This window comes from Monodelphis domestica, chromosome 3 (genome assembly GCF_027887165.1).
Source record: "Monodelphis domestica isolate mMonDom1 chromosome 3, mMonDom1.pri, whole genome shotgun sequence".
Taxonomy (NCBI): Eukaryota; Metazoa; Chordata; class Mammalia; order Didelphimorphia; family Didelphidae; genus Monodelphis; species Monodelphis domestica.
This window is the reverse complement of record NC_077229.1, coordinates 12,304,919-12,424,301: the sequence shown is the minus strand read 5'-3', so window position 1 is coordinate 12,424,301 and position 119,383 is coordinate 12,304,919. Positions and strand designations below refer to the sequence as shown.

Sequence of the window (119,383 nt, the reverse complement as noted above, 5' to 3'; positions counted from 1 at the left end):
GTACCAACAGCTGTGGCCTTGCAGTCCTTCCAGGACCTTTATCAACTATGGCCTTGCAGCTTTTTCAGGAGCTGTCTCGACTGTGGCCTTGCAGTTTCTTGGAACTTTTTATTCTCTTTATTTTATGATGCTCATTCAGGGGTGAGCCGAGACCTCCAGGGGCAGGGCATTAGCATAGCCATGGGGGGGGCTGTCAGGGCCTGATACTGCGGCCTGAGGACCATGAGCTGGACTGTGTGGACCTGGTCCTTCACAAAGCGGACCAGTCGGTGGACTATACAAGGCCCGAAAGTGATAAGGAAGAAGAGAATTAACATTAGCCCAGCTGTAGTGGCGATGAGGGTGGTGTGCCAGGGGGAGTTCGCAAACACTTGCTGGTACCAAGGTTGGGCATGAGTACATTCACATTCTCAGGCATCTAGGCTTCGCTTAAGCTCGGCTCCTGACTCCCTGACTACCCCTGTATGGTCCATATAGACGCAGCACTCTTCCTTGAGGGCGACACAGAGGCCTCCCTCCTTGAGGAACAAAAGATCAAGGCCTCTTCAGTTCTGGAGTACGACTTCAGAAAGGGAGGATAGCAATTTCTCAAGGGCGTCTAGTGACTTTTCTATATGCCTGAGGTCCGCGTCTAAGGCAGTGTGTAGATGCCTTAGGTCTGCTGTTTGAAAGAGGGAGGCTGTACCTGTGCCAATCCCTGCCAAGCCGAATAGCGTGGCTAGGGTCAGTGCAAGGACAGGTTCCCGTTTCCGGCAGCTGGTTCTTCGATGTTCCCAATAGTCTAGCAGCTGTCCCCAGATGGTACAGTACTCGGGGCAGAATGGTGACTAGGATACAAGGCTTGGGGTCCTGGGGCAAGGTTGCAGAGAAAACGCAAGGGGTCAATCCTGAGGAGGAGCAGGCCCAGCAAGCTCCAGACGGGAATGTACAATTTTGAGGAGGGGGGAGGGGAGTTATTAAGGCACAAGTGGCTGCCATGTGAAAAGTTACCTACACATATACCTTGGCCAGATATAGGGATAGTCAGGCCTATTTTACAGTCGCTCCAGTTGCAACCTTGGGGGCTATTCTCCTGGGAGGAATTGAACGAAGCATTCAAGGCAATGGCTTCGTAATATGGTGGTCGGGAATCAAGGCAAAGCCAGTAACTGGCAGTGAGGTTCGGTTTAGGGCCTTGAAGGAGGCTTCAGTAAGGGGCCACAAGCTCGTGCAGGGGCGGGGTGCTGGGGTGGTGGCATTAGTGACTGCAACAGAGGGTGCTGGGGTTGTAGTGGGGGTAGTCTGGTTCCCTGGGGTTGGAGTTGGACTGGGGAGTTTGACAGGGGCCAGGGGTAAGAGGGCCAAGTTTGGTCCAATCACCACAGTGGGTGGACTCGGGACTGGTTCCTTTTTTATGACAAATAATCCTCCCGGGTCAGTCCCTTCCCCGTAGAGCCTTATCCCCTATGTCCTCCCCTGGAGCCAAGAGTCATGATCTAGTTGGAAGGGGCTGAAAATCAACTGGTCACAGGGAGTGCCCATGTCTGCAACATAGCACAAGTGTTTGCATCCTAGGGGGCCCTGTATGATGGATAGCCAAGGGTCCAGGGTCACGGTCCACCGATTGCATCCCTCGATCCGACTGCCCCCGGTGACAATGGTCTCGCACCCCCAATATTGGCAAAAGTATTGGTTCAGGGCATTGCAGTAAGATTTTCCCGGGTTGGCGGCCAGGAAAAGGTAGAAGATCCCTTCATTACGGCACGGGGTGAAGGGGTTTCGGAGTCCTTGGGGGCCCCACACAAGGTCGCAGGGTGTGGTGGCCAGTTCTACCCATCAGGTCGTGGTATTAGTGGCGAGTGGGGTTGGCCAGGCCCAGTTGTGGATTGTCCATTTCCACGGCTGGTGGCGGTTGAAGGAGGCCTGATGTGGTTGGTAGGCAGTCATGAGTGGCAAGAGGATTACCCAGAGCATGGTGGGGATTTCGTCAGGTGGAGCTTCAAGGGATTAGTTGGGTGGCGGCTGGATCTCCAGGTGTCGGGGGAAGGTGGCTGGGCTGCACAGACCTGCGAGGGATGGACCCAGGGCCCAATGCTGTCAACCTTCAAGGCAGAGGGAGTAATGAAGAGGACAACAAATGGCCCCTTCCCTTGAGCTTATAGGGCATATTTCTGATGCCTCTTGACCCAGACCCAGTCACCTGGCTGAAAGGTGTGGGGGTCATGCGAGGGAGGTTGGAACCGAGCCTGTAAGCGGGGCCAGAGGTCCTGTTGTAGTTGGGAGAGAGAGAAAGAACAAGGTTACGCAAGGTCAGGGCTTGGTGCCCAGCTGGGACAGGGAAGGAGGATAATATGGGGGGAACAGAGCCATATAGGATCTTGTAAAGTGACAGGGAGAAGAGACTTGGGGTGTTCAGGGCTTTAAACAGGGCAAGGGGTAGGAGGGTCACCCAATTTTCGCTACATTCAACAGCTATTTTAGTCAAGGTGTCTTTTAGGGTCTGATTCATTCGTTCCACCTGACCGGAACTCTGGGGGCTATATTCACAGTGGAACTTCTACTTAGTCCCCAAGGACTTTGCTAGGGACTGAGTGACCTTGGCTATGAATGCGGGCCCGTTGTCTGACCCTAAGGAGATGGGGATCCCAAACCTGGGAATGATTTCTTGGTGTGGAAGGCCTTTGGCCATCCTGAAAAGGTATCCACAAAAACCAGTATGTACCGGTACCCATATTTCCCCGGTTTGACTTCTGTAAAATCGACCTCCCAGTGTTCACAGGGGCGAGTGCCGCGGAGCCGAGTCCCTTTTTGCGACTCAAGTTAACTGTCAAGTTTTACATTTTTTGACTAGTTCGTCCAGGAAACCATTGGAGCCGCAGAACTGAATTTGACCCTTCCAGAGCAGTATTCATAATTTGGTGGCCCCCATGTGTGTAAGATGGTGTAGATGGGTGGAAAGAAGCTGCCCCATAGCTTGTGGCAGAAGAAGGTTGCCGTCCAGGTGTGAATCTTGAAATTTCTCAGACTTGTGAATGTTAAAAAATTCCCCATTGGGGAATTCTCCATTGGGACAATTCCCTACTGGGACCATTCCCCATTTGGACAGTGAGAACCCTACTTAGATCAGAAATGTGAAGACCTCTACTCCACCTGTACTTAAGACTGCTTTAGGGGAGAAAACTCCTTGCTGAACAATGAAAAATACTTAAACCCATACTTAAGCCATGCCTATTTTTAGAATACAAAGGGGTGCTAAGTACCTATAAAGGTCAGGCAACTTGTAAACTTACATGGGACAAAGAGGTGAGAAACTTACTCAGAGATTCTAGCCTACTCAGGTGTGGATTACTAAAAGGATTAGTCTACTCAGGTGTGAATTCAGAATGGGCTGTCCTTTGGAAAACGTCTACTGTGATTGGTAGATGGAAGAACTTAGGGGAGGTGACATAGGAGAAAACCCCCTATATAAGAAAAGGACAGGCTGTTGAGAGAGAGATGGAGTCTCTAGAGAGACAGACTCTAAGGAGATTGTTGAGAGAAGGACAATCTCTAAGGAGGTCTCTCAAGGGAGGCTGACTCTGGCTGGAACTCCCTCAGGGGAGACTCTGTCCCCCTGAATCCTCACTTGAACAGATCTTATGGTGAGTGATTAAGGACTGACTGATCTTTTCTTTTAAGACTTAGGCCTGGGTTGGCCAGGGCTGCCTGGGCCAACCTATTCTTTTCTCATTTATTTCCTTTTTCTCTCTCTCTTTCTTTGATTCCTCATTGTATTGTTAATTAAATTCTCTATAAAACCCAGTTGACATGGGTATATTCATAATTGGGAATATTTCCCTGGTGACCACCTTATATTTGATTTAAAACAAGACCCTATAGTGAAAACATTTCCTGCGATCACAATTTACTAACCCACTCTTATATCTACTGCAATTTATATCTTCCACTATTTTTACTCACTACTGTTTAAAACCTCAACCATTTTAATTATCACAGTTTATGGCATCCACTCTTTTAAATGCCACACAGGTCCTTGTACAGGGTGCCAGACAACCGACCTGATTTTGCCTCAACCCAGTCCAGGTCTGCTGAAGAGTACTGGGGTGGATCCGATGGTGGGGCAGGGATGCAGGTGTCGGTACTACCGGGTCCAGATGGGTCCGTTGCGAGTGCAAGCTCATATAGTGGGGTTCTCAAAGCTGCCTCCCTGGCTGCCTCATCGGCCTGCCGGTTGCCCGTTGCTTCCAAAGTTGTTCCCGACTGATGCCCTGGAGTGTGTACTACAGCAACTTACTTGGGTTCCCAGACAGCCACAAGAAGCTCCTGGATATCTTGGAGATGGGACACTGGCTTACCCACTGAGGTGACGTATCTCCGTTCTCAATAAATTGGAGCATGGACATGCAGGGTGGCAAAAGCATATTGGCTGTTGGTGTAGACAGTCTTTTTCCTTTTGCGAGGTGTAGGGTCATAGTCAGAGCAACCAGCTTGGCCCTCTGGGCGGAGGTCCCTGTGGGAAGTGAGGCACACCACAGTGTCTTGCCAGCATCATTCACGACCGCTGCTCCGGCTCGTCGTCCAGTTGGAGTTACAAAGCTGCTGCCATCCGTAAAGAGGATGAAGTCTGAATTTGGCAGGGGTGTGTCCTTCAGGTCTTGTTGAGCAGATATGGATTCCACGAGTACCTCTTGGCAGGAGTGCACTGGTCCTGTTCCTGATTCCATGGGCAGGAGAGTGGCGGGATTCAGTGTGGTCACAACTCGAAAGGAGAGGCAGTCTTCATCCAACAGGAAGGAATGGTAGTATGTCAAACGTGCATGGGAGCTCCAGCGGACTGGGGGCTGTCTGAGGATGCTTCCCATGGCATGTGACGTAGCCATTACCAAAGGTTGGCTGTGGGTGGGTTTGTCAGCATCCTTAACCAAGAGGGCCACTCCTGCTATAATCCTGAGGCAAACTGGCCACCCTGCAGCCACAGGGTCGAGGAGCTTGGACAGGTACATCACTGGCCTGTCCCAAGGTCCCAATTTCTGGGTTAAGAACATTTGGCCATTTTCACCATTTCAGATGCTTTTGGTACATCTGCCTATACAGGCTAAGCCTTTCTCCCCGGCTTATACATCGCTATTAGGGGTAGATATTACTATTGCTTCCTATATACAGGAGTTACAGCACAAACTATGTGAACTTCATGAATCCGGAGCTGCAGTACAAGCTGGACCATTAGACTTTTCTCTGCATGACCTGAACACAGGAGATAAAAGTTTATATCAAGAATTTCAAGCATCCTGGAGCAACTCAACCTTCATGGGAAGGACCATTCCAAATATTATTAACTACTCCAACGTCTATAAAGATTGGAGAAAGAGACTCTTGGATTCACTGCTCACGTGTGAAGAAAGCATCTTCTGCTGAGACTGATTGACTCTATCCTATCATATGAATTGTGACTATATCTTATCATATGAATTGGAGATAATAATCCATAGACAAATGAATGCTGTTTTTTTAAGAACACATTGAATTACTGATTTTCTTTCTTAATTTTATTATTTCTTTTCTTTTATTTTTTGATCAGAATATTTTATTTTTTCTCATTTTTTGTACTGAAGGTACACATAATTAATATTAATATTATTTTTTTCCTGCAGTAATACAAGTTAATATATATACTCTTGCTATAATATCAATATATGCCTAAAAGCTTTAAACTATGGGAACCTGCCATTTATTGATAAAATATTATAGGACTGGGATTAATGTTTGTGTCTGATTCCAGGAAAAGGGATAAAAACAAGGAGCACAGACTAAACCTGAATAGTGCCAATAGAGCACACAAGAAATATTAAAGTGAGACTCGAGGTTGCGACACTTAACTTATGTTTAAGTCGTAGGACTTCCTTGTATCTACACTCTTTACAAAGTACTCAAACAAGTGCAAAGCTTGACTATCATGCTGGCTTCCTATATCCCTGAGGGAAAAAAAATCAGACGAGGGAATGACATTTCCCCATCAAAATAGAATTCTAATTCTTTTCTTCTTATATTATGGCAACTTCCTGTAGTCTTGGCTACAAATGGCTAAGTGAAATATTACTGCATTCTGTCCTACATACTTGTGGGATAGAAATTACTTTAAACTGGACCTATACAAAGCCTATTTTGAATTTTTCTTATGTTTTTGATTATTTTTCTATTCTTTTGATAATTGACACAGACACCCCCATAACTGAACATTGCATTCTGAGCTAAACTTGATATTTTTTAATACTTACTTCAGGGGGGATTGTATTTTAATTTAAAATCTAAGAATTTTTGAGTTTTTTTTGTTTAAGATTGTATTTTTATAAAAATCCAAGAATTTTGATTTTTTGTTTAAGATTGTACTTTTATAAACATTCAAGATTTTGATTTTGTTCGAGACAAGATCTTCAAGAAAGAAGCTTGAAACTTTTATATGCAGAGAATGAACTGTTGCAGAAAGATGCCGAAAACCTACACTTCATCAAGAAGATCAAGAATGAACCTTGGATATGATTGATTGGACTGAACTTTTGATTGAACATTTATTGTAATTTTACACATTTATGCCAAAAGGGACTGCCCCTAATTTGGCTTTCTGTCAATGCGCCTAGCAAAACATTGGTTTTGCTTTATTTTCTATTTCCTCTCTCACTATTCTAATTCTCTTTAAAAAATTGAATATTGTGTATATCTATAGTTAGAATTGAATTCAGAATTACAAATTTGATTATGTTGTTTGATCAATGGGGAGACTGGTCTCCCATGATCATCAGGGGGGATTGTAAACCTTAAAATTTCTTAGACTTATGAATGTTGGAGATTTCCCCATTGGGAAATTTCATACTTGAATAATGTGACATGGAAATCACTTTAAAGACTGATATATATTAATTTAAGGTCGCCAAGGAATTCAGCTATGTAATTCCTGAATGAAAACTCAAGTCAGCAGTCAATCTTTTATGGTGTTTAATTACAATAGGAGGAAGAAAGGAGTTAGAGATAGAGAGAGAGAAAAAGGATAGAAGGGAATAGGGCTTAAATACCCCTTCTGTTTAGGCTGGGCCAAAAGGCCCAAGCCCTTAGATAGCTGGGGCAAAGAAAAGAGATCAGTCCCTATTACTCACGTGACCAAAATGGAGAAACAGTCTCAGAGGCCCCCACCTTCAGCTTCCTTCAGAGCAAGCTTCTCAGAGCACACTCCAACCACTCAGACAAACTCCTCAACCACCACCCCCCGAGTCTTCAGCCCCCTCTATCCTTAAGGAAACCATCCAAGTTCCCTCCCCTCAGTTCTCACATCTACCAATCACTGTCCATCAATTTCCCTCTGCCAATGGAGGCTCTAGCTTAACCCAGGACCGCCCAGAGGTCTCTGGCTTTGCACATGTCTGTTGAAGGTCATATTTTCAAATAATTAAATCTTTGATCCTTTGCTACAGCCCTTCCTAAATCCTGTTAACCTGAGTAGGGTAGAGATTGGAATAATTAAATTTTGATCTATGCTGCAGCCCTTCCTCAATCCTGTTAGGACTGAGTAGGGTGGAGATTGATTCCAAGTATCTCCATTGTATCAATTCTAAAATCAATCATGACTCAAAGAAATTCCTGTTCTATGCTTAAGCATAGGTCAAAGTCCTTTCCATTGTTCAGCAAAAGGTTTCTGTCCTAAAGTAATCTTAAGAAGGGAGGAGGAGGAACCTCCCATGCCAATGGGGTTCACATTCCAATAGACTATCAGTAAGAAATTTTCCAAGTATGAAATTTCCCAATGGTGAAATTTCCAACATTTATAAGTCTAAGGAATTTTAAGGTTTACAATAATTTCCTACTGATAGTAAGAACTCTATTGGAATGTGAAAATCCTTGGCATGGGAGGGTCCTTCTCCTCCCTACTTAAGACTACTTTAGGACAGAAACCTTTTGCTAAACAATGGAAAGAGCTTTGACCTATGCTTAAGCATAGAACAGGAAGTTCTTTGAGTCATGATTGATTTTAGAATTGATACAATAGAGATACTTGGAATGACAGAACCAGGTCTTGGAACTTACAATCTCTACCCTACTCAGTCTAACAGGATTTAGGAAGGGATGCAGCAAAGATCAAGATTTAATTATTTGAGAATATGACCTTCAACAGACATGTGCAAAGGAAACAAACCTCTGGGAGGTCCTGGGTTAAGCTAGAGCCACCATTGGCACAGGGGAGACATGGACAGTGATTGGTAGATGTGAGAATTGAGGGGAGGGAACTTAGATTGTGGGCTTAAAGATAGTGGAGTCTGAGGACTGAGGAGGTGGCTCTGAAGGAGGACTGAGGAGAGTTTTTTGCTATGGGAGGTTTTGCTCTGAAGGAGTCTGGAGGTGGAGGCCCCTGAGACTGTTTCTCCATTTTGGTCACGTGAGTGATAGGGACTGATCTCTTTTCTTTGCCTCAACTATCTAAGGGCTTGGGCTTTTGGCCTAGCCTAGGGAGAGGGGGTATTTAAGTCCTATTCCTTTTCTCTCCCCTTTCTCTCTCTCTCTCTCTCTCTCTCTCTCTCTCTCTCTCTCTCTCTCTCTCTCTCTCTCTCTCTCTCTCATACCTTTCTTCCTCCTGTTTGTAATTAAAAACTCCAAAAGGTTGACTGCTGACTTGAGTTTTCATTTAGGAATTACATAGCTGAATTCCTTGGTGACCTTAAATTAATATATATCAGTCTTTTAAAGTGATTTCCTTGTCACAGTAGCCAAGACAAGGAAAGAGATCAGGCCTTATCACTCACGTGACCAAACTGGAGAAAAACAGTCCGAGGGCTCCTCCAACTCCAAGCACCAGCCTCCAACTGCCTCTTGCCCTCCTCACAGGAAGTCCCGGGAACTCCAGGGGCTGTTCTCTACCTCACTTCTTGCGTCTCACATGTGCCAATGGTGACTCTAGGTTTACCCAGGACCACCCAGAGGTCTGTCCTTTTTTTGCACATGTCTGTTGAAGGCCATATTCTCAAATAATTAAATCTTGAGATTTGCTGAAGCCCTTTCTAAATCCTGTTACCTTGAGTAGGGTGGAGAATGTAGTTTCCAAGACCCGATTCTGTTATTCCAAGTATCTCTATTGATATTGATCAGGAAATTGCTAAACCCCATCTTCTAAAGAATGGTCTGAATAGGGTGGAGTAGTTTTGAAATTCAGGGTGGGGTGGGGGGAGGGGATTCTGCTCAAGTCCCTCCCCATCCTTTGCCTCAGTTACCCCCACTGTGTTATCTATCCAAAGAATAAGAGGCTGAGCCCAGGGCTGTGAAGAAGCTGGACCAGAGAGGATCTTGAGGGGAAAAGAGCTGCTTCCTTCGGGTCTCCTGGGCCTCTGGGCCAGCTGAGGAGAGTCTCCCTCAGCACCTCCCTCACCCCACAAGACCTTTCAATGGTCTCTGGGAGTCCCAGGAACCTTCTCCTGTCCTTTGGGAGGCCACAGAAGGCAGCAGCAGCCACTGAGCCAAGGTTCTGAGCTCTGATGGAAAGAGGACATTCTGGGGGTGTCTGTGTGTCTGTCTGCAGAGCTGCTGGACTCAGGCTGTTCAGGCCTGACTGGCTCCCCCCCGCCTGCTCTTTCAGGCTTTCTGGACCGAGGCTGAGAGGCTTTGCCCTCTCCTCCTGCAGCCCATTGAACAGGGGAGGAAACTGAGACAAGCAAGCTAAAGTGACCTGTCCAGGGTCCTGCAGGGGGAGATCTCAGGCCTCCCTGACTCCAGGCCCTGAGCTCTAGCAGGCACTGAGGGGCTAAAGGCCCTGGAAGGGCTTCTCTCCTGGAAAAATTCTTCCTTTGCTGGCCTAAGAGCCCGGGACTGTGGCTCTGAATTCACTCTGCTGCCTCTGAGGTTCAGGAGGGGAGAACACACAGGCCTTGACTGGGCATGGCCTGCCCTTCCCTGGGATGGGGGTGTCTGGGGCCACCCGGGGCCTTCCCTGGTCTCTAGACTCTTCTTTCAGGCCTTGGGCCTGTCCAGGCTGAACTGGGAAGTAGCCCTAAAGGGAGGCCCAGAGGAGGAGGTCTCCAGGGAGATGGCTGGGCCTGCCCTCAGGGGAGGCAGCAAGGGGGGTCCAGCACCCTCTGGGGGGGCCACTGAGGCCAGCCAGCCCCCAGGAGCAGCTCTTTCCTGCAGGCACCCCCAGTCTCAGCCCCCATAGGTCTGGCTCCTGCCCTGCCCCATCAAGAAGGCCTTTCCCCCTCAGCCTACTCTCAAGCCTTCAGACACTCCATTCCAGGCCAGGCCTCCCAGGGCAGGGGGCTGCCCCCAGCAGGGGCTTTCTGACCTCCTCTCCTCCTCCCTGTCCCTCCCCAGCACAAGCCCTGCCTTCTCCCAGCTCTCCTCTGCCATGTTCCCCTTCTTGTTTAAGCCTCCCCTTCTGTGTCACAGTCAGGGTTGAGTCTGGACTCCAGAAGACCCAGAAGGTTTCCCAAGTGTCCCAGGACACATTTGCACCCAGAACCTCTGCTCTCCAGGCCAGGCTCTATCCTTGGGGCCATCTGACTGTCCCTGGACTCAGCTTCTTCCCAGAGGTTTCCCCCCACATCCCTCCTGGTGCTTCCAGGCATTTCCAAACCTGCTCCCCCCCCAGGCGGGGTTTCTGTCCCCCCAGCAGGCTTGGCCCCCCCAACTTACCTCTCCTCCAGCCAGAAACGTCCCCCCCTGGGCCAGCCTCCATGCTGGCCTCCCTGTCCCTCTGTGCCTTGTCAGAGCCCATCCTGGCCCCCAGAATTTGTCCTCCAGAGGGCAGTGGGGGGCAGGGAGGCCCTTTGGGGGCACAACTTCGTGGGCGGGGGCTCAGGGCATGGAGGGGCCCCCATCTGGGGCCTTGGTGGCTCCATGGGAGGGGAGAGGGGACCCACCCTGACCCCCTTTTCTCTTAGAAGTCTCCCCTGGACCCCAGCCTTGGCTGGGATGCTAACAGCAGCCCCTGCAGACAAGGCCGTCCCATCTCCTCCTCTGCCATTCTGTCTCCAACTTGCTGATGGTTTCCTGAGAACGTTCATGAGCTGGAACGTGTTCCCTGAGCGTGCAGTGGAATTGGGGGGCCCCTGAACCCCCAAAGAGGCTCTAATAACAGCCACGAGACTTGCTAAGACGCCGGCAGAGACAAATGGCTTCATTTGGAGAAAACGGCCTTTGAGGGCCATCCCAGACCTCCGTCACAGCCCTACCCGAGACTCTCCTCCTTCCGCTGTCCAGCCCCATAGAAGGGCGGCGGCGTCTGATTGTCTCCCCGACGCGGCCCTACAGACCGCCGCGGCCCAGAGCACCCCGGGGCTGTCCCGGGATTCCCAGGCTGGGGGGCCGCTCTAGTGCGGGGAGCAGGAACGCGGAGGGACTGGAGAAGCGGGTCACACCCAAAGCGGCTCTGAGAACCGCCCCGAAGTCTCCCCCCCCCCCCCCCCCCCCCCCCCCCCCGCGCAAAGCCCCCGGAAAAATGTTCAGCCCTGTCAAACTGCCGGAGGGTATTTGTCTGGCGTCGGTGGCTTGAGCTGCCCCCATTTCTCTCTCAGTGAAGCTCTATTTAAGTGATGGTTTCCCCAGTCAGTTTCATTGTGGTGCTTAAAGAGGCTTTACTTGGACATGTTCAGGATCCCCTTCGTTTGCTCTGGGCACAAGGCAGAGAGGAGGCTGGGGGGACGAGGGACTCCGGGGCTCCCCCTAGCGGTGAGTAATAGGACCTTCCGGGGCTCAGTCTGCTCAGCCTTTTTAACCGCGGCTTCTTTACAGGCCTGGCTTGACCTCCTACATTCCTCCCCCGCCCCGCCCTGCCCCCCAGCCGCCCTCAGAGCACCCCCATGGTCTTGGAGAGGACGGGTCTGGCTTCTGCAGCCCCCTCCAATAATGAGGGGGACAAAAAGAACAGTATTGATCGGTACACAGCCTTAGTAGAAGCGCTCAGGGACAGGCGGCAACTTTCCCCTATTCATGCACAGGCTCCTGTCTGGGACTACATTCGTCCCGCCAAACGGTGGGAGGAGGACCCGAGGTCCCCGAGAGATGGAGGACAAGCGTAGGAGGGGCCCCTTCACGCCTGGAGACCTCAAAGCAAAGCCTTCTGGGAAGCGAAGGTGAGGCCACGGAAGGGGTGGAGCCTGACTGGGGCGGGCTCTGACGCTTTTAAACTAGGCTTCTCAGAGGACTTTTCCCCTTAGCTTCCCCAATCCAGTCCTCCTGCTGGTCTGGGCTCCTGCACAGCTTTTCCTGTCCCCGAACAGGTGAGGCCCTTCCCGCTGTGGGCTGGCTCTGGAGGGGTCTACAGAGAGGAGGGAAAGAACTTGAATCCTTGAACCGTGGATCAATATTCTAAAGAAATTTTAAAAAGAAAAGACAAAACGGACTCCATGCTGGAGAGAAGCCCTACACTGACTGCAATGACTGGGAAAGGCCTGCTGCCAAAATACAGATCTTTCATTGCCTGAAAAAGATTCATGCTGTTATGGGGTTCAGATGTGTACCCCTGAGGTTCCGGAAGGATATCTTGTGCAAGAATGCAAGACTCCAAAACTTAGCTTAAAAACAAAAAGAGAAATTTATTAATTTAGGTTAAATAATGTTGAGAATAGCCAGGATAGCAAGGTGGAACAGCAAGATGGAAGGCTGCTCCCAGAACCCATCAATTCTGGGGATTTTATACTCTTGATCATAGTGTGGATGTGACTCTGGAGTGATCTTCACTCAGGTATTTGGTGGGGTGGGTTGGTCATCTGACTGGGGTCTGCCTACAAAGGGAATGACCCTCATAAATATTCCTTAGTTTTAGGGAACAGGCAGATGTCTGAGATGTAGCCTGATAGGATCGAGGTGTAGCCTGGAGGTGCATCTCTCTGTCTATCTTAAATCTAAAAGAGGATCAAAGGAGGACAATCATTTCAGGGTCCTATAGGGGTCATTGGATGTTTTAGGCTAGGAGTCATGAAGACGTAAGGGAGCAAAGGAATTTCCCTGATGATAGTTTCCCTGAGCTTCTGGAGGTACAAGTACCCATGTCAATGCCACAAAGAAATCAATATTTCATCAATCAATAAATGAAGCTGGATGTTCTCCCTCGTCTTTCACCATCCTATCAAATTTTCATCAAGCAGTTGGTTTTGAGCAACACATTTTAAGGGCTTAGAACAAGTCCTCCTTGCATTTCCTTAGATAGGTCATGCTAATATTAGAGAAATCAAAGTCCTCCCTTTGCTCCTCTGTTGGTCAGCTTGTCAGAGTGCTTTCTGATCCAGTTTTATCAATAAATTGGCAATGCTAATGGGGGCTAAAATGTTATGCCACAAGAAATTGCACATCCTCAAAACGGGGTTCAAAAATACAAAAAGTACATTTCAGTTCCATGTGTTCTGTGGGGCTCAGATATTAACTTTGGAAACCTTTTCTTCATGGACTCTATTCCTGAATATTAAACTGCTTATGAACCTTGGAGTGCAACACTCCAGCTGTATCAGATATCTTGGTAATGTTTTTAAGTGGATATATATTTTCAGCCTCGTTATGTGCCTTGGTGTCCTATTCCTTGCCCTTTGCAAGGATCCAACTTTGTGTTCTTGGCCTTCCTTTATCGTTAGGTGCATTGCCTGCCTGACCATTTCCCTTTATCCTTTATCTGATCGAGCCCTTTTGCCTTTAAGAATTCCTCAAACATGTTCTTAACCAGTGTTTCCAAATCAGTATCCATTACCATGATCTGTGCTGTAGTTTTAGGAATTACACACCTATAAACATTCTTCATGTAGGTGAGAGTTTGCATTGAAGCCATAACAATGTAGATGTATCAGTATTTCCCAGAATATTGCATCTTTTGGAAAACACATTTTTAATATAAAAGTTGTAGTTTTAGCTATATATCCAACTGAATCTAAAATCACATTTGTCATTGTACTACATATGATATTGTATATCCAATATCCTGCAATAGCTGCTAGTACTATCACCCCAAAGATGACTTGCTTAAACATTTTTGTCTTTTTCTGCTTTCCTCTTATATAATCTATTCAGGATTGTGAATTCAGTCAGTTCAGGATGCCAAATTGTAAAAAGGGATTATTTTAAGTATAAATGATACATAAATATCAGGGCTATTAATCTTCCTTTCTCCCTTTACCCTTCCATCCAATTGCTTCTTCTATTTGGTATTTTTAAATCAACTCAGGGTGAGTTTATAATATCTCAAATAAAATACTCATTCTCTTCTCTAAGATTAAATAAGGGTTTCTTAGGGGAAGAATGGAAAGATAGAGAAACGAAAGGAAAGAGGGTTTGAGGTTTCCATTATACTAGAATAAGTCCTAGCTTGGAGGATGGTGGAATATAGTTCAGTTTGGGGAAATGGGCTAAAAGGTCTGGAAGTTCAGTCACTGTATCACAGCAGAGAAATCAAGAGAGCTGGATTTTGTACTTTTGTCTCAAAAGCAAAGAGACTCCTCTACATTCTGTCTCCAAAATATAGTTCAGTTTGGGGAAATGGGCTAAAAGGTCTGGAAGTTCAGTCACTGTATCACAGCAGAGAAATCAAGAGAGCTGGATTTTGTACTTTTGTCTCAAAAGCAAAGAGACTCCTCTACATTCTGTCTCCAAAATATAGTTCAGTTTGGGGAAATGGGCTAAAAGGTCTGGAAGTTCAGTCACTGTATCACAGCAGAGAAATCAAGAGAGCTGGATTTTGTACTTTTGTCTCAAAAGCAAAGAGACTCCTCTACATTCTGTCTCCAAAGCCAAGAGACTCCAGACGTCTGGTGGTCAGATCCTACCTCCAATCATTTCTCCTGGTCACATTCCAAACAGAACGTTCTCGTTCAAATGAGAGGTCAGCAGTCAGATCTATTCCAACTCTTCCACAAACCATTCCCAATTTCTCACTTCCACACTTCTCTGTGTAAAAGCCTTTCAGTCTTTATATTACGAAGGTTCCCCTCCAGAATGGATTCTATAATGCACTACAAGAGAGGCCTTTTCTTTAAAAGTCTTTCCACAATTTTTACATTCATAAAGTTTTTCTATAGAGTGGATTAGCTGATGTGTAGCAAGGGATTTCTTATGTGGAAAAGCCTTTCTTCACTGTTCATATTGAAGATTACTGTGTCCAGTATGGATGCCCTGATGTGCAGCAAGATGACTCCTCTGTGTGAAAGCCTTTCCACAGTGTTTACATTTATAAGGTTTCTCTCCAGTATGGATTAGCTGATGTTTAGCAAGAGAGCTGCTACGTGGGAAAGTTTTTCCACACTGTTTACATTCATAAGGCCTCTCTCCAGTATGAATGCTCCAATGGGCAACAAGATGACTTCTCTGTGTGAAAGCCTTTCCACAGTATTTACATTCAAAAGGTTTCTCCCCAGTGTGGATTAGCTGATGTGTAGCAAGAGAGCTGCTACGTGGAAAAGTTTTTCCACACTGTTTACATTCATAAGGTTTCTCTCCAGTGTGGATTAGCTGATGTTGAGCAAGAGATACTGTATATGTGAAAGCCTTTCCACACTGTTTACATACAAAAGGTTTCTCTCCATTGTGGATTCCCCGATGTTTAGTTAGAGTTCCTCTCTCTATGAAAGCCTTTCCACACTGTTTACATTCATAAGGTTTCTCTCCAGTGTGGATTTTTTGATGCTTAGAAAGAGATCCACTATATGTGAAAACCTTCCCACACTGTTTACATTCATAAGGTTTCTCTCCAGTGTGGATTCTCTGGTGTGCAGCAAGATGACTTCTCTGTGTGAAAGCCTTTCCACAATGTTTACATTCATAAGGTTTCTCTCCAGAGTGGATTCTATGGTGTTCTACAAGAGAGCCCCTTCGAGTAAAAGTTTTTCCACATTGTTTACATTCATAAGGTTTCTCTCCAGCGTGGATTAGTTGATGTGTTGCAAGAGATCTGCTATGTTGGAAAGCCTTTCCACACTGTTTACATACAAAAGGTTTCTCTCTAGTGTGGATTCTCTGATGTTTAGTTAGAGATCCTCTCTCTCTGAAGGCCATTTGACATTGTTTACATTCATAAGGTTTCTCTAGAGTATGGATTTTCTGATGTTTAGTGAGAGATACTCTATATATAAAAGCCTTTCCACACTGCTTACATTCAAAAGGTTTCTCTCCAGTGTGGATTCTCTGATGTTTAGTGAGAGTTCCTCTCTCTATGAAAGCCTTTCCACACTCTTTACATTCAAAAGGTTTCTCTCCAGTATGGATTCTCTGATGTTTAGCCAGAGATCTTCTCTCTGTGAAAGCCTTTCCACAGTGTTTACATTCATGAGGTTTCTCTCCACTGTGGATTAGGTGATGTGTAGCAAGAGAGCTGCTACGTGTAAAAGCCTTTCCACACTGCTTACATTCATAAGGTTTATCTCCAGTGTGGATTCTCTGATGTTTATCCAGATATCTTCTCTCTATAAAAGCCTTCCCACACTGTTTACATTCATAAGGTTTCTCTCTAGTGTGGATTCTCTGGTGTGCAACAAGATAGCAACTCAGCATGAAAGCCTTTCCACACTGTTTACATTCATAAGGTTTCTCTCCAGTGTGGATTTTTTGATGTCTAGTGAGAGATCCCTCACGTGAGAAATCCTTTCCACAGTGTTTACATTCATAATGTTTCTCTCCACTGTGGGCATTTTGATGTGCAACAAGATGATTGCTCTGTTTGAAAGCTTTTCCACAGTGTTTACATTCATAAGGTTTTTCTCCAGAGTGGATTCTGTAATGTACTACAAGAGAGCCCCTTTGTTTGAAAGCCTTTCCACATTGTTTACATTCAAAAGGTTTCTCTCCTGAATTGATTATTTGATGTGTGGCAAGATCAGAGTTTTGACTGAAATGTTTCTCAACTTCTTCCTTCAGAGAAACCACCTCTACCCATGTACTTTTTGGATGTCTAATGAAGTCTAAACTGTAGCCAAAGGCCATTCCTCCTAGGTTGCCCTGAGACATGAGCTTTTCAGAAGGTTTCTCATTCGACTGAACAAGTCCTAATTTTTCAGGAAACCATTTGCTGTATTGACTCTCCTGCCAATAGTAATTTCCTGAGGTCACATTCATAAACTGATTTAGGACTGAACATTGACTGAATTTCTCTGAACGGTCATCAAATTCACATTCACTCTTTAGATTTTTGTTTATCTTCATATCAGAGTCACAGATTTCTCTCAAAATGAAGTCATGGTATCCCTCATTCATCCATCTTTCAGGGTCAGATCGTTCCACAAAAATTCTCAGTTTTGTAGAAATCTGCTGCACTTCGGAATTAGTCTCTGCCTCTGAAGAAAACAAATTATAATATAAACACTGAAAGAAGGAAACACACAAACATAGAGTAACATAAGTTTCTTTCTCTGATGGCAGAAAGTAAACTGATTTTAATTCTATTTCCCCAGGCAAAAAGGAGTTTTTCAACTTAAACAAGTAGAAACAGTCTTAGGATAAACCATTTGGTCATATCGGCAAGATGGATGATTTTGGGGGCAGCTGGGTAACTCAGTGAATTGAGAGCCAGGCCTAGAGACAGGAGGTCCTGGGTTCAAATCTGGCCTCAGACACTTCCCAGCTGTGTGACCCTGGGCAAGTCACTTGACCCCCATTGCCTAGCCCTTACCACTCTTCTGCTTTGGAACCAATACACAGTATTGACTACAAGACAGAAGGTAAGGGTTTAAAAAAAAAAAAGATGGATGATTTTTTCTATGTCATATATGTCAAAAAAGACTATGAAAAATAATAACAATGAAATCTCACAATGGACCTATGACACAGGCAAAACAAAGATTCTCATCAAACTTCACAACTCATGTAATGAGTAAAGAATAGAGGAATGACCCGAACAACTTCCTTGCAGCTAGACTACAACCCATACCCTGTGCCCAAGAATGCTTTGTTCTCCATATTTGACAGTCTTTCTCCACTGCCCTTTCTATCATTCCTAAAAAGTTATTCATTCATTATTGCTATAATTTTGTGAATCTCAGGTAATAACATTCCATATACTCTGTTCTCATCATTTTGGATACACTATCACATGTTCATTTTTGGTAAATTTTGTATGCTACATACAAAAATAATTTCACTCTTTAACACTAATGAAGTATTTTTCAAAATGGAATAGGAATGGAATGTAGATTTCCTTCTCTCTATATACTGTGAAAGGAGAATTTAATTGTTCCAACATGCAAGACATTATGACATTCAAGTAAGAATTATGTCCAACTGGCTTTAAAAAAATGTATGCCCTTTGAGCCAGCAATACCACTACTGGGTTTGTATCCCAAAGAGTTAATTTAAAAAAAAGGGTTGAACAAAAATACTCATATCCCAATTCTTTTTGCTGGGAAGAAATTGGAAAATAAGGGGTGTCCCTTCAATGAGCCATGACTGAACACGTTGTGGTATATGACGGTGATGGAATACTATTGTGCAGTAAGGAATAATAAACTACTCTCATGAATATAATAGAATCACTTTTTATGATTACTTTAATAACATTAGTCTTAAGTTAATAGTCAAATAATATAGTTTACTTTAACAATTATAAACATGAGCTAAACACAAAATAAAGTTTAGCATGATATCAAAACTTGTTTACAGGCATTTTGACTTGAAGCCTATAACCCAACTTTCCACTTAGTCCACCACATGCCTGTTTTTGTATAACAAGATAGTCAGATGGGGGTGGGGAATTACTCTTTTTTGTATAACAAGATACTCAGAGGCACCCAACTGCTGACTCAGAGTATTTCATAATAATTGTCAACAGAAAAACAATTAGCTACAAATCCCTTCTTGCAGAGGCCTTGGAAAGCTCAGGATAATAATAGACAAAAGTTACCACCTAAAATGATTTTTTTTACACTTTCTAGCTTAATCATTATTTTAATTATTTGTATTTTATTGCATTTTTTGCATAATTTATTGCATTTTATTGCATTTATAGACACTTGCATAATTTATTGCATTTTATTGCATAATTATTTTTATTTTTATTGAATAATTGCATCATTAAGTAATGTCCATGTGAAAGATTCCATTCTATTTTAATTTTGATTGTATTTTCTGTAACTGTGTCATCAGATTTCTTGGCATAAAAAGGCTGTCTCCTATAGCTCGAGTCTCAGGTTCTGATCTTGACCAGTGTAAAGTCGAATACGGGACTACAGTCCCCACAAGCCTTTGCTCCACTTCCCCAAAATGCTTTGTAATCTCACGGGAATTCTGAGGTGGGCTGAAATCGAGGAAGGATTTAAGCTGGGGGCAAAGGTCTTTTTGGCTCTCTGGACTTCCGTTTTGGGGCAGACATGGCTCTTTCCATAAGGTAGGTAAGGTTGTGTGTCTAGGCCTCTCTATGGCCTAGACATGTGTTTCTTATCCTGTATTTTCTTTAATCCTTAATCCTTAATAAACCTCAAAATATAATACTCCTTGCAGAGAGAACTAATTTCTACCTGCCTCAGTCTCCCCATATTCCCTAAATTTTAATCTTTACACCAGAGTCTAGGTTTACTGTGAGACTGGCCTCCTCTCAATAAAGCTATTATTTAGCAGAGAATTTTGTACTGTTACCATTGTTCATGAAGGGGGGGTTTGGTTTTAAAAGGTTGCTCTATTGCAAAAATGAAAAATATAAAAATAAGTATCAAGTGGTAACATTTATATATAATCCAGTGGAATTGCATATTGAGTCTGAGAGAGGGGAGGGAAGAAGGGTTGGAAAGAAAATGAATCATGGAAACATGGAAACATGCTTTAGAAATTAAAAAAGGGAAAAATGATCTTATGCTATTTAGTGCATAGATACAAATATATTCATCTTCTTTGAAGATTACAATATATAATTTCTCATGACCTCCCTACCCTAATCCATCTATCAGAAAATGAATAGGATGATTTGCCATTGGTCTGCCAGTGCCCAAGTCTAGCACTCTCTTTTGACATAACAGCTCTTATACACCTGCTTTGACCTCACTCACCTGGAGAGGAGCTCCTGGGGCATTTTTGTTCTAGAAGCCATCGTGCTTTCTCTTGCTGAAAATAGGAGGTACAATATTCTCTAGGAACTGGAAGACCTGGGCATAAGAAAGAAGGGATCAGGAGAGAAAAATTTAAAAAAATTGGCCATTCTGAAAGGAAAGTGGGGTATAAAAGTATGGTCTACAGAACGACTTCTGTTGTATTCACTCTTGGGATAGTTGCAAAAGGGTGAATATCATAGAAACCATTTGCAATCTGCAAATTCTATATTTACCTTCTGTAATAGAAGAATAAGCACATTCCACAACCTCCATTACACAGAAGAAATTAATGATAGCTGCTACCGAAGGGATAATAATCGAGAATGTGGCATCAAAAGACCAAATTTAATCCAAGCTCAGACAGAGATGGTAAGGGGGTATATTCAGCATATCTTTTAAACTATTTTTCTCAGTTGCCTCAATTCGGAAGTAAGAGCAATAAGAGTAACGAACTCATAGGAGTGTTGCGATATTAATGATAATTATGAACTCCAGTATGTCCAGTAGAGGACATAGAAGAGATATTTTGAAATATTGACTCACTTTTTTTCCATTCCCATCATGTAGAATGGGATTTGAAGGAAAAATGATGGTGGAATTAGGAAAAACTTGCTAGTGTAGGCAGAATTATCTGTGACCTAGTTTTATATTTTCATTTTTTCTTTCCATGTTGTTATGTAAATAATAGTTCCCTTACCTTTACTCTCTAAATGTCTATTTGCATATGTCAAATGGGTTTCTCGTGAACAAAATATCACGGGATTTTTATTTTTAATACACTGTGCTATCTGCTTCCATTTTTAATTTATAATTCAAGTTAAGATTTTTATCTCAGTATTCCCCTTCTTCTTGTTTGCTTCTTTTAATCCTGCACTTTCTCCTTTCACTTTCTATTCAAACATTTCCCTTTTAATCACTCCCTCTATTCTACCTGCCTTATATTATTGTCCTTTCTCAACCACCTTCCTTATTCTTCTCCTGTTCCTCTATAGAATAAGATAAGATTCTATAACCCACTTAGTATGGGTGTTATTCCCAATAAGTAATACTGATTGCCTCTCACTACCCTCATCCTCCCCTCAACTGTAATGGGTTTTCTTCCCATACCTCTTTATTTGATATAATTAACCATGTTACTTCTCTCTTCTATTTTCTTTCAGTACTATCCTCTTTTCCAACACTTATATTTTTTTCACATATCTTCCTTAACACTTGAATACCACACTTGCTGTCCAAGTATACTTCTTCTAAGGAGTAGCCTCTGGTGTGTTAAATCAGACTTTGCGACCTTCTCAGAGCCCAATTGCTTATTATTCTGCCCAACTAGACCCAGTAGCAGCAGGAGCACCACCATGCCTTAGAGGAGTAGTTGCTACAGCTTTACTAGTAACAAAAACTGTTGATTTAGTATTGGGATGTCCACTAACAATAATGTGCCCACATGAAATAGAAGCATTATTGATAAAACATAAAACACTGGCAATCTCGGATCAGAGAATTACAAGGTATGAAATAACCTTATTAAATAGTGAAAATATTACCTTGAAACGCTGTTCAATTCTTAACCCTGCCACCTTGCTTCCAGATTTACCTACTTCAGGAGAACCATTACATAACTGTGAAACATTAGTGTCCATAAAGCCTCGAGATAATCTCTTGGACACTCCCTTAGACAATGCAGATCTGATTTTATTTACTGACGGTTCCTCTTTTATGAGGGATGGCATACGTTACGCTGGAGCTGCCATAGTCTCAGAATTTGCCACTGAATGGTCAGCTTCACTACCTTCTAACATTAGCGCTCAAGGAGCAGAACTCATAGCTCTAAAACAAGCTTGTATAATTGCCAAGGATAAAAAGGCAACAATTTATACGGATTCTAGATATGCTTTCGGCATTTGTCACTCAGTCGGGATGTTATGGCTCCAAAGAGGATTTTTAACCTCAGCTGGAAAATCCATAGCTAATGCAGAAATTATTAATGAAGTTCTTTCTGCTCACAAACTGCCTAAAGCCCTAGCTATAGTTCATTGCTCTGCCCATACAGGTGGCTCTGACCCTGTCTCTAGAGGAAATGACCGAGCAGATGCCACTGCAAAACTAGCAGCCATAGAAGGACCTGGATTAATTTTAACATTAACAACCACTGATAATTTAAATTTATCACTTTCCTATAATGAAAAGGAAGTGGAAAAATGGAAACAAAAATTTAAAGCAAAACAGATTAATGGAGTATAGGTGTCATCTGAAGGAAAACCCCTGCTCCCTAGAAGTTCCTATAATCAAATTTGCCAATCTATTCACAAAAATGGTCATTTTGGCACCCAGGGCATCATGGACTCTGTCAAGAGAGTATGGATAGCCCCTGGTATAACTACTATAGCCTCTAAAGTATGTTCAGCCTGCTCCATTTGCCAGGCATATAACCAACATGCATATTGTGGAAAAGCCTTTGGGGGACGTCCTCTGGCTTACACACCTTTTGAACATCTACAGATAGATTTCATAACGATGTCAAAGGCTGGACGTTATAGATTTTGTCTAGTAATTGTAGATCAACTAACCAGATGGCCGGAAGCATTTCCTACGACCCGAGCCACAGCAGATTTTGTTGCAAAGATACTTTTAAAGGAAATTATTCCTCGTTTTGGCCTGCCAGCACATACTGACTCCGATAGAGGGAGTCATTTTACCAATTCTGTCTTAAACCAAATATATTCTTGCTTGGGGATAACTCCAAAATTCCATGTTCCATATCACCCCCAGAGCTCAGGCCAAGTGGAGAGGATGAATAAAGAACTTAAGACTATGATTGGCAAATTATGCACTGAGACCCATTTAAAATGGCCTGAAATTCTCCCTCTGGCCCTATTTTATCTTAGAAGCAGGCCTAGAGGAGACTTACATATTTCTCCATTTGAGATGCTTTTTGGACATCCGCCTATACAGGCTAAGCCTTTCTCCCCAGCTTATACATCGCTATTAGGGGTAGATATTACTATTGCTTCCTATATACAGGAGTTACAGCACAAACTACGTGAACTTCATGAATCCGGAGCTGCAGTACAAGCTGGACCATTAGACTTTTCTCTGCATGACCTAAACCCAGGAGATAAAGTTTATATCAAGAATTTCAAGCGAACTGGAGCAAGTCAACCTTCATGGGAAGGACCATTCCAAATATTATTAACTACTCCAACGTCTATAAAGATTGGAGAAAGAGACTCTTGGATTCACTGCTCACATGTGAAGAAAGCATCTTCTGCTGAGACTGATTGACTCTATCCTATCATATGAATTGTGACTCTATCTTATCATATGAATTGGAGATAATAATCCATAGACAAATGGATGCTGTTTTTTTCAAGAATATATTGAATTACTGATTTTTTTTATTTTTCTTATTTATTTTATTTTATTTTTGATCAGAATATTTGAATTTTTTCTCATTTTTTGTACTGAAGGTACACATAATTAATATTAATATTTTTTTCCTACAGTAATACAAGTTAATATATATACTCTTGCTATAATATCAATATATGCCTAAAAGCTTTAAACTATGGGAACCTGCCATTTATTGATAAAATATTATAGGACTGGGATTAATGTTTGTGTCTGATTTCAGGAAAGGGGATAAAAACAAGGAGCACAGACTAAACCTGGATAGTGCCAATAGAGCACACAAGAAATATTAAAGTGAGACTTGAGGTTGCGACGCTTAACTTATGTTTAAGTCGTAGGACTTCCTTGTATCTACACTCTTTACGAAGTACTCAAACAAGTACAAAGTTGACTATCATGCTGGCTCCCTATATCCCTGAATGGGAAAAAAAAATCAGATGAGGGAATGACATTTCCCCATCAAAATAGAATTCTAAATCTTTTCTTCTTATATTATGGCAACTTCCTGTAGTCTTGGCTACAAAGGCTAAGTGAAATATTATTGCATCCTGTCCTACATACTTGTGGGATAGAAATTATTTTAAACTGGACCTATACAAGGCCTATTTTGAATTTTTCTTATGTTTTTGATTATTTTTCTATTCTTTTGATAATTGACACAGACACCCCAATAACTGAACATTGCATTCTGAGCTAAACTTGATATATTTTTTAATACTTACTTCAGGGGGGATTGTATTTTAATTTAAAATCTAAGAATTTTTTTTATTTTTGAATCTTTTTATTTGAGATTGTATTTTTATAAAAATCCAAGAATTTTGTTTAAGATTTTACTGTTATAAAAAAATCAAAGGTTTTGATTCTGTTGGAGAAATGATCTTCAAGAAAGAAGCTTGAAACTTTTATACCCAGAGAATGAACTGTTGCAGAAAGATGCTGAAAACCTACACTTCATGAAGAAGATCAAGAATGAACTTTGGATGATTTGATTGGACTGAACTTTTGATTGAACATTTATTGTAATATTACACATTTATGCCAAAAGGGACTGCCCCTAATGTGGCTTTCTGTCAATGCACCTAGCAAAACATTGGTTTTGCTTTCTTTTCTTTTCTATTTCCTCTCTCACTATTCTAATTTCTCTTAGAAAATTGAATATTGTGTATATCTATAGTTAGAAGTGCATTTAGAACTACAAATTGATTATGTTAAATGATAAATGGGGAGACTAGTCTCCCAATGATCATCAGGGGGGATTGTAAACCTTAAAATTCCTTAGACTTATAAATGTTGGAAATTTCACCATTGGGAAATTTCATACTTGAAAAATTTCCTACTGATAGTCTATTGGAATGTGAACCCCATTGGCATGGGAGGGTCATTCTCTTCCCTACCTAAAATTACTTTAGGACAGAAACCTTTTGTGGAACAATGGAAAGGGCTTTGACCTATGCTTAAGCATAGAACAGGAATTTCTTTGAGTCATGATTGATTTTAGAATCGATACAATAGAGATACTTGCAATGACAGAACCAGGTCGAACTTCCAATCTCCACCCTGCTCAGGGTAACAGAATTTAGGAAGGGCTGCAGCAAAGGATCAAGATTTAATTATTTGAGAATATGACCTTCAACAGACATGTGCAAAGCCACAGACCTCTGGGCAGTCCTGGGTTAAGCTAGAGCCACCATTGGCACAGGGAAGACATGGACAGTGATTGGTAGATGTGAGAACTGAGGAGAGGGAACTTAGAAGGTTTCCTTAAAGATAGCGGGGTCTGAGAAGGTTTGGCTCTGAGTGAGGTGGCTCTGAAGTTGGTTGGAGAGGTTTTGCTCTGACAGGTTGTGCTCTGAGAAGCTTGCTCTGAAGGAAGCTGGAGGTGGAGGCCCCTGAGATGGTTTCTCCATTTTGGTCACATGAGTGATAGGGACTGATCTCTTTTCTTTGCCTCACTAGCCTTTTGGCCCAGCCTAAAAAGAAGGGGTATTTAAGCCCTATTCCCTTCTTTTTCCTCTCTCTCTCTCTCTCTCTCTCTCTCTCTCTCTAATACGTTTCTTCCTCCTGTTTATAATTAAACTCCATAAAAGGTTGACTGCTGACTTGAGTTTTCATTAAGGAATTACATAGCTGAATTCCTTGGCGACCTTAAATTAATATATATCAATCTTTTAAGTGATTTCCTTCCCACATATGATAATGACAGAAATTTTAAGAGTGACAAATATCTTTCCACTAGGCACACGAAAAATTTAATCTTCTTGAATCTTTTAAATTTTCTCTTTCTTATTTTCCTTTTATTGCTTCTTTTAAATTTTTGATTGGGACATTAACTTTTCTGCTTTGGTCTGTTTTTTCATTAGTAATGCTTGGATCTCCCCATTATTTATTAAATACTGATTTTTCTCCCGGAAAGAATATATAGTCCATCTTGATGGGTGGGTAATTCACGGTTATAAACCCAGTCTTCATGCCTTTTAGAATATCATAGTCTAAGTATTTTGATCCTTTAATATAGAACTCCACAGAACCTGTATAATTAACATTGAGACTCCATGATGTAAGAATTATTCCTTACTAGCTGAGTACTGTACTACCTCCTTAGCATGAAAGTTCTTAAATTGGGCTATAATATCCATGGGAGTTGTGATTTGGGGAATTACTACAGGAGGCAATCTATGGATTCTTTCCATTTCACTTTTAACCCATGATTGGAGAATATCAAGGGTAGTTTTCTTTGATAATTTCATAGAATAGGACCTCAAGGCCATTTTGGGGGGGAGGGGTAGTCTAATGAATCTCAGATTGTCTTCCAAGGATCTATTTTCCAGGTCAGGAGGTTTTTTTTTTTTCAGTTAGATATTTCATATTTTCTTCTCTTTTTAAATTCCTTTAATTTTGTTTTTGTTTTATTGTTTCTTGATGTCTCAAGAAGTCATTAGTTTCTGTATGCACAATTCTAATTTTAAAAGAAGGATTTTATACCATGACCTTTTGATCCTCCTTTTCCATTTGGTCCATTTTACTTTTCCAGGAACTCTTTTCTACATTGGATTTTTTTTACCCCCATTTTCCAGTTAGTCAGCACTACTTAAAAAACACTACTCTTTTCATTAGATTTTTTTGCTTCTTTGGTACTTAACCAATTTTTGTTTTTTACCTCTTATTTTCCTTTTGCAATACTATCATTTATTTTCCCCAGATTTCTTCCACCTCACTCATTTCATTTTTTAATTCCTTTTTGAACTCTTCCAGTACCTGAGACCAATTCTAATTATTAATTGATGTTTTGCATGTGGAGACTTTTACATGCCAATCCCCAGCTCAGTATATTCTTTGCTCTTCAATGCCTCTCAGATATTTTCTATGTTTAGATTTTTCTTGTGCTATTAAATCCTGTATATCTGGCTTGGAATAGACATTCCCTTAATGGCAGATTCAGAGTTAACAGTGAAAATGACCCTTACCCACAGAGAGTAGATTCTGCACATTCTCCAGCATGACCTCCAGGTACAGTTCCTTTTGAGAATGGTCCAATAGGCACCACTCTTCCTGGGTGAAGTCCACAGCCACATCCTTGAATGTTAATGAGCCCTAAGATGACAAAAGTCTCAAAATTTAGGGCTTAACCCTCAGAATTTGTCTACTAAAACCCTCCTCCACTTCCTGCAGGAAACTAAAGCATACAAAGCTTTTATTTAAAATCCTAACCTTGAAGAGTGTCAGAGCAAGCACTGGAGACCAGTCATTCACAATCCAAAAGAACAATCACAAAATCATTTCCTGTCTAAAGTAAGAATCATATTGTGAAGAGTAAATCCTGGAGAAGTCTCACTTTTTCCCATGGAATCAGGGAGATGGGAAGTTCTATCTGAGTGAGAGGAGATTCTGTGGAGGAGAAATAGAAAGGGTGATCTGTAATTCCTCCACAGCACAAAGAACAATCTGAAGGAAAGCATTCCACAGGGCTCCTCCAACCCCAAGCACCAGCCTAAACCTGACACTAGCCCTCTTCATAGGAAGTCCCAAGAACTCAAGAGGCTGTTCTCTACCTCACTTCCAACATCTCACATGTGCCAATAGTAGCTTTAGCTTGACCTAGGACCACCCAGAGGTCTGTCCTTTTTTTAAACATGTCTGTTGAAGGCCATATTCTCAATTAATTACATCTTGAATTCCCTGCAGCCCTTCCTAATCTTGTTACACTGAGTAGGGTGGAGATTGTAGTTTCCAAGATTTGATTTGGTTATTTCAAGTATCTCTACTGTCAATGATCAGTAAATAGCTAAATCCCATCTTCTAAAGAATGGTCTGAATAGAATGGAGTAGTTTTGAAATTCACACTCCCCAAGAAATAAATGAATTTACATGAAATATCCCTACATATGAACAAGATCCCTTTCTAGTAACAAAAAAGTTGACACATTTTTTCAGTATAATCCGTCTTACAAGTACAAGTAGAAAACTTGCTACAGACTTTATTAACTGAATGTGAGAAAAATAAAATAATTGCTCATGTCAACAAAACACGGGGGTGCAATTCAGCACATTGGTCATCTCAGACCCCAAATGGGACTATAACGACTCTGAGGATCTTTTTCAAGTAGAGACATCATCTTAACAGCAATGAGAGAGTGTGCAGACAGTGCAGATATGTGGACAGAATTTGAAAAAATTAAGGAAAAAGAGGAAGAGACACCTCCAGATTCATGAATAGAATAATCGAGTTTGGGGGTAGATACCTGGATTTTGACCTATCTAAAGAAAATTGCATATGACAAGTTAGAAGGCAATATATCTTGCAAAGTCATTAGGGATTATTTGTGAACACATTGCCCAAGATGGCTAAAGATAGATCTTGAAGAATTGCAGAAAACAGCTCTATAGGTTTTAAAGGGAAACAAGGAAAAGGAGGAAGAAAATAATGATCTCATGGAGGAAAGAAATGAGATGTTTAAAAGATAAGATGGCTAAAAAAGAAAGTGGGCATGATACTCAACTAAAGACAGCTGCCCCTCTCCAGGAATCTAATTATTGATCCATTACCTGACAATTCTGTGAGAAGGGCCACAAAATGAGAGTGTAGAATTTTATTCAAGGTTATCAGAATGAATATGCTGTTTAATTACAACTACAGAAGTGATAATTATAGAAATAACTATAAAAATGATAATGGAAACCACAACTTTAGGAATGATAACTATAGGAATAGATATTGGGAAAATGATAACTCAAAGCAAATGACTCCACAACAATATAACTTAAGTGGTGCTCATCTAAAAAATACTCAGGGTTCTAATGCCCATCAGGGGGGTGCCCAAGGAACTTCCCAAATACTATGAAGGTCACTGGAGGTGGGGGTGCAGGGGGTGGGGGTGGGGGTTGCGGCACAGGAATCAGAGGATACAACCTTTGATTTTCCAGAGCCTGATGTCCTACTACCCATTGTACCTATCCACTGACCTTCCTATACTAATGAAATCCATGTTACCTTAAAGGTGGGTAACACCTATTATGATTGTCTTTTAGACACTGGAGCTTCCAGGTCTGTATTAAAGAGTACACCTGATTTACATTGTTATTCTGTTGGCTCAGAGAATGTAATGGGAGTGTCAGGAATATCCCAAAGGGTTAAAAAACTTCCCCCTAGAATGGTGTCTATAGGACCCCTACAGGTACAACATTCCTTCCTTTTGATGCCTGACTCCCCTTTAAATTTGCTGGGGAGGGACCTTCTATTGTGATTTTTTAAATTCCTCCACCCTAATCAGAACATACTTCAGAAGATTTGATTTAGCTATTTCCTGATCAATAACAATAGAGATACTTGGAATAACACAATCAGGTCTTGGGAAGTCCACATTTTCTCCACCCATCTTAGTTTAACAAGATAAGGAAGGTCTGCACCAAACTCAAGATTTAATTATCCGAGGAAATGGCCTTCAACAGGAATGTGCAGAAAAACGGACAGACCCCTGGGCTGTCCTAAGTCAAGCTAAGCGATCATTGGTATAGTTGAGACGCAGAAAAGTGACATAAAACCGTCTATATAAGGCACATCACTACTACTCTCTTCCTCTTTTCCCTGGAGAAGCAACTCTGGCTGAGAGTGTGCTAGGCGTTTCAACATCTTGGAGTGTTGGTGGTGAGTTTGCCTTGAGCTGATTCAGGTTCGGGCATCTGAGTTTAGCCCTTCTTTTTCTGCAGTTCCAGCTGACTCTTTCCTCCTTCATACTCCAAATCCTTACTTCCTTAGCTCCTGATCTCCCTGCCCGATACTAGTTAGGTAGGAGGAGAGGGAGAAAAAAACTCTACTCCTTCCTTCTCCTTAATCTCCATTATCAATTAAATCATCATAAAAAATTCCAGCTGACAGTCTACTTTCCCCGAACTGCCAGCCTTAACTGCCCAACCCACTGTCAGCCAGTAACTCTCCAGTCAGCATCTAACAGCCAGCAACTCACCCCTACTCAGCACAACGCTCTAAGAAATATTTCTGCTCCCTTGCCTCTTCAAGACAGAAGGAGAGATTAAGAAAACTCATTTAACACTATCCTGTATAAAAATGGACTGGAATCCAGGACTTCAATCCCCACAAGCCTTTGCTCCACTTCCCCAGAATGCTTTGTAATCTCACCTGGGCCGAGATCGAGAAGGTATTTAACCTGATTGCAAAAGCTTTTAGGTCTTTTCTTTCTTGGACTTCCGTTTTGGAGCAGAGGCGTCTCTTCCATGATGTGAGATTATCTTGATTAGGCCTCTCCGGCCTAGGCACATTTTTCTTATCCTGTATTTTCTTTAATCCTTAACTTTTACTAAACCTCAAAAAAATATAATACTCCTTGCAGAGAGAAACTAATTTCTACCTGCCTCAGTCTCTTCTAATTTTTAATCTTTACCATTTGGCGACCTAATGGGAGAAAAAACTCTCAATCTTCTGATTTCTTTTCTGATCTTTAGTTCAGCTATTAATATCTAGTGCCTAGAAATTTTTTTTGAGCCATGTTTCTCTGGTCAAGGTTTTTTTTTTACCCTCGCAAAGCTGCTGCTTATTCCAGCCATTAGCTTCTCCCTGCCTGCCTGTTTGCTGTTTGCCTCTCACCTGGTTCCTGGCTGCTTCGTTCTGCCTGCCTGCCTGCCGCCACCATCCGTTTTGGACTGCCCACCCCAGCTGCCTGCTCCGCTCGACCCTGCTTGTCTGCACTCCGGCTCTGGCCCTGCCCACCCCAGAGGCCTTTCTCTCGCTCTCCTGGCCCACCTGATTCAACCAAGATTGAAATCACCTGGTGACCTGCATGCCCAACAAACTCTTGGCTGTTAACAAAATGGGGGATGGGGGGGGGGTATTGGCTCCACATGGGAGGCCTGGGCACCATGTGGACTGGGGCAGGAGGAGGGATCATAGCAGGGGAGAGAGAAAAGTGAGAAACAGACTTTTAAGCAATGGGCTATTTAAAAGGATACCTTTTGACTGTTCTGGTAATTTCACTGATTTCACCTGCGTGCCAGAAGAAAGATTCAGCCCAAAGATTCTACTTTGGGGAGGCAAATGGGTGGCTCAGCAAACTGAGAGCCAGGCCTAAAAACATGCGGTCCTGGGTTAAAATCTGGCCTCAGATACTTCCCAGCTGGGGGCCTGTGAGCAGATCCCTTAACCCCAATTGCCTAGCCATTACTACTCGGCCTTTGGACAATAGACATTTAAATGGATAATTAAAAACAAACAAAAAAACCAAAGAACTTTAAAGACTGGAGGTTATAAATTTTAAGGCATTTCAGACTCCAATGGTTTATAAAAATCTCTGTATTCTATTGCATTTTTTGTTTAAGGTTTAACTTTGTGATTTTAAGTTCATATATTACTGGATTCAATATTATTCTGTTACACTGAAGGTTGACTGAATTTATTTTGAATGTACTGAGTTTTCAAATTCTGTTGTTTTTCCCCTATAACTGTGTTGAACAAATATTATAGTAATTAAGCCCATATGAAAAAAAAAAACAGCCTTTCTAGTTTGACTTTGTAAATTATCACATAGAGGAGAGATGGACTTCATCAGAACTGGTTATAATTGTATAACAACCTTTAGAAAATTTAATGTGCTAAATACCTCAAATGATTTTAAGAGTTTTTTAAATATTATTTTTGTAATTTTTTTTTTAACAATCTCTGGTTATTTTGCCTTCCCCTACCACAAGGTAAGGCCCATAGCTGAAGTGAACCTTCCCACATGTGAATAGAAGTTGGGAAGTTAATCTCAGGGTATTTGTATCCCTAAAAAGCCTCCAAAAAAGGAGCACCCCTTTATTTATACTCTTCAGCTCATTACTTTACTTCCACCAGAATGATATATAGATTTCTTGATTATGTTCTTAACCCAAGATGAGTTTTACTTTGTTTAAAAATATGTTTAAAAACCAAGGTTGAAAGATTGCTACATTTGTAAAAATTGTGACAAATATCCATCAATTCATAGGCTTTTAAATGTCATACAACTTATGTGAAATGTGAAAGTGTGTTTCTTTGCTATTGAAATTAATTGGGCTATTAAGAATTTTGGGGATACTGATACCTGTGTATTTGTCAATTCATTTGCCTTCTACTCATGGTAGAAGTGATCATGGCCAGATATGAAGAGGAAATGGATCTCATTTTTGGTGAGAAAGCCTTGCATTTTATATTTTCTTAGCTGTCACATAGTGTTAATGATCATAAGCTATATTTTTGAATTTCTTAAAGCTCTTTTATTATTATATTTTTCTTGCATATACAATATACTTTTTCAGTTTTTTTCTCTCTTTTTTATATTTGAAGCACATGTCACCAGCATTAACATTTTCTTTAACTTTTTGATTTTTCAGTACTACAAGTTTAAGATACATTTGCTAATGCATGCCCTAAAAAGCTTGTGACTATAAAAACAATGCCACTAATTGTTTAAATAAATTATGGGACTTTGCTTAATGATTCTGTCTGATTCCAGGACAAGATATACACAAAAGAGCCATTGCACATGGCCAAAGAAAAGCCAATCTAGGATGGATTGATGCATTTCTAGGCCAATACAAAGGTTTTGAACCTAGTGTGAGACTAGGGGTTGCGACACTTGACTTATGTGAAGATGTAGGCCTTCCATTCTTCCACACTCACTCTGAAAATACTCACAGATGAGTATCCCTGAAACCTTGGCTCATATAATCTGGTCCCCTTTTCTGCCTTTCATAGTGTGGTACCTTTCTGTAATCCTTGCTACTGACTGGGTAAATGCATCATTGCTTAGATCATTTTGATTGGGCCCTGATTCAAGGACCTGTTATAGATTTATTATCTTTTCACTTGAAATTTTTACACATAAGACTTTGATAGTCTATATTTTCATCCAGAAATTTTTTCTTTTCTTTTGGATTTTTCTGATGTTTTTTTAAATTTCTCTTGCCAATTGATTCATATACCTCAATACCTCAGCCATGCATCCCTAAGTGATTCTGTATTTGTCAGTCACCCTCTTAACAGGGGGAATGTAAAAAATATCATTATTTGAATTGCAAAGATTAAATTCCTTTGGAGAAAAATTTTAGGTAAAGAAGATGCTATTTCTCTGAATCCAGAACTGAACTGTTGGAGAAGATACCATGAAGAAGCCTCCAGACCAGCCAGGTGCACAAAAATTGAACTTTGGGTGTGGTTGATTGAACATTTATTTGTATGTATACTTTCATGCCAAAGGGGACTGGCCCCTAACTGTCCTTTGTCAATGCGTTCAGCAATTATTGGTTTTATTCTTTTTTTCTCTTATCCTCAAATTATTATAATCTTTAAATTTATGTTTTCATGATCCTTTCGAAAAAAATAATTTTTTTCAAACGATCAAATGGGAAAATGTAAAAATGGACTGGAATCCAGGACTTCAATCCCCACAAGCATTTGTTCCACTTCCCCAGAATGCTTTGTAATCTCAACTGGGCTGAGATCGAGAAGGTATTTAACGTGATTGCAACAGCTTTTGGGTCTTTCCTTTTTTGGACTTCCGTTTTGGAGTAAAGGCATCTCTTCCATGATGTGAGATTATCTTGTCTAGGCCTCTCCGGCCTAGGCACGTTTTTCTTATCCTGTATTTTCTTTAATCCTTAACTTTTCCTAAACCTCAAAAAAATATAATACTCCTTGCAGAGAGAAACTAATTTCTACCTGCCTCAGTCTCCCCTAATTTTTAATCTTTATACCTGACAATAGTCATTTCCAGAAGTCAAATTCATATACTGATTTAGGACTGAATATTGGCTAAATTTCTCTGCGGTTTCATCAAGTTCACAGCCACTGTTTACTTTTATATTTACCTGGATGTCAGAGTCACAGATTTCTCTCAAAATGAAGTCATGGGGAACCCCATTCATGCATCTTTGGGGGCCAGATCCTTCCACAAAGTGTCTCAGCTTTGTAGACATCTCCTTCACTTCAAAATTAGTTTCTGCCTTTCAAGAAAACAAATTATAATATATAAACACAGAAGGAAGTAGGACACACACACACACACACACACACACACACACACACACACACACACACACAATATAAGTTCTTTCCTCTGATGGCAGAAAGTAAAATGATTTTTATTCTGTTTTCCCAAGCAAAAAAAGTTTGCAAACTTAAACAAGCAGAGCCAATCTTTGGATACACCATTTGGTCATATCTATAAGATGATTTTGGAAATACTTTCACATATAATAACAATGAAACTTTACAATAAACACAACCTCAGACACAGGGAAGACTAAGATACTCATCATACTTCACAACTCATGTTCTGAGTTTGACTACTACTCAAACCCTATGTCTGAGCATACTTTGTCCTCCATATTGGACAGTCTTTCTCCACTGCCCTTTCCATCTATCCTAAAAGTCACTCATCTAATGTTAAAATTTTGTGAATCTCAGGTAACTTTCTAGATATTCTGTTCTCATCATTTTGGATAACTATCACATGGTCATTCTTGGTAAAATTTGTATGCTAAGCAGAAAAATGACCTCTCTTTTTAACTCTTATGCAGTAATTTTCAAAATGGAACAAATTTCTTCTTTCTCTCTATATATGCAAAGATATTATGCATTCAATTTGGAATCATGGCCAACAGGCTTTAAAAGAATGCATGCCCTTTGATCCAGCAACACCACTACTAGGTTTGTACCTCAAAAGGATAATAAAAAAAGGGTTGTACAAAAATACTCATATTCCCACTTTTTGTGGTCGATGAAATTGGAAAATGAGGAGATATCCCTTGATTGAGAAGTGACTCAATAAACTGTGATGTGATGGTGATAGAATATGACTATTCTGTAAGGAATGATGAATTGGAGGATTTCTATATGAACTAGAAGAACCTCCATGAAATGATGCAAAGTGAAATGAGCAGAACCCAGAGAACATTGAACACTGAAAGTGAAATTTTGTGAAATGATCCAATTTAGTGAAGTTTGCGACTAGTAGTAATGTACTGAACAGAGGATAATCCTGAGGGACTCATTGGAAAGAACGCTATCCACATTGAGGCAAAGAACTGTGGGAGTAGAAAAGCAGAAGAAGAGCATATGACTTATCACCTATATATTTGGGTACTAGGAGTGTGTAAAGTCCTACTACTTTTAAGATTATAACAGTATTATCCTTCATGATTATTTTAATAATGTTAATCTTAGAGTTAAAAGTAAAAAATATAGTTTATATTATGAAAATTATAAATGTTAGCTAAAAAAATGAAGTTTAGGTTGGCGTGAAATCTTCTTTACAGGAATCCTGACCTTAAGTCTACCACCCAAGTTTACCCAAGAAATTTCACAGACTGTATTAATTATACATATTACATTTTTCAATTAAAGAATAACAAGGAAACCATGAGGAGTTTTCAGAGTAATTACATCAAATAATTAATCCTTATATTAGGATGAGTTCTAACTAAAAGTAAATCAAATAATACTTGTGGGATGAAATATATTCTCTGCATGTGATTCCTGGAAAAATTTCTGCTCTAAACACCTGATTGATAAGATTTGCCATTAGAGGGAAGAGCTTTTGAGACAGTCACTAACATTTTCAGTCTTGAGTTCAGTTATAGTTGTCTGATGGGTCTTTGATCATGAAGCTGGCAATCCACCATTCCAGAGAAAAGTCACAAGTTACTCAAGAATATGATCTGGAACAGTTACAGATGGAGAATTTGGCAGAACTCAAGGAGACGATTCTAAGCACATCTGTGTGAATTCCTTTTTGCCTCATTTGAGAAGTTGTACTAATCTGTCCTGAGATCTGCTTTATAAAAAGATTCTAGCAGGAACATCTAAAGTTTCTACGAGCGAGAGACAGAGAGAACGTGAGAGCACGAGAGAGAATGAGAGAATTAATTTAAACTGCTGTGTCTCAGTCTGAGCCAGTCAGTAGTTAAAAGCCTTGACCAAAGTGGCCTTTCTGAGTCTAAAGGAAAAGGAGTCAGTCTCATCACTCACCACGAGAAGGTCTCCAAGGAAGCTCCAGTCCTCCACTGAACTCAATCTCCTGAACTAAGTTCAGACTTCAATTCCACTCTGAACTGAATTGCCTGAACTGACTTTTTTAGCCTCCTAAGAAATTTTCTCTTATGTCACCTCCCCTAAATTTTCATGTGTACTAATCACAGTAGACACTTTTTTCCAGGACTGCCCATTCCTAGTTCTCACCACTCTTTAGTTCTCACCTTCTCTGGTTAGATTATATCGTCTGAGGTACTTCACACTTGTTTGTTAAGCTTACCTTTTGTGAGTTACTTGACCTTTTTGTGATTAATTTAACCTTTATAGGTACTTAACACCCTTTTGTATTAGATCTAAAAATAGACTTAGCTTAGAGTTCTAGCTTCACTATAAGTTATGTGTTAAGTACCTTCATTGTTCAATCAGGAGTTTACAACTTTATCTTCTCCTAAAGTATGTGTAAGTATGGGTGGAGTAATGTACAGTTCCCAAGACATTCCTGATTTTTGTAAGACCAAGTATCTCCATTGTTACAATAAGGAAATAGCTAAATCAAATCTTCTAAAGTACAGTCTGAGTAGTTTTTAAGATTCACAACAAGTAACAGGGAACCAAAGAAGCAAATATCCTAAAGAGGAGACCTATTCCTGTCTGACAATAGAGGGTTTTTGAACCTCAAAGAACTACCTGTGACATCTGAAATCTGAGATGGAGTTGTTCAACACTGAGGATGGAGGACTATATTGCAAAGAAGCCTGATATTAGTTAATGTTGTCAACTGCTACTGAATGACCTTTGCTTTCTGGATTATTCTCTCTGTACACACATTTCTTCTGTTTACAAACTGAGAGGATAAGCAGAAGATTTAAGACCATCATAATAACACCTTAGGCTAAACCCACAACAAATGGTACGATATTTAATCTTCATTTCTCTAAGAAAAAGAAATCTGTGTGATGAAACTTTCTGGTTTTCCTTGGTCTGATGATTTTTTGATCAACACTTGTGCTCTTTCATTTGATTCTTTTGGAATTTTCTCCTGCTTTTATCTTGCTGACAACTAACTCTCCCTTAAGTGACCTGTTACAATCAGAACCTTCAGAAAGAACCTCATTAAGAAATGAGATTTTTGCCCAGTCTGCAATGTGATATTCTTCTTTTTGCTTTGGTGGCATAAAGGCACAAGTAAAGAAACCCCAGGGGGCAGCCAAGTGGCTCAGTGGATGGAGAATCAGTTCTAGAGAAGGGAGTTCTTGGGTTAAAATCTGGTCTGAAACATTTCTAAGCTGTGTGACCCTGGGCAAGTCATTTCACCCTCACTGTCTGCCCCTTACTGATCCTCGGCCTTGGAACTGATACACAGTATGTGCACCCCCATTAAGTACTTCACTGGAAAATGATTTGACTCACATTTTCTCTTTTACTGTCCTGGCCATGGTAAAGGATGCTGCTCTAATAACTCTGGACATTTTCAGAAGAAATCTTTGCCCTCACACATGTCCTCCCAAACAGATGGGAGTCCCTCCATCTAAGGATAGAAGCAGGAGGGTGCTGAGCCCTGAACCTCTGAAGCCTACTCTGGGCCACCAACAGCTACAGCATCCTGCTCAACTCAGCCTGCTGGCTGCTGGTGTCTCACAGCAGCTGCTGCCCATTGAAGGGAGCCCAACATCCTTCACACTGTCTGTGCCCTGGAGGAAAGCTTGCTGGGGTTTAATTCATTCCCCTTACAGCTGATCATCAGCTTACCCGATATTTGTGATCGTACACTGTAAACTGATACCTCCAAACTTAGCCATGGCAGCTTCCTCATTCTCCCAGAACCTAGTGCTCTGAAATGGTGTCAGTCCTGGCAGGTTTCTGTCCTCCCTAACCAGGTCCTGTAATGGCTGCCTGAAGATAGTGAAACCCCCGAAAAGCGAAAGCTCAAGTTCTAGGGATTCGGGTAACTAGAGATGTCACACTCCAGAGTAGATGAATCAACGGCAGCTCCTAGGCCTGTCTGGCTGGAACCTGGGCTGTTCATTCAGGCAGGAGCTACTGAGGCTGGAAACCACCAGAACACAGTGGATGTGGAGGCAGCCAGGGTGAACCCTTGAGCTCACCCTGAGGACAAGCAATGATGGAGCCCCTGGAGGTCTGGCAAAGACACAGTTCTTAGTTCTACTGTATTCCAATGTGAGGGAGGATGTTCAGGGCTGGGGATGGGCTGCACTCACCTGGGAGGTGTGCCTCGGGGTCCTGGGAGTTATTCCCTCTGGCTCTAGTGTCTCAGCTTAGGGTAGATTCTAGGCCTTCTGGGAGTGGGAACCCCAAGGTGGGGAGACTTCCTCTTTGGACACCTGTGGGAAATTAGGGGGGGGAGGGCTCAGAGGAGCTCCCAGGCTCTTCTGATGGCCTCAGGAGAGACTCTCCCCAACAGAGAACAGGGAATCTAAGGCTTGGGAAGGGCCTTGAACAGGTCAGGAAGCTTCTGTTGCCATCTTTGGCTTCATTCCATTCAGAAACTGCATTGGTGGATTGTGAGAGATAGCTGGGGGGGTGGGGGGGGTATGGCAGAGGGGAAGATGGGCATCAGGTGGGGGGGAGCCTGTTGGCATTTCCTCTGTGCCCAAGATCAGGCTCCTTCCATGGCAAGTGGGCACAGGAACCCCCACCTTCGCTGCCCCCTGACCAGGCTCACGTTGCCTGCTTCTCCCATCCAGGCTGAGGACTCATTCGCTCCTCTGGGGGAGGGCAAAGCCCCGCCATGGCTCCTGGTATAGACAGAGCTGCTCTGGCCTGAGCCAGGCACTTCCGTGTTTGTCCCTTTTCTGTGGTCCTGACACGAGATGGTCAGAAAAGGATAAACTCACAAAGACTGTCCTTCCCCCCACCACAAGCATTTATACTGGGATGAGGGGCTCCTGCCCCTCCTCTCTGCTTGCACATGCGCCTTTCCCGACCCCACCTAAGGAATCTGAAATTGCACCACTGGACTCTTCCTGAGGCCCAGGAGTTGGGAGCAGAAAGTCTCATTAGCCAAGGCAGAGAGCGAGGACCGCGCCTGCGCACTGACACCCTCTAAGCCTCACATAAAAGGGGAGGGGGGGTCGTCAAAAAACCGCAATGGTGAGCCTTCAAAGAGCTGAGACTACCTAAAGGAAATTCCCAGAAAGACAAAGGGGGAGCTGCCAAGACTTCTGGGACATCGGAAACTAGTCATACTGGGAAATGTAGTAAACCGGAAGAAGGGCATGGCTTACGGGAAATCATAAGGAATTCTGGGAAATGGAGTCCCGTTTGGGTCCCTGGGTTTAAAGGCACGCTAGGGGAAGAGTTATACAGGAATTCCAGGAGTCGTGGTAGAGGGAGGAGCGGGGGCTGCAGCCTCCTCCTCCCCTTTTGCCTTCCAGCCCAACCCATATTCTTCTTTAACCTACAAAATACCTCAGGCGAAAGCCTGGCACACAGAAAGTTCCTAATGGCTGTCTATTGATTGAAGGACAGACTGACGGATCGATGGATCTATGCTCTCCGCAGCCGGGGAGGTGGCGCTAGGATCTCCCATTGGGACACACATGGACACACACACACTCAGATTCTCCCCTCCACCCAGCACACACTTTTACAGCCCGGCACACCACCTCAGCCAGTCCCGGCTTGTTGCACATGCGTACATGCTTTCGGCCACACTCCCAGGCTCACTAACCCGGAAAGGACGCACCCGGGTCTTCCCCTTGGAGTTACGGAGCAGAAAGTCTCAGCTGTCAGAGCAGGGAGCCCCAGGGAGCCACGACCCCCCACCCCACCGCCTGCACCACTGACTCCCTCCCCTCCTCCTCTCACCTAGCAAAGATCCTAGAAGCACAGCAGCAAGTCTTCTAGGAGCTGAGACCGGCCAGATGAGTTCCCAGTATGCCCGGATGCTACCCCGCTGGGGAGGAGCCGAGAACAGGGGGAAGTGAGGGAACCGGCTCTCTGGGAAATGGAGTCCTCCGGGGGAGGCCGGCGATAACCAAGACCTGCACAGGCATTCTGGGAAATGGAGTCCTGTCTAGGGCAAACCATGTAGAGACTCGCTGGGGGAGGGGTCATAAAAGAATTGTTCCCTAACCTGGGAGACTGCAGCCTTCTCCCCCCACCCCCATTTCCCCTACCTGCCCAGCGCCGCTGCTTCTTTAACTGCCTCAGATTACAGTCTGGCACACAGCCGGTGCCTCTAATCAGTCAATGGTTCTCTGCTCTCCCAGGGAAGTGGCTCTTGGATCCCTGGTTCTAACAGAGAAGGAAACTGAGACAGACAGTTCAGGAGCAGGCGCAACCCCACCCCCAGGTTCCCCTCATCCTGAGTTCTCTCTGAACATTCTACTACTCCTTCTGATTTGAGGAGAACCCATGGGACTCCCCAAAGGAGAGGCCAACCCTCTCCCCATGTTTAGGTGACTTCGGGGCTGCCTTCCTGGGCCTGGAATCCCAAGATCCCGGCTCAAACGTGGCCTCAGACACTGCCCATTGGGGTTAGGGGGGAGTCTGGGCAAGTCCCTTCCCCAGCCTTTGCCTCAGTTACCCCCACTGTGTTATCTATCCAGAGAATGAGGCTGAGTCTGGGGCTGTGGAGAAGCTGGACCAGAGAGGATCTGGGGGGGGGGGGGGGGGGGGAAGAGCTGCTTCCTTCTGGTCTGCTGGGCCTCTGAGGCAGCTGAGGAGGGTCTCCCTTACCACCTCTCCCAGCCCACAAGGCCCTTCACTGATCTCAGGGAGGTCCAGGAACCTCCTCCTTTCCTTTGGGAGGCCAGAGAAGGCAGCAGCAGTCACTGAACCCAGATTCTGAGCTCTGATGGAAAGAGGGTGTGTCTGTCTGCAGAGCTGCTGGGCTCAGGCTGTTCAGCCCTGGCTGCATCCCCCCCACCTCCATCCAACTACCCCAGAGAGGCTCTAATAACAGCCACGAGACTTGCTAAGACGCCGGCACAGACAAGCGGCTTCGTTGGGAGAAAACGGCCTTTCAGGGCCATCCCAGACCTCCGTCACAGCCCGACGCGAGACTCTCCTCCTCCCTCTGTCGAGCCCCACAGAAGGGCGGCAGCGCCTGATTGTCTCCCGGACAGGGCCCTACAGACCTCCACCGCCCAGAGCACCCCGGGGCTGTCCTGGATTTCCCAGGCTGGGGGGCCACTTTAGTGCGGGGAGCAGGGACTGGAGAAGCGGGTCACACCCAAAGGCGGCTCTGAGAACCGCCCCGGAGTCTCCTCCCCCCCTGCAAAGCCCTCGGAAAGCTGTTCAGCCCTCCGGCTGCAGCCCCGTCAAACTGCCGCAATGCCTTCTGGGAGGCTGGATGGCCGCAGGATTCTCCGGGAGGGCATTTGTCTGGCGTCAGTGGCTTGAGCCGCCCCCATTTCTCTCTCAGTGAAGCTCTATTTAAGTGATGATTTCCCCAGTCAGTTTTATTGTGGTGCTTAAAGAGGGTTTACTTGGACATGTTCAGGGTCCCCTTCATTTGCTCTGGGCACAAGGCAGAGAGGAGGCTGGGGGGACGAGGGACTCCGCGGCTCCCCCTAGCGGTGAGCAATAGGACTTTCCGGGGCTCAGACATCTCAGAACCCTTTTTGACCCCGACTTCTTTACAGGCCAAGCTTGACCTACGTCCCTACTCCGCCCGGCCCCCCCTAAACCGCCCTCAGAGCACCCCATGGTCTTGGAGAGGAGGGGTCTGGCTTCTGCAGCCCCCTCCAATAATGAGGGAGACAAAAAGAACAGTATTGATCAGTACACACCCTTAGGAGAAGCGCTCAGGGGCAGGCGGCAACTTTCCCCTATTCATGCACAGGCTCCTATCTAGGACTAGATTCCTCCCGCCAAAAAGTGGGTGGAGGACCCGAGGTCCCCGAGGAACCAATGACAAGCCTAGGAGGGGCCCCTTCACGCCTGGAGACCTCAAAGCAAAGCCTTCTGGGAAGCAAAAGGAAGATCAAGGAAGGGGTGGAGCCTGACTGGAGCAGGGCCTGGGCTGGGGGCGGGCTCTGTGGTTTCTAAAATAGGCTTCTCAGAGGGCTTTACTTTAGCTTCCCCAATCCAGTACTCCTGCTGGTCTGGGGCTCCTACACAGCTTTTCCTGTCTGGGAACAGGTGAGGCCCTTCCAGCTGTGGGTTGGCTCTGGAGGGGGGCTACAGAGAGGAGGGAAAGAACGTGAATCCTTGAACCGTGGATCAATATTCTAAAGAAATTTTAAAAAGGAAAGACAAATCGGACTCCATGCTGGAGAGAAGCCCTACACTGACTGCAATGACTGGGAAAGGCCTGCTGCCAAAATACAGATCTTTCATCGGCTGAAAACCAGATTCGTTTCATAAAGAAATCAATATTTGATCAATCAATAAATGAAGCTGGATGTTCTCCCTCGTCTTTCACCATCCCATCAAATTTTCCTCAAGCAGTTGGTTTTGAGCAACACATTTTAAGGGCTTGAAGTAAATCCTGCTGCATTTCCTTAGATAGGTCATGCTAATATGATTAGAGAAATCAAAGTCCTCCCTTTGCTCCTCTGTTGGTCAGCTTGTCGGAGTGCTTTCTGATCCAGTTTTATCAATAAATTGGTGATGCTAATGGGGGCTAAAATGCTATGCCACAAGAAATTGCACATCCTCAAAACGGGGTTCAAAAATACAAAAAGTACATTTCAGTTCCATGTGTTCTGTGGGGCTCAGATATTAACTTTGGAAACCTTTTCTGCATGGACTCTAATTCCTGAATATTAAACTGCTTATGAACCTTGGAGTGCAACACTCCAGCTGTATCAGATATCTTGGTAATGTTTTTAAGTGTATATATATTTTCAGCCTCGTCATTTGCCTTGGTGTCCTTGTCCTTGCCCTTTGCATCCAATTTTGTGTTCTTGGCCTTCCTTTATCGTTAGGTGCATTGGTTGCCTGACCATTTCCCTTATCCTTTATCTGATTGAGCCCTTTTGCCTTTAAGAATTCCTCAAACATGTTCTTAACCAGTGTTTCCAAATCAGTATCCATTACCATGATCTGTGCTGTAGTTTTAGGAATTAAACACCTATAAACATTCTTCATGTAGGTGATAGTTTGCATTGAAGCCATAACAATGTAGATGTATCAGTATTTCCCAAAATATTACATCTTTTGGAAAAGGCATGATTAATATAAAAGTTGTAGTGTTAGCTATATATCCCACTGGATCTAAAATCATATTTGTCATTGTACTATATAGGATATTGCATATCCAATATCCTGCAATAGCTGCTAGTATAATCACCCCAAAGATAACTTGATTAAACATTTTTGTCTTTTTCTGCTTTCCTCTTGTATAATATATTCAGGATTGTGAATTCAGTCAATTCAGGGCGCCAATTTGTAATAAGTGATTATTTTAAGTATAAATGGTAAATAAATATCAGGGCTATTAATCTTCCTTTCTCCCTTTACCCTCCCATCCAATTGCCTCTTCTATTGGTCTTTCTAAATCAACTCAGGGTGAGTTCATGATATCTCAAATAAAATACTCATTCTCTTCTCTAAGACTAAATAAGGGGTTTTGGGGGGGAAGAATAGAAAAATAGATAAATGGAAGGAAAGAGGGTTTGAGGTTTCCATTATACTAGAATAAGTCTTAGCTGGGGGACGGTGGAATATAGTTCAGTTTGGGGAAATGGGCTGATAGATCTTTAAGTTCATCATAAAGATAGATTCTTTAAGCAAAGAAATCAAGAGTGCGGGATTTTTGTACTTCTGTCTCAAAAGCAAAGAGACTCCTCTATGTTCTGTCCCCAAAGCCAAGAGACTCCAGACATCTGGTGGTCAGATCCTATCTCCAAAGATTTCTCAAGGTCACATTCCAAACAAAATGTTCTCGTTCGAATGAGAGGTCAGCAGTCCCATCTATTCCATCTCTTCCACAAACCATTCCCAATTTCTCACTTCCACACTTCTCTGTGTAAAAGCCTTTCAGTCTTTACATTCCTAAGGTTTCCCTCCAGAATGGATTCTATGATGCACTACAAGAGAGCCCTTTTGTTTAAAAGTCTTTCCACATGTTTTTGCATTCAAAAAGTTTGTCTACAGTGTAGATTCGTGGAAAAGCCTTTCCTCACTGTTCATTTTCATGATTACTGTGTCCAGTATGGATGCCCCGATGTGCAGAAAGATGATTCCTTTGTGTGAAAGCCTTTCCACAGTGTTTACATTCATAAGGTTTCTCTCCAGTGTGAATTAGCTGAGGTTTAGCAAGAGAGCTGTTACGTGGAAAACTTTTTCCACACTGTTTACATTCATAAGGTTTCTCTCCACTGTGGATGCTACAATGTGCAGCAAGATGACTTCTCTGTGTGAAAGCCTTTCCACAGTGTTTACATTCAAAAGGTTTCTCTCTTGTGTGGATTACCTGATGTATAGCAAGAGAGCTGCTACGTGGATAAGTTTTTGCACACTGTTTACATTCATAAGGTTTCTGTACCGTGTGGATTAGCTGATGTGTAGCAAGATATCTGCTATATTTGAAAGCCTTTCCACACTGTTTACATACAAAAGATTTCTCTCTACTGTGGATTCTCTGATGTTTAGTGAGAGATCCACTCTGTATGAAAGTCTTTCCACACTGTTTATATTCATAAGGATTCTCTCCAGTGTGGATGCTTCAATGTGCAGCAAGAAAATTTCTCTGTGTTGTAAACCTCAAAATTCCTTAGACTTATAAATGTTGGAAATTTCACCATTGGGAAATTTCATACTTGGAAAATTTCTTACTGATAGTCTATTGGAATGGGAACCCCATTGGAATGGGAGGTTCCTTCTCTTCCCTTCTTAAGATTACTTTAGGACAGAAACCTTTTGCTGAACAATGGAAAGGACTTTGACCTATGCTTAAGCATAGAACAGGAATTTCTTTGAGTCATGATTGATTTTAGAATTGATACAATGGAGATACTTGGAATCAATCTCCACCCTATTCAGTCCTAACAAGATTGAGGAAGGGCTGCAGCCTAGATCAAAATTTAATTATTCCAATCTCTACCCTACTCAGGTTAACAGGATTTAGAAAGGGCTGTAGCAAAGGAGCAAAGATTTAATCATTTGAAAATATGACCTTCAACAGACATGTGCAAAGCCTCTGGGCGGTCCTGGGTTAAGCTAGAGCCTCCATTGGCACAGGGAAATTGATGGACAGTGATTGGTAGATGTGAGAACTGAGGGGAGGCAACTTGGATGGTTTCCTTAAAGATCAGGGGGGTCTGAAGACTCGAGGGGGGTTGAGAAGTTGGTCGGTGTGGTTTGTGTGGGCTCTGAGAAGCTTGCTCTGAAGGAAGCTGAAAGTGGGGGCCTCTGAGACTGTTTCTCCATTTTGGTAACGTGAGTAATAGGGACTGATCTTTTTTCTTTGCCCCAGCTATCTAAGGGCTTGGGCCTTTTGGCCCAGCCTAAACAGAAGGGGTATTTAAGCCCTATTCCCTTCTCTCCCTTTTTCTCTCTCTCTATCTCTAATTCCTTTCTTACTCCTATTGTAATTAAACTCCATAAAAGATTTACTGCTGACTTGAGTTTTCATTTAGGAATTACATAGCTGAATTCCTTGGCGACCTTAAATTAATATATATCAGTCTTTTAAAGTGATTCCCTTGTAACATTGTGGCTGACCACACGGGAGTCTAAAGAATCCTCTCAATAAACTTTTGAAATTCCTTGCTTTTTTACTATACCGTCTCACCACTTAGTCCCTCTTTTTTTTAACAAAAAACTTGGCTTAAAGACACAGCTGCTAGAACACGTGAGTATAAAAAACTTTTTCTCTTTTCTCTTTTCTCCTTAAGTTAAATTGGAATCAGCAGTTTTTTTTCTTTTTCTTCCCTTTAATCTTAAGGGACAGCTGGGTAGCTCAGCTTATTGAGAGCCAACCCTAGAGACAGAAGGTCCTGGGTTCAAATCGGACCTCGGATACTTCCCAGCTGTGTGACTCTGATAGACAGAAAACAGCTGTTTTAAATCTCAGCAACAGGACTCTAAAGTCCTGGCTGGAAGAGCTCTTTCTAAATATCCTTTCCCTTAAGGAACAACTTCCTGGATTAGAAAAAAAAAAACCCTGTGGAAAGTTTGTTGCTTTGCCCTGCTCCCCACGTGTTTTGTGAAATTACAAAATATATATATAAAAATGAGTACTACATTCTTTGACAATTATATGGCAGCTGAAGAAGTAGGAGCATTGAGGAATGAAGGATACCTCCAAATTTTTATATTAATAGGTACTGTCATTTTTGTAATCCTCAATACTATATTTAGAGATGATAAAATAAGAAAAATTGAGGATAAAATGCAAGCCTAATTAGAAGATCTAAAAAGTTTCTTACAGGATCAATTGGCAAACAACCACTCTACCAGAAACAGACCTGTTTCTGAACCTTTGAATGAGGAAATTTCCTTCCCTGAAATAGAGATGGAAAACACCTTCCCTATAGCCCAGTTAACAGATTGCTTCTCTCGTGTAGTGCAAATCTTGTCTGAATTTAATCCCCAAAACCCTTCCCCTGCAATCCCAGTTTCTCATGTTCCCTCTCCTACAGAAAACCAAATTCCAATGCAAGGGAGATCTTGTCCTCCTAGAGAAACCTGTCCTTGTCAAACTGACCCACAGGTACAAAATTCAACTAGAGGCCTGTTTCCTCTAAGAGAAGTACCTGAAATAGGACGGAATGGGGATGTGGTGACTTTAAGACATAGGATACCGTTTACTCCCCAAGAAATAAATGAATTTACACTAAATATCCCCACATATGAACAAGATCCTTTTCTAGTAACAAAAAAGATGGGAGACATATTTTTTCAGTATAATCCGTCTTACAAGGACGTTGAGAGCTTACTACAGGCTTTTTTAAGTGAACGTGAAAAAAATAAAATAATTGCTCATGTCAACAAAACCCGGGGGCGTAATGCAGCACATTGGCCATCTCAGGATCCCGAATGGGACTATAACAATCCTGAGGATTATCTACAACTATACCATTGTAGAGAGGCCATCCTCACGGCCATGAAGGAATGTGCAGACAGTACAGATAAGTGGATGGAACTGGAAAAAATTAAGCAAAAGGAAGACGAAACACCCTCCAGATTTATGGACAGAATTATCGAGCCACTTAGATTGGGACTTAACTAAAGAGAGTAGTTTAAGACAAGTTAGAAGAATCTTTGTAAACAATTCTTGCAAAGCAATTAAAAATTATTTTAGAACACAATGCCCAAGATGGTCAGATATGGACCTTGAAGAATTGCGAAAAACAGCTATATATGTTTTAAAGGGAAACAAAGAAAAGGAGGGAGAAAATAATGATGATATGGGGGAAATGAAGAAAAAAATAAGATATTTAATAGATAGGATAACTAAATTAGAAAGTGGGCATGATAATGAACCAACGACAATTGCCCCTCTCCAAAATCCAATTATCAATCCATTACTTGCCACTTCTGTGGGAAGAAGGGCCACAATATGATGGATTGTAGAACCTTTCTTAAGATATTTGGAAGGAATACACAGTTTAATAATAGTTTTAGAAATAATAACTATAGAAATGATGATAATGGTTATAGAAACCAGAATTCTAGAAATTATAATAATGACTATGGAAATAACTATAATGAATATAGAAATAAGAACTTTAGAAACCAGAATTATAGAAATAGGAATTGGGAAATTAATGACAATGTTCCAATTAAAGAAAATTATAATGATAATGAACAACAACAATATATGAGAAATGGAGCTCGTCCAAAAAATACTCGAGGTACTGATGACCCTCAGAGAGGTCCCTTCAGGGGGGTGCCCAAGGAATATCCCAAACACAATGATGGTGTCCGGGGGGGGGGCTGGGGCACAGGAATCAGAGGATACAACCTTTGATTTCCTGGACCCTGATGTCCTACTACCCGTTGTCCCTATCCACTGCCCTCCCCATACTAATAAACCCCATGTTACCTTAAAGGTGGGTAACACCTGATTTACAATGTTATTCTATTGGCTCAGAGAACGTAATGGGAGTATCAGGAATAACCCAAAGAGTTAAAAGACTTCCTCCTAGAATGGTGTCTGTAGGACCCCGAGAGGTACAACACTCCTTCCTTTTGATGCCTGACTCCCCTTTCAATTTGCTGGGGAGGGACCTTCTATGCAAACTCAGAGCCACAATAACCTGCTCCCCAGATGGCTCATTATCATTAGAAGTACCAGAGGAATCTTTAAATTTACTCCCTGTACTTCTCTCGGAAAACCAAGAGGCAAAAGAGCCTTCCATTTTTGAAATACCTAAAGATATACCGGAGTCTCTTTGGGCCACATCTTCTTCTGATGTAGGCTTACTTAAATCTGCTGTTCATGTGCAGATAAAAACTAAATCGAGCCCACCTCCTTCTATCCCTCAGTATCCCCTCTCAAAGGAGGCAATTGAGGGTATTACACCAGTTATTAACTCATTAATAGAACAGGGAATAATAATCCCTTGCAAATCTGAATACAACACGCCCATCCTGCCAATTAAAAAACCAAAAAAAGGGCCCGATGGCAAGCACATCTATAGATTTGTACAGGATCTAAGGGCAGTGAATAATCACGTTATAAAGAGACACTCCGTAGTTTCTAACATACATACTATTATTTCATCTATTCCTAGCACAGCTACATACTTTACAGTAGTAGACTTGTGTTCAGCTTTCTTTTCCATACCAATACATGAAAACTCCAGGCATATTTTTGCTTTCACCTGGAAGGGATCACAATATACCTGGTGTCGGCTGACACAGGGTTATGTCGAAAGTCCGATCTTATTTCAGCAAATTTTGAGCCAAGACACAGACAATATAACATTTAAAAATAGCAAATTAATCAAATATGTAGATGATCTACTCTTGGCTTCAACAGATGCAAAAACATGTCAAGAAGATAGCAAACACCTTCTTTTGGAATTGCACAAAAGAGAACTTAAAATCTCTAAGGATAAAGTTCAATGGTGTCTCCAAAAAGTAGAATATTTGGGATTCATCTTGACTGCGGGTGCTCGTTATATTTCTCCAAAACGAATTGAGAACATTCAAAAATTGAGTGCTCCTACCACTAAGAAACAGCTGAGAGCAATTTTAGGAGCAACAGGGTTTTGTAGACAATGGATTCCTTGCTATGGGGAAATCACTAAACCCCTTATAGCATTAACAAAGGATTCGGTTCCTGAACCCCTCAAATTAGGGCCTGAACACTTGTCAGCTCTATCAGATCTAAAAAAGGCTATCATGTCTGCCCCTGCTCTAGGCATCCCAGATTACAACAAGCCATTTACTTTATATGTGCATGAGCGAAGAGGAGTAGCCTCTGGTGTGTTAACTCAGACTTTGGGACCTTCTCAGCGCCCAATTGCTTATTATTCTGCCCAACTAGACCCAGTAGCAGCAGGAGCACCACCATGCCTTAGAGGAGTAGCTGCTACAGCCTTACTAGTAACAAAAACTGTTGATTTAGTATTGGGATGTCCATTAACAATAATGTGCCCACATGAGATTGAAGCATTATTGATAAAACATAGAACACAGGCATTTTCGGATCAGAGAATTACAAGGTATGAAATAACCTTATTAAATAGTGAAAATATTACCTTGAAACGCTGTTCAACTCTTAACCCTGCCACCTTGCTTCCAGATTTACCTACTTCAGGAGAACCATAACATAACTGTGAAACATTAGTGTCCATGGCAGAAAAGCCTCGAGATAATCTCTTGGACACTCCCTTAGACAATGCAGATCTGATTTTATTTACCGATGGTTCCTCTTTTATGAGGGATGGCATACGTTACACTGGAGCTGCCGTAGTCTCAGAATTTGCCACTGAATGGTCAGCTTCACTACCTTCTAACATTAGCGCTCAAGGAGCAGAACTCATACCTCTAAAACAAGCTTGTATAATTGCCAAGGATAAAAAGGCAACAATTTATACGGATTCTAGATATGCTTTCGGCATTTGTCACTCAGTCGGGATGTTATGGCTCCAAAGAGGATTTTTAACCTCAGCTGGAAAATCCATAGCTAATGCAGAAATTATTAATGAAGTTCTTTCTGCTCTCAAACTGCCTAAAGCCCTAGCTGTAGTTCATTGCTCTGCCCATACAGGTGGCTCTGACCCTGTCTCTAGAGGAAATGACCGAGCAGATGCCGCTGCAAAACTAGCAGCCATAGAAGGACCTGGATTAATTTTAACATTAACAACCACAGATAATTTAAATTTATCACTCTCCTATAATGAAAAGGAAGTGGAAAAAGGACCGAGCTGAGCCGCGGGGCCTTGATGTGCCTTTGTCAGTCAGTCTCAGAAAGCACTTGGGGCTGAGTGGGATCCCCTGACGTCCAGATGTGCCAAGGCCACCGCCGGATGTTTCCCCTGGGGTCAGTCGCGTTTCTCTGCCTTTTACTGCTGCTGCCTGGGGCAGCCAGGAAGGACAGAGGGAAGACCTGGTGGGACCGGTCCAAGAACCCCAGGGTCAAAAAGGTGGGGGATGCCCTGAAGAACCAAATCAAGGCTGTGACTGCTCACATGTGAAGAAAGCATCTTCTGCTGAGACTGATTGACTCTAACCTATCATATGAATTGTGACTTTATCTTATCATAAGAATTGGAGATAATAATCCATAGACAAATGGATGCTGTTTTTTTTCAAGAATATATTGAATTACTGATTTTTTCTTATTTTTTCTTATTTCTTTTATTTTTTGATCAGAATATTTGATTTTTTTCTCATTTTTGTACTGAAGGTACACATAATTAATATTAATATTATTTTTCCCTGCAGTAATACAAGTTAATATATATACTCTTGCTATAATACCAATATATGCCTAAAAGCTTTAAACTATGGGAACCTGCCATTTATTGATAAAATATTATAGGACTGTGATTAATGTTTGTGTCTGATTCCAGGAAAAGGGATAAAAACAAGGAGCACAGACTAAACCTGAATAGTGCCAATAGAGCACACAAGAAATATTAAAGTGAGACTTGAGGTTGCGACGCTTAACTTATGTTTAAGTCGTAGGACTTCCTTGTATCTACACTCTTTACGAAGTACTCAAACAAGTACAAAGCTTGACTATCATGCTGGCTCCCTTTATCTCTGAAGGAAAAAAAATCAGACAAGGGAATGACCTTTCCCCATCAAAATAGAATTCTAATTCTTTCCTTCTTATATTATGGCAACTTCCTGTAGTCTTGGCTACAAATGGCTAAGTGAAATATTACTGCATTCTGTCCTACATACTTGTGGGATAGAAATTACTTTAAACTGGACCTATACAAGGCCTATTTTGAATTTTTCTTATGTTTTTGATTATTTTTCTATTCTTTTGATAATTGACACATACACCCCCATAACTGAACATTGCATTCTGAGCTAAACTTGATATTTTTTTTAAAATACTTACTTCAGGGGGGATTGTATTTTAATTTAAAATCTAAGAATTTTTTTAATTGAATTTTTGAAAAAATCCAAGAATTTTGTTTAAGATTTTACTTTTATAAAAAATTCAAAGATTTTGATTTTGTTCGAGAAAAGATCTTCAAGAAAGAAGCTTGAAACTTTTATATCCAGAGAATGAACTGTTGCAGAAAGATGCCGAAAACCTACACTTCATCAAGAAGATCAAGAATGAACTTTGGATGTGATTGATTGGACTGAACTTTTGATTGAACATTTATTTTAACTATACACATTTATGCCAAAAGGGACTGCCCCTAATTTGGCTTTCTGTCAATGCGCCTAGCAAACATTGGTTTTGCTTTCTTTTCTTTTCTATTTCCTCTCTCACTATTCTAATTTCTCTTAGAAAATTGAATATTGTGTATATCTTTAGTTAGAAGTGAATTTAGAACTATAAAATGATTATGTTAAATGATCAATGGGGAGACTAGTCTCCCAATGATCATCAGGGGGGATTGTAAACCTCAAAATTCCATAGACTTATAAATGTTGGAAATTTCACCATTGGGATATTTCATACTTGGAAAATTTCTTACTGATAGTCTATTGGAATGGGAACCCCATTGGAATGGGAGGTTCCTTCTCTTCCCTTCTTAAGATTACTTTAGGACAGAAACCTTTTGCTGAACAATGGAAAGGACTTTGACCTATGCTTAAGCATAGAACAGGAATTTCTTTGAGTCATGATTGATTTTAGAATTGATACAATGGAGATACTTGGAATCAATCTCCACCCTATTCAGTCCTAACAGGATTGAGTAAGGGCTGCAGCCTAGATCAAAATTTAATTATTCCAATCTCTACCCTACTCAGGTTAACAGGATTTAGAAAGGGCTGTAGCAAAGGAGCAAAGATTTAATCATTTGAAAATATGACCTTCAACAGACATGTGCAAAGCCTCTGGGCGGTCCTGGGTTAAGCTAGAGCCTCCATTGGCACAGGGAAATTGATGGACAGTGATTGGTAGATGTGAGAACTGAGGGGAGGCAACTTGGATGGTTTCCTTAAAGATCAGGGGGGTCTGAAGACTCGAGGGGGGTTGAGAAGTTGGTCGGTGTGGTTTGTGTGGGCTCTGAGAAGCTTGCTCTGAAGGAAGCTGAAAGTGGGGGCCTCTGAGACTGTTTCTCCATTTTGGTAACGTGAGTAATAGGGACTGATCTTTTTTCTTTGCCCCAGCTATCTAAGGGCTTGGGCCTTTTGGCCCAGCCTAAACAGAAGGGGTATTTAAGCCCTATTCCCTTCTCTCCCTTTTTCTCTCTCTCTATCTCTAATTCCTTTCTTACTCCTATTGTAATTAAACTCCATAAAAGATTTACTGCTGACTTGAGTTTTCATTTAGTAATTACATAGCTGAATTCCTTGGTGACCTTAAATTAATATATATCAGTCTTTTAAAGTGATTCCCTTGTAACAGTGTGAATGCCTTTCCACAGTGTTTACATTCATAAGGCTTCTGTACCGTGTGGATTAGCTGATGTGTAGCAAGAGAGCTGCTACGTGGAAAAGTTTTTCCACACTATTTACATTCATAAGGTTTCTCTCCAGTGTGAATTAGCTGATGTGTAGCAAGATATCTGCTATGTTTGAAAGCCTTTCCACACTGTTTACATAGAAAAGGTTTCTCTCTATTGTGGATTATCTGATGTTTAGTGAGAGATCCTCTCTATATGAAAGCCTTTCCACACTGTTTACATTCATAAGGTTTCTCTCCAGAATGGATTTTCTGATGCTTAGCAAGAGATCCACTATATGTAAAAACCTTTCTACAGTGTTTATATTCATAAGGTTTCTCTCCACTGTGGATTCTCTGATGTGCAGCAAGATAACTTCTCTGTGTGAAAGCCTTTCCACATTGTTTACATGCATAAGGTTTCTCTCCAGAGTGGATTAGTTGATGTGTAGTAAGAGATCTGCTATGCTGGAAAGTCTTTCCACACTGTTTACATACAAAAGGTTTCTCTCTAGTGTGGATTCTCTGATGTTTAGTGAGAGATCCTCTTTCTTTGAAGGCCATTTGACATTGTTTACATTCATAAGGTTTCTCTAGAGTGTGGATTCTCTGATGTTTAGCCAGAGATCTTCTCTCTGTGAAAGCCTTTCCACAGTGTTTACATCCATGAGGTTTCTCTCCGCTGTGGATTAGGTGATGTGTAGCAAGAGAGCTGCTACATGTAAAAGCCTTTCCACATTGGTTACATTCATAAGGTTTCTCTCCAGTGTGGATTCTCTGATGTTTATCCAGATATCTTCTCTCTATAAAAGCCTTTCCACACTGTTTACATTCATAGGGTTTCTCTCTAGTGTGGCTTCTCTGGTGCGCAACAAGATAGCAACTCTGCATGAAAGCATTTCCACACTGTTTACATTCATACTCCAGTGTGGATTTTCTGATGTCTAGTGAGAGATCCCCTCTCAGTGAAAGCCTTTCCACAGTGTTTGCATTCAAATGGTTTCTCTCCCGAATTGATTATTTGATGTGTGGCAAGATTAGAATTTTGAGAAAGGTTTCTCAACATCTTCCTTCACAGAAACCATCTCTACCCATGTACTTTTTGGATGGCTAATGAAGTGTAAACTGTAGCTAAAGGCCATTCCTCCTAGGTTACCCTGAGACATGGGCTTTTCAGAAAGTTTCTCATTCAACTGAACAAGTCCTACTTTTTTCAGGAAACCATTTGCTGTATTGACTCTCCCGACAAGAGTCATTTCCTGAAGTCATGTTTATATACTGATTTAATACTGAACATTGACTGAATTTCTCTGAACGGTCATCAAATTCACATTCACTCTTTAGATTTTTGTTTATCTTCATATCAGAGTCACAGATTTCTCTCAAAATGAAGTCATGGTAACCCCCATTCATCCATCTATCAGGTTCAGATTGTTCCACAAAAATCCTGAGTTTTGTTGAAATCTGCTTCACTGCAGAATTAGTCTCTGCCTCTGAAGAAAACAAATTATGATATAAACACAGCAGGAAGAAGAACACACACACATGGAGTAATTAAGTTATTTTCTCTGATGACAGAAAATAAACTGGTTTTAATCCTATTTTTCCTGGCAAAAAGGAGTTTTTCAACTTAAACAAGTAGAAACAGTCTTTGGATAAACTATTTGGTCATATCTGCATGATGGATGATTTTTCTCTTTGTCATATGTCATATATGTCAAAAAATACTTTGACAAATAATAACAATGAAATCTCACAATGAACCTACGACACAGGCAAGACAAAGATTCTCATCAAACTTCACAACTCATGTAATTAGTAAAGAATGGAGGAATGATCTGAACAACTTCCTTACAGCTATACTACAACCAAAACCCTTTGCCTGAGTATGCTTTGTCGTCCATATTGGACAGTCTTTATCCACTGCCCTTTCAGTCTTTCCTAAAAAGTTATTCATTCATTATTGCTATAATTTTGTGAACATCAGGTAACATTCCATATACTCTGTTCTCATCATTTTGGATACACTATCACTATCACATGGTGATTTCTGGTAAATTTTGTATGCTAAGCACAAAAATAATTTCACTCTTTAACTCTAACGAAGTACTTTTCAAAATGGAATACAAATGGAATATATATTTCCTTCTCTACATACTCTGAAAGGAAAATTTAATTGTTCCAACATGCAACAACATTATGACATTCAAGTAAGAATTATTTCCAACTGGCTTTAAAAAAATGTATGCCCTTTGAGACAGCAATACCAGTACTGGGTTTGTATTCCAAAGAGTTAATTAAAAAAAAGGGTTGTACGAAAATACGCATATCCCAACTCTTTTTGGTGTCAAGAAATTGGAAAATGGGGGGTGTCCCTTCAATGAGCCATGACTGAACACGTTGTGATATATGATGGTGATGGAATACTATTGTGCTGTAAGGAATAACTTTTATGATTATAATAGAATCACTCTTTAAGATTATTTTAATAACATTAGTCTTAAGTTAATAGTCAAATAATATAGTTTACTTCATAACAATTATAAACATGAGCTAAAAACGAAATAAAGTTTAGCGTGATATCAAATCTTGTTTACAGGCATTTTGACTTGAAGCCAATAACCCAACTTTCCACTTAGTTCACTACATGCTTCTTTTTGTATAACAAGATAGTCAGACTCGAGTGGGGAATTACTCTTTTTTGTATAACAAGATACTCAGAGGCACCCAACTGCTGACTCAGAGTATTTCATAGTAATTGTCAACAGAAAAACAATTAACCCTCAACCCCTTCTTGCAGAGGCCTTGGAAAGGTCAGGATAATAATAGACAACAGTTACCATCCATAGTGATTTTTCTTTACACTTTCTAGCTTAATCAGCACTTGCATCATTAATTAAGAAGTGCCCATGTGAAAGATTCCATTCTATTTTAATTTTGATTGTATTTTCTGTCACTGTGTCATCCGATTTCTTGGCATAAACCTATTCCTCTGGGTCTCAGGTTCTGATCTTGACCAGAGTCTAGATTTTACTGTGAGGCCTACTCTCAATAAAGCTATTATTTAGCAGAGAGTATTGTACCATTACCACAGTTTATGATGGGGGGTTTTGGTTTTAAAAGATTGCTCTACTACAAAATTGAAAAATATAAAAATAGGTATCAGGTGATAACGTTTATATATAGTCCAGTGGAATTGCTTATTGAGTCCGAGAGAGGGGAGGGAAGAAGGGTTGGAAAGAAATTGAATCATGTAAACATGGTAAAATGTTTTAAAAATTAAGAAAGTTTAAAATGATCTAATGCTATTTAGTGCACAGATACAAATATATTCATCTTCGTTGAAGATTACAATATATAATGTCTCATGACCTCCCTACCCTCATCCATCTTTTAGAAAATGAACAGCATGATTCGCCTTTGGTCTGCCAGTGCCCAAGTCTAGCACTCTCTTCACTACAACAGATAAAAGTCTTTTGACATAAGTCTTTATACACCTGGTTTAACCTCACTCACCTGGAGAGGAGTTCCTGGGGCCTTTTTGTACTAGCAGCCATGGTGCTTTCTCTTGCTGAAAATAGGAGGTATAATATTCTCTAGGAACTGGAAGACCTGGGCATAAGAAAAAAGGGATCACGGGAGAAAAAAAAATATTCCTTCTGAAAGGAAAGGGGGGGGTGGGAAAAAAAGTAAGGTCTACAGAATCACTTCTGTTGTATTCACCCTTGGGATAGTTGCAAGAAGGTGAATATCATAGAAACCATTCGCAATCAGTAAATTCTATATTTACCTTCTGTAATAGAAGAATAAGCACATTCCACAACCTCCATTACATGGAAGAAATTAATGATAACTGCTACTGAAGTGATAAGAAATGAGTACTCGGCACCAGAAGACCAAATTTAATCCAAGCTCAGAGAGAGATCATAAGGGGCAGCATGTCTTTTAAAATGTTTTTCTCAGTAGCCTCAATTTTGACGTAAGGGCAATAAGAGTAACAAATTCATAGGACTGTTGCAAAATTAATAATTATGAACTCCAGTATGACCAGTAGAGGACATAGAAGAGATATTTTGAAATACTGACTCACCTTTTTTCCATTCCCATCAGGTAGAATGGGATTTGAAGGAAGAATGAAGGTGGAATTAGGATAAACTTGCTAGTGTAGGCAGAATTATCTGTGACCTAGTTTTATATTTTCATTTTTTATTTCCATGTGGTTATGGAAATAACAGTCCCCTTACCTTTACTCTCTAAATGTCTACTTGCATATGTCAAATGGGTTTCTTCTGAACAAAATATCACAGAATTTTGATTTTTAATACACTGTGCTATCTGCTTCCATTTTTTATGTGTTTATCTCATTTATAATCCAAGTTATGATTTTTATCTCAGTATTCCCCTTCTTCTTGTTTTCTTCTTTTAATCCTGCACCTTAACCTTTTACTTTCTATTCACATATTTCCCTTTTAATCACTCCCTCTATTCTACCTCCCTTATATTATTGTCCATTTTAAATCACCTTCCTTATTCTTCTCCAGTTCCTCTACAGAATAAGATAAGATTCTATACCCCACTTACTATGAGTGTTATTCTCAATAAGGATAACTAATAATTATTGCCTGTCAATACCCTCATCATCCCCTCAACTGTAATGAGTTTTCTTCCCAAGGCTCTTTATTTGATATAATTTATCCCATGTTACTTCTCTCTATTTTCTTTCAGTGCTATCCTCTTTTCCAACCCTTAAATTTTTTTCACATATCTTCCTTAACACTTGAATTACACACTTACTGTCCAGGTATACTTCTTCTAACTATTATGATAATGACAGAAATTTTAAGAGTGACAAATATCTCATCTTTCCACTAGGCACATGAAAAATTTAATCTCCTTGAATCATTTTTAAGTTTTCTCTTTCTTATTTTCCTTTTATTGTTTCTTTTGAATTTTGGATTGGGAAGTTAACTTTTCTGCTTTGGTCTGTTTTTTTTCATTAGTAATGCTTGGCTCTCCCCATTATTTATTAAATACTGATTTTTCTCCCGGAAAGAATATAGTCCATCTTGATGGGTAGGTAATTCACGGTTATAAACCCAGTCTCCATGCCTTTTAGAATATCATATTCTAAGCATTTTGATCCTTTAATATAGAACTCCCTAGAATCTATAAAATTTACATTGAGACTCCATGATGTAAGAATTGTTTCTTACTAGCTGAGTACTGTACTACCTCCTTAGCATGAAAGTTCTTAAATTGGGCTATAATATTCATGGGAGTTGTGATTTGGGGAATGACTATGAGATCTATGGATTCTTTCCATTTCACTTTTATCCCATGATTAAAGAATATCAAGGGCAGTTTTCTTTGATAATTTCATAGAATAGGACCTCAAGGCCATTTTGGGGGGAGGGGTAGTCTAATGAATCTCAGATTGTCTTCCAAGGATCTATTTTCCAGGTCAGGAGGTTTTTTGTTTGTTTGTTTTTTCAGTTAGATATTTCATATTTTCTTCTCTTTTTTAATTCCTTTAATTTTGTTTTATTGTTTCTTGATGTCTCAAGAAGTCATTAGTTTCTGTATGCACAATTCTAATTTTAAAAGAAGGATTTTATACCATGACCTTTTGATCCTCCTTTTCCATTTGGTCCATTTTACTTTTCCAGGAATTCTTTTCTACATTGGATTTTTTTTACCCCCTTTTTCCAGTTAGTCAGCACTACTTAAAAAACACTACTCTTTTCATTATTAGATTTTTTTGCTTCTTTGGTACTTAACCAATTTTTGTTTTTTACCTCTTATTTTCCTTTTGCAATACTATCATTTATTTTCCCCAGATTTCTTCCACCTCACTCATTTCATTTTTTAATTCCTTTTTGAACTCTTCCAGTACCTGAGACCAATTCTAATTATTAATTGATATTTTGCATGTGGAGACTTTTATATGCCTATCCTCAACTCAGCATATGCTTTGCTCTTCTATGCCTCTCAGATATTTTCTATGGTTAGATTTTTCTTGTGCTATTAAATCCTGTACATCTGGCTTGGAATAGACATTCCCTTAATGGCAGATTCAGAGTTAACAGTGAAAATGGCCCTTACCCACAGAGAGTAGATTCTGCACATTCTCCAGCATGACCTCCAGGTACAGTTCCTTCTGAGAATGGTCCAATAGGCACCACTCTTCCTGGGTGAAGTTCATAGCCACATCCTTGAATGTTAATGAGCCCTAAGATGACAAAAGTCTCAAAATTTAGGGCTTAACCCTCAGAATTTGTCTACTAAAACCCTCATCCACTGCCTGGAGATAACTAAAGTATGTAAAGCTTTTATCCAAAATCCTAACGAAGCATTGGAGATCAGTCATTCAAAACCCAAAAGAATAATAACAAAATCTTTTTATGTCTAAAGTAAGAATCATGTTGTGAAGAGAAAAACCTGGAGAAGTGTCTCACTTTGAAATGATTTTCCCTATGGAATCAGGGAGATGGGAAGTTCTCTCTGAGTGATATAGGAAATTCTGTGGAGGAGAAATAGAGAGGGTGATCTGAAATTCCTCCACAGCACAAAACTCAGAATTGATCTGGTAAGAACATTAATTTCAAGAGTTCCTGTGAAGGTAGTATATACTGTGTATACTAGGTAGAAAATATTACAAATGATCAATGAGAAGAAAACAAAACAAAAAAAGGAACTCTCTAATAATGTTCCTAAAATCTGAAATACTCTTATATAGATGAAAGCATAAAGAGGAGTCTATAGAGTTATATGGGATCAGATTGATTCTAGGTCAGTCTTATGCTGAACTGAGAATTTGGGGAACCACCTGATATGATATGCCATAGCCAAAACATTCTGTCTCTCTACTTTATGATAACTTTGTTGCTGCAATATTGTCAGTTGTTTTATATTTAGTTACACAGGAAGAAGAGTAAGTATGCTGAGACAAAAAAGAGTGTTCATCATTTTAAAATATTTTAGTGATTAAATTATTTAAAAGAAAAATACTAACAGTGTAATGACTGGAATTCCTGAGAGAGAGAATTTCTTCATTTGAAATAATTAATTGACAGGTTATTTATTGTGGTCATTTGACACTCACCAAAATCTAAAAGAAAGAAAATGGGTGGAATGAGCTAACATAATAAAAATTACTATCCAATACCTGTGGCATAACAATCAAACAAACAAAAAACTTTTTTTTTTTATAAAATTATACTAAAATTTATCTGGGAAAAGTAAAGATCTGTAGCAGTCCACCCCTAGCTATGGGCAAGGGGAACAGTTGGTATGTGCAGATTGCCTTAAAAGAGAGCATGCTCAGTCTTGAGCATGCTCAGTATTGCTCATGGCTGGGAAGGCCTCTGACCCTTGACCCCAGCTACTTCCAGGTTAGTCGGGAAAACAGGTTTCTTTGTTCTCGCCTGGTTAAGAGAAACCACACCTATGCCTTGTCATTAACCAATGAGGGTCATCCCTATGTACTACATAGCAAAGGGTATTTGTAGCCCAGCAAGCTCCGCCTCTCGCTCTCTCTCTCTCCTTCTCTTTCAGGCTAGCTGATGGCTGTCCTTGCAGCCATCTGTCCTTGGCCAGAGGCCAAGCTCCATCTTTAATCTTTCTCTTTCATCTCTCTGACCTGTGTGGTATTAAATATGGATCTCTGGACTGGTAAAAGCCTTCGGAAGGGTCCTTTGATCAGAGCTTAGCTGTGGCTCATTGATAATTAATAAAGACTCATTCTGGCCACCTCATATCTCTAATTTGACTCCATCATCCCCCTCGTGGTATCTAAAATTTCTATCCTGTCCCTATCTTCCTACCTTGAGGCTTCTCTCCCCTCTGAGAGAGCTTCAAGATCAAAAATATCAAGGGAAATAATGGGGGAAAAAAAGGTGAAGGATGGTGGTCTAGAAGTACCAGACCTTTAAACAGTACAAAAAAGTCGTAATCATTAAAACAATGTTACCTATCATTTCTGTCATAAGAAGGCCCACATAATGATGAACTGTAAGAATATTTCCCGGGCAAAGATGAACTTTGTCAACTGAAGAAATTCTTATAGGAACAAATACAGGAATGATAATCATAACAGTGATTTCAGGAATCGTAATTTTAGGACTGATAATAATAATCCTAGGTACATAAAACAGGCACATGACAACTCATACCAAATGACCCCACAGAAGTATAGTTTGAGTGGAGCTCTCTCCCAAACCACCCAGGGAGCTACTGTCCATCAGTGGGGGAGCCCAATGTATTACCCAGAGATTATGAAGGTGTAGGGGGAGGGAGGTGTTGGGGCCCAGCAATCAGAGGATACAACCTTTGATTTTCCAGACCCTGATGTCTTACTGCCCTTTGTCCCTATCCACTGCCCTCCCCCCTACTAATGAGCCCCATGTAACATAAAAGGTTGGTGACACCTATTATGATTGTCTTTCAGACACTAGAAGTTCCGAGTCTATATTGAAGAGTAAACCTGATTCGCACTGCAGTTTCATCGGCTCAGTTAAGGTCAGGGGCTATCAGGGACACCCCTAAAGGTTCCCAAGCTTTCCCCTAGAATAGTGACTGTAGGACCCCTTAGTGTGGAACACTCTTTCCTCTTAATGCCTGGTTCCATTTTAAATTTGGAGGGGAGAGACCTTTTGTGCCAGCTTAGGGCCACAATAACTTGCTCTCCAGATGGCTCTATTGACACTGGAACTGCCAGAAGAATCCTTAACTTTACTCCCTGTACGTCTTTCAGACACTCATGAAATAAAGGAGACTCCTATCTTTGAGATCCCGACTGATATACCTTAGTCTCTCTGGGCCACAATATCTCCTGATGTTGGCCTACTTAAATCGGCTGTCCCTGTCCAAATTCAAACCAAATCTAGTCCACTTTCTTCCATTCCTCAGAACCCTATTTCAAAGGAGGCAACTGATGACATTACACCAGGAATAAATTCCCTGATTGATCAAGGCATCATAATTCACTGTAAATCTGAATACAATGCGCTCATCCTGCCCGTTAAAAAGCCAAAACTGAGCTTGGAGTATTGAATATTAAATTAATCTTTACAGATAGAAGGGCTGATGAATGGAATTGACCAGGGTTAAAGGATTTAAAAGATAGTTCTCTCTTCTCGCCCCAGTCTTTTTCTCCCAGTCTTCTTCCTACTCTCCATCTCTCCCCCACTCTCTCTTTCTCTCCTCCCCCAATACCCTCTGGTTAGCTCACCACTCAGTCCCTCCCCTGAAATCTCTGATTCATTAATAACCACTGAGGAGGGGAAATGAGGAAATCTCAACTCCTCCTTCATTACCATTCTGTCCATTGTAAAAGATGTTGCTTTAATAATTCTGGAAATTTTCAGAAGAAATTCTTGCTCTCCACACATGCCCTCTCAGACAGATGTGAATCACTCCATCTAAGAATGTAAGCAGAATGGTGCTGAGCTGCAGCCTATTCCGGGCCACTAACAGCAAGAGCATCCCTGCTCAACTGAGCCAAAGAGGTTGCTAATGTCCCACAGCAATGCTGTCCCTTTACAAGAGAACCTAACATTATGCACACCATCTTTGCCCTGGAAGAGAGCTTGCCAGGGTTCAATTCATTTACATAAAGCTAATAATTAGGTGTGCTTATCTGATATTTGTAATCCACACTTTAAACTGATACCTCAAAATTGTGAGCCATGGCAGGTTCCTCATTCTAGGAGAACCTCATGTTCTAAATGTTGTCACTGTCCTGGCAGGTTTTATCCCTTGTTAAGCAGCTCCTGTAATGGTTGCCTTAAGTAAGTAAAAGCACTGAAAAGCTCCTATTATAGGGATTACTGTCACTTGAGATGTGACACCCCAGGCTGGATAAATAAATGACAATGCCTGGGCCGGTCTGGAATCTGGGCTAGCTCATTGAGGCAGGGCTAATGAGGCAGAATAAAAATCCCAGAACACAGTAGATATAGGAGCAGCCAGGAAGGACTCTGGAGCTCATCCTGAGGACGGAGTGATGAAGTCCCTGGAGGCCTGGCAAAGACACCCATTTTGAGTTGTCCTGGATTCCAGCCTTGGAGACCTTGGCAAGGGCTCAGGATCGGGCTGCAGTCACCTGGGAATGGGGCCTCAGGATCTTGGATGTGAAGATTGGAATTAGGTATCTCCTGATTTGTAACAAAGATGCTTAGCCTAACAAAATCGAAAATGTCTGTAACAATGAGTTTAAAAAAAAAAAGATTGAGTGTTTAGGAGGATGGTCTTTGATAGAGAACTTGACAAATCAAAAACAGCTGACAAATCCCTGGGCTATCCTAAGTCAAGCTTAGGTGACAATTGGGCAGAGGAGACATAGGAAAGGGAGGTAGAATCATCCAGGTTTTTTCTCACGGGGCTTCCTCTCATCTGTCTCTTTTTCCTGGAGAGGCGGCTCTGGCTGGCAGTGTGCTAAGAATTCCAACATCTTGGCATGGTGGCAGTTATTTGTCTGGGTTTTGGCAGTGAGTTTGCCATTGAGCTAATTCAGGTTCAGGCATCTTGGCGGATTCCTTACTCCTTTACTCTCCAAAACCTTACCTTCCTAGAGCCTTTAATCTTCCCCTTGGCACAAGCCAGGTGGGAAAAATCCTACACCCTTTCCTTCTCCCTTCTTAATTTCTTTCCACTATATAAGTTAAATCACCATAAATTTCCAGTTGACTTGGGTATTTTATTTGGGATTTCACCTGGTAACCAATTAAATCTGGATTTTAAGTGACAATGCAAAAATTGTCCTTTACAGTTTTGGCTGACCATGTCAGTTGTGATGAAATACCCTCAATCTTCTTAAATTTCCTAAAACTTTTCTCTACTGTGACTGTCCCGAAGTTCAGCTTTTAATAGCTTATTGTGATCAATTGTAAAGGTAAGTAAATTTGGATTGTTTTTCACCTTCTCTCCTTAAATTAGATAGAATACAGCTGTTTTTCTTTTTTCTGTTTTTTTTTAATCCAAAGTGTCAGGACTGGGAAAACTGTTTAGCTAGGAATCCCCTTTCCCTCAGGAACAACTGCCTAGATTACTCTTAATAAGGAGTGATGGTGACCTAAAGAGAGTTTTGGCCTTTCCCTGCTTCCCACATGGTTTGTGAAGCCCACTTGGAAAATAATTACCAAAAAAAAAAATATATATATATATATATATAAAGGAATACTGTATATTTTGACATTTTTTAAGGCAGTTGAAGAATTAGGGACATTAAGGTATTCAACATACCTCCAATTTTTTATATTATTAGGTAATGTCATTTTTGTACTCCTCAGTTCTGTGTTTAGAAATGCTACCATTAATAAATTATTTGAAGCTGAAATTCACAATATCACTCAAAATTCTGAAGCTAAAATACAATTATGCAAGAATCTGAAGCTACAGAAAATTATAAAAAACATGCAAGATAAAATTCAGCAAAATATTAAAAAATTTGAGGCTAAAATGCAGAACATATAAGTCCAATTGGATAATTTTAATGTTTCTTACAAGATCAATTGGCAAACATCTACCCACAGGTCTGGACATGACAGACCTGTTTCTGAACCTCTAAATGAGGAAATTTCCTTCCTCAAAATACAGAAGGAAACCACCTTCCCTATAGCTCAGTTAACAGACTTGTTCTCGCATGGTCTGCAAATCGTGGCTGAACTTAATCCCCAAGACTCTTCACCTGCAAACCCAGTTTCTCATGTTCCTTCTCCTACCCAAAACCAAATTCCAGCCCAAAGGAAATCTCATCCTTCTAAAGAAACTCATGTTAGTCAATCTTACTCATAGATACCCAATTCAATTAGAGGCCTGTTTCCTCTAAGTTCCTGAAATAGAACGGAATTTGGATTTGGTGACTTTAAGGCACAATATACCATTTACTCCCCAAGAAATAAATGAATTTACACGAAATAACTCCACATATGAACAAGATCCCTTTCTAGTAACAAAAAAGATGACAGACATTTTTTTCAGTATTATCCGTCTTACAAGTACAAGTAGAAAACTTGCTACAGGCTTTTTTAACTGAATGTGAGAAAAATAAAATAACTGCTCATGTCAACAAAACACGGGGGCCCAATTCAGCACATTGGCCATCTCAGACCCCGAATGGGACTATAACGACTCTAAGGATCGTTTTCAAGTAGAGAGGTCATCTTAACAGCAATGAGAGAGTGTGCAGATAGTGCAGATAAGTGGACAGAATTTGAAAAAATTAAGGAAAAAGAGGAAGAGACACCTCCAGATTCATGAATAGAATAATCGAGTTTGGGGGTAGATACCTGGATTTTGACCTATCTAAAGAAAATTGCATATGACAAGTTAGAAGGCACTTTGTCAATATTTCTTGCAAAGTCATTAGGGATTATTTGAGAACACAGTGCCCAAGATGGCCAAAGATAGATCTTGAAGAATTGCAGAAAACAGCTCTATAGGTTTTAAAGGGAAACAGGGAAAAGGAGGAAGAAAATAATGATCTCATGGAGGAAAGAAATAAAGAAATGAGATGTTTAAAAGATAAGATGGCTAAAAAAGAAAATGGGCATGATACTCAACTAATGACACCTGCACCTCTCCAAGAATCTAATTATTGATCCATTACCTGACAATTCTGTGAGAAGAAGGGCCACAAAATGATAGAGTGTAGAATTTTATTCAAGGTTATCAGAATGAATATGCTGTTTAATTACAACTACAGAAGTGATAATTATAGAAATAACTATAAAAATGATAATGGAAACCACAACTTTAGGAATGATAACTATAGGAATAGATATTGGGAAAATGATAACTCAAAGCAAATGACTCCACAACAATATAACTTAAATGGTGCTCTTCTAAAAAATACTCAGGGTGCTAATGCCCATCAGGGGGGTGCCCAAGGAACTTCCCAAATACTATGAAGGTCACTGGAGGTGGGGGTGGGGGTGGGGGTTGCAGCACAGGAATCAGAGGATACAACCTTTGATTTTCCAGAGCCTGATGTCCTACTACCCATTGTACCTATCCACTGACCTTCCTATACTAATGAAATCCATGTTACCTTAAAGGTGGGTAACACCTATTATGATTGTCTTTTAGACACTGGAGCTTCCAGGTCTGTATTAAAGAGTACACCTGATTTACATTGTTATTCTGTTGGCTCAGAGAATGTAATGGGAGTGTCAGGAATATCCCAAAGGGTTAAAAAACTTCCCCCTAGAATGGTGTCTATAGGACCCCTACAGGTACAACATTCCTTCCTTTTGATGCCTGACTCCCCTTTAAATTTGCTGGGGAGGGACCTTCTATTGTGATTTTTTAAATTCCTCCACCCTAATCAGAACATACTTCAGAAGATTTGATTTAGCTATTTCCTGATCAATAACAATAGAGATACTTGGAATAACACAATCAGGTCTTGGGAAGTCCACATTTTCTCCACCCATCTTAGTTTAACAAGATAAGGAAGGTCTGCACCAAACTCAAGATTTAATTATCTGAGGAAATGGCCTTCAACAGGAATGTGCAGAAAAACGGACAGACCCCTGGGCTGTCCTAAGTCAAGCTAAGCGATCATTGGTATAGTTGAGACGCAGAAAAGTGATGTAAAACCGTCTATATAAGGCACATCACTACTACTCTCTTCCTCTTTTCCCTGGAGAGGCAACTCTGGCTGAGAGTGTGCTAGGCGTTTCGACATCTTGGAGTGTTGGTGGTGAGTTTGCCTTGAGCTGTGTAAACCTCAAATTTCCTTAGACTTATAAATGTTGGAAATTTCACCATTGGGATATTTCATACTTGGAAAATTTCTTACTGATAGTCTATTGGAATGGGAACCCCATTGGCATGGGAGGTTCCTTCTCTTCCCTTCTTAAGATTACTTTAGGACAGAAACCCTTTGCTGAACAATGGAAAGGACTTTGACCTATGCTTAAGCATAGAACAGGAATTTCTTTGAGTCTTGATTGATTTTAGAATTGATACAATGGAGATACTTGGAATAAATCTCCACCCTATTCATTCCTAATAGGATTGAGTAAGGGCTGCAGCCTAGATCAAAATTTAATTATTCCAATCTCTACCATACTCAAGTTAACAGGATTTAGAAAGGGCTGTAGCAAAGGAGTAAAGATTTAATCATTTGAAAATATGACCTTCAACAGACATGTGCAAAAGCCAGAAACCTCTGGGTGGTCCTGGGTTAAGCTAGAGCCTCCATTGGCACAGGGAAATTGATGAACAGTGATTGGTAGATGGGAGAACTGAGGGGAGGAACTTGGAGGGTTTTCCTTAAAGATAGGGGGTCTGAAGACTCGAGGGGGGGAGAGGAGTCTTGGTCGGTGTGGTTCCTGTGGGCTCTGAGAAGGCTTGCTCTGAAGGAACCTGAAGGTGGGGGCCTCTGAGACTGTTTCTCCATTTTGGTCACGTGAGTAATAGGGACTGATCTTTTTTCTTTGCCCCAGCTATCTAAGGGCTTGGGCCTTTTGGCCCAGCCTAAACAGAAGGGGTATTTAAGCCCTATTCCCTTCTCTCCCTTTTTCTCTCTCTCTATCTCTAATTCCTTTCTTACTCCTATTGTAATTAAACTCCAAAAAAGGCTGACGGCTAACTTGAGTTTTTCATTTAGGAATTACATAGCTGATTCCTTGGCGACCTTAAATTAATATATATCAGTCTTTTAAAGTGATTCCCTTGTTACATTGTGGCTGACCACACGGGAGTCTAAAGAATCCTCTCAATAAAACTTTTAAAATTCCTTGCCTTTTTACTATACTGTTTCACCACTTAGTCCTTTTTTTTTTTTAACAAAAAACTCGGCTTAAAGACACAGCTGCTAGAACACGTGAGTATAAAAAACTTTTTCTCTTTTCTCCTTAAGTTAAATTGGAATCAGCAGTTTTTTTCTTTTTCTTCCCTTTAATCTTAAGGGACAGCTGGGTAGCTCAGCGGATTGAGAGCCAGGCCTAGAGACAGAAGGTCCTGGGTTCAAATTGGACCTCAGATACTTCCCAGCTGTGTGACTCTGATAGTCAGAAAACAGCTGTTTTAAATCTCAGCAACAGGACTCTAAAGTCCTGGCTGGAAGAACTGTTTCTAAATATCCTTTAGAAATTTGAGGTTTACAGCTGATTCAGGTTCGGGCATCTGAGTTTAGCCCTTCTTTTTCTGCAGTTCCAGCTGACTCCTTCCTCCTTCATACTCCAAACCCTTACTTCCTTATCTCCTGATCTCCCTGCCCAATACTAGTCAGGTAGGAGGAGAGGGAGAAAAAAACTCTACTCCTTTTTCCTTCTCCTTAATCTCCTCCACTATCACTTAAAACATTGTAAAATATTCCAGCTGACTTTGGTATTTTATTATTTGGGATTTCCCCTGGCGACCACTTAAATTTAGATTTTTCAGTCTCAACCATAATTTAACCATTGTTAACATTATGTAAACTCAGAGCTACAATAACTTGCTCCCCAGAAGGTTCCTTATCGTTGGAAACACCTGAGGAATCATTAAATTTACTCCCTGAAACAGTTGAGAGCAATACCTACGGATATACCACAGTCTCTTTGGGCCACATCTTCTTCCTACGTAGGCCTACTTCAATCAGCTATTCCTGTGCAGAGTAGAACTAAATCTAGCCCAACTCCTTCCATTCCTCAATATCCCCTCTCAAAAGAGATAATAAAGGATATCATCCCTGTAATAAACTCATTAATTGACAAGGGACTAATAATCCCTTGTAAATCTGAATACAACATGCCCATCCTGACCATAAAAAACTAAAAAAACAAAAAGGGGACCTGATGGAATATTTAAAAATAGCAAATTCATCAAATACGTAGATGATCTCCTCTTGGCTTTAACAGATGCAGAAGCATGTCAGGAAGATAGTAAACACCTTCTTTTGGAATTGCACAAAAGAAGGCATAAAATCTCAAGGCAGAAGGTTCAGTGGTGTCTCCCTAAAGTAGAATGTTTGGGGTTCATCTTGACTGAAGGTGCCCTTTCTATTTCTCCAAAATGAATTGAAAATAATCAAAATTTAAGTGCTCCTATCACTAAGAAACAGTTTAAAGCAATTTTAGGAGCAACAGAGTTTTGTAGACAATGGATTCCTTGCTATGGGGAAATGACTAAAACCCTTATAGCACTAATAAGAGTTTTGGTCTCTGAAGCCCTCAAATCAGAGCCAGAAACCCTGTAAGCTCTATCGGATCTAAAACAGGATATCCTATCTGCCCCTGCTCTAGGCATTCCAGATTACAACAAGCCATTTACTTTGTATGTACATGAGTGAAGAGGGGTAGCTTCAGGTGTTTTAACTCACACTTTGGGGCCTTCTCAGAGCCCAACTACTTATTATTCTGCCCAACTGGACCCAGCAGCATCAGGAGCACCACCATGTCTTAGAGGAGTAGCTGCTACAGCCTCACTAGTGACAAAAACTGTTGATCTAGTATTAGAATGCCCATTAACAATTATGTGCCCACATGAAGTAGAAGCATTGTTGCTAAGGCACAGAACACAGGCCTTCTGGGATCAGAGAATTACAAATTATGAAATAACCTTTTAAATAGCGAAAATGTTACCTTGAAACAATGTAAAACCCTTAACCCTGCCACCTTGCTTCCAGATTTACCAACTACAGGAGAACCATTACACAGTCATGAAACACTAGTGTCCATCTCAGAAAAGCCTCAAGATAATCTCTTGGACATTCCCTTACACAATTCAGATCTGATCTTATTTAATGATGGTTCCTCTTTTATGAGGGATGGCATACCCTACACTGGAGCTGCTGTAGTCACAGAATTTGCCACTAAGTGGGCAGTTTCACTGCCCTCTAATATTAGCGCTCAAGGGGAAGAACTCATAGCTATGAAACATGCCTGTATAATTGCCAAGGATAAAAAGGCAACAATTTATATGGATTCTAGATATGCTTTTGGCATTTGTCACTCAGTCGGGATGCTATGGCTCCAGAGAGGATTTTTAACCTCAGCTGGAAAATCTATAGTTAGTGCAGAAATTATGAATGAAGTTCTTGCTGCTCTCCAGTTGCCGGAAGCCCTAGCTGTAGTTCATTGCTCTACCCTGTAACAAGGGAATCACTTTAAAAGACTGATATATATTAATTTAAGGTCGCCAAGGAATCAGCTATGTAATTCCTAAATGAAAAACTCAAGTCAGCCGTCAGCCTTTTTTGGAGTTTAATTACAATAGGAGTAAGAAAGGAATTAGAGATATAGAGAGAGAGAGAAAGGGGAGAGAAGGGAATAGGGCTTAAATACCCCTTCTGTTTAGGCTGGGCCAAAAGGCCCAAGCCCTTAGATAGCTGGGGCAAAGAAAAAAGATCAGTCCCTATTACTCACGTGACCAAAATGGAGAAACAGTCTCAGAGGCCCCCACCTTCAGCTTCCTTCAGAGCAAGCTTCCTCAGAGCCCAGGAACCACACCGCTCAAAAACTCAACCCCCCTCCTCGAGTCTCCAGACCCTCCTATCTTTAAGGAAAGCATCCAAGTTGCCTCCCCTCAGTCCTCACATCTACCAATCACTCTTCATCAATTTCCCTGTCAATGGAGGCTCTCGCTTAACCCAGGACCGCCCAGAGGTTTCTGGCTTTTGCACATGTCTGTTGAAGGTCATATTTTTCAAATGATTAAATCTTTACTCCTTTGTTACAGCCCTTTCTAAATCCTGTTAACTTGAGTAGGGTAGAGATTGGAATAATTAAATTTTGATCTAGGCTGCAGCCCTTACTCAATCCTATTAGGACTGAATAGGGTGGAGATTTATTCCAAGTATCTCCATTGTATCAATTCTAAAATCAATCAAGACTCAAAGAAATTCCTGTTCTATGCTTAAGCATAGGTCAAAGTCCTTTCCATTGTTCAGCAAAGGGTCTCTGTCCTAAAGTAATCTTAAGAAGGGAAGAGAAGGAACCTCCCATGCCAATGGAGTTCCCATTCCAATAGACTATCAGTAAGAAATTTTCCAAGTATGAAATATCCCAATGGTGAAATTTCCAACATTTATAAGTCTAAGGAAATTTGAGGTTTACAACCCATACAGGCAGCAATGACGTTGTCTCTAGGGGAAATAATCGAGCAGATGCCGCTGCAAAGCTAGCAGTCATAAAAGGGCCTGAATTAATTTTAACATTTACTATCAATGATATGTTGATGATGACTTAAGTTTACCACTTTCCTATAATAAGAAGGAAGTGGAAAAATGGAAGCAAAATAAATTAATGGACTATGGTGGGTGTCCTCTGGCTTATAGACCTTTTGAGCACCTACAGATAAGATTTCATAACAATGCCAAAGGATGAATATTATAAATTTTATCTACTCATAGTAGATCAACTGACCAGATGGCCGCAAGCATTTCCTGCGACGCAAGCCACAGTAGCGTTTGTTGCTAAGGTTTTTGAAAAGAAATTATTCCTTGCTTTGGCCTGCTAGCACATATTGATTCAGATAGAGGAAGTCATTTTACTGATGTTGTCTTAAATCAGATATATGCTTACTTGGAGATAACTCCAAAATTCCATGTTCCATATCATCCCCAGACCTCAGGCAAAGTTTAAAGAATGAACAGAGAACATAAAAATATGATTGGCAAATTATGCACTGAGACACATTTAAAATGGCCTGAAAATTCTTCCTCTCACCCTATTTTATCTTAGATGCAGACCTAGAGGAGACCTACACATCTCTCCATTTGAGATACTTTATGGACATCCACCTACACAGGCTAAGCCTTTATCCCCTGCATATATATTAATATTAGGGGGATATAGTACTATTGCTTCCTATGTATAGGAATTACAGCAAAAACTGCATGAACTTCCTAAATCCGGAGCTACAGTACAATCCGGACCACTAGACTTTTCAGTTCATGACCTGAACCCAGGAGACAAGGTGTATATTAAGAATTTCCAGCATACTGGAGCTACTCAACTTTCCTGGGAAGGGCTATTCCAAATATTGTTAACTACTCCAACATCTATACCTGCATTGGAAATAATAATCCATTGACAAGTGGATGCTGTTTTTTAACACATTTAATTCCTGAATTTTTTTTCTCTTCTCTTTTTCCTTATTTTATTATTGCTTTTCTTTTACATTGATTACCATATTTGATTTTTCCCTTTTCTCATTTCTTGTGCTTAAGATACATACAATCAATATTAATGTTTATTCTACAATAATATAAGTTTAAATGTATATATACTTGCTATAATATTAATGCATACCCAAACAGCTTTAGTCTGTGGGAATCTGACATTTATTGATAATTGTTATGGGACTGTGATTAATGTCTGTGTCTGATTCTAGGAAACGGGATCAAAAAAGGAGCACAGAATTCACTTGAATAGTGCCAAAAAAGCACACAAGTCAAAAAAAAAAAAAGAAGAGATCAATCCAGGTAGGATTGATACACTTCTAAGCCAATACAATGGACTTAAAACTAGCAAACTAGCGTGAGACTCAAGATTGCGATGGTTGACATACGTTAAGACAAAGGCCTTCCTTGTATTGTGAACCTTAAAAATTCCCAGACCCTACTTTATAAGATTGGATTAAGACCATTCCCCAGTTGGGCAGTGAACTCTACTTAGATCAGGCATGTGAGACCTCTACTCCACCCCTACTTAAGTCTGCCTTAGGGGAAGATAAAGTTGTAAACTCTTTTCTGAACAATGAAAAGTACTTAAACCCATACTTATAGTAAGAAAAAAGTTCTTTAAGCCATGCCTATTTTAGGACTAATACAAAAAGGGTGATAAGTACCTATAAAGGTCAGACAACTTGTGAACTTACAAATAGCAAAGAGGTGAGAACTTACTCAGAGATTCTAGTCTACTCAGGTGTGAATTACTCAAAAGATTAGTCCACTCAGGTGTGAACTAATAATGGTCTTGTCCTTTGAAAAACGTGTACTGTGATTGGTAGATATAAGGACTTAGGGGAGGTGACATAGGAAAAAAATGCCCTTTAAAAAGGAGCTCAGATTCATTCAGAGGGACATTCTGATTGAGGATTGAGCTGGTGGAGGCAGCTGGGATGATGCTGGCCTGGGGTCTCTGAATCCTCGCTTGAACAGATCTTATGGTGAGTGATTAAGGACTGACTGATCTTTCTCTTAAGGCTTAGGCCTGGGTTGGCCAACGCTGCCCTGAGCTGGCCTATCCTTTTCTCATTATTTCCTTTTTTCTCTCTTTCTATCCTTTTCTTTCATTCCACATTGTATTATTAATTAAATTCTCTATAAAACCCAGTTGACTTGGGTATATTCATAATTGGGAATATTTCCCTGGCAACCACCTTATATTTGACTTAAAAACAAGACACTGTAGTGAAAACATATTTTCTGTGGTCACAAATTTACCCATCCACTCTTATATCTACTACAATTTAGTTCTTCCACTATTTTAATCATTACAGTTTATAACCTCAACTATTTTACTTATTACAGTTTATGGCTCCCACTCTTTTAAATCTCACAGTATCCACACTCTTTGTGAAAATACTTACAGACAACTATCAAAGTGTAGCTATTATCCTGGCTCCCTCTATCCATGACAATGAAGGTAAGATCAGACCAGGGAATGACACTTCCCTATCAAAATAAAAATCTGGTCCTTTTTTCTCTCGTATAGTATGGAAAATTCCTGTAGCATTGGCTGCAAATGGGTAAGTGAAATATTACTTCACTCTGTTCCACAGACTTGTGGGATTAGAAATTACTTTAATTGGACCCTAATACAAGGGCCTGTTAGAAATTTATTCTTGCTTACTCAAAATTTTGTATACATAGATTTTTGATATTTAGATACTGCTTTTGAATTCTTCTTTTAAAAATATATATAATATACATATATATAAATATATGTAAAAATAAAATAAAAGGGTTTAATTTTTCTTCCATTATTTTTTTTTACTTTTTACTTTTGTTTTTTGTTTTTGTTTTGTGGTTTTTTAAAAATTGGCTCACACACCCCCATAACTAAACCTTGCATCCTGAGCTGAACTGGGTGTTTTTGAACACCTTCTTCAGGGAGGATTGATTGTATTTTCATAAAATCCAAGATTTGAAATTTTTGTTTGAGAAAGATCTTCAAGGAAGAAGCTTGCTAACTCCTAAATCCAAATAACGACCTGTTGCAGAAAGATGCCAGAATACCTACACTACATCAAGAAGATCAAGAATGAACTTTGGGTGTGGTTGATTGAACATGTATTTGAATGTATACTTCTATGCCAAAAAGGGACTGCCCCCTAATTGGTTTCGTCAATGAGCTCAACAAACATTGGTTTGCTGTCTTTCTTTCTTTCTATTTCCTTATTGGACTTTGATAGAGAAATTGGCAAATCAGAAACAGTTGACAGACCCCTGGGCTGTCCTAAGCGAAGCTTAGGCTACAATTGGGCAGAAGAGATGCAGGAAAATGAGGTAGGGGGCTTGGAAAGAGGTAGTGAGTCCCTGGTATATAATCGGTCCTACAAGGTACATCATAAAGACAGCTGTCAAGCTAAATCTGAATGTCTCCTTCCCAAATCCAGCTAATTCCCTCACTCCTAATTTTAATACTATTGGGCTAAGGAATACTAAGAACAGGTGCAAAAGGCAAAGGGAGAGAGCCAGGCTCCTGAGCAGGAATCCATGACCCTCCCATGTCAGTAGAGTCTTGAAATTCTGCTGAGATGTTTCCTTGACGGAACAACTTACTAGCAGTGGTCTCAGGATAAGACTCAGGTAAAACCTCTATTTGGCTCTTGGCAAGATCCCCAGCAAGGAAATTCTTCCTGACTCTTTGGGATCTCCATTCAAAAGTCCAGAATTCTCCATGGAGATTTGCCAAATCTTCTCTTCTCTCCCAGCATCCTCTGCTCTTAAAGATCTTTGCTTTTAGTAATGTCAGGCCCGCCTTTATATAAGTCAACTTAACACCAACCCCCAAGAACAACCTCATGCCCAGCAGTCCACTTTCCCTGAACTGCCAGCCTTAAGTGCTCAACCCACTGTCAGCCACTAAGTCTCCAGTCATCATCTAACACCCAGCAACTCACCCTGACTCAGCAGAATGCTCTGACTGAGACATCTTTCTGCCCCCTTGCCTCTTCAAGACAGAAGGAGAGATTAAGAAAACTCATTTAACACTATCCTGACAACAGTCATTTCCTGAAGTCAATTTCATATACTGATTTAGGACTGAATATTGGCTACATTTCTCTGCAGTTTCATCAAATTCACAGCCACTCTTTACTTTTATATTTACCTGGATGTCAGAGTCACAGATTTCTCTCAAAATGAAGTCATGGGGAACCCCATTCATGCATCTTTGGGGGCCAGATCCTTCCACAAAATGTCTCAGCTTTGTAGACATCTCCTTCACTTCAAAATTAGTCTCTGCCTTTCACAAAAACAAATTATGATATAAACACAGAAGGAAGTAGGACACACACACACACACACACACACACACACACACACACACACACACACAGAGTAATATAAGTTCTTTCCTCTGATGGCAGAAAGTAAAATGATTTTTATTCTATTTTCCCAAGCAAAAAAAAGTTTGTAAACTTAAACAAGCAGAGCCAATCTTTGGATACTCCATTTGGTCATATCTGCAAGATGATTTTAGAAATACTTTCACATATAATAACAATAAAACCTTACAATAAACACAACCTCAGACACAGGGAAGACTAAGATACTCATCATACTTCACAACTCAAGTTCTGAGTTTGACTACTACTCAAACCCTGTGTCTGAGCATACTTTGTCCTCCATATTGGATAGTCTTTCTCCACTGCCCTTTCCATCTTTCCTAAAAGTCATTCATCTATTGTTAGAATTTTTTGAAACTCAGCTAACCTTCTAGATATTCTGTTCTCATCATTTTGGATAACTATCACATGGTCATTCTTGGCAAAATTTGTATGCTAAGCAGAAAAATGACTTCTCTCTTTTTAAATCTTATGCAGCAATTTTCAAAATGGAACAAATTTCTTCTTTCTCTCTATATATGCAAAGATATTATGCATTCAATTTGGAATCATGGCCAACAGGCTTTAAAAGAATGCATGCCCTTTGATCCAGCAACACCACTACTAGGTTTGTACACCAAAAGGATAATAAAAAAAGGGTTGTACAAAAATACTCATATTCCCACTTTTTGTGGTCGATGAAATTGGAAAATGAGGAGATATCCCTTGATTGAGAAATGACTGAACAAACTGTGATGTGATGGTGATAGAATACCACTATTCTGTAAGGAATGACGAATTGGAGGATTTTTATATGAACTAGAAGAACCTCCATGAACTGATGCAAAGTGAAATGAGCAGAAACAAGAGAACATTGAACACTGAAAGTGAAATCTTGTGGAATGATCCAATTTAGTGAAGTTTCCTACTAGTCGTACTGTAATGACACAGGATAATCCTGAGGGACTCATGAGAAAGAAAGCTATCCACATTGAGGCAAAGAACTGTGGGAGTAGAAAAGCAGAAGAAAAGCATATGACTAATCACCTGTATATATGGGTACTAGGAGTGTGAAAAGTCCTACTACTTTTAAGATTATAACGGTATTATCCTTTATGATTATTTTAATAACGTTAATCTTAAAGTTAAAAGTCAAAAATATAGTTTGTATTATAAGAATTATAAATGTTAGCTAAAAAAATAAACTTTAGGTTGGCATGAAATCTTCTTTACAGAAATCTTGAATTTAAGTCTACCACCCAAGTTTAGCCAAGAAATTTCACAGACTGTATTAATCTTACATATTACATTTTTCAATTAAAGAATAACAAAGAAACCATGAGGAGTTTTCAGAGCAATTATATCAAATAATTAATCCTTATGCCAGGATGAGTTCTAACTAAAAGGAAATCAAATAATACTTGTGAGATGAAATATATTCTCTGCATGTGATTCCTGGAAAAATTTCTGCTCTAAACACCTGATTGATAAGATTTGCCATTAGAGGGAAGAGCTTTTGAGACAGTCACTAACATTTTCAGTCTTGAGTTCAGTTATAGTCGTCTGATGGGTCTTTGATCATGAAGCTGGTAATCCACCATTCCAGAGAAAAGTCACAAGTTACTGAAGAATATGATCTGGAACAGTTACAGATGGAGACTTTGGCAGAACTCAAAGGGGGTGATTCTAAGCACATCTGTGTGAATTCCTTTTTGCCTCATTTGAGAAGTTGTACTAATCTAAAGTTTCCGAGAGAGAGAGAGAGAGAGAGAGAGAGAGAGAGAGAGAGAGAGAGAGAGAGAGAGAAGAGAGAGAGAGAGAGAGAGAGAGAGAGAGAGAGAGAGAGAGAGAGAGAGAGAGAGAAGAGAGAGAGAGAGAGAGAGAGAGAGAGACAGAGAGAGAGAGAGAAAGAGAGAGAGAGAGGAGAGAGAGAGAGACAGAGAGAGAGAGAGAGAGAGAGAGAAAGAGAGAGAGAGAGAGAGAGAGGAGAGAGAGAGAGAGAGAGAGAAGAGAGAGAGAGAGAGAGAGAGAGAAAGAGAAGAGAGAGAGAGAGAGAGAGAGAGAGAGAGAAAGAGAGAGAGAGAGAGAGAGAGAGAGAGAGAGAGAGAGAGAGAGAGAGAGAGAGAGAGAGAGAGAGCGAGCGAGCATGAGAGAGAGAGCATGAGAGAGAATGAGAGAATTAATTTAAACTGCTGTGTCTCAGTCTGAGCCAGTCAGTAGTTAAAGGCCTTGACCAAAGTGGCCTTTCTGAGTCTAAAGGAAAGGGAGTCAGTCTCATCACTCACCATGAGAAGGTCTCCAAGGAAGCTCCAGTCCTCCACTGAACTCAATCTCCTGAACTAAGTTCAGACTTCAATTCCACTCTGAACTGAATTGCCTGAACTGACTTTTTTAGCTTCCTTTTAAAAAAATTTTCTCTTATGTCACCTCCCCTAAATTTTCATGTGTACCAATCACAGTAGACACTTTTTTCCAGGACTGCCCATTCCTAGTTCTCACCACTCTTTAGTTCTCACCTTCTCTGGATAGATTATATCTTCTGAGGTACTTCACACTTGTTTGTTAAGCTTACCTTTTGTGAGTTACTTGACCTTTTTGTGATTAATTTAACCTTTATAGGTACTTAACACCCTTTTGTATTAGATCTAAAAATAGACTTAACTTAGAATTCTAGCTTCACTATAAGTTATGCTTTAAGTACTTTCATTGTTCAATCAGAAGTTTACAACTTTATCTTCTCCTAAAGTATGTCTAAGTATGGGTGGAGTAATGTACAGTTCCCAAGACATTCCTGATTTTTGTTAGACCAAGTATCTCCATTGTTACAATAAGGAAATAGCTAAATCAAATCTTCTAAAGTACAGTCTGAGTAGTTTTTAAGATTCACAACAAGAAACAGGGAACCAAAGAAGAAAATATCCTAAAGAGGAGACCTATTCCTGTCTGAGAATAGAGGGTTTTTGAACCTCAAAGAACTACCTGTGACATCTGAAATCTGAGATGGAGTTGTTCAACACTGAGGATGGACAACTATATTGCAAAAAAGCCTGATATTAGTTAATGTTGTCAACTGCTACTGAATGACCTTTGCTTTCTGGATTACTCTCTCTGTACACACATTTCTTCTGTTTACACGCTGAGAGGATAAGCAGAAGATTGAAGACCATCATAATAACACCTTAGGCTAAACCCACAACAAATGGTCCAATATTTAATCTTCATTTCTCTAAGAAAAAGAAATTTGTGTGATGAAACTTTCTGGTTTTCCTTGGTCTGATGATTTTTTGAACAACACTTGTGCTCTTTCATTTGATTCTTTTAGAATTTTCTCCTGTTTTTTTCTTGCTGACAATTCTCCCTTGAGTGACCTGTACAATCAGAACCTTCATAAGGTACCTCATTAAGAAATGAGATTTTTGCCAAGTCTGCGATGTGATTTTCTTCTTTCTAATTTGGCGGCATAAAGACACAGTTAAAGAAACCCCAGGGGGCAGTTAAGTAGCTCAGTGGATGGAGAGTCAGTTCTAGAGAAGGGAGTTCCTGGGTTAAAATCTGGTCTCAAACATTTCTAAGCTGTATGACCCTGGGCAAGTCATTTCACCCTCACTGTGTGACCCTCACTGTATGACCCTTACTGCTCTTCTGCCTTGGAAATGATACACAGTATGTGCACTGCAATCAGGTTCTTCACTGGAAAATGATTTAACTCATGTTTTCTCTTTCACCATCCTGCCCATGGTAAAGGATGCTGCTCTAATAACTGGACATTTTCAGAAGACATCTTTGCCCTCACACAAGCCCTCCCAGACAGATGGGAATCCCTCCCTCTAAGGATGGAAGCAGGAGGGTGCTGAGCCCTGAACCTCTGAAGCCTACTCTGGGCCACCAACAGCCACAGCATCCTGCTCAACTCAGCCTGCTGGCTGCTGGTGTCTCACAGCAGCTGCTGCCCATTGAAGGGAGCCCAGCATCCTCCACACTGTCTGTGCCCTGGAGGAGAGCTTGCCGGGTTCACTTCATTCCCATAAAGCTGATCATCAGGTGTATTTATCTATGTGTGGTCCTACACTATAAACTATATTGCAAAGAAGCCTGATATTAGTTAATGTTGTCAACTGCTAATGGATGACTGACGCCTCCAAACTGGCCATGGCAGCTTCCTCATTCTCAGGGAGCCTCTCGTGCCCTGAAATGGTGTCACCGTCCTGGCAGGTTTCTGTCCTCCCTGACCAGCTCCTGTAATGGCTGCCTGAAGTCAGTGAAAGCATCCAGAAGCTCCAGTTCTAGGGATTCTGGTAACTAGAGATGTCACACTCCAGGGTGGATGAATGAATGGCAGCGCCTGGGCCTGTCTGGCTGGAACCTGGGCTGCTCATTCAAGCAGGGGCGACCCAGGCTGGAAAACCCGAGAACACAGTGGATGTGGGGGCAGCCAGGGCTGACTCTGGAGCTCACCCTGAGGACAAGCAGTGATGGCGCCCCTGGAGGCCTGGCAAAGACACAGTTCTTAGTTCTACTGTATTCCAGTGTGGGGGAGCTTGGCCAGGACTGGGGAGGGGCTGCACTCAGCTGGGATCGATGGATCTATGCTCTTCATGGCCAGGGAGGTGGCGCTCGGATCTCCCATTGGGACACACACATGGACACACACTCACAGACTGTCCCCTCCGCCCAGCACACACTTTTACAGCCCCACACAGGACCTCTACCAGTCCTGGCTTGTTGCACATGCGCACCTGCTTTCGGCCACACTCCCAGGCTCACTCACCCGGAAAGGGTACATCCGGGTCTTCCCCTTTCCCGGGAGTTACGGAGCAGAAAGTCTCAGCTGTCAGAGCACGGAGCCCCAGGGAGCCCCGGCCTCCCACCCCACCGCCAGCACCACTGACTCCCTCCCCTCCTCCTCTCACCTAGCAAAGATCCTAGAAGCACAGCAGGAAACCTTCCAGGAGCTGAGATCGGCCAGATGAGTTCCCAGCATGCCCAGGATGCTGCCCCGCTGGGGAGGAGCCGAGAATAGGAAGTCAGGGAACCGGCTCTCTGGGAAATGGAGTCCTCTGGGGGGTGGAGGGCGCCGAGGCCCAAGACCAGCACAGGCATTCTGGGAAATGGAGTCCTCCTGTCTAGGGCAAACCATGTAGAGGCTCGATGTGGGAAGGGTCATAAAGGAATTGTTCCCTAACCTGGGGGGCTACAGCCTTCTCCCCTCACCCCCATTTCCCCTACCTGCCCAGCCCTGCTGCTTCTTCAGCTGCCTCAGGCTACAGTCTGGCACACAGTAGGTGCATCATTCATTGACTGATCAGTCAATGGATCTCTGCTCTCCCAGGGCCTATTGGGGGTGGCTCTTGGATTCCACGTTCTGACAGAGAAGGAAACTGAGGCAGACAGTTCATGGGCAGGCCCAGCCGCTGCGCCCCCCTTCCCCCCCCCCCCCCATCTCTCTGAACTTTCTGCTACTCCTTCTGCTTTGAGGGTGTCAACATGGAATTTAGGAATCCCAAACTTGTGGCCTAGTGGGATCTGATGAACCCCAATTTTCAGATTTAGCTTGTAGATTGGAGACCCCAAAGCTTGTACTTGTTCCCTTTTCCCATGGGAACCTATCCTGAAGGGAATCCCAAGTTAGCAGTTTCAGACTGAGTGGGAGACCCTCAAGGAAATGACAATCCTGGTTGGGTGAGGTAAGCTTATGCTGAGGACCCTCTTTGTCTTAGGTCATCTCCGCTATTGTATTAGAACCTTTCCCCAGAAGATCCACACCTGAGCAGGAACCATCCTTTAGTATCTATTGTAAGCAGCCCCTTCTCTTCCACCCTAGCCTCTAGCTATGATTCCTTTCCCAGGCTTGATTGTATCATGTTGGCATAGTTTGAACACTCCCATTTTCCTTGTAGCTATAGTGATGACAATCATCTTTCCTTGTCCCTGGATCCAAATGGTAGAGAGGTTCCCCAAATTCTTTTGCTCCTTGGAGTTGTCATTTAGCTTTGGGATAACATCCCGAGGCCAGAGTTTGCACCCTGGAAAGGTTGTGGCGCCACTCTGAGTAAAGGGCCAAATTGGACTTATTCCTATCCTGATTAAAGATTTGGTTTTTCTGACTATTTAATAGTTCTGTGTTATTTACAAGTTAACACTACTGAGAAATTTACTGAAGAATAATTTAGAGAGAACAGAAAAGTGAAAAAGCTGAAGAAAATGAGAATACTTGTCTAACCTTTGTCAACTAGAAAAAAAAAAGCAGAACTATTAAATAGTCAAAATCACTCTTTAATCAAGGGAAATGGGGTTAGCGCTACTCCAGACTGCACGCCCTGGTCACTGACCCCTGGGAGTGCCACCGACTCAGGATGGACTCCAGGGGACAAAAGAACTTGGGGAACCTTTATACCATTCTAGATGGGGGTGGGGGGGAAGGGTTAAGAATTGGAGGGACAGTTGACTGACTTTACAATGGTAAGAAAGGAAAATGTGGAGTTCCAGACAGGAATAGCAGTGAGGGGCTGATGCCCCACAATGGACACAAAAGGGAAAGACCCAGCCCAGGGCTGGGCTACCTTGGTAATGGACCTTAGCCTAGGGGGGAAACCATTGGGACAAAAGAGATGCTTAATATTGGATGGGAGTAGCCATTCCCACCCAAACTACCAGGAAGTTCACTGTCTGGTGAAGAGGGACCTTCCCTCAGGGGGAAACCTCTCCTGTGACAAGGTCAAAACCTTGGGTTTCTACACTCAAACTAAATTGGGGATCTCTAGATTTCCATATTAACACCTTTGTGGTTGTCCAATTGTAATAATTAAAATTAAATTATCACGCTGTTAATAGCTTTTGTTAATAACAATTTAATTTAATCAAAGTAGTGATAGTCAAGAGAGTGAAATGTGGGGAAGAGCTAGAGAGCAGCTTAGCTAAATACCCTCATTACTGTTCTGATGGACTGAAGCTCTCCACCATCACTTGTCCCTTCAGGTTCCAACCTCCAGTCAGGCGAGTGTGCCAGTGGGAGAGCAGGGCCTTGGCCTCCCCTTTATAAGCAGTTTTCTCCACCCACTGGCTAAACTTGTTAACTTCCCCCAATACTTAACACCTTCTAATACAAGAGAAAGCTAAAAGTTAACTTGTTAACTAACCCCAATACTTGAAGCCTTCTAATACAAGAGAAAGCTAATCACAGGTGGGTCACTGACCTCCCCCACTTAAGGATAAGCGGGGTGTACACATGCTTCTGGTGATTACATCTAAACTTGGGCAGGGGAAGAGTTAACCCCATCTTCACATGAGCTGGGATTCCTGTAGACTTGGAGGGCCTCTGGGGGCCCTGTACCCCCTTTACAGTTTCACAGCATAGCAAAGAGGCAAATATGTACTAGAGGATAATGTCTGCATGACCTACATCATATTACTACCTTCCTAGAGAAGGGGGAAGAGGGAGAGAGAGAACATCGAGTGCAAAATGTCAGAAAACTAACACCAGAAATTGTGTCCACATGTCACGTGGAAAAGAGAAAAAGATAAAAGTCAAGAAAGAGTCAGTGCTCTCCCCATTGTTCTTATTCCCTTAGAGGAGCTGCTGTTCAAAGGAAAATTCTGTGTTCAGGCTTCCTTCCCGATTGATGAGAGAAAACTCAGGAAAGAGACTTTGAAGCACTTTAGCAAAAGATGCCAAAGTAGCACCAGGTGGATGGACAGGATCATAATTACATCATTAGAGATTGGGAAGAGATTCAAGATGGAGCCAGATTTCTGTGATAACTTGTGGAATGAGTTGGACACAATTAGGCTGGGTTCAAGTCAGTCAAAGGTGTAGGGGGGTACCCTTGTGTTTCAGTTCTACCCAATGGCCAATAGGTGAAAGGGAAAGGTAGGACAGCAGATGATCCCAAAGCTGCAGATGGGACGAAGCCTTTTCAATTTAGTGACTGACAAGCAGGACTGGGAGCTGCATACCTTTCAATGGTGCCTCAGCTCCACCTTGGGGAAGGAAGTTGGCCATGTGTCCCCAGTTTCTCTCTTCCTCAGGGACCAGGCCATGACTCTGCCCCTGAGCAGCTCTCAGCCCCTGGTGGTGACTGAGCCAGTGATGGACCAGAGCAGGACAGCTCAGAGGTTTGGTCTCGCTTTCCCATAGGCCTGGACCACTGTGTGACTGTAGCTGCCATCATGGGACTGACAGTAACCATCAGCCCAAACGTCAGTGGGCCCTACAGTATTCTACAACCATTTCCAGACGCCGTTAAAGTATTTACAAAAGAACCATTAAGACCTCTAACCATCTAACCTCTAATCATCAATTTCAACATTTATTACTGCACCAATTCTAGCCCTAACCATCTGAACACCCCTACCCATACCCTAAATGATTTAAACCTAGGACTTTTATGTATTTTAGCCCTATCAGTATTATCCGTTTATTCAATTTTATGGTGACGATGAGCATCAAATTCTAAATATGCTCTTATTGGAGCCTTACAAGCTGTAGCCCAAACAATTTCACATGAAGTCACATTAGCTATTATTTTACTTTCAATTATATTAATTAACTGCTCTTTTGCATGAAAAAATTTAATAATTACCCAAGAAAATATATGATTAATTAAAACTGCATGACCCCTGACTATAATATGATATATTTCCACACTAGCTGAAACAACCGAGCTCCTTTTGATTTAACAGAAGGAGAATCAGAATTAGTATCAGGTTTTAATGTTGAATAAGCTGCAGGGCCATTTCCCATATTTTTTAGCAGAGTATACAAATATTATTGCAATAAATGCTATAACAACCATCCTTTTTTTTGGCCCACCGTTAAGCCACAATTTTCCACATATCAGCACTATTAATTTTATAATAAAAACAATATTATTAACACCAGCCTTTTTATGAGCAGGAGCATCATACCCCCAATTTCGATATGATCAACTAATACATTCATTATGAAAAAAATTTTGTACCTATTACTCTAGCATTATGTTTATTTTTATTTCTATTCCAATTGCATTATCAAGTATCCCCCCACAAATATGAGAAATGTTTAACAAAAGAATTATCTTGATAGGATAAATTATAGGGGTTTAAATCCCTTTATTTCTAGAATATGAATTGAACCTACATCTAAGAACTCAAAATTCTATGTGTTTCCTTTACACCATATTCTAGTAAGGTCAGCTAACTAAGCTATTGAGCCCATACCCGAAAATGTTGGATTACATCCTTCCCATACTAATGTCTCCATATGTATTAACCATTGTTTCGCTCAGCTTATTAAGAGGCACTTCAGTGACTCTAGTTAGTAACCACTGGTTAACTGCCTGAATAGGATTAGAAATGAATACACTAGCTATTATTCCATTAGTAACTTACCCCCATCATACACAAAATACAGAATCAGCTGTTAAACATATATGTATATATATACATATGTATGAACATATATACATAGTAATATATTTTTTTTGTTTGAGGGTTTGGGTTTTCCCTAATACTAGAATAAGTCTTAGCTTGGAGGATGGGGGAATATAGTTCAGTTTGGAAAATGGGCTGATCGGTCTGGAAGTTCACAGTAACTATTATCACAGCAGAGAAATCAGAGAGATGGAATTTTTCCTTCTTTCCTTCTGTCTCCAAAGCAAAGAGACTCTTCTCCTTTCTGTCTCCAACGCCAAGAGACTCCAGAGTTCAGTTGGTCAGATCCTCCCTCCAACCATTTCTCCTGGTGTAACAGTTAAAATTTAGGGATATGGGAAGACTGAGGCAGGTAGAAATTTGTTTCTCTCTACAAGGAGTATTATATTTTTAGAGGTTTATTGAAGATTAAGGATTAAAGAAAAGACAGATAAGAAACACGTGCCTAGGCCAGAGTGGCCTAAACAAGGTAATCTCACATCATGAAAGAGCTCCTTCTGCTCCAAAACGAAACTCCAAAAAGAGACCCTCAAAAGCCTTTGAATCAGCTTAAATACCTTCTCGATCATGCCCACCTCAGAATTCCGTGAGATTACAAAGCATTTTGGGGAAGTGGAGCAAAGGCTTGTGGAGATTGTAGTCCTGTATTCGGGTCTATTTTTTACATTCCTCCATTTGATCGTTTGAAAAAAATTAATTTTTTACCAAAGGATCACGAAAACATAATCAATTTAAAGATTACAATAATTTGAGGATAAGAGAGAAAATAAAAGAATAAAACCAATGATTGCTGAAGGCATTGACAAAAAGCCAGTTAGGGGGCAGTCCCCTTTGGCATGAAAGTATACATACAAATAAATGTTCAATCAACCACACCCAAAGTTCATTTTTGTGCAGCTTGTGGTCTGGAGGCTTCTTCATGATGGCTTCTCCAACAGTTCAGTTTCTGGATTCAGGGAAGTAGCATCTTCTTTACCTAAAATTCTTCTCAAAAAGGAATTTAAATTTTGCAATTTAAATAATGATATTTTTTACATCCCCCCGTTAAGAGGGTGATTAAAAAAAAAAAAGGATCACTTAGGGATGCATGGCTGAGTTAAATGAATCAATTGGCAAGAGATAGTAAAAAGACATAAGAAAAATCAAAAAGAAAAGAAATTTCTGGATGAAAATATAGACTATCAGTCTTATGTGTAAAAATTCCAAGTAAAAGAAAAATAAATCTATAACAGGTCCTTGAATCAGGGCCCAATCAAAATGATCTCAGCAATGATGCATTTACCCAGTCAGTAGCCAGGACTACAGAAAGTTACCACACTATGAAAGGCAGAAAAGACAGGGACCAGATTAAAGAAGCCAAGTAGGAGCCAAGGTTGGGGATACTCGTCTTTGAGTATCTTCAGAGTGAGTGTGGACACAAGGAAAGCCTATGTCATAACAACATGTTAAACACAGTAACCTTGAGTCTTCACACTAGGTTCAAGACCTTTGTATTGGCCTGGAAGTGCATCAATCCATCCGGGATTGGCTTTTCTTTGGCTCTGTGCAATGGCTCTTGTGTGTATATCTTGTCCTGGATAATCAGACAGAATCATTAATCAAAGTCCCATAATTTTTTAAATAATTAGTGGCATCATTTTTATAGTAACAAGCTTTTTAGGGTTATGCATTAGCAAATGTATCTTAAACTTATACTACTGAAAAGTCAAAAAGTCAAAGAAAATCTTAATACTGGTGACATGTGCTTCAAATAGAAAAAAGAGAAAAAATTAAAAAAAAAACTGAAAAAGTATATTGCACATGCAAGAAAAATATAATCAAAGAGCTTTAAAATTCAAAAATATAGCTTATAATCATTGACACTGTGTCAGCTAAGAAAATATAAAATGCAAGGCTTTCTCACCAAAAATGAGATCCATTTCCTCTTAATATCTGGCCATGATCACTGTGAGTAGAAGGCAAATGAATTGAGAGAGGTAACATTTTTCCATTTTTAAAAATACAGTAGTGCAAATAGGTAGATATCAAAATCCCCAAAATTCTCAATAGCCCAATTAATTACAATAGCAAACAAACACACTTTCATATTTCACATAAGTTATATGACATTTAAAAGCCTATGAATTGATGGACATTTGTCACAATTTTTACAAACATAGCAATCTTTCAACCTTGGTATTCAAACATATTTTTAAACAAAGTAAAACTCATCTTGGGTTAAGAAAATAATCAAGAAATCTATATATCATTCTGGTGCAAGTAAAATAGTGAGCTGAAGAGTACATATAAAGGGGTGCTCTTTTTTGGGAGACTTATAGGGATACCAATGCCCTGAGATTAACTGCCCAACTTCCATTCACATGTGGGAAGGTTGGGTTTTTTAAATTTATTTCACTTCAGCTACTAGAATGGGCCTTACCTCGTGGTAGGGGCAGGCAAAAATAACCAGAGATAGTTTAAAAAAAAATTACAAAAATCATATTTAAAAAACCCTTAAAATCATTTGAGATATTTAGCATATTAAATTTTCCTAAGGTTGTTAATACAATTATAACCAGTTCTGAAGACCATCCATTCTATATGTCAATTTACAAAGGCAAAAATAGAAAGGCTGTTTTTTCATATATGGGATTATTCAATAATACTTTTTCAGCACAGTTATAGGGGAAAAACAACAGAATTTAACAGTAGTTAAAACTCAGTACATTCAAAATAAATTCAATCAACCTTCAGTGTAAAACAATAATGTTCAGTCCAGTAATATATGAATTTAACACCACAAAGTTAAATCTAAAACAAAACAATCAGGAAAAATGCAATAGAATACAGAAATTTGTATGAACCATTGGAGTCTGAAATGCCTTAAAATATAGTCTCTAGTCTTTAAAGTTCCTTGAGTTCTTATCCATTTAAATGTCTATTGCTCAGTCCGTTGAGCCACCCAGCTGCCCCACTAAAGTTGAATCTTTGGACTGAGTCTGCTCCCTGACAGGCAAGTGAAGTCAATGAAATTACCAGAAGAGTCAAAAGATCTCCTTATAAACAGCCCATTGCTATTAAGGTTCCTGCTTGAAAAATCTGTTTCTTCTCTCTAGTGTCTTTTCTCAATCCCCTGATATGATCCCTCTTCCTGCCCCAGTCCACGTGGAGCCAATACCCCCTTTTGTTAGTTACCAGCTATCAGAAATGAGTAATCTGCTCCGAGGCTACAGTATGTTGGGCAGGCAGGTCATCAGGTGATTTCAATCCTGGCTGAATCAGGTGTGCCAGGTGAGCAAGACACTGGGGTGGGCAGGGCTGGGAGCCTGAGTGCAGACAAACATGGCCGGGAGCTCAGGCACCAGGTGAGAGGCCAGGAGCAGAAGCAGGAGCAGAGAAGGCCGCAGGCAGGAGCTGATCAAGATGGTTTTCTAAAGGGTATCTTGGAGAAATGTGGCTTTAAAAAAATCATTATCGGTGGCAGCTGGGTAGCTCAGTGGATTGAGAGCCAGGCCTAGAGATGGGAGGTCCTAGGTTCAAATCTGACCTGAGCCACTTCCTAGCTGTGTGACCCTGGGCAAGTCACTTGACCCCCATTGCCTAGCCCTTACCACTCTTCTGCCTTGGAGCCAATACATATTATTTACTCTAAGACAGAAGGTAAGGGTTTTTAAAAAAATCATTATCTGCGCTAAAAAACTTGAGAAGTTTTCATCCAATCTAGTGGTCGCCATTTGTAACAGTTAAAATTTAGGGATATGGGAAGACTGAGGCAAGTAGAAATCAGTTTCTCTCTACAAGTAGTATTATGTTTTTAGAGGTTTACTGAAGATTAAGGATTAAAGAAAAGACAGGATAAGAAACACGTGCCTAGGCCAGAGTGGCCTAAACAAGGTAATCTCACATCATGAAAGAGCTCTTTCTACTCCAAAACAGAAGTCCAAAAAGAGACCCTCAAAAGCCTTTGAATCAGCTTAAATACCTTCGCGATCTTGCCCACCTCAGAATTCCGTGAGATTACAAAGCATTTTGGGGAAGTGGAGCAAAGACTTGTGGGGATTGTAGTCCTGATTTTGAGTCTATTTTTTACATTGGTCACATTCCAAACAGAATGTTCTTGCTCAAATAGCAGGTCAGTAGTCCCAGCTATTCCATCTCTTCCACAAACTATTCTCAATTTTTCACTTCCACACTTCTCTGTGTGAAAGCCTTCCAAGTGTTTACATTCCTAAGGTTTTATTCCAGAATGGATTCTATGATGTACTACGAGAGAGCCCTTTTCTTTAAAAGACTTTCCACAGTGTCTACATTCATGAGGTTTCTCTCCAGTGTGGATTAGCTGATGTCTAGCAAGATGACTTCTCTGGGTGAAAGCTTTTCCACAGCGTTTACATTCATAAGGTTTCTCTCCAGAGTGGATTCTATGATGTACTACAAGAGAGTCCCTTCTTGCAAAAGTCTTTCCACATTGTTTACATTCATAAGTTTTCGTTCCAATGTGCATTAGTTGATGTGTAGCAAGAGATCTGCTATGTGGGAATGTCATTCCACACTGTTTAAATTCATGAGGATTCTCTCCAGTGTGGATTCTCCGATGTTTAGCGAGAGATCCTATAAATGTGAATGCCTTTCCACACTGTTTACATACAAAAGGTTTCTCTCCAGTGTGGATTCTCTGATGTTTAGTGAGATATCCTCTCTCTGGGAAAGCCTTTCCACACTGTTTACATTCATAAGGTTTCTCTCCAGTATGGATTTTCTGATGTCTAGTGAGAGATCCTCTATATGTGAATGCCTTTCCACACTGTTTACATACAAAAGGTTTCTCTCCAGTGTGGATTAGCTGATGCTTAATGAGAATTCCTTTCTCTAGGAAAGCCTTTCCACACTGTTTACATACAAAAGGTTTCTCTCCAGTGTGGATTCTCTGATGTTTAGCAAGATATCTTCTATATGGGAATGCCTTTCCACACTGTTTACATACAAAAGGTTTCTCTCCAGTATGGACTAGCTGATGTTTAATAAGAATTCCTTTCTCTAGGAAAGCCTTTCCACACTGCTTACATACAAAAGGTTTCACTCCAGTGTGGATTCGCTGATGTCTAGTGAGAAATCCCCTCACTGTGAAAGCCTTTCCACAGTGTTTACATTCATAGGGTCTCTCTCCACTGTGAATTAGTTGATGTGTAGCAAGAGAACTACTACGTGTAAAAGCCTTTCCACACTGTTTACATTCATAAGGTTTTTCTCCAGTGTGGGTTCTCTGATGTTGAGCCAGGGATCTTCTCGCTATGAAAGCCTTTCCGCACAGTTTACATTCATAAGGTTTCTCTCCAGTGTGGATTCTCTGATGTGCAGCAAGATTGGAACTCTGCATGAAAGCCTTTCCGCACAGTTTACATTCATAAGGTTTCTCTCCAATGTGGACTCTCTGATGTCTAATGAGAGATCCCATCTCTGTGAAAGCCTTTCCACAGTGTTTACATTCATAATGTTTCTCTCCAGTGTGGGCTCTTTGATGTGCAAGAAGATGACTCCTCTTTGGGAAAGCCTTTCCACAGTGTTTACATTCATAAGGATTCTCTCCAGTGTGGATTAGCTGATGTTTAATGAGAATTCCTTTCTCTAGGAAAGCCTTTCCACACTGTTTACATAAAAAAGGTTTCTCTCCAGTGTGGATTCTCTGATGTCTATTGAAAGATCCCCTCCCTCTGAAAGCCTTCCCACAGTGTTTACATTCATAAGGTCTCTCTCCACTGTGAATTAGCTGATGTGTAGCAAGAGAGCTGCTACGTCTAAAAGCCTTTCCACACTGTTTACATTCATAAGGTTTCTCTCCAGTGTGGATTCTCTGATGTGTAGCAAGATTGTAACTCTGCATAAAAGTCTTTCCACACTGTTTACATTCATAAGGTTTCTCTCCAGTGTGGATTTTCTGATGTGTAGCAAGATTGGAACTCTGCATGAAAGCCTTTCCGCACAGTTTACATTCATAAGGTTTCTCTCCAGTGTGGATTCTCTGATGTATAGCAAGATAGGAACTCTGCATGAAAGCCTTTCCGCAGAGTTTACATTCATAAGGTTTCTCTCCAGTGTGGATTCTCTGATGTCTAGTGAGAGATCCCCTCTCTGTGAAAGCCTTTCCACACTGTTTACATTCATAAGGTTTCTCTCCAGAGTGGATTCTATGATGTACTACAAGAGAGACCCTTTGTTTGAAAGCCTTTCCGCATTGTTTACATTCATAAGGTTTCTCTCCTGAATCGATTATTTGATGTGCAGCAAGATTAGAGTTTGGATTGAAAGGTTTCTCAACTTCTTCCTTCACAGAAACCATCTCTATCCATTTACTTTTTTGAAGTCTAATGAAGTCTAAACTGTAGCTAAAGGCCATTCCTCCTAGGTTAGCTTGATAAATGGGCTTTTCAGAACTTTTCTCATTCCACTGAAAAGTTCCTACTTCTTCAGGAAAGCATTTGCTGTATTGACTCTCCCGACAAGAGTCATTTCCTGAGGCTACTTTCATATACTGATTGAGGACTGAACAGTGACTGAATTTCTCTGAACGGTCATCAAATTCACATTCACTCTTTAGATTTTTGTTTATCTTCATATCAGAGTCACAGATTTCTCTTAAAACGAAGTCATGGGAACTCTCATTCATCCATCTTTCGGGGTCAAATCCTTCCACAAAAATCATCAGTTTTGTAGAAATCTTCTTCACTTCAGAATTAGTCTCTGACTCTGAAGAAAACAAATTATGATATAAACACAGAAGGAAGAAGGACATACACACGCATAGAGCAATATAAGTTTCTTTCTCTGATGGCAGGAAGTAAACTGATTTTAATTCTATTTCCCCAGGCAAAAAGGAGTTTTTAAACTTAAACAAGTAGAAACAGTCTTTGGATAAACCATTTAGTCATATCTGTAAGATGGATGATTTTAAAAAAGACTATGACATATAATAACAATGAAATCTCACAATGGACCTATGACACATGTAAGACAAAGATTCTCCTCAAACTTCCCAACTCGTATAATGGGTAAAGAATGGAGGAATGACCTGAACAACTTCCTTGGAGCTAGACTACAACCCAAAACCCGTGCCCGAGTATGCATTTTCCTCCATATTGGATCGTCTTTCTCCACTGTCCTTTCTATCTTTCCCAAAAAGTTATTCATCCAGTATTGCTATAATTTTGTGAACCTCAGGTAACATTCCATATACTCTGTTCTTATCATTTTGGATACACTATCACATGGTCATTTTTGGTAAATTTTGTATGCTAAGTACAAAAATATTTTCACTCTTTAACTCTAATGAAGTACTTTTCAAAATGAAATACAAATGGAATATAGATTTCCTTCTCTCTACATACTCTGAAAGGAAAATGTCATTGTTCCAACATGCAAAGGCATCATGCCGTTCATTTAAGAATTATGTATAACTGGCTTTAAAAATTGTATGCCCTTTGATACAGCTATACAACTACTGGGTTTGTATCCCAAAGAGTAAATAAAATGGGTTGTAAAAAAATACTCATATCCCAACTCTTTTTGGTGGCAAGAAATTGGAAAATGGGGGGGTGTCTCTTCAATGAGTAATGACTGAACACATTGTGGTATATGACGGTGATGGAATACTATTGTGCTGGAAGGAATAACTTTTATGATTATAATAGAATCACTCTTTATGATTATTTTAATAACATTAGTCTTAAGTTAATAGTCAAATAATATAGTTTGCTTTATGACAATTACAAACATGAGATAAAAACGAAATAAAGTTTAGCGTGATGTCAAAACTTGATTACAGGCATTTTGACTTGAAGCCTATAACCCAACTTTCCATTTAGTCCACCACATGCCTGTTTTTGTAAAACAAGATAGTCAGACTCGAGTGGGGAATTACTCTTTTTTGTATAACAAGATTCTCAGAGGCACCCAACTGCTGACTCAGAGTATTTCATAGTAATTGTCAACAGAAAAACAATTAACCCTCAACCCCTTCTTGCAGAGGCCTTGGAAAGGTCAGGATAATAATAGACAAAAGTTACCATCCATAGTGATTTTTTTTTTACACTTTCCAGCTTCATCAGCACTTGCATCATTAATTAAGTAATGTCCATGTGAAAGATTCCATTCTAGTTTAATTTTGATTGTATTTTCATTCACTGTGTCATCAGATTTCTTGGCATGAAAAGGCTGTCTCCTATAGCTCGGGTCTCAGGTTCTGAACTTGACCAGAGTCTAGGTTTACTGTGAGACTGACCTCCTCTCAATAAAGCTATTATTTAGCAGAGAATTTTGTATTGTTACCACAGTTCATGATGGGGGGTAGGGGGGGTTGATTTTAAAAGATTGCTCTACTTCAAAAATGAAAAATATAAAAATAAGTATCAAGTGGTAACATTTATATATAATCCAGTGGAATTGCTTATTGAGTCCGAGAGAGGGGAGGGAAGAATGGTTGGAAAGAAAATGAATCATGTAAACATGAAAGAATGTTTTAAAAATTACAAAAAGGAAAAATGATCTTATGCTATTTAGTGCATAGATACAAATATATTCATCTTAGTTGATGATTACAATATATAATGTCTCATGACCTCCCTACCCTCATCCATCTCTCAGAAAAGGAACAGCATGATTCGCCATTCGTCTGCCAGTGACCAAGTCTAGCACTGTATTCACTACAACAGATAAAAGTCTTTTGACATAACAGCTCTTATACACCTGCTTTGACCTCACTCACCTGGAGAGGAGCTCCTGGGGCCTTTTTGCTCTAGCAGCCATGGTGCTTTCCTTTGCTGAAAATAGGAGGCACAATATTCTCTAGGAACTGGAAGGCCTGGGAATAAAAAAGTAGGGATCAGGAGAGAAAATTTTAAAAAAAGAAATAGTCCTTCTTAAAGGAAAGGGGAGGGAATAAAAGTAAGGTCTACAGAATGACTTCTGTTGTATTCACTCTTAGGATAGTTGCAGGAGGGTGAATATCATAGAAACCATTTGCAATAAGCAAATTCTATCTTTACCTTTGTAACAGAAGCATAGGCACATTCCACAACCTCCATTACACGGAAGAAATTAATGATAGCTGGTAGTGAAGGGATAAGAGAGCAGAACTTGGAGTCAGAAAAAAACAAATTTAATCCAGGCCCAGAGAGAGAGATGCTAAGGGAGTGCCTTCAGCATGTCTTTTAAACTCTGTCTCAGTTGCCTCAATTTTGAAGTAAGAGCAATAAGAGGAACAAACTCATTGGGGTTTTGAGAAATTAATCATAATTATGTACTCCAGTATGTACAGTAGACGACATAGAAGAGATAATTTGAAATACTGCTTCACTTTTTTTCCATTCCCATCATGTAGAATGGGATTTGAAGGAAGAATGAAGGTGGAACTAGGATAAACTTGCTAGTATAGGTAGAATTAACTGTGAACTAGTTTTATATTTTCATTTTTTATTTCCATGTTGTTATGGAAATAATAGTCCCCTTAACTTTACTCTCTAAATGTCTACTTGCATATGTCCAATGGGTTTCTTGTGCACAAAATATCATGGGATTCTGGTTTTTAGTACATTGTGTTATCTGCTTCCATTTTTCATGTGAGTTCATCTCATTTATAATCCAAGTTATGATTGCCATCTCAGTATTCCTCTTGTTTCCTTCTTTTAATCCTACACTTTCTCCCTTCACTTTCTATTCATACATTTCCCTTTTAATCACCCTCTATTCCACGTCCCTTATATTACTGTCCTTTTTCTACCACCTTCCTTATTCTACTCGTGTTCCTCTATAGAATATGGCAACATTCTATACCCCACTTAGTCTGGGTGTTATTCCCAATGAGAATAAGTAATACGGATTGCCTGTCACTACCCTCATCATCCCCTCAATTGTAATGGTTTTTCTTCCCATGCTTCTTTATTTGATATAATTTATCCCATGTTACTTCTCTCTTCTATTTTCTTTAAGTGCTATCCTCTTTTCCAACCCATATTTTTTTTTTCACTTATCTTCCTAAACACTTGAATACCACACGTGCTGTCCAAGGATACTTCTTCTAATTAATATGATAATGATTTTTAAATGACAAATATCTCATCTTTCCACTCAGCACATGAAAAACTTAACCTTCTTGAATCTTTAAAAATTTTTTCTTTCTTATTTTCCTTTTATTGCTTCTTTTGAATTTTGGGTTGGGACATTAACTTTTCTGCTTTGGTCTGTTCTTTTTACCAGTAATGCTTGGATCTCCCCTTTATTTATTAAATACTGATTTTTCTCCCAGAAAGAATATAGTCCATCTTGATGGGTGAATGATTCACAGTTATAAACTCAGTCTCCATGCCTTTTAGAATATCATATTCTAAGCATTTTAATCCTATTATATAAAACTCCCCAGAAACTGTATGATTAACATCGGGGCTCCATGATGTAAGAATTATTTCTTACTAGCTGACTACTGTACTATCTCCTTAGCATGAATGTTTTTAAATTAGGCTATAATATTCTTGGGAGTTGTGATTTGGGGAATTACTGCAGAAGGCGATCTATGGATTCTTTCCATTTCACTTTTAAACCATGATTGGAGAATATCAAGGGCAGTTTTCTTGGATAATTTCATAGAATAGGACCTCAAGGGGGAGTGGGGTAGCCTAAATGAATCTCAGATTGTCTTCCAAGGATCTATTTTCCAGGTCACGTGTTGTGTTTTCAGTCAGATATTCCATATTTTCTTCTTTTTTTAAATTCTTTTGATTTTGTTTCATTATTTCTAGTTGTCTCAAGGAGTCATTGTTTCTGTATGCACAATTCTAATTTTAAAAGAAGGATTTTCTACCATGACCTTTTGATCCTCTTTTTGATTTGGTCCATTTTACTTTTCCAGGAACTCTTTTCTACATTGGATTTTTTTTTATCCCCCCTTTCCAGGTAGTCAGCAGTATTTAAAATCAACAACTCTTTCCTTTATTAGATTTTTTTTTCTTCTTTGGAACTTAATCAATTTTTCTTTTTCAGCTCTTATTTACTTTTTGCAATACTTTAATTTATTTTCCCAAGTTTTCTTCCAACTCACTCATTTCGTTTTTTAATTCCTTTTTGAACTCTTCCAGCACCTGAGACCAATTATAATTATTAATTGATCTTAATTGATTAATTAATTGATATAAAATTGACTTTTATATGCCATTCCCCAGCTTAGCATATGCTTTGCTCTTCTATGCCTCTCAGATATTTTCTAGGTTTAGATTTTTCTTGTGCTATTAAATCCTGTACATCTGGCTTGGAATACACATTCCCTTAATGGCAGTGAAAATGACCCTTACCCACAGAGAGTAGATTCTGCACATTCTCCAGCATGACCTCCACGTACAGTTCCTTCTGAGAATGGTCTAATAGGCACCACTCTTCCTGGGTGAAGTCCACAGTCACATCCCTGAATGTTAATGAGCCCTAAGATGACAATGTTTGAAAATTTAGGGCTTAACTTTCAGAATTCATCAACTAAAACCCTCATCCACTGCCTGGAGGAAACTAAAGTATATAAAGCTTTTATCCAAAATCCTAAAGAAGCACTGGAGACCAGTCATTTAAAACCCAAAAGAATAATAACAAAATCTTTTTATGTCTAAAGTAAGAATCATGTTGTGAAGAGAAAAACCTGGAGAAGTGTCTCAATTTGAATGATTTTCCCTATGGAATCAGGGAGATGGGAAGTTCCCTCTGAGTGATATAGGAGATTATTTGGAGGAGAAAGAGAGGGTGATCAAAATTCCTCCTCATCACAAAAGGTAGAATTGATCTGGTAAGAACATTTATTTCAAGAGTTCCTAAGAAGGCAATATATACTGTGTATACTAGGTGGAAAATATTACCAATGATCAATGAGAAAAAAAAAGGAAAAGGAACTCTCTAACAATGTTTCTAAAAGTCTGCAATACTCTTATCTAGATGAAAGCATAAAGAGGTGTCCATAGCGTTATATGGGATCAGACTGATTCCAGCTCAGTCTTATGCTAAATTGAGAATTTGGGGAACCACTGGGTATGATGTACCATAGCCAAAATATTCTGTCTCTACTTTATGATGATTTTGTTGCTGCAATATTGTCAGTTGTTTTCTATTTAGTTACACAGGAAGAAGAGTAAGTATGATGAGACAACGAAGGGTGTTCATCATTTTTAAATATTTTGGTGATTAAATTATTCAAAAGAATGATACTAATAGTGTAATGACTGGAATTCCTAAAAGAGAGAATTTTTCATTTGAAATAATTAATTGACAAGTTGTTTAATGTGGTCATTTGACACTCACCAAAATCTAAAAGAAAGAAAATGGGTGGAATGAGCTAACAATAAAAATTACTATTCAACCTGTGTCATATATAAACTAACAAAAAAACTTTTTTATAAAATTAGAAAAAATTAAACTAAATTTTATCTGGAAGAAAGTAAAGATTAAGAATATCAAGAGAAATAATAAAAAAAAAAGTGAAGGATGGTGATCTAGAAGTACCAGACCTTTAAACTGTACCAAAAATGCAGTAATCATTAAAACAATGTTACCTATCATTTCTGTCATAAGAAGGCCCACATAATGATGAAGTGTAGGAAAATTTCCTGGGTAATGATGAACTTTGTCAACTGAAGAAATTCTTATAGGAACAATTACAGGAATGATAATTATAACAGTGATTTTAGGAATCGTAATTTTATGACTGATATTAATAATACTAGGCACATAAAACAGGCACCTGACAACTCATACCAAATGACCCCATAGCAGTATATTTTGAGTGGAGCTCGCTCCCAAACCACCCAGGGAGCTACTGCCCATCAAGGGGAGCACAAGGTACTATCCAAAGATTATGAAGGTGTACAGGGTGGGTGGTAGAGCTTGGGGGAGGGAGGGGTTGGGACCCAGCAATCAGAGGATGGATACAACTTTTGATTTTCCAGACCCTGATGTCTTACTTCCCATCTCCCCTATCCACTGCCCTCCCCCCTACTAATGAGCCTCATGTAACATTAAAGGTTGGTAACACCTATTATGATTGTCTTTTGGACACTGGTGCTTTCTGATCTGTATTGAAGAATAAACCTGATTCACATTGCAGTTCCATCGGCTCAGTTAATGTCAGAGACTATCAGGGATACCCCTAAAGGTTCCCAAGCTTTTTCTTAGAATAGTGACTGTAGGACCCCATAGTGTGGAACACTCTTTCCTCTTAATGCCTGGTTCCTCTTTAAATTTGCAGGGGAGAGAACTTTTGTATAAGTTTAGGGACACAATAACTTGCTCTCCAGACGGGTCTATTGACACTGGAACTGCCAGAGGAATCCTTAACTTTACTTCCTGTACTTCTTTCAGATGATCATGAAATGAAGGAGCCTCCTATTTTTGAGATCCCAACTAATATACCTAAGTCTCTCTGGGCCACATCATCTTCTGATGTTGGCCTACTTAAATCCTTAAGTCCTTGTCGAAATTCAAAGAAAATGTAGCTCACCGCCTTCCATTCCTCAGTACTGTAAAAATGGATATTTGATCCCTAGACTTCAATCCCCAGAAGTCCTTGGCACTTCCCATAATGCCCGATGATCTCACCTGAGATCCCCACCTCGGCCGAGAACACAATTTGTATTTAAACTGACTGTATCGCCTACTTGGTCTCTCTGCTTCAGCTTCTAAGCATACGCATTTCTCTACCTGGTAGGCAAGATGTAGTGAGTAGGTTGCACATGCTTTTCTCATTTTGTATTTCTTTATCCTTGATTTCTAATAATCTTTAATGAACTTCTAAAATTATAATACTTTTAGTAGAGATTCTAATTTAATTTTTACCGTTTGGTTGACCATTTCGGTTGTGACAAAATACCCTCAATCTTAACTTTCCTAAATCTTTTCAATACTGTCACTAAGTTCAGCTTTTAATAGCTACTGCCTAGATTTTTTTTTTTTAAGCCAAGTTTCTCGAAGGCTTTTTTAGCAAGCCTCTTGACTCATCTCACTCCAGCCTGCCTGTTTCTGCTCTCCTGCAATCCAGACACAGATTGTGCTCACCTGGTCCTGGCCCTGGCCCATCCTGGATCCCAGCTCCTGCTCCTGGCTTCTCTCTTGCTCAGCTGGTCCCGACCCACCCAGGCCCAGCAACTCTGGCCTCTGAGCAGATCGCTCATCACACCAGGTCCATGACTAACTTTCACCAGCTTCCAAAGGAGGTAATTGATAGCATTACACTAGGAATAAATTCTCTAATTGATCAAGGCATCATAATTCCCTGTAAATCTGAATACAACATGCTCATCCTGCCTGTTAAAAAGCCAAATCTGGGCTTGGACTATTGAATATTAACTTTAATCTTTATAGATAGAAGGGCTGATGAATGGAATTGACCAGGGGTAAAGGACTTAAAAGATAGTTCACATTTGGAGGCCCGGTCTTTTGTCTCCCATTCTCCTTCCTCTCCCCCACCCCCCCACATCTCTCTCTCTCTTCTCCAACACCCTCTGGTTAGCTCACCACTCGGTCCCTCCCCTGGAATCACTGATTCATTAATAACCACTGAGGAGGGGAAATGAGGAGACCTCAACTCCTTCTTCATTACCATTCTGATCATTGTAAAAGATATTGCTCTAATAATTCTGGAAATTTTCAGAAGAAATTCTTGCTCTCCACACATGCCCTCTCAGACAGATGTGAATCACTCCATCTAAGGATGTTAGCAGGATGGAGCTGAGCTGCAGCCTATTCCGGGCCACCAACAGCAACAGCATCCCTGCTCAACTGAGCCAAAGTGGCTCCTGATGTCCCACAGCATCTGCTGTCCTTTTACAAGGGGAACCTAACATTATCCACACTGTCTGTGCCCTGGAAGAGAGCTTGCCAAGGTTCAATTCATTTACATGAAGCTAATAATCAGGTGTGCTTATATGATATTTGAGATCCTACACTTTAAACTGATACCTTCAAATTGTGAGCCATGGAAGGTTCCTCATTCTAGGGCAACCTCGTGTTCTGAATGTTATTACTGTCCTGCAGGTTTCTGTCCCCTGTAAGCAGCTCCTGTAATGGCTGCATTAAGTAAAAGCACTGAAAAGCTCCTATTAGAGGGATTTCTATCACTTGAGATGTGACACCTGTGAATCTTAAAAAACTGCTCAGACTGTACCTTCAGAAGATTTGATTAAGCTATTCCCCATTTTTAACAATGGAGGTACTTGATCAGGAATATATTGGGAACTTTAAAATTACTCCACCCTGCTCAGACAGTGCCTTAGGGGAAGATAAAGTTGCAAATTCCTGATTGAAGAATGAAAAGTCCCCAACTCATACTTATACTGAAGCAAAAACCCTAAGCTAGGTGGTCTATTTTTAGATCTAATACAAAAGGGTGCTAAGTACTTATGAAGGCTAAATTAATCACTAAAAGGTCAAGCAACATACAAAAGGCAAGCTTAGCAAAAGAGATGTGAAATATTCAGAAGACATAATATACCCAGAGAAGGTAAGAACAAAAGAAGATGTGAACTAAGAATGGGCAGTCCTGAGAAAAACGTCTACTGTGATTGGTAGATGTGAAAATTTAGGGGAGGTGACATAAGAGAAAATTTCTTTAAAAGGAGAATTCAGTTCACTTTATTTTCAGTTCAGTTTGGAAGCTGAATTGGAGGAGTTCAGGAGTTCAGAGGAGGGTCTCTGAACTTAGTTCAGGAGTTCAGGATTTCTGTGAAGGACTAGAGATTGCTTAGGATGATCTTGTGAGTGATAAAGACCAACTTTCTACTATTTTCTCTTTCTCTCTCCCCTTAATTCCTTCATTTGTATTAATTAAAATCTCCATTAAAAACCCAGCAGCTGACTTAGGTATTTTCATATGTGGGAATTTCCCCATGGTGACCACTTATTTTTGATTTAGGCAATTCATAGTCTTGTAAACCCACATGTTCGCGGTTACACACCCCAGGGTGGAAGAATGAATGACAGGGCTTGGGTCTGTCTGGAACCTGGGCCAGCTCATTGAGACAGGGCTAACAAGGCAGAGAAAACCCTGAAGAACACAGTAGATGTGGGCACAGCCAAGGAGGACTCTGGAGCTCATCTTTTTTTTTTTTAACCCCAAGAGGCAGGACTGGGAAAGTTGTTTAGCTAGGAATCCCCTTTCCCTCAGGAACAACTGCCTAGATTACTCTTAATTAGGAGTGAAAGTGACCAAAAGAGAGTTTTGGCCTTGCCCTGCTCCCCACGTGTTTTGTGAAGCCTGCTAGGAAAATAATTAGAAAACACACATATAAAAATAAATATTTCGATATTTATATGGCAGTTGAAGAATTAGGGACATTAAGGAATTCAGTATACCTCCAGTTTTTTAATATTAGGTAATGTCATTTTTGTACTCCTCAGTACTGCATTTAGAGATGCTAACATAAAAAAATGATTTGAAGCTGAAATTCAGAAAATCATGCAAAATTCTGAAGGTAAACTACAAGAAATTATGCAAGAATCTGAAGCTAAAATACAGAAAATTATAAAAAACATGCAAGATAAAACACAGGAAAATATAAAAAAAATTTGAGGCTAAAATGCAAGAGAACATACAAGTCCAATTGGATAATTTAAAATGTTTCTTACAGGATCATTTGTCAAACATGCACCCCACCAGAAACAGGTCTGGATATGACAGACCTGTTTCTGAACCTCTAAATGAAGAAATTTTCTTCCCCGAAATAGATATGGGAAAAAACCTTCCCTATAGCTCAGTTAACAGACTTGTTGTCTGACGGCCTGCAAATCTTGGCTGAACTTAATCCCCAAGACCTTTCCCCTGCAATCCCATTTTCTCATGTTCCTTCTCCTACACAAAATCAAATTCCAGCCCAAAGGAAATCTCGTCCTTCTAAAGAAACTCATCTTAGTCAGAAGGACCCACAGGTAGCAAATGCAATTAGAAACCTGTTTCCTCTAAGAGTAGTACCTGAAATAGGACGCAATGAGGATGTGGTGACTTTAAGGCACAATATACTGTTTACTCCCCAAGAAATAAATGAATTTACACAAAATATCCCCACATATGAACAAGATCCCTTTCTAGTAACAAAAAAGATGACAGACCTATTTTTTCAGTATAATCTGTTTCCGGAAGCCCTAGCTTGTAGTTCATTGCTCGGCCCATACAGGTGGCACTGATCTTGTCTCTAGGGGAAATGATCAAGCAAGTGCCGCTGCAAAGCTAGCATCCATAGAAGGGCCTGAATTAATTTTAACATTTACAACCAATGATGTGTTGATGGTGACTTAAATTAACCACTTTCCTATAATGAAGAGGAAGTGGAAAAATGGAAGCAAAAATTCAAAGCAAAACAAATTAATGGACAATGGGTGTCATTTGAAGGAAAACACTTGCTCTCTAGAAGTTTTTATCACCAAATTTGCCAATCTATTCATAAAAATGGTCAGTTTGGCACCCAGGGCAACTTGGACTCTGTGAAGAGGGTATGGATAGCCCCTGGTACAACTACTATAGCCTCTAAAGTGTGTACAGCCTGCTCTACCTGCCAAGCATGTAAACAACATGCATTTCGTGGCAAAGCCTTTGGTGGCATCCTCTGGCTTACACACCTTTTTGAGTACCTACAGATAGATTTCATAACAATGCGAAAGGCTGGACATTATAAATTTTGTCAAGTCATAGTAGATCAACTGACCAGATGGCCAGAAGCATTTCCTGCGACCTGAGCCACAGCAGCTTTTGTTGCTAAGGTTCTTTTCAAAGAAATTATTCCTTGCTTTGGCCTACCAGTACATATTGATTCAGATAGAGGAAGTCATTTTACTGATTCTGCCCTAAAACAGATATATTCTTGTTGGGAATACCTCCAAAACTCCATGTGGAAATTGAAAGGATGAACAGAGAATTTAAAACTATGATTGGCAAATTATGCACTGAGACACATTTAAAATGGCCTGAAATTCTTCCTCTGGCCCTATTTTATCTTAAAACCAGGCCTGGAGGAGACCTACACATCTCACCATTTGAGATGCTTTTTGTACATCCACCTATACAGGCTAAACCTTTCTCCCCTGCATATACATCACTATTAGGCGGAGATACTACTATTGCTTCCCACATACAGGAATTACAGCACAAACTGCATGAACTTCATGAATCCGGAGCTGCAGTACAAGCCGAACCACTAGATTTTTCTATTCATGACCTGAACCCAGGAGAAAAGGTGTATATTAAGAATTTCCAGCATACTAGCGCTGCTCAGCCTTCCTGGGAAGGGCCATTAGAAATACTGTTAACTACTCCAACAAATATAAAGATTGAAGAGAAGGATTCTTGGATTTATTGCTCACATGTAAAGAGAACATCTCTTATTGAAATTGATTGACTGTATCCAATACATGAATTGGAGAAAATCATCCATTGATGAGTGGATGCGTTTTTTAACACGTTGAATTCCTGATTTTTTTTCTTTTCTGTTTTTTCTCATTTTATTATTGCTTTTCTTTTATATTGATTACAATATTTGATTCTTCCCTCTTCTTATTTCTTGTACTTAAGGTACATAAAATCAATATTAATTTTTATTCTACAATAAGTTTAAATGTATATATACTTTGTAATGGTAGAAATTTAGGGCTTTTGGGAGAGGTTATAATATTGTAATGGTTAAAGTATGGCTACAGGATTTATGTAATATTAAACAATGGCCGCCAAGGAATTTACTTATGAAATTCCTAAAAATGAAACACTCAAGTCAGAATGGAGTTTATGGAGGTTTAATCACACTGGGAGTAGGGAAAAGGATAGGGAGAGAAGGAGAGAAGAGAAAAGGGAAAGGGGCTACTCAACTTCTGACCAAGGCAGAGGGAGTTTTAGGCCCAAAGGCCCAGGTGGAAAGAATCAGTCCTTAACTCACGTGACCAATCTGAAGGAAAGCTGTCTGCGGGCGTCCTCCCTCTCCAAGCTCCTAACACCCACTCCTCTCTAGCTCTCTACACAGGAAGTGAGCGAATTCCAGAGGCTGTTCCCTACCTCACTTCCTGTGTCTCACAAATGCCAATGGTTGGCTCTAGCTTGGCTTAGGACAGCCCAGGTGGGCAGTTAGTTATTTCTGATTTGTCATTGACTAGCACATGCCCGTTTAGTGTGGGTGTGCACGATTTTTTTGGGTGCTAGACCAAGATGGAGACTTTTAAAATCCACAACTTGCTATAATAATAATGCATACCGAAACAGCTTTAGACTATGGGAATCTGCCATTTATTGATAATTGTTATGGGACGGTGATTAATGTTTGTGTCAGATTCTAGGAAACGGGATCAAAAAAGGAGCACAAAATTCACCTGAATAGTGTCAAAAAAGCACACAGGCTGAGAAGGAAGGAGAAATAAGGGGGAGGGGGGAGGAGGAGGAGGAACAACAACAACCAATCCAGGTAGGATTGATGTACTTGTAAGCCAATACAAAGGATTTGAACCTAGTGTGAGACTCAAGGTTGCGACAGTTGACATACGTTAAGACGTAGTCCTTTCTTGAATCCACAGTCTTTGTGAAAACACTTACAGATAAGTGCCTGGCTTTTGACTATCATCCTAGCTCCCTCTATCCCTGAGAATGAAGGCAAAATCAGACCACGGAATGACACTTTCCTATCAAAATAAATATCTGGTCCTTTTTTCTCTCCTATAATATGGCAACTTCCTGAAGCCCTGGCTGCAAAGGTAAGTGAAATATTACTGCATTCTGTCCCACAGACTTGTGGGATTAGAAATTACGTTAACTGGACCCTAATACAAGAACTCTAATACAATTTAGTCTTGCTTTCTCAAAATTTTGTATACATGTTTTCGATATTTAGATGCTGATTTTGAATTTTTTTAAATATATATATATATATGTATATATATATGTATATATATATATATATATATATATATATATACACACATATATAAAATTAAATTATTTCATTTTCTTCCATTGCTTTTTTCTTTTGGTCTTTTCTTTTTCTTTTGTGGTTTGTTTATTTTTTAATTGACACACATAACTAAACCTTGCATCCTGAGCTGAACTGGGTGTTTTTGAACACCTTCTTCAGGGGGAATTATATTTTCATAAAATCCAAGATTTGAAATTTTTGTTTGAGAAAGATCTTCAAGGAAGAAGCTTGCTAACTCCTAAATCCAAAGAACGACCTGTTGCAGAAAGATGCCAGAATACCTACACTGCATCAAGAAGATCAAGAATGAACTTTGGGTGTGGTTGATTGCACATTTATTTCAATGTATACTATTATGCCAAAAGGGGACTGCCCCCTAATTGGTTTTGTTAATGAGGTCTGCAAACATTGGTTTGCTGTCTGTCTTTCTTCTATTTCCCTACTAGCCTTTGATAGAGAAATTGAGAAATCAGCAACAGCTGACATACCCCTGGGCTGTCCTAAACCAAACTTAGGCTATCATTGGGCAGAAGAGACCCAGGAAAGGGAGGTAGGGGGCTTGGAAAGAGGGAGTCAGCGTCCCTGGCATATAATCTGTCCTACAAGGTCCATCACACACAGCTGTCAAGCTGAATCTGAATTTCTCTTTCCTAAATCCAGCTAATTCCCTCACTCATAATTTTAATACTCTTGGGCTAAGGAATACTGAGAACAGGTGCAAAAGGCAAAGGGAGAGAGCCAGGCTCCTGAGCAAGCGTCCATGACCCTCTCGGGTCAGTAGAGTCTTTTAACTCTACTGAGATGTTTCATTGAAGGAACAACTTACTAGCAGTGTTCTCAGGACAAGACTCTATTTGGCTTTTGGCAAGATTCCCAGCAAGGAAATGCTTCCTAATACTTTGGGATCTCTATTCAAAAGTCCAGAATTCATGGAGAATTCTTCTCATCTCTCCCAGCATCCTCTGCTCTTAAAGATCTTTGCTGTTAGTAAGGTCAGGCCCGCCTTTATATAAGTCAACTTAACACCAACCTCCAAGGACAAACTCATACCCAGAAGCCAACTTTCCCTGAACTGCCAGCCTTAACTTCCCAACCCACTGTCAGCTATTAACTCTCCAGTTATCATCTAACAGCCTGCAACTCACGCCCACTCAGAAGAACTCTGACTGAGTTATCTTTCTGCTTCCTTGCCTCTTCAAGACAGAAGGAGAGATTAAGAAAACTCATTTAACACTATCCTGACAACAGTCATTTCCTGAAGTCAATTTCATATACTGATTTAGGACTGAATATTGGCTAAATTTCTCGGCAGTTTCATCAAATTCACAGCCACTCTTTACTTTTATATTTACCTGGATGTCAGAGTCACGGATTTCTCTCAAAATGAAGTCATGGGGAACCTCATTCATGCATCTTTGGGGTCCAGATCCTTCCACAAAATGTCTCAGCTTTGTAGACATCTCCTTCATTTCAAAATTAGTCTCTGCCTTTCAAGAAAACAAATTATAATATATAAACACAGAAGGAAGGAGGACACACACACACACATTGGAAATTGAGGGGATATCCCTTGATTGAGAAATGACTCAACAAACTGTGATGTGGTGATAGAATACTACTGTACTGTAAGGAATGATGAATTGGAGGATTTCTATATGAACTAGAAGAACCTCCATGAACTGATGCAGAGTGAAATGAGCAGAACCCAGAAAACATTGAACACAGAGAGTGAAATCTTGTGGAATGATCCAATTTAGTGAACTTTGCTACTAGTAGTAATATAGTGACACAGGATAATCCTGAGAAACTGTAAGGATAATTTCAGTTTTGTGACTTGAAATCTAAATAATTGGTCGCCAGGGATGATACCCAAATAATAAAATACCCAAGCCAGCAGGGAATTATCGAGATTTTAATTGAGAGAGAGAGAGAGAGAGAGAGAGAGAGAGAGAGAGAATGAGAATTAATTTAAACTGCTCTGGCTCAGGCTGAGCCAGGCAGTGGTTAAAGGCCTTGGCCAAAGTGGCCTTCCTGAGCCTAAGGGAAAGGGAGTCAGTCTTATCACTCACCATGAGACCAGCTCCAAGACAGGTTCAAGTTCTCCACTGAAATCAATCTCCTGAACTGAGTTCAGACCTGAATTCCACTCTGAACTGAATTGCCTGAACTGAATTTTTTAGCCTCCTTTGAAGGAAATTTTCTCTTATGTCACCTCCCCTAAATTTTCACACCTACCAATCACAGTAGATGCTTTTTCCAGGAGAGCCCTTTTTTTTAGTTCTCACCTTCTCCATTTAGATTAAATCTTTTGAGTACTTCACACTTCTTGGCTAAACTTGCCTTTTGTGAGTTAATTGACCTTTTTTGATTAATTTAACGTTTATAAGTATTTAACACTTTTATGCATTAGATCTAAAAATACTTAGCTTAAAGTTCTAGCTTCACTATAAGGTATGAGTTAAGTACCTTCATTGTTTAATCAGGAGTTTACAACTTTATCTTCCCCCTAAAGTATGTCTAAGTATGGGTGGAGTAATGTAAAGTTCCCAAGACATTTCCGATTGTGTTAGACCAAGTATTTCCATTGTTACAATAAGGAAATAGCTAAATCAAATCTTCTAAAGTGCAGTCTGAGTATTTTTTAAGATTCACAGGACTCATGAGAAAAAACGCTATCCATATTGAGGGAAAGAAATGTGAGAGTAGAAAAGCAGAAGAGCATATGACTTATCACCTGTATATATGGGTATTTCAAGATTAATGCTATTAAAATTCAAAAATATAGTTTGCGTTATAAGAATTATAAATATTAGCTAAAAAAATAAAGTTTAAGTTGGTGCAAAATCTTCTTTATAGAAATTTTGACTTTCAGTCTACCACCCAAGTTTACCCAAGGAATTTCACAGACTATATTAAGTGTACACATTACATTTTTCATTTAAGGAATAATGAGGAAACCATGAGGAGTTTTCAGACCAATTATATCAAATAATTAATCCGTATGGCAGGATGAATTCTAACTAAAAGGAAATCAAATAAAATTTGTGGGATGAAATATATTCTCTGCATGTGATTCCTGGAAAAATTTCTGCTCTGAACAACTGATTGGTAAGAGAGAGATTAGTCAGTCTTTAATCCACTCACCACAAGATTTGTCCCAAGCAAGATTTTAGTGTTCAGAGACCCACCAGTTCAGCTCCCGAGATCCACTTCAGCTTCCAAGGCTTCCAAAAATTCCAAAGAATTTTTTCTCAGAGGGCTTCTGAATTTTCTCCTATGTCACCTCCCCTAAGTTCTCACATCTACCAATCACAGTAGATGTTTTCACAGGACTGAACATTCTTAATTCACACCTTCTTTAGTTCTCAAATTCTCTGGGTAGACTAAAACATCTGAGTAAGTTCACACCTCTTTGCCCCTTGCAAGTTGGCAAGTTGCCTAACCTTTATAGGTACTTAGCACCTTTTTGTATTAGATGTAAAAATAGACTTAGCTTAAGGGTTCTGCCTCACTATGAGTTAAGTACTTTTCATTGTTCAGTAAAGAGTTTACACTTTTTATCTTCCCCTAAAGTATGCTTAAGTATGGGTGGAGTAGTGTTAGAATTCTCACATTCCTGATCAAAGTCCCTTCATTGTTTAAAATGGGGAATGGTCTTAACCAAATGTTCTAAGGTAGGGTCTGAGAATTTTTAATATTCACAAGTCTGAGAAATTTTAAGATTCACAGAGTTCAGTTATAGTCATCTGATGGGTCCTTGATTATGAAGCTGGCAATCCACCATTCCAGAGAAAAGCCACAAGTTACATAAGAATGTGATCTGGAACAGTTACAGGTGAAGACTTTGTCTGGCAGAATTCAAAGGGGCAATTCTAAGCGTATCTGTGTGAATCCCTCTTTGACTCATTTGAAAAGATGTACTAATCTGTCCTGAGATCTGCTTTATAAAAAGATTTTAGCAGCAACATCTAAAGTATCTCTACAAGAAACAGGGAAGCAAAGAAGCAAATATACTAAAAAGGATAACTATTCATAACTGTCTGGAAATAGATGGTGTTTGAATCTTAAACCTGTGACATCTGAAATCTGAGATGGAGTTGTTCAACACCGAGGATGGATGACAATATTACAAAGAAGTCTGATAGTTAATGTTGTCAACTGCTACTGGATGTCCTTTGCTTTCTGGATTACTCTCTGTACACATATTTCTTCTGTTTACAAGCTGTGTGAATTTTAAAACTATTCTACCTTAATCAGACCATTCTTTAGAAGATTTGATTTAGCTATTTCCTGATCAATAATAATGGAGATTCTTGGAATAACAGAATTAGGTCTTGGAAAACCCACCTATTCTCCACCCTACTCAGTTTAACAAGATTTTGAAAGGTCTGCATCAAACTCAAGATTTAATTATCTGAGGAGATGGCCTTCAACAGACATGTACAAAAAAAGGACAGACCCCTGGGCTGTCCTAAGTCAAGTCCTCATTGGTACAGATGAGATGCAGAAAAGTGATGTAAAAACATCCATATAAGGCATGTCAGTTTCTGCCTCTTTCTCTTTCCCTGATGAGACGACTCTCGCTGGCAGCATGCTAAGGGTTCTGACATCTTGGAGTGTTGGGTGGTGAGTTTGCCCTGGAGCTAATTTCAGGTTCAGGCATCTTAGCTAAGCCCCTTTGGAGGTCAAGCTGATTCTTTCCTCCTTCACACTCAAACCTTTACTTTCTAGATCTCCTTTCTTCCTGCTTGGTAGTAGGGCCTTCCTTCCTCCTCCTCCTTAAAATTTTCTCTACTATATCAATTAAATCACCATAAAATTTGGCAGCTGACTTGCGTATTTTATTATTTGGGATTTCCCTTGATGACCACTTCAATTTAGATTTTTTTCAGTCTCAACCATAATCTCACCCTTTAGTGCCGAGAGGATAAAGAGAATATTGAAGACCATCATAGTAATACCTTAGGCCAAACCCACAACAAATGTTCTGCTAGTTTATCTACATTTCTCTAAGAAAAAGAAATTTCTGCGATGAAAGTTTCTGGTTTTCCTTGGTCTGATGATTTTTTGAATAACACTTGTGCTCTTTAATTTGAATTCTTTGGGAATTTTCTCCTGCTTTCATCTTGCTGACAACTAACTCTGCCTTGAGTGACCTGAACAATCACAATCTTCTGAAACTACCTCATTAAGAAATGAGATTTTTACACTGGTTGCAATGTGATATTCTTCATTCTGCTTTGGTGGCATAAAGACACAGTTAAAGAAACCCCAAAGGGCAAACAAGTGGCTCAGTGGATGGAAAGTCAGTTCTAGGGAAGGGAGTTCCTTGGTTAAAACCTGGTCTCAAACATTTCTAAGCTGTGGGACCCTGGGCAAGTCATTTAACCCTCACTGTCTGACCCTTACCGATCCTCTAACTTGGAACTGATACACAGTATGTGTACTCCAATTAGGTTCTGTCCTAGAAAAACGCTTTAACTCATGTTTTCTCTTTAACTGTCCTGCTCATGGTAAAGGATGCTGCTCTAATACTTCTTGACATTTTCAGAAGAAATCTTTGCTCTCCACACATACTTCCTAAGACAGATGGAAATCACACCATCTCAGGATGTAAGCAGGAGGGTGCTGAGCCCTGAACCTCTGAAGCCTATTCTGGGCCACCAACAACAGCAGCATCCTGCTCAACTCAACCTGCTGGCTGCTGGTGTCTCCCAGCAGCTTCTGCCCATTGAAGGGAGCCCAACATCCTCCACACTGCCTATGCCCTGGAGGAGAGCTGGCCAGGGTTCAATTTATTTAGGTAAAGCTGAACATCAGGTGTATTTCTCTGACATTTGTGATCCTACACTGTAAACTGATTCCTCCAAACTGAGCCATGGCACCTTCCTCATTCTCCCAGAACCTCATGCACTGAAATGGGGTCACAGTCCTTGCAGGTTTCTGTCTACCCTAATCAGCTGCTGTAATGGCTTCCTGAAGTCAGTGAAATCCCTAAAAAGCTCCAGTTCTAGGGATTCTGATAACTAGAGATGTCACACTCCAGAGTAGATGACTCAACGGCAGCTCCTGGGCCTGTCTGGCTGGAACCGGGGTCTGCTCATTCAGGCAGGGGTTACCCAGGCTGGAAAACCCCGAGAACACAGTTGATGTGGAGGCAGCCAGGGTGAACCCTAGATCTCAAGCAGTGATGGTGCCCCTGGAGGCCTGGTAAAGACACAGTTCTTAGTTCTACTGTATTCCAGTGTGGGGGAGCTTGGACAGGGCTGGGGATGGGCTGCAGTCGCCTGGGATTGGGGACTACGGGTCCTGGGAGGTATTCCCTCTGGCCCTGGGGTCTCTGCTTGGGGTAGACTCTAGGCCTTCTGGGAGTGGGAGCCCCAAGGTGGGGAGACTTCCTCTTTGGACACCTGTGGGGAATGGAGGGGGGGGGGCTCAGAGGAGGTCCCAGGCCCTTCTGATGGCCTCAGGGAGACTCTCCCCAACAGAGGAGAACAGGGAGCCTCAGGCTTGGGAAGGGCCTTGGACAGGTCAGGAAAGTTCTGCTGCCATCTTTGGCTTCATTCCATTCAGAAACTGCACTGCTGGTTTGTGGGAGATAGCTGGGGGGCCAGGCAGAGGGGAAGATGGGCATCAGGTTGGGGTGGGGGGGCTTGTTGGCATTTTTTTCTGTGCCCAAGATCGGGCTCCTTCCATGGCATGTGGGCACAGGAACCTCCCACCTTCGCTGCCCCCTGACCAGGCTCACGTTGCCTGCTTCTCCCATCCTGGCTGCGGACTCATTCGCTCCTCTGGGGGAGGGCAAAGCCCCGCCGTGGCTCCTGGTATAGACAGAGCCACCCCGGCCTGAGCCAGGCACTTCCGTGTTTGTCCCTTTTCTGTGGTCTGAACAAGTGAGGGTCAGACAAGGACAAACACACAGAGATCGCCCCTCCCCCCACCACAAGCATTTACACTGGGAAGCCTACTCAGGCTCCTCCTCCGGCCCCTCCTCGCTGCTTGCACAGGTGCCTTCCCCGCCCCCACCTAAGCAATCTGAAGCTGCTCCACCCGGGTCTACCTGAGGCCCAGGAGTTGGGAGCAGGAAGTCTCCGTAGCCAAGGCAGGGAGCCAGAGCCGCCTCCGCGAACTGACCTCCTCTCAGCCTCACCAAAAAACCGCAATGGTGAGCCTTCAAAGAGCTGAGACTACCTACAGGAAATTCCCAGAAAGACAAAGGGGGAGCTGCCAAGACTTCTGGGACATCAGAAACTAGTCATACTGGGAAATGTTTTAAACCGGGGTAAGGGCATGGTTTACGTGAAACATAAGGAATTCTGGGAAATGGAGTCCCGCTTTGGTCCCTGGGTTTAGAGCCATGGTGGGGGAGGAGTTATACAGGAATTCCGGGAGTCGTGCTAGAGTGAAGAGCGGGAGCTGCAGCCTCCTCCTTCCCATCCCGATTTCCCCTCCAGCCCAGTCCAGATTCTTCTTTAGCCTACAAAATACCTCAGGCGAAAGCCTGCCACAGGGAAAGCTCCTAATAGGTTTCTATTGATTGAAAGACTGACGGATCGATGGATCTATGCTCTCCGCGGCCGGGGAGGTGGCGCTCGGATCTCCCATTGGGACACACATGGACACACACACACTCAGATTCTCCCCAACCCCCAGCACACACTTTTACAGCCCCGCACACCACCTCAGCCAGTCCCCACTTGTTGCACATGCGCACATGCTTTCGGCCACACTCCCAGGCTCACTCACCCGGGAAGGGTGCACCCGGGTCTTCCCCTTTCCCGGGAGTTACGGAGCAGAAAGAAAGTCTCAGTTGCCAGAGCAGGGAGCCCCGGCCCCCCCACCCCACCGCCAGCACCACTGACTCCTTCCCCTCCTCCTCTCACCTAGTACAGATCCTAGAAGCACAGCAGCAAGTCTTCCAGGAGCTGAGACCGGCCAGATGAGTTCCCAGCATGCCCGGATGCTCCCACCCGGGGGAGGAGCCGAGAATAGACGGAAGTCAGGGAACCTGCTCTCTGGGAAATGCAGTCGTCCATTCGCGAGGGAAGGGGGGAATAGGGGGGAGGCCCAAGACGTGCACAGGCATTCTGGGAAATGCAGTCCTCCTCTCTAGGCCACTCCATGTAGAGGCTCGGTGGGGGAGGGGTTGTTCCCCTACCTGGGGGCTGCAGCCTTCACCTCCCCACCCCCATTTCCCCTTTTCGCCCAGCCCAGCCGGCTGCTTCTTTAGACTGGAAGCTGCCTCAGGCTACTGCCTGGCACACAGCAGATGCCTCATAAGCATCTATTCATTGACTGATGACTCAATGGATCTCTGCTCCCCAAGGGTCTGTGGGGGTGGCTCTTGGATCCCAGGTTCTGACAGAGAAGGTAACTGAGGCAGAGAGCAGAGGCTTACAGTCTAGCCCCAGGCCCAGGTCCCCCCTCCCAGGTTCCCCTCTTTCAGGGATCTCTCTCTACATTCTGCTGCCCCTTGTGCTTTGGGGAGAATCATGGGGCTCCACCAAAGGAGAGGCCAACACTCTCCCCATCTGTAGGTGAATCGGGTGCTGGTCTCCTAGGCCTGGAACCCCAAAATCTGGGCTCAAATGTGGCCTCAGACACTTCCCAGTGTGGGGAGAAACCTGGCCAATGCCCTCCCCAGCCTTTGCCTCAGTTTCCTCACTGTGGAATCTAGAGAATAAGAGTCTGAGCCTGGTGCTGTGGGGAAGCTGGTCCAGAGAGGATCTGGAGGGAAACAGAGCTGCTTCCCTGGGGTCTCCTGGGCCTCTGGGTCAGCTGTTGAGGGTCTCCCTCAGCACTGCCCCCCCCCCAGCCCATAAGGCTCAATGACCCTTCAGAGACCTGGGGGAGGCCCAGGAACGCCCTCCTGTCTTTTGGGAGGCCACAGAAGGCAGCAGCAGCCACTGAGCCCAGACTCTGAGCTCTTATAGATTGAGGACAGTCTGGGGGTGTCTGTGTGTCTGCCTGCAGAGCTGCTGGGTTCAATCTGTTTAGTCCTGGCTGCCTCTTCCTCCTTTTGGGGTTTTCTGGACAGAGACTGGGTGCCTTTGCCCTCTCCTTCTGCACCCCTTTGAACATGGGAGGAAACTGAGACAAGCAGACTAAAGTGAGGTGTCCAGGGTCCCACAGGGGGAGATCTCGGGCCTCCCTGACTCCAGGTCCTGAGCTCTAGCAGGTACTGAGGGGCTAAAGGCCCTTGAAAGATTTCTTTCCCTGGATAATTCTTCCTTTGCTGGCCTCAGAGCCTGGGAATGCTGCTCTGAATTCCTCTCTGCTGTCTCTGGGGCTCAGGAGGGGAGAACACACAGGCCTGGATTGGGCATGGCCTGCCCTCCCCTGGGATGGGAGTGTTGGGGGTCACCTGGGGCCTTCCCTTGACTCCAGCCTCTCCTTCCAGGCTTTGGGCCTGTCCAGGCTGAGGTGGGAGGCAGCCGGAAAGGGACGCCCAGAGGGAGAAGCCTTCAGGGAGGTGGCAGGGCCTGCCCTCAGGGGAGGCAGAATGGGCATGTTTAGTACCCTCTGAGTATTCCTCTGAGGCCTGCCAGCCTCCAGGAGCCCAGGAGGAGCTCTTTCCTGCAGGCATCCCCAGGTTCAGCCCCCAGAAGCCTGGCTCCTGCCCTCCCCCACAGGGGCTTCCTGGCCTCCCCTCCTCCTTCCTGTTCCTCCCCAGCACAAGCCCTGCCTTCTCCCAGCTCTCCCCTGCCTTGTTCCCCTTCTTGTTTAACCCTCCCTTTCTGTGTCACAGTCAGGGCTGAGTCTGGGCTGCAGAAGACCCAGGTTTCCCAAGTGTCCCAGGACACATTTGCACCCAGAACCTCTGCTCTCCAGGCCAGACTCTATCCTTGGGGTCATCTGACTGCCCTGGACTCAGCTTCTCCCCTGAGTTTTCCCCCCACATCCCTCCTGGTGCTTCCAGGCATTCCCCACTCTGCTGCCCCACCCTAGTTGGGGTTCCAGTCCACCCTGTGGGCTGGGCCCCCCAGGATATGTCTCCTCCATTCAGAAACATTTCCTCCTGGGACTGCCTCCGTGCTGGCCTCCCTGTCCCTCTGTGCCTTGTCAGAGCCCATCCAAACCCCCCAGGCTTTGTCTTCCAGGAGGATACCCTTTGGGGACACAACTTCCTGGCCTGGGGTTGGGGGCTCAGGGCTTGGAGGGCCCCCCATCCTCCAGGGACTGGAGCAGAGCAGTATGTGGTCTGAGGCCTTGGTGGCTCCATGGGAGGGGAAAGAGGACCCACCCTAACCTCCTTTTCTCTTAGAAATCTCCCCGGGACCCCAGCCTTGGCTGAGATGCTAACAGCAGCCCCTGCAGACAAGGCCGTCCCATCTCCTCTTCCAATCTGTCTCCAACTTGCTGATGGTTTCCTGAGAACGTCCATGAGCTGGAATGTGTGCAGTGGAATTGGGCTCCCCAGCCCCAGACTAGCTCCGCCCCACCCCCCAGGGGCTCTAATATCAGCCAGGATGCAATGTCTGGTTCTGGTTCTGATTCCATGGAGGAGACACACACACACACACACACACACACACACACACACACACACACACACACACAGACACACACGGTAATGCAACATGCAGGAGGTACTTTTTTTAAGAAACTATAGCTTGGGGCACAGCACAAAGATTGCTGGGTCTGGGGCTTGTAGGCTTTTTATACACTTTTAGGGTAAGGGTCGTGCAGAGGAATTCCTGGGGTGGGGGCAGTGAACAGGAACTCCTGGGGCGGGGGAGCAGGATAGTGGAGGGCCTGGAGAAGCAGGTTACACCCAATGGCGACTGAGAACCTCCCTGGAAAGGCCTGCTGCCAAAATATAGATCTTTCATTGCCTGAAAAAAAGATTCATGCCACAAAGAAATGAACAGTTGGAGTGGATGCCCGTGTCTGTAAGCTTCACAGGTAACCACACCAATGGTGGTTGGTACATAACATCTATAGAAGTATTGTCACGCATAGAATCTATACATTGATGTAGATGACAGTTTAAGCACAGAATCTCATACAGTCCCTTCTTGTTCCTAGTAATGTTGAGTGTTACCTACTAACATCACATAAGGAGCAAATACACTAGCTGTGATGTTGATGTGGGTGGCATTTTCGAAATCAATCTCTACATTCCTAGTATTGACCTGAGATTTACAGATTGACTGGGTGGCCACCATGATTTTCCACTGAGTATTTTGAATGGACCTGCATCAATAGCAAGTCTGGGACCTGAATCATCAGTCTGTGTAAACCCTTCAATCTTATACTGTGTTGTACATGGAATGTACCATCTCTCATGTTCCTCTGGTTCCATTTAAACCTATCAATAGATCATAATATCCACAATGTAATTTAGGACCCCAATTAAAAATCTCAAAGCCTATTTTACCTTTTTCAACTTTTCTAGGAAGTTGAACAGAACAGTCTGTCCATGATAAATCCCTATGCATTTTCTCTACCTGATTGAAACACTTTTTTTTCTTTTGTTTTCTTTTCAGGTCGGTTAGGCTTATGTGGTGGTTGTTTTATTCTATCCCCTTTTCCTATTGCAGTTATACCAATGCCTATATAATTGTTATCAGTAGCATTTCTTACAATCCAAGCTTGAATTCTACAAGGTGTACAAAATGAATTCTTTTTGTTAGTACATAACGTAGACATACAGAATGGAGGGTATACAGTAGTGCCTGAATAATTGTAGTTAGGCCCTTCTGATTCCATGGGAATGTCTTTGGCTAAAATTGGGCATGGTAGCCATTTAGTGTCATTGGCATACACAAGTGGGAGTTTGTCCGTCCAACTTAACATTCTTAATATTGGGGGTTTAGGTATAATAGATCAATAGATTTCAGCATGACAACTGTCCATCAGAGCAATGATAGTGAATGTAACCGAGGTGTAATGTCAGTCTTTGACATGTGTGCAGTCACCAGTGAGCATTTCGTCAGGTATGTCTTGAGTGGAGCTGGCATGCATGTGATCGATGTCATATGTGTTGTTCGTCTGCTTCTCTTCCTGGTCCTTGGCTGCATGGAGTGTCATGTTCTGCTCCGTATGCATATGCATCTGTTCCTTTCCATGGTTTGATGTGCTTCATGGGTGTCCAGATGTTTAAATTATCTGTAGAAATACAAGCAAACCCTCAACCCAATATTATCATCTTGTTGGGTCCCTTATAGTCTTTATCTCCTGGTAATCTCCATGAAATCCATGGCTGCTATACATTGTAATCCTTATGATTACATTCAAAATGCTTTTGCATAAGAGTAGCAGATAGCCATTCTTGGATGGAGAAGTGATTGACGGTTAGGAGTACCATTACATCCCTTTTTTCATTTAAAAGATTAAATGCAATTTCCAGCTAAATTGGTTTTTAAACAAGCCTGATTCTAATGAAGACATACTTTTTTTGCAAATATTGAATAATCCAGTTAAGATAATAATCATATACACATTAAACAAATTTTTGTTGCAATTGAACAGTATCCAATGTACTGTTATAATCTTTTCAAGTGTAAAATTTGTTTCTTGATCAAATTTGAGTCACATGAAATAATTCTGACAAGATAATTGCAAGTTACAATTTGTACAATATAATTTGAAGTATTTAGGTACATGAAAAGAGTTGATTTTACAACAAATACCCATGATCTTTTAGAATAGAATGTCTGTAAGCAAATTAATGATAGTCTTGTAGGTAAACTATAAAAGTTCATCTGTTTGGATAGTTCATTAGAACTGTCCTTAAGTCAGTGGTTGCGCCTTGCTTGTTCATCTGCTGTTTTTTCTGGTGTCTGGCCTCTGTGTTGTGCTGTGGTTGGTGCTGGACCAGAGCAGGACAGCTGAGAGGTTTGGTCTCACTTCCTCATAGGCCTGGACCACTGTGTGACTATAGCTGCCATCATGGGACTGACAGTAACCATCAGCCTTGTCATGTTTTTTTGTTGCACTGTCTGTCTAATTTTTAAGTGGCTTCTTTGTGCTTTTGTAAAATGTAGAAAAATCTTTGTTTTGTATTTTCATTGGTTGTGTAATAGGCAAAGGATTTCTCATTTTCTCTCATGTATTTCCAGATAGTGATCAGTATCTGGGGATAACAGAATATCACTTAAATTTAATTAGAAACTTGGGCAGGTCAGTACATTTCTACATTCTGATGTGAGGTGAAATTCTGTTTAGCAGTCCTAAAAGCTAGATTTGATTTGGTTCATAGCTATTTTAGATGGACGTGATCCTAGTAGGGCTAACTAGGATAAATCAAACTTCTCTTATTTTAAATGAAAAGCAAGGGGTCGGGTTACACCAAAGTGAACTTGGAGCTGAGTAGTGACAAGAGAGGGGTGCAGAGAAATTGTCCTGTCTTTCCCCTTTAGAGATTCAGAATTCCACATAGATTGAAATGTCACTGTTTCTGAGAGCCTCTGATTTGTCAGACACCAACCATCACCCAGATGGCAGACCAGTCTTCTGGTTGCCAGTCACATGAGGCTAGGAGCAAGTGTCTTCAGGATACACATGGGTGCTGGCAGCCTCCCAGGGGGCACATGCCTTCCCTTATGCAGATAAGCCTCAGGCCTTGCTCTTAATTCAATCAGAGGGAAGGCTTGAACTGTAATCTCACAGCATGGGCTGTTTTCAAATGCAAGAGGAAACCTTCCCTTTCGGAATCCAAGGCTGATCTGAGGGAACCAAGACAGAACAAAGATTCAGGCTGGTACATTCTCACAACCATTTGGGGGAAATGCCATGAGCTCCATAAAGGGAAGGAGATTCAAGAACTGTTCCTGGTGGACATCTGTTCCTAGAAAGGAAATGGGGATCACCTCAAATACAGGATCTTCTTGACTCAATTTCCACAAGCTCCAGGGTCTCTTCTCAGGTCAGACTTTGGCCTTCTTCACGGAAGAGGATCCTCAAGGTGGGAAGACTTCCTCTTTGTATGCCTATAAGGAATTACAGCAAATGAGCCTCCAAAGGAACTACAAGGGGCCTTCCCTCAACCTCAGGGGAGACTCAACCCAACAAGAAGGGAACAAGGAGAGACAGGTTGGGAAATAAATTTAAAATGACAGGACTACCACCTTCTCTAACCCCATCTTTGACTTTACTCTCCAACTTCTACATAGAATCAAGAGGCAGAAAAAGTTTGGGATCCTAGATAGATTGGAACTAGTTGGAACATCAATGGCCCCTGACAGATCTCCCTCTGACACTGGGCAACTGTGGCCAAGTGGTAAAGGTGGGGATAGTACTGCAGGATCTTTGGGTTGTGAGGAGAAGCCTGGACAAGTAGCAGGGGCAGGGAGCAGGCCAAGGAACCAAGCTTGGAAAAGAGGCCTGCTCCTGGCATGCTGGCTGACACTGGCTAAGGTCAGATGAGGAAGATGAGGCCCAAAGGAAAGGGCAGTCAGCAGAAGTATGATGCAGGGAGAGGTCCTCCCTCAGACCCACCTGACACTTGTACTGAAGAACTGGCTTCCAGAAGCTAGAGAGAATTCAACTGCAAGGTGTAAAGGTTAAATTTTGGGTTGAAACTGAATATCAATTTAGTTGGTCACCAGGAATTTTATTTCTAAATCCCAATGAAGCACTCAAGTCAACATGGAATTTTATGGTGATTTATTTACAATAGGAGGAAGACATTAAGGATGAGAGAGAGAAGAAAAAGAGTTAATTTAAACTGCTCCAGCTCAGGCTGAGCCAGGCAGGAGTT

The 119,383-nt window shown here is 41.1% G+C and overlaps 2 protein-coding genes across 2 annotated transcripts; both read right to left on the bottom strand.

Moving 5' to 3' along the window:
• Positions 1-12,517: 12,517 nt before the first annotated feature.
• LOC100024342 (zinc finger protein 420-like) lies at positions 12,518-80,434 on the bottom strand. Its single transcript, XM_056820919.1, has 8 exons — positions 80,245-80,434; positions 75,118-75,248; positions 58,952-59,078; positions 56,366-56,461; positions 33,738-33,868; positions 26,867-26,993; positions 19,956-20,051; positions 12,518-17,255 (listed from the first exon to the last, which is right to left on the bottom strand). The coding sequence occupies exons 1-8, from the start codon at positions 80,432-80,434 to the stop codon at positions 15,061-15,063; spliced, it is 3,093 nt and encodes a 1,030-aa protein (XP_056676897.1). The 3' UTR covers positions 12,518-15,060.
• Positions 80,435-85,127: 4,693 nt separating this feature from the next.
• Positions 85,128-112,648, bottom strand: LOC130457889 (zinc finger protein 420-like). Its single transcript, XM_056820536.1, has 5 exons — positions 112,563-112,648; positions 106,032-106,162; positions 96,058-96,184; positions 93,480-93,575; positions 85,128-91,465 (listed from the first exon to the last, which is right to left on the bottom strand). The coding sequence occupies exons 2-5, from the start codon at positions 106,146-106,148 to the stop codon at positions 88,950-88,952; spliced, it is 2,856 nt and encodes a 951-aa protein (XP_056676514.1). The 5' UTR covers positions 106,149-106,162; positions 112,563-112,648; the 3' UTR covers positions 85,128-88,949.
• Positions 112,649-119,383: the final 6,735 nt, after the last annotated feature.

Bases quoted from the DNA above. Each gene is read 5' to 3' on its own strand.
- LOC100024342 (XM_056820919.1), bottom strand. From the start codon at position 80,434: ATGCCTGTGCTGGTCTTGGGCCTCGGCGCCCTCCACCCCCCAGAGGAC. The intron at 75,249-80,244 runs GTGAGAGGAGGA...TGTGAAAGGCAG, and splicing joins GCTTCTAGGATCTTTGCTAG to AGACTAATTTTGAAGTGAAG. The intron at 20,052-26,866 runs GTAAGGGTCATT...TCTTATGCCCAG, and splicing joins GCAGAATCTACTCTCTGTGG to GTCTTCCAGTTCCTAGAGAA.
- LOC130457889 (XM_056820536.1), bottom strand. From the start codon at position 106,148: ATGAAGGAGATGTCTACAAAGCTGAGACATTTTGTGGAAGGATCTGGA. The intron at 96,185-106,031 runs GTAAATATAAAA...TTGTCATCTTAG, and splicing joins TCCGTGACTCTGACATCCAG to GGCTCATTAACATTCAGGGA. The intron at 91,466-93,479 runs GTGAGTGAGGTC...TGTTTTCTTCAG, and splicing joins CCCCAGGAGCTCCTCTCCAG to AGTCAGAGACTAATTCTGAA.